The following is a 106931-nucleotide window of genomic DNA, read 5'->3' as shown; positions in this document are numbered from 1 at the left end:
TGCGATGAGTGAAATATGAACCCACAAATAAATACAAGAAATGTTATTAGAGTAAGAAGGATACAGTTAAGACGAACGTAGGAGGAAACTGACAGCATATTTGTCCAACATGAGTTTCCTAATAGACTGACCGGTGCCTTGCAAATCAACAGAGAAAACAGAGGTCTATGTACAAAACTCTACAGCCAATCACAACACAGCAGCTATCCAACAGCAATTCGGGATCTTACTCTTGTTTGCGTGACCAATAGACGAAGAGGATACAGCAACAAATTGAAAACCTTTAGTATTTCAATGTCACCTTTAAAACATGTTATTTACAAAAGAAATCATATTTCTTTCTGAACTTGACTATGCCTTTAATTAAAAAAAAAACCATATATATATATATATATATATATATATATATATATATATATATATATATATATACATATATATATATATATATATATATATATATATATATATATATATATATATATATATATATATATATGTAAATGTGAATTCTGTATCCTTGAATAAGTTCTTCAAACTACATATTGCACATATGAAACGTGAAGGGGTTAGAGTCAAGGGGCTCACTATAAAAAAAAATTACGAAATGTTACCAGTTTATCTTTTATAGAAAAAAAAAGTTTTTTCCAGATTAATATTAAAGGTCTATAAAAACAATGGTTTGTTTAAAGTCCTAGCTTAAAGGTTATTCTTATTTCTATGCAGAACTGCTAATGTCTCTTTTTAAGATAAAACAAAACAGACTGTTATCTCTTATACTGTATGCATTGTTTCGACCGCCTTCCAGTTAAAAGGACATTAATACTTATTTTCAGCATTATCTCAAAATACAATTTAATACTGTGTGTTTTCTGGTGTACACTGAGGTCTTGGTAAAGCTAAACAAAACAGTACCAAATTGCGGCGACACCTAACACGCTCCGCACCCTCTACGAACAAGACGATGACCGAAGATTCAGGTTTCCAGGCGCTCGGGCACGATCCAAACACTTACATCACCATCTTATTCCCACAACCATCCAGCAGGGTGCACCACTGAATCGTTCAAAAACAATTTGTCCACGCAGTAAATGATCCCTTCAGACTGAGCTCTTCACTGTGCTCGACGTGGTGGGATTGTAGATGCACCCAATCCATTTGATTTATACTCAACTGTGTTATGACCACATCTGAGCGTTTACAGGTCTACGGATGGTTTTCATAGCTTTATGAGAAATCTGTGGTTGAACTGGGTCTCTTTTGATTGGTTAGTTCCATGTAAATGTCGGAGCGGAGGAATCGAGGGTACGAGTCTCTTTCCATTAGTCCAAAGATTCTGCTCTGTGCCAGGTCAAAGCAGTCTGAACAGATGTTCTCCATGTTCTCCTTGATGTGCTCTCGGGTGTACGAGTCCAGATTTACCTTGAAAACAAAACAACGTTTTTCTTAGGAAACTGAATACAGTGTTATATTGATTTTAAGCTTTGACAAGACCTTACTCGGTCAATATTAAATATACCAAGGTAGGGCTGAACAATAGGGCCAAATACATTCTACATTTCGGTCGAAATGGTTTTAACGGTTTGAATGATAAAAAAGCCTTGTGATAAACTGCAAAGACTGCCCACAACAAATGTCTGTAACTACAAACATCTGAACAAATGAATTTGCAAAGTACACAAACCATCCTCCTATAACACAATATAATATTTAAAAAGAAATAAAAACGGTATAAATAAATTGATGATTATCTTTAAAATTATATGTAAACTCACTGTCAAGACTTTAAAGCTCACCTTAATGATACCTAAACGTCAGTCAGTGATAAATGCTGTAAAGCAGGCGTCTCAAACTAATGAATTTCTTCAGTCACAATATTGACTTTCATAGTTCCATAGTTTTAATCAATTTGCTATTTAAAGGAACAATATTAAAGGATTAGTCAATTTTCTTAAAAAATCCAGATAATTTATTCACCAATATGTCATCCAAAAATGTTGATGTCTTTCTTTGTTCAGTCGAGAAGAAATTATGTTTTTTTGATTAAAACATTCCAGGATTTTTCTCATTGTAATGGACTTTAATGGGCCTCAACACTTAACAGTTTTAATGCAGTTTAAAATTGCAGTACCAAAGGACTCTAAACGGTCTCAAACGGGGCATAAGGGTCTTATATAGCGAAACGATTGTCATTTTGTGAGGTGCATATTAAAAGTGCATATATATGCCAAAAATGACAATTGTTTCACTAGATAAGACCCTTATGCCTCGTTTGAGATCGTTTAGAGTCCTTTGAAACTGCATTAAAACTGTTAAGTATTGGGGTCCATTAAAATGAGAAAAATCCTGGAATGTTTTCCTCAAAAAACATAATTTCTTCTTGACTGAACAAAGAAAGACATCAACATTTTGAATGACATGGTGGTGAGTAAATTATCTGAATTTATTTTAAAGAAAATTGACTAATCCTTAAAAACTAGTTATATTACCCAATTAAACTAAGGCCTCGTCCTGGTTTAAGTTAATCCCTGTTCGGGAAACCACCCCTATATTATATACATATACCAAAACACAGCTCAACCAGCTTGAAAAGTGACCAAAACACAGCTGAACAAAAAAAGTGACCAAAACACAGCTAGACCAACTTAAAAAGTGACCAAAACACAGCTAAACCAGCTTAAAAACTTGCCAAAACACAGCTAAACCAGCTGAAAAAGTGACCAAAACACAGCTAAACCAGCTTAAAACTGGCCAAAACACAGCTAAACCAGCTCAAAAACTGGCCAAAGCACAGCTAAACCAGCTTACAAAAGTGACCAAAACACAGCTTGACCAGCTTAAAAAGTGACCAAAACACAGCTAGACCCACTTAAAAACTGGCCAAAACACAGCTTAACCAGCTTAAAAACTGGCCAAAACACAGCTAAACCAGCTTAAAAAGTGGCCGAAACACAGCTGAACCAGCTTAAAAAGTGGCCGAAACACAGCTAAACCAGCTTAAAAACTGGCCAAAACACAGCTAAACCAGCTTAAAAAGTGGCCGAAACACAGCTAAACCCACTTAAAAACTGGCCAAAACACAGCTAAACCAGCTTAAAAAGTGACCAAAACACAGCTAGACCCATTTAAAAACTGGCCAAAACACAGCTAAACCAGCTTAAAAAGTGACCAAAACACAGCTAGACCCACTTAAAAACTGACCAAAACACAGCTAAACCAGCTTAAAAACTGGCCAAAACACAGCTAAACCAGCTTAAAAACTGGCCAAAACACAGCTAAACCAGCTTAAAAACTGGCCAAAACACAGCTAAACCAGCTCTAAAAAGTGACCAAAACACAGCTTGACCGGCTTAAAAAAGAGACCAAAACACAGCTCAACCAGTTTAGAAAATGACCAAAACAAAGCAAGACCAGCTTAAAACTGGCAAAACACAGCTAAACCAGCTTAAAAAGTAAACAAAACACATCTAAACCAGCTTAAAAAAGTGATCAAAACACAGCTAAACCAGCTTAAAAACTGGCCAAAACACAGCTAAACCAGCTTAAAAAGTGGCCAAAACACAGCTAAACCAGCTTAATAAGTGACCAAAATACAGCTCGACCATCTTAAAAAGTGGCCAAAACACAGCTAAACCAGCTTAAAAAGTGACCAAAACACAGCTTAACCAGCTTAAAAAGTGACCAAAACACAGCTAAACCAGCTTAAAAAGTGGCCAAAACACAGCTAAACCAGCTTAAAAAGTGGCCAAAACACAGCTAAACCAGCTGAAAAAAGTGACCAAAACACAGCTTAACCAGCTTAAAAAGTGACCAAAACACAGCTAAACCAGCTCAAAAACTGGCCAAAGCACAGCTAAACCAGCTTAAAAAGTGACCAAAACACAGCTTAACCAGCTTAAAAAGTGACCAAAACACAGCTAAACCAGCTTAAAAAGTGGCCAAAACACAGCTAAACCAGCTGAAAAAAGTGACCAAAACACAGCTTAACCAGCTTCAAAAGTGACCAAAACACAGCTAAACCAACTCAAAAACTGGCCAAAGCACAGCTTAACCAGTGAAAAAAGTGACCAAAACACAGCTTAACCAGCTTAAAAAGTGACCAAAACACATTTAAACCAGCTTAAAAAGTGGCCAAAACACAGCTAAACCAGCTTAAAAACTGGCCAAAACACAGCTAAACCAGCTTAAAAAGTGGCCAAAACACAGCTAAACCAGCTTAATAAGTGACCAAAATACAGCTCAACCATCTTAAAAAGTGGCCAAAACACAGCTAAACCAGCTGAAAAAAAGTGACCAAAACACAGCTAAACCAGCTTAAAAAGTGACCAAAACACAGCTTAACCAGCTTAAAAAGTGACCAAAACACAGCTAAACCAGCTTAAAAAGTGGCCAAAACACAGCTAAATCAGCTTAAAAAGTGGCCAAAACACAGCTTAACCAGCTTAAAAAGTGGCCAAAACACAGCTTAACCAGCTTAAAAAGTGACCAAAACACAGCTAAACCAGCTCAAAAACTGGCCAAAGCACAGCTAAACCAGCTTAAAAAGTGACCAAAACACAGCTTAACCAGCTTAAAAAGTGACCAAAACACAGCTAAACCAGCTTAAAAAGTGGCCAAAACACAGCTAAACCAGCTGAAAAAAGTGACCAAAACACAGCTTAACCAGCTTCAAAAGTGACCAAAACACAGCTAAACCAACTCAAAAACTGGCCAAAGCACAGCTTAACCAGTGAAAAAAGTGACCAAAACACAGCTTAACCAGCTTAAAAAGTGACCAAAACACATTTAAACCAGCTTAAAAAGTGGCCAAAACACAGCTAAACCAGCTTAAAAACTGGCCAAAACACAGCTAAACCAGCTTAAAAAGTGGCCAAAACACAGCTAAACCAGCTTAATAAGTGACCAAAATACAGCTCAACCATCTTAAAAAGTGGCCAAAACACAGCTAAACCAGCTGAAAAAAAGTGACCAAAACACAGCTAAACCAGCTTAAAAAGTGACCAAAACACAGCTTAACCAGCTTAAAAAGTGACCAAAACACAGCTAAACCAGCTTAAAAAGTGGCCAAAACACAGCTAAATCAGCTTAAAAAGTGGCCAAAACACAGCTTAACCAGCTTAAAAAGTGGCCAAAACACAGCTTAACCAGCTTAAAAAGTGACCAAAACACAGCTAAACCAGCTCAAAAACTGGCCAAAGCACAGCTAAACCAGCTTAAAAAGTGACCAAAACACAGCTTAACCAGCTTAAAAAGTGACCAAAACACAGCTAAACCAGCTTAAAAAGTGGCCAAAACACAGCTAAACCAGCTGAAAAAAGTGACCAAAACACAGCTTAACCAGCTTAAAAAGTGACCAAAACACAGCTAAACCAACTCAAAAACTGGCCAAAGCACAGCTTAACCAGCTTAAAAAGTTACCAAAACACAGCTTAACCAGCTTAAAAAGTGACCAAAACACAGCTAAACCAGCTCAAAAACTGGCCAAAGCACAGCTAAACCAGCTTAAAAAGTGACCAAAACACAGCTAAACCAGCTTAAAAAGTGGGCAAAACACAGCTAAAGCAGCTGAAAAAAGTGACCAAAACACAGCTTAAACAGCTTAAAAAGTGACCAAAACACAGCTAAACCAGCTCAAAAACTGGCCAAAGCACAGCTAAACCAGCTTAAAAAGTGACCAAAACACAGCTAAACCAGCTTAAAAAGTGGCCAAAACACAGCTCAACCAGCTTAAAAAAGTGACCAAAACACAGCTAAACCAGCTCAAAAACTGGCCAAAGCACAGCTAAACCAGCTTAAAAAGTGACCAAAACACAGCTAAACCAGCTTAAAAAAGTGACCAAAACACAGCTAAACCGTCTTAAAAAGTGACCAAAACACAGCTAAACCAGCTTAAAAAGTGGCCAAAACACAGCTAAACCAGCTTAAAAAGTGACCAAAACACAGCTAAACCGTCTTAAAAAGTGGCCAAAACACAGCTAAACCAGCTTAAAAAAGTGATCAAAACACAGCTTGACCAGCTTAAAAACTGGTCAAAACACAGCTAGACCAGCTTAAAAAGTTACCAAAACACAACTAGACCAGCTTGCTACACCAGCAAAACCAAGCTGGAAGACCAGCTAAAACCAGCTCACCAGCTTACGCTGGTCTTAGCTGGATTTTTCAGTAGGGATTACAGAAATATACAGTACAATGTACAGGACAATATTTGGTAGACTAGTTGAAAATCTGAAATCTGAGGGTGCTGTATATATATATATATATATATATATATATATATATATATATATATATATATATATATATATATATATATATATATATATATATATATTAAGAAAATTATGAAAAATGAAAATGAAATCCTTAGCAACACATATACTAATGATAAACACATTTTTGATATATTTACGGTAGGAAATTTAAAACATATCTTAATGGAACATGATCTTTATTAATATTCTCATGATTTTTAACATAAAACATTTGATAATTTTGTCCAATACAATGTATTGTTGGCGACTTATGACTTACACTTACTTTGTGGTCCAGGGTCACAATTAAGTGTTGACCATCTTGAATAATAGCAAAATCTGCATAAACCTTGACCAAGGACAGCTAAACATCATCTCTTAACAATTACAGTAGCAGAAATCAATAGTAAGAAAACCTGACGTCTTGTTCACATTGACATAAATTTGATCAAAAAGCCGTAATTGTGAAGCTATTTTATTGCTCACCTCTTTACAAGACTGTATAGAAATGTACTCTGTAAATATCTTCTTTGCTTTAGATGCCATTTTGGACAGCGATTTGATTTTCCTGAAGTCCTCACACGCCAGCCAGAAATCCAGATTCTCTTCACTAAACTCTGTTTGCAGGAAACAACGGAAAACCGCCAGGCCATCTAAAGAATAGATAAGAAAATGAATTGAAACAGTGAAATCCGAATTAGGAATTCAGTGTAAATGCAAATGCTGATATGGATAAACTCGATATAAAATCGTACATTTGTTCGACAGCAGTGCGTCGAGTGAATCTGCCCATTTGAGAACTTCCTCTGGAGTCGGTCTATGAATGAAAGCAGACACAGTGTGGTCAACAAAACCATGAGTCACACTAATAAGCCATTCATTTCAAACATAATTATAGGCCATCGACCGAAAACGTCACTGTTGTTCGGATTGTTCATTGCTTATTAATAAATGTTTACATGAAAAGGAAGTTTAGATCCTTTAATTTGATTATTAAGCTTCAGCTTATGTAATGAAACATCATCAACTTCATTAGTGGAGCTTGCTAAGGCAAACACTGTTACTCACAATTACGCACATCATCTGGTATTACTATTCTCAATGACTGATAATATTTATTGGGAAAAGATAAACCGACATGCTTTAGATTAACATGCTTTAGAGACCTAAGCCATATTGAAGGACCAAAATATCAGAGGCTCTTTGGTTAGTATGCCTGCACGGTATGAAGACAAATGCAATATGTGATCACTTAAAATGCAATCTGATATTTCGAATCCGAATATTTTGATATTATCTTTCCAGAACTTACTAGAAACATACAAAGTGCCAAATATCCAATGAGAACGACTTACTGTAGCAGCCACCTCTCAATGCCATGGCAACGACATTTGCATAGGCTAGTACCACTCAGATTTTCTTCAGAACATGTATGTTTGATTCAGTACGAGTGGCCTGGGGTCAGTTCAGGTAAAAAGAGGAAACGATCACGTGGACTCACTTCTCTGACTTGAGGACCTTCTCAAGCTTGCTGGCTGAATTGCCTCCATGTCTGTCGTTGGTCTTCTTCCGCAGGAAAGTCAGTCGATTCTTCATGTCTTTGGCCCTGTGTGAGGAAGACATACATTTATTTGTGCACTAAAGTGTGATGGGAAGAGATTACCACTGTATTGTAATAAGAGCAATAAATAAAAAAGTAGTTTGACTTACAGGTTCTTGGATTTCTTCTTTTTCTGACCATTTTTTCCCGTGTCACATTTACAGTTTGGCTTCCCACAAACCTGTGGGAGATTTCCAAATGACATTAATTAAACAGCTGAACATGTTAAAGGTCCACTGTGTAGATTTATGCGGCAACCTTTCGAAACGCATAGAGAAGCTACGGTAACTGCTACAGAACAAACACGTCATCGTCTGGGACAATGTAGTGACAAAACCCTCTACACGTCTTATTCAGTCTGCCGCCATGTTGATTCTAAATCGAGGCTGTGAGGGATGGACGTCCAGAGCATGTGCATTAAAGGTGGGGTCCATGATCTCTGAAAGCCAATGTTGATATTTGAAATCACCTAAACAAACACGCCCCTACCCCAATAGAGTCTTGACCTTCATTTGATAGACCCGCCCCACACATACACAACCCAGGCAACAATGCCAATAAGTAGACACACCCCTTACAGCTGATTGGCTACAAATGTGTTTCAAAAATCACGCACCCGTCTTTAAACCTGTTGTTTTGTATCAGGATGCTGGTCATTCAGACATCAAAACAGAAAATACATCATTTTACAAATTTCAACAAATGGATGTTAAAATGAGAAGGGACATATGACCTAATTTAACTCTTTCACCGCCAGCATTTTTAAAAAAAGTTGCCAGCCAGCGCCAACGTTTTTCATGATTTTCACCAAAGTTTAATGCCTTCCAGAAAATGTTCTTCTTTAAATATATAAACATACAATATACCAAAATGAAAGAACAGACCCTCTGCTTTCAAACAAAAAAAACCGTTTCATCCTACCTTCAGTGGTTCTTTTGCAATCAGCTTTTGAATATGGGTAGGTTTTTGCAAAAACACCATATTTTGAGCAAAAAGCAAAAATAATTCAATTTTTGTGACGGACTTTTCATAGAGATCTCATTCAGAGCGATCTTTAAAACAGACACGGACATGCAGCTGCTTGCCATAGGGCAATACTTCCGGTTTTAAAAAGTTGCGGAAGGGTGGATAATAGCGGTATTGCGGAAAGACGGAAAATCTCGTCATTGGCGGGGAAGCGTTTTCTCTTAATTGACGAGATATCTCGTCAATGGCGGGGAAAGAGTTCAAGTTACACAATTCACATTTAAATGAATATGTGACCCTGTGTAAACCAGGCTAAAGTCTCATAATCTAATGATGAAGTTTCAATCTTTCACATGACCTTACTCAGTCAGTCAATATTAAAAATATCAAGATTATATTTTTACAGAATGTTCTTTAGATCAAGTAGGATAATTTTAGGTACAAAACTATAAATTATTGCTGTGTATACAGTACTTAAGATACATACCCTCTTTCCAGTGAAAAGCAGACATATCTGGTGGACAGACCCTCCGTTCTTTGTCAGCTCTTTCCTCAGAGTCTGCGGGGAGGGAACAGCCCAGCGCTCCTGAGGTTCTCGTTTGGCCTCGATGCAGTCGATGGCCTGATCGGAGATGAAGCGTGGCGAACGTGGCTCTTGGAGCAAACTGCCCTCGCTGTGTGTGCGCCTATGGAGGGACCTCTGCACGCACAACCCCCCGCCGCCCTGCTGGCCACAGGACGGGGAGGCTTCCGCCATACTCCTCCTCTTCAGGAAAGCTTCATCGCAGTCCGCTTCCTCCTCATCTTCTTCGTCTTCCTCATCGTCATCGTCAGTGGACGGTGAGGTCGAAGCGTCCGCGTTGAAGGAGCGATCGAGGCACAACTTGGGAATGATCAGCGGAGACGAAGAGGACGAGGAAGACGTGGGTCTGGCACCGACGCTGATGGTCTCCGAAGCGCTTTCGCCTTCTCCCTGCTCCCTCTTTTCTAGCTCTGACTCGGTTTTCACATCCTTTCGCCTTTCTTTCCAGATCTCGGAGGTGTCCATGTAGGCAGGTTTGCAGCTGTCGCGTGAAGCGGGAGAGGTTCGGTTGGCATCTCCAGTGCTGCGGTGAAGATCCGGGAAAGATAGTCGTTGGGCTGTGGAGCTGCAGGTGGCTCTTCTCATAATGGGTGAAGCAGACGGGCATGATGGAGAACAGGGCTCTGATACGCTGGCAGTGCCGAAGCCCAGTAGCCCCAGATCAGCCTGTTCAGCTGCTTGTGGTTCCAGCATCTGTAAATACATAATTTACAAGTTAACACATGTATTTACATTCAACAAACATGTAGTACATCCTTTAGTGGCAATGAAGAGCCATTTAAGGATAACCTAGGGAAAACTAGTAAAAAAAAATGATGCAAAACCCTCTAAGTCCATCTGACATTTTAACTTGTAAATAAGCATTTTTCATCAGGCTCTTATGTTTAGGTTGAATAATTTTACTTTAATTGCAATGAAAGGGTTATTAGTCAGAAAGAGAAATGCTTTATTTTCACCAAACCCACTTTCATAAACCTTACTGGTCTATGATGAACAAGCAAAGCCCCTCGTCTCTATGATTTTCAGGTACCATGATATAACTTGGGTCCCTGTTTGAGTCAATGGGATGTTTGTACCCAGCTAATCATTCAATATGATTTTTGGATTCATTCATGCAAATATCACAAACAATGCAGGATTACCCACATAAAAAACATACTGTAGTAAACTGTAATATATTATGCTAATTACTACATTTTGTTGATGTACACTCACCTAAATGATTATTAGGAACACATATTCAATTTCTCATTAATGCAATTATCTAATCAGCCAATCACATGGCAGTTGCTTCAATGCATTAAGGGGTGTGGTCCTGGTCAAGACAATCTCGTGAACTCCAAACTGAATGTCAGAATGGGAAAGAAATGTGATTTAAGCGATTTTGAGCGTGGCATGGTTGTTGGTGCCAAACGGGCCGGTCTGAGTATTTCACAATCTGCTCAGTTACTGGGATTTTCATGCACAACCATTTCTAGGGTTTACAAAGAATGGTGTGAAAAAGGAAAAACATCCAGTATGCAGCAGTCCTGTGAGGAAAAATGCCTTGTTGATGCTAGAGGTCAGAGGAGAATGGGCCGACTGATTCAAGCTGATAGAAGAGCAACTTTGACGGAAATAACCACTCGTTACAACCAAGATATGCAGCAAAGCATTTGTGAAGCCACAACACGCACAACCTTGAGGCGGATGGACTACAACAGCAGAAGACCCCACCGGGTACCACTCATCTCCACTACAAATAGGCTACATTTGCATGAGCTTACCAAACTGGACAGTTAAAGACTGGAAAATTTTGCCTTGTCTGATGAGTCTCGATTTCTGTTGAGACATTCAGATGGTAGAGTCCGAATTTGGCGTAAACAGAATAAGAACATGGATCCATCATACCTTGTAACCACTGTGCAGGCTGGTGGCGGTGGTGTATTGAGGTGGGCGCTGTTTTCTTGGCACACTTTAGGCCCCTTGGTGCCAACTAGGCATCGTTTAAATGCCACAGCCTACCTGAGCATTGTTTCTGACCATGTCCATCCCATTATGACCACAATGTACCCATCCTCTGATGGCTACTTCCAGCAGGATAATGCACCATGTCACAAAGCTCGAATCATTTCATATTAGTTTCTTGAACATGACAATGAGTTCACTGTACTAAAATGGCCCTCACAGTCACCAGATCTCAACCCAATAAAGCATCTTTGGGATGTGGTGGAACGGGAGCTTCGTGCCCTGGATGTGCATCCCACAAATCTCTATCAACTGCAAGATGCTATCCTATCAATAGGGGCCAACATTTCTAAAGAATTCTTTCAGCACCTTGTTGAATTAATGCCACGTAGAATTAAGGCAGTTCTGAAGGTGAATGCTTCTGTAGTATTAACTATAGTGGATTGATAAATTGTAATAAATACTGTAATACATTTTCATATGAGTATTTTTCAAGGAGTAAAAAAGCAAAACTACCGGTAGATCTCATTCTAAGTAATCGACTACATTAAGTAACAGAATAATGACAAGTATGAGTAATGATAAAAACGGTTGCTATTAAATAAAATTGCATTCTTTGGAGCTTTTAATAAGTAATCAAAATACACATAAGCTACTAAGAAAACACTTACCAAAAAGCTGTATATTACAAGATTAATTTCAACTAAATAAATGTCAGTAGTACATTGAAAAACAAACCCCAATTATTAATAAAGCTATCATACACATCATAAACACAGCAAGCATTCAACATTTTGCCTTAATCTAAAGAAAATCAACAATAAAATAATCCATTATCCTGGGTATTGTTTTCTAAAGCAACAGGGGTCAACCGAAAAAGCACAGAGGAGATAATAAAAAAGAAGTTAGATTCGATCAATTTGTGTTTTAAGTATCCCTATAGTAGGGGAAAAGGTTAATGTATTCATCCACCCTGCACATATAATCAGCAGAGTTTGCTGGTGGTGCCACTGACTCACAAGCTCCCGTGATCAGCATTAAAGGCGCAGTGTTAAAAATCGGACAACGCAACATCACCAAAAATTCCTCACGGGAACAGCAAGAATGCTCATTTATGTGTGCATTAAATAGAATGTAATACAACACGTATCATACAAATTTGCACTCTCGTAATCCTCAGACCACAGACACGATAAAAGATATATTATACAATGTTACCTTACTAATGTTATAAGCAACAAAATATTAAACTTTAATAATTTATACTTTTATTATGATAAACTATAATTCTTGAAATATTATTTAAAAGCTACTTTAAAACAAAATAAATGAAATCCACACTTTCTTACACATCACTTATATCACAACAGAGATGTTAGGAATTAAACGCAAAATCAATTTCCACTATTTCGCAGTCTAAAAAGCATACAAATCTCAAAGGATTGTTTAAACAACCTCACCTTCACAAAGATCCAATGTTTCCCCTCTACAAACGAATAAAATATTCATCCATCATACTAGCAAGCCTTACAACCGCCTTCTCCTCTCCCCTATCTCTCACTTTCACTCTCTCTTGCTCTCTCTCTCGCTCTCTCTCTCTCTCACGCCGTCACATGTGCGTGTCTGTTTGTGCTAGTCTGATGATGATGTCTCTGCACTCCCAATGCCACTCGCCCACCGAGTGAAGAAAGTGAGAGAGAGAGCATGAATAAGAAACAGAAGATGCAGGGAGAAAACATTATGTTTAAACATCTATGTTCACCACATGGAGACTAAAGAGCGTCTGAATTCTATTCTGTTCACTCTATTTACTCTAATCCATGCTTTAAAGGGGACATATCATGAAAATCTGACTTTTTCATATTTAAGTGCTATAATTGGGTCCCCAGTGCTTCTATCAACCTAGAAAATGTGAAAAAGATCAACTCAGTAACTTAGTTTTGGTAAACCATTCTCTGCAAGCATGTGAAAGAAAAGGTAATTGAAATTTGTCTCCCCTTGTGATGTCAGAAGGGGATAATAATGACCCTTAATCTGCACTATCCAACCACGGCACTGCCATTTAGTGCAAAGATCAGCTCATTTGCATTTTAAAGGACACACCAAAAACGGCACATTTTTCCTTACACCTACAAAGTGGTAATTTTAACATGCTATAGTAAATTATCTATATAGTATTTTGAGCTTAAAACTTCACATATTCTGTGAACACCAAAGTTTTATTTGACACATTAAAAAAGTCTTGTGAAATGTCCCATTTGAGGGCATACATAAAATATCAGATCAAGTGGCATATTTCTTAGAAATAAGATCTTATTTCTGGGACATTTTTGCATTTTTTTTAACCAAATGCTCTCGGCTTGTACTATACGTTCATTAAATACTTTCACTTCAAATCCGATTATTCCCAGCTTCAGGCTATTCAGAAAATCCGCTTTTTGTTTTTATCAGAGTCTGATCAAATATGCTCATATACAAGAAAACATGTCAGACAGCGCACTTAAGAGGGCATTGCATATGAGCTCTTTATATGTACATCCTGTTTACAAAAGCCCATTCTTTCCAACACAAATGTTTAAAACTGTTAAACAATTGGCTACGTGTACCAGAGATGTCGTACCTGATCAGGGCCTAATCTGTCTCTGAGGGCGAGCTGCTTGTCAATATTGTCTCTCAGACATTGGACGACTCTCCTCTTCTGTTCGGCTGAAAAGGCTTCCAGACTGAACAGGCACTCGGTCCTCTTCACGGACACAGAAAGAGAGAGTGTAAGTGACATTGAGTGAGCATTTGTAAAAGAATGAGCGTATATGTGAAAGAAAGGTGAAAATGACTCATCGGCCTCATTCTTTACCACAACAAGGTTTATCTAAACGCATGTTCACTGCTTTAGAAAACATCTCGCAGAAGATGCAACCATGCACCCGCACATTCATCTCAGCGTGTGCATGTGTGTCTATGTGTGAGGTGTTGTCAGGGAGATGGGCAGATGGCTGGGTCGATGGATGTGTTTGCTCGAGATAGCTCCAGGCACGTTTACTCCGGAGAGTAGCTTTAGGGATCTAATATGTGACGTCAACCCTGAGCTCAACGGGCATCCTAACTATATTTGCTTCCTGTACATGTTTACCGCAGGGCCATCGAGACCGGGAAACACATTTAGTCGGGTGTGATTGTAAGTCTTAACTAGTGCAGTGAGATCTGGGCCGTGTGCGTGGGCTGTCGGTCGGATGTAGGATCTCACCTCTATCCAGTAGGAGATGTACAGCCGTAGTTTGTCGGCGGGAACTGGAAAGAAGAAGACAGAAGTGTGAATTTCTTCATCGTGAAGATCTTACGAAGGCCTGCCAGGGTGTTATTTTAACATTTCCTGACTCGAGGGAGGTGAACACCCACATGTCACCTGATATATATATGTCACCCATATGTGGCCTTCCAGTAGAAGTACTGCAAAAACTCAAAGGAATTTGCTAAATAATTAATAAAAAACAATTATATAGTCTAACGCAACCTGTGGCCAGTTATTTCGGTTAAAGATAGAAATGCCCTCTGTGCCACATGCTGCTGTATTTTTGTCTGCAGGAAGGTGTGCCGCCCACCCTGACTATAATGGGCCATACCGGAGACTTGACCATTGTTCCCAGCAGACACACGGATCGAGGAGAGCAGTCTTCTCATCACACACACATATTCACGCACACACAAACACACACACACTCGCACAGTCCTGACGCCTCCTTCCTGACTGTCGCTACTAACGCGCAACAAATAGCACAGGGTGTAACTCTTTAACATCCCCTCCACTGTAAACAATCAGCACAGAGAGATCATATACAGATACTGGATTGATGGATCAACAGATAGATGGACGGTTCCCACACCTATGAACTTCTATGACATTCCCATTATTTGTGATTACTGGATAAGGATTTTAAAAAATATGTTTAAAAAAATCAGAAAATGACTTTTATTGGTCCGAACATTTTTAGGTTTTTTATAACATTAAGAACAAGGAATGTTTGTAGGTAAATAAACTGCTGATCAATTGGCATTTAGACAGATTGATTGACAGTTACTGTAGAACTACAGAGAAAGAGAGAGAGATATTAGACAGACAGACAGAAATTTGACAGGCAGAGATTACGTAGACAGAGATGGATAGACAGACAGACAGACAGATAGATGGAGATTAGATAGGCAGAAAGAGATTGGATACAGACAGAAAGAAATAGATTAGATACAGACAGACAGACAGACAGACAGACAGACAGACAGACAGACAGAAAGAAATTAGAAAGAGATTATATACAAACAAACAGACAGAAAGAGATTAGATACAGACAGACAGACAGACAGAAAGAGATTAGATACAGACAGACAGACAGACAGACAGACCGACAGGCAGAAAGAGATTAGATACACACAGACAGACAGATAAAAAGAGATTAGATACAGACAGACAGACAGACAGACAGACAGAAAGAGATTAGACAGGCAGTCAGACACCGATATCAGATACAGATAGACAGGCAGACATGAAACCGGCAGTCAGAGATAAGATATAGATAGATAGACAGACAGACAGTCAGTCAGAGATTAGATACAGATAGATAGACGGATGGACAGACGGACAGACAGACAGGAAACCGGCAGTCAGAGATAAGATATAGATAGACAGACAGACAGACAGACAGTCAGAGATTAGATACAGATAGATAGATGGACGGACAGACGGACAGATAGATAGATGGGGACAGACAGTCAGAGATTAGATAAAGATAGATAGATGGATGGACAGACAGACAGACAGACAGAGATTAGATACAGACAGACAGACAGAAAGAGATTAGATACAGACAGACAGACCGACAGACAGACAGAAAGAGATTAGATAGGCAGTCAGACATTGATATCAGATACAGGTAGACAGACAGACAGGAAACCGGAAGTCAGAAATAAGAGTTAGACAGATAGATAGATAGACAGACAGACAGAAAGACAGACAGAAATACAGACAGACAGACAGACAGATAGATAGATGGGACACACAGGGGGGGACACAGTCAGAGATTAGATACAGATAGATAGATGGATGGACAGACAGACAGGGAACCACAGTCAGAGATAAGAGACAGACAGACAGACAGACAGACAGACAGACAGACAGACAGACAGACAGATAGACAGACAGATAGATGGGGACAGACAGTCAGAGATTAGATACAGATAGATAGATGGATGGACAGATGGACAGATGGACAGAGATTAGATTAGATAGACAGAAAGAGAGACACACAGAGAGGGAACCGGCAGTTAGATATGATAGATAGATAGATAGATAGATAGACAGACAGACAGACAGACAGACAGACAGACAGACAGACAGACAGACAGAGAGATCAGATACAGATAGACAGACAGACAGGGAACCAGCAGTCAGAGATAAGAGATAGATAGATAGACAGACAGACAGACATATAGATGGGGACAGACAGTCAGAGATTAGATACAGATAGATAGATGGATGGACAGATGGACAGACAGACAGAGATTAGATTAGATAGACAGAAAGAGAGACACACAGACAGGGAACCGGCAGTTAGAGATGATAGATAGACAGACAGACAGACAGACAGACAGACAGACAGAGAGATCAGATGCAGATAGACAGACAGACAGGGAACCAGCAGTCAGAGATAAGAGATAGATAGATAGATAGACAGACAGACAGGCAGGCAGATGGAGTTTAGATACAATAAACAGACAGACATACAGACAGAGATTAGATACAAATAGATAGATAGACAGACAGAAATTAGTACAGGCAGGCAGATAGATAGACAGACAGACAAACAGAGATTAGACAGGCCGGTGTTCTGCACAGTTTAGCTCCAAGCCTAATCAACCACACATGAAGCAGCTAATTATGGACTTACTTAGACCATAATTACTAAGACCAGGTGTGCTGAGGCAAGTTGGAGCTAAACTCTGCAGGACACCAACCCTCCAGGGCCGAGTTTGGGCACCACTGGATTAGATAAATAATGAAAGGTAGATACAGAAAGGCACACAGACAGAGATTAGATAAACAGGCAGCCGGATAAGACAAAACCCACGTAACAGAAAAACACAAATATGATAATAGTGTTTGTTTTGACACAGAGTTAGTTTAAAATATTAGCATGTACCATCCTGCAGTTGTATCTGATGGAGGTAGAGGGGACTCTGCAGGACATTACAGCGACCCGGTTCATCTTCCCTGGTCAACAGCATCAGATCAGTGTAGATGAACACTGTTACCTGCAGGGGGCGATAGAGTCAACAGTTAGCTCCACACTGAAAACACCAAATATGACCTTTTTGTGTCACACTCTCTCAGCTTCTGCCCAACCCTTAATGGAAGACATGAGCCTGGATATTCAATTATTTACACAAGACCATCACTAAAATGTTAGTGTGTAGGGAAAAATATTATTTATCGCTAGACCATGAGTAGATAGATGCAGTACCAAAGAGGTCTGTCTATTGGTAGGTCCCTCCCGGTGAAATGTTCCCAGTTCTGTCTGACACAATGAGCTTAGTCCACACAGATGCATAACTACACAAACTACACTTGTAATGAAGTGTGTAATTTCTGCAATATAAGAGAAAACTTCGAATAAATTATCACCAGCATCTCTTTAAGTTTAGGGCAGAGAACGTCTGCTTTGATCCCACACAGTAGTCAGTGGCAGGACGGTGAACTTGACATTTAACACCGCTCACTGCTCTGGCCTGGAGTTACGCCAACTTAATAAATTCAGCCCTAAATCACGGTCAAACACACACACTTGTTGTAGGACTCTGGAGGAATGTGGTTAGTGATGAACGGCTCATCCTTCTTAAACACTCTGATCTTTTGAAACTCTTGACTGCATTACTCAAACAGGTCTCCGAACGAAATTGAGGTCAGCCTGCATACGGACGGAGGCCCTGCGAGCAAGCACAAAAGACAGGACGCGCGCTGAAAGGGAATTGCTATAGATACGAAGTAGATTTCAGAGGCTATTGTGGAACTCTAAGATTTATCTTTGCACAATATTGCTCATGCTGAGGAAACCAGAGGTCACGTTATTCCCAAACTGCAGGTTTCTCTAAAGCTCCAGCTAAAAAGGACTCGGATGAAGGCGTCTCCTTGCCCTCTGTGTCGGGCGCGTAATATTTTGTGTCGGGCATTACTGTCACCGAGATAAATAATCCTCTCGGTTCTCAGACGATTATTCAATGAAATGGATCTAATATAAAAGGTAGTGTTTCATCTAGCTCAAAACTCCAGCGGGGTCTCTAGACAAACAGGCTTTTAGAGGGGTATCATGAATAGAGGCTAAAATCCTGACCGAGCAAAAACATCAATTTTTTTGAAAGCGGATACAGATTCTTCACAGATACAGGTCACCTTCAGATCATGATATTACAAGAAACCATTTTATGTCGAACAAGTGATGGGATTTATACAGCCTGTCACTAGCCGCGTTACTGGAACTGGAGTAAGTCTAGACATAAAGCAGTCTAAATCTTAAGTTTGACTGTAACTGAATGCAATCAAATATAAAGGACACCTATTATGCCCATTTTACAAGATGTAATATAAGTCTCAGGTGTGCCTATAATGTGTCTGTGACGTTTCAGCTAAAAAAACAACAAACCACAGACAATTTGTTAAAGCATATCCTAAACGCCGCTATGTGGGTGGGAGCAAAAATCAGTGGCTGTGGGTCAGTGTGATGTCACATTAACAATGGCGCTTTTCCATTGCATAGTACCCCACGGGTCAGGTCGTGTCAGCTCAACTTACTTTGGCTTGGTTAGCTTTTCCATTGAGTTTAGTACCGCTTCAGAGTGAGAGGGATTGTAGGCGTGTTGTTATATTTGCGCTGCCTGCTGTGACATCATTCAAAAAGTGGGAGTGAGCATCGTTGGAATGCATTGTTTCCCATACAATATGTGTGCATTTATTTGTCACAAAATCAAAATTGACCACCACAAATATGCATTTATTGCGGCGATAGTCGATGCGCTAAAGTTGCAAAAATGTGGTGCATACATGTGGACATGCCTGTTGCGGATGTGCCGCCACAAACTACAAGGAAAACACTGGTATTGTGTTCCTGATTTTTAGCCTGTGGATGTGTTCACCGCTAAAAGGGAGTTTGAGAACTTATAACAAAGCACAGATGACAACAGGTTTGCTCGAGACCAAAAGGTAAAGCTAATCATGCGATAGCAATGATGCTAGTAGTGACGATTCTCTTTTCACGTCACGTTTTAGGATCAGCTCAGCTTGGCTTGGAACCCCAATCGAGGTGGTACTAAAAAGAGTATCGGGTACTACAAACTGACCCGACCCAACCCGTGGGGTACTATGCAATGGAAAAGCGCCACAGCATTTAAAACAGCATGTCTATTGAGACTGGCTGCTTTGCTTTAATAGAGATTAAAAAAGAAAAGAAAAAGATGGATTTTATTTACACACTGCCAACACACATTTATGTCAAAGCACCTAGTAAAAGTGGATTTTGCATAAAATGTGCCCTTTACGTCAACTTAAAATACAGAGCAAATGGAGCCATTTGCTCACGTCTACTGTTTTTTAATTATTTCTGAGAAAACGGTGGATAATCACAAGTGTGCCATGTCTACAGTTTTATAAGAGATTACAAATTGGGATTAAATAAACCAGGATATTAAAGTCTACAATTAATAGTCAAGAGGTTTCAACATGAATATAATTAAGTCTCCTGAGCTTTGAAAGAGCGATAAAACTTTACCCATAGGAGAGTGAGAGTAATAAGTGTGTTACCTTAAGACAAATGTGTTTACTGTCGTGAAGAGTCATTTCCTCCGATAACATAAGGATTCTCTCAGGGCTGCACAGATCCAACGGCTGCAACACAATTAAAGATCCATTTGAGCCAGAATATAGGTGTGTTTAACGTTATGCAGCGCTGCACAGATATGTGCATTGTGCCCCAGATAATTTTTTCAAAATATCTTCATTGTGTTCAGCAGAACAAAGAATTTTATACAGGTTTGGAACAACTTGAGGGTGAGTAAATGAGGACAGAATTTTAAAAAAATTGTGAACTATCCCTTTAAATCTTATATTTGAACATATTTGGCAACTACTCATTAACAAATGTAATAAGCCATTATTAGTAAAACATACAGCTAAATGATGGCTTTAACATTTTCTTAACCATTCAGCTCTTGGAATGTAGTTTAAGCATTTTAATGGGGCATGTAATGCACATAATTACAGAGGATAGGAATACATGCTGCTGCGAAAAATAGGGAGAACCGCTGTAGCAGATCTAAGTAGGTGGTGCTGGGGAGGAGGGGGGTAAGAATAAACCTATAGCATGCTATGCTACATTGAGGACAGATTTTGAACGTACTTGTACAAACACAGGGAAGATGAGAATCTTTGGAGCCAGACTGACGTATGTGCCGTAGTTGGAGTGTGGCAGGTGGGACTGGACGATGGTGCAGTTCTGGTAGTTGGCAAAGCTCTGTCTGTAGGAAGAGGGGGGCATAGTAGTCGTCTTACCGCTGATAGTTCTACATAAAGTCGCTTGACCTTGCAGTCCCCCATCCTGCAGGTATCCCTGGCTCTGCCGCAGCCCTGTGTTCGGATGAGTCTGATAGATCCTTCCTGTAAAATGACATCAGACACTCAGAATAAAAGTATCAACACCTACCTTTACTGTAACATTATAACATGGTAATACATGGTAGGGCAATACCACGCAAATGTCATTCTTACTAATTTCTTACTAAGTTATTTTTCAACACCCAAAGCTCTGAACCAGGAGAAGTGGTTTTTAAGTAGCACCAAACATAGCTGGTCAAGAATTAAGAACTGATAGCGTCAGGTGCTGGGGCGGGGTTACTGTGACACAATATTAGGAGGGTAGCTACATGCTAAAGCTAACGTTGTTCTGTGTAAATGATTAAATATGTTATGACCGTACCACTACTCTCGATTGAAACCTCCGTTTATACAGTACTGTGCAAAAGTCTTAGACCACCATGCCAGAATTAGATTTGTTGTTTTTCAATGTTTATAGTGATCATATATAATTGTTTCTCAGTCTCTTTAATAGAATACATCCCGAAAATACACGTAATGTGTATATAGTATTAAAAACTGTACAGAAATGTAAACTGATGTGTCAAGTTTTTAGGGTAAACCCCCCTTCCACTTGAGCAATAGAAGGAAACTGCAGGATCTTTTAAACCTAAATAAAATTAAATCCTAATTTCTAATTTTAAATTCAAATTTTAAATTTTTTGTCTTTTTACTTCATTCTGCTCAAAATTGCTCAAGATGTGTTAAGTGCCAAGAGAGGTCACACTAAACACCGACAATGCCTAAAGAAGACACCTAGTCCTGAAAATGTACTTTTTAATTTTTTTTTGTACATTTTCCTGTAACAGTATTTTCTGTTTGTATCTTAATAAAATAGATTGAAAAGTAAATATAGATGGACAGTAAAAACTTCTAAAACAACAAGTCTGGTGGTGATGGCCTAAGACTTTTGCACAGTACTGTATATATTACATCAAGCTGCTCGTATGCATTGGATTTGCTGCGTTAAAATGCCAATGTACTGTAGGTAAGCAAGGCCATTATGATTTATAGTGTTTATATAAATTATGTTGAGCTGCACGTACACGTTGATTCGCCGTTTTTTTTCTGGTGGAAAGGGGGCAAAACAGACGTGTGTTAAAATGTTAGGGTCTATACTTTTTGTATGTAACCACTTTTATAGATAGTTGCTGTTTTGTACAAAGTGTGCGCCAGATGTGTCACATCCCTCCCATATTTTGTCACATCTATAACATCCTCATAATGCACTTAAATAAAATAAATGAAATATTGATGTTTTATGTTAATTCAAGACCCTGTCTTCATGCGGACATCATCATTTATACATTAGATTTAAAAGTTCACAGTACGATCTACTGAATATTCTGTCATTTCCTGTCACATATATATCACTTGCCTATCGGCTTAAATATATTTTGTGTTTTATGTCAATACCCCAGACTGAAGCCTGTGAGAATATATGCATTAACAATCTAAGAATTGTAAGAAGTTTATTTTTACGAAAATCTAGATTTTAAAATACAATGGTGTTAACATCCAATACCATCACTGTACCATGGTACCACAAAAAAAAAACAGGAAAGCAAACTTACCAAGAGTTCCCAGCGTTCCATTAGAGTCAGAATACACAGGCTGCAATATCTGCAATGTGAAACATTCACACGGGTCATATGAGTTACATCAGCCTTAAAGGGCACCTATTATGCCCATTTTTGTATAATGTAATATAAGTATCAGGTGTGCTCAGAATGTGTCTGTAAAGTTTCAGCTCAAAACATCCCACAGATCATTTTTTACAGCATGTCCAAAATGAGTGGTTTTCATGTGAGTACTTTTTAATGCAAATTAGCTATAGCTCCTCAATCCCTTACCAAAAGAGACAGTGAGCGCTTTCAGGTAAAATAGATCTGATTCATGTACATATAGTCTGAGACAATAGTATCTCATTATAGAGATATGGCCGACAGTGTACAACTAACTAAGAGTGAAAATTATGGTTATGCAGGAATGTCAGTCAGTGGCCGTGGGCGGGGCTTTATCAGTGTGACATCACATTAACAAGAGAATCAAAACGGCATGTCTAATGAGACTGCTTTAGTCAAACTGAATTTGTCTAATTCTCCAGCCTTCTTTCTTGAGAAGATTCTCCATTAATCTCTTAAGCATCTTTTCTAGAGTGTCACAAAAGATATCAGCAATGTTTTAAATAGTGCTCATATTTGATAACCTTTGCTAAGGTTAAAATTTGCAATATAGTACCACATCTGAGATTAACTAACTTATCCAAGAGCAATTTTATCTAAATACATCATCTCTATACTTTTGGACATTTCCAAGGAATTTTATCCAAGACAAAATTAAACTTAACAAAAAACAAAAAAAATGTCTTGAGCTATGAAAGCGCAAACTCTGAGCAATACAATGGGTAGGGTTATGACTGTGATTGTCACAGAACTGAGTCTGTTAAAACTGCTACCTGATTTCCAGGATTGACAGGTGAGAGGATGATGTAGTTGTCGCCGTTTGATGATGTCACTCGGGTACCTTTAAGGGTCTGTGTGCGCGTTTTGTAGTCGTTCTCGCGTTTTTCAGTCCAAGACCACAATGATTCTCCTACTCCATTTCCTGTGTTCTCAGGCCCACTTGCTTTCTTACGGCGACCCGATTTGTGATTGGTGGGTCGAGAGAGCAACGGCGGTGTTTTGTTTTGGGTCTTTACGGTAGAAGAGGCAGTTTCGAAACCGGAGGGTTTGTAGGAAGGCCTGTGGATGAGTCCCTCATAGTACGGTTTCATAACGGGCATTGTCCTCCATACCACTACTGTGATCTCATTTCGACAGTTCCTTCAAGAAAAATCATTCATTGATCAATGACATATATCAGCAATAAATATGTGACCCTGCCTGTGAAAATACATTTTGTGAAAATATAACCTTGATATTTTTATTATTGACTGAGTATGGTCATGTTAAAGGTTGAAATCAATGATTGAAATCAAATGTTGATGCTCCTAATCTTATTTTACGAGACATTTCATAGACAGCTACAAACCTGATGGCATGGGCCAGGTCCACACACTTCCAATGCTCTACTGGCTGGCCATTCAATTGCAATAATGTGTCAAGCTGTTGTAAACCGGCCTGGTGGGCTGGTCCATCTAAACAACACAGAAAAAGACACTCCATATAGTAAAACATTTGTCACATAAAGCCTAACTGTGCGTTCACACCAGACATGGTAGAGGAGGCAAAAACACACTATTCACGCGTAGTTGGCAGCTTGAACACTTTAAGTTTACTCGCTTCATTCGCACGTAAAAAGTCGCGCATGAAATTCTAGTCATTCGAGACATTCACGCAAAATTCACATCATGGGAGGGGCTTCTGCAACTCTGCCTGCTTCCTGTAATTACGTCACTACTAGAGCAAACTCCTGTTTGGTTAACGCGGCGCGAATATCTCCAAAACTTCAGAGTTTTCAACTTGTGGGTTTCAGGCGGCAACCCTCAATTCGCGCCGAACGCGCTATCCGCACCATGACATTCGTGCCGCACCGCGCCGCAGGATACCTATTCCCATCTTTGCATTGACTTAACATGTAAATCACTCGCGCTTGCCGCCTCTTCCGCGTCTGGTATGAACGCACAGTTAGAAAAGATACAAATCTCCATTAGCTTCTCCTACAGCAAGCAAAGGGGAAAATGAAAACCTGTATCTTCTTCTGCATCCCCAATTTTTTTCCCTCAAGATGAAAAATTACCTGGATCAACAGCTTGGACACGTACAGGTGAGTCAGAGCAGATGGTGAATCCGAAACCATCCTTTCCTCTTAAAATGGTCACCTGTGTGAGAAAAGCCATTTATTTAGACAATAAATAAATGGAGGAAAGTTTTGGGTCAGCTCAAGTCCTAATGAAGCTTTTCTAGAACATAATGTCCATTAATAAAAATGAATAATGAAAATGAATGAAAATCAGAAAAATGGATCATCCACAGTAAAAGTAGTGCAACCAAATTGATCATTGTATGTGTCAAAAACAAACATTCCCCGGACCGGCGCTGTACCCCGGCACAGCCGCAAACATAGGGATATTAAAATCCTCAAGCTGAGACATTAGCCGAGGTTGCTGGGTGATCAACCAGCTTGGACAAGAAAAGGAAATGACGGGTGCAGAAAAGCGCTGTGCCACTGACAAACAGTGCAGAGAGAATATTTGGACAGTAGAAGTTCAAAATGTCAACAGAACCTGGAGCCAATCTAAATAGAAAATGTGCGCGAGGGGGGGCAGTGTCTCACATTTAACACGACATTGACCGCACAACAACAAAGCGGCCTGTTTAGAGAGGAAAAGAGAAGAAAACGAGCGAGAGCGATGACAGCTTTAGAACGGTCCCTGCACATTCTTCTCTTCTGGGTCCACACGGTCGCCCTCATTTAAAAGCTTCATTCATTACTGTGATGAAATAATTACCTAAATCGAACTGCCCTGAAACTATTTTTCCTCTTTTACTGTTCCTGTTTCCCACTTTAAATGTTTAAAACTGATGCTCACCTGTGTGAGCAGTGCAGCACAAGGTACCAGTATTACTGGCTTATGATGTCCCGTTTAAAGAAACGTGACATAATTCACCTAAAAATGACAATTTTTAGTTTCTTTATTCTGTTGATCACAAAAGAAGATATTTTGATAAATAATGGTAAGCACACAGTTGACATTGCCTATTGAATTCCATTGTAGGAACAACTAATCCTATGGAAGTCAATGAGTACTGTCAACTGTGTGCTTACCACCATCAATAACCAAAATATCTGTCGCTACACATTCTGCATAACCTCTATCATTTCAAAGTAAGTAAAACATGATTAAATATCTCTAAAAAGTAAAAAAAAAAAAACATACAAGGTTTACAAGGTCAATGCTGTTTGCCAGTGTTGTCCACTCTGTAAAACAATAGTCGGGGGGGAGCTTGGCTATGCATGTAAAGCCCCTGTTTTTCTCTAGATTGGGATTGTCCCATTGTGTTAATTATATACAATATTATTTACTTTAAAGGGGGGGGGGGGTTCAATGGTATTTTAAGCATTCTGACTTATTAACACAGTTATAGAGTTGTTTCCATATGCTAAACGTAGGCAAAGTGTCAAAAAAGCAGTTGGACATGTTACAGAGTATTTCTGTGCCGAATGCACTTCGCTAGGGTTCGTACAAGTTTCGGAAAGTTTTTTTCGATTACAGTTCTAACTGACGTTTCAGGGGGTTTCTATACGTATCACTTCTTTATATGGGCACTTCCCCCGGAAAACCCCTCGCACCCGTCAATCAGCGGTAGTAACTCCTCCTTCTTCATTTTTTCTTACGTTATTGGAAAGATTCTGTAAAGCTAATCTTTCTTTTATAAATCTGATTAAACTAAAGACTCTTCGGAGATATAAAGGATGTCATACTACTCTATAGGTACTCCAGAATAACATCAGAAATGCAGAAACAGCGTGTGTTATGTGAGCTTTAAATTATTAGGACACTTAAAATTGATGGGCCCTTGACCATTTACTTAGGGGTCTTGTCCTCTGGTTAAGAACCACTAATACAAAAGGTGACCAGACACCCAAGTTGTAAATGTTAATATGTCCCAGTTTTACATGCTTACCTTAAAATGCATCTTTGAAGGGATAGTTTGCAATGTATAGAATATCTTTTTCAGATTAACACATTCACAAGATTTTTCGATTAATTGTTTTATCCCCCATGGCTGATTCAAAATCAATTCTCACAGGTCACAAATCGATTTTTTTCCCATTTTATTTCCGCAAACATTGAACGTAAGATTAAGGTTAATCTCCAGTAGATGTCATCCTTTTTTTTTTTGCCTTGCGCGATGTTTCCAAGGAGTGAGAGGCGAGCCTGTCATTCATTCATTCAGTCTATATTCTAATATAATATAATATATTATTCTCTATAATCTATAATCATTGAGTTGAATCGAGAATCGAGTATAAAAATCGAGCCGTGAGTCGTAACCGAAAATTGGATCGAGAATCGAATCGTTTTGATATCTTGTGAATTGAAATCGAATCGATCTGGAACAATCTGGAATTGATAGTAAATGGTGCTTTTGATTTAAATCCCAAAAAACGACGCATATCCCCCAGTGTACTCCCAGAGACTGAACTTACCCTGACTTTTCGAGAAAAGTTTTAACACTAGACCCGAAGCAGTTCACTCCCAACAAGCCAAAAACCAAAAGGCACAAAGACATTCAAAGTTATATTAGAAAATGTCCTGGCTGTTCCAACTTTATAATGGTAGTAAATGGTGCTTCTGATTTAAAGCCCAAAAAACAACGCATGTTCAAGTGTATGACATTGCTTCTCGTCTCATTTCTACTACATCTCGTACATCCTACACCAAACGCTGGAAACGCACTCTCTCGTGAACCTGTGTTGGCCGTTACTGGAAGCTAGTTATTTTAGTTTGTAAAGTTTTAAATATTGAAATCTTTCTTACAAAATCGCATCAATTGCCCTCGGAAGGCCTTTATTAACCCCCTGGAGTTGAGTTGATTACTTCTGTGAAGGATGGATGGACTGTTTTTAAGGCTTAAAATCAGAAGCACCATTTACTACCATTATAAAGCTTGGAACATCAGGGACATTTTCTAATATAACTCAGACTGTGTTCATCTGATAAAAGATAATCATATAAATTGAGGTTGGCTTGAGGGTGAGCAAATCAAGGTGTAATTTTTTATTTTTGGCTGAACTATCCCTTTAATATTCTGAATTTCTTTAATTCTGTGCAATACATTTGTTAATTATGTTATTGGTCCTTGGTATTTGGTCCCGTTTCAGAATTTGTGGAAACTAAATATAACCAAAAGTGTCCATGAGGACAGAAACACAAAAGATATGACACAAATATGATTCACGCCAACTGCAGTAAATCAATTCTTTTCTAAACTATTGTTATACTTATCATCTTTGCAGACAAGGGAGGACCTCCCACAAAAAAAATAACATTGACATCATTCACCTCCTGCGTCCCTTAGTGGTTAGCCTATTTATCTAGTTCTGTCAATCACAACACACATATATCCAATATACATACATCCCCCCAGTCCATCTTCATATCTATTATTTCTATCACAAGCTTTATTAACCAAGTAGCTTTAGTCAAGCAAAACAAATCTGTATTTTGACATTTAGTCAATCGCCCATCACATCCATTACCCATTGTGAGGTTCGAACCTATAAGCAGCCCAGACCTTCAAGCATTCAGCTACCACACTGCAATTTAAACCACTTAAACATATCCCTCAATGTACTCCCAGAGACTTAACTTTCCCCACTTTCTATCGAGAAAAGTTTTGACCCGAAGCAATTCCCTCCCAACCACCAAAAAAGCAAAAGACACAAACCTGTGGCAGGTTTCGTTCGATGCACAGCCTGCACAGTCCGTGTATCGTATGCATAGCTCACCGCATATACGTCCACCTACATGTAAGACACTCTTGACTCCTGGCGTCTTGAATAAAAGTAAAGTCACACAGGTCTGTTTCTCTCGTGCGGCTATGCATGCCCACTCATGGGAACAGCTCGGAGCAGAAGAATGACAGGAAACAACCTTCCAACCCCCCAGTCAGTGGCCAGGCAGTATGTCTGCACTCGATAAGCCAACGTGTTTCCTGAGTAGCTCTCAACAGTAGCTGCTGAACTCGCTCTCTGCGCGCATTGGGATGGAGCTCGCACAGATTTTGCGTAAACACAAACATTCATTACCATCCAGAGACATTAAGTGTGTTATAATGTAGATTCGTAAACACGATATATAATTTTCCCAGAAATCCACAATTCCAAAATACACACAGACCTGTGCTAGATCTGACATCGCAGACCTGTGTCAAAAAACACAGTAGCTCAACAGGAAGTGCAAGGTGCTAGCAACACTCAGGTCATGGGTTCGATTCCCAAGGAACAGACATATTTATGATGCATACCTTGAATGTATATATAGGTTGGTTCGGATATATTTACGAAAACAGCCTACCTATAAGTTTTTTTTTCTGACATCAAATCGTTAATATCAGTGTTCCCATTAGAACCAGTCATGAGTGCTTAGGAATCCCTGAAAAGTCAGCTAAAAAACCGAAAGGCCGATTTTCGGGAAAAGAGGAAGGAAAGGTAGGAATGATTAGCAGCGCATTTGACCGGCCTTCACGTGAAAACAGTGAGGTGGGAATCTAGCAGGGATAAATCATAAACAGAGTGCGGGATCGAGCTTCCTATTACAGCCACTTTGTTGGCCTTTCCCGTTTCCCAGCTTTGTCTGAGTAGAACAGAGCGGGCGGAGAACAGTCCTGGGAAAAGTTGCTCGCTAAAGTGGATGGGAGGGTTTCTGGGATGCGTTTGTGTCTGGGGGCAGAGCTGTTGGCTGCGTACAGTCATGCAATATCCAAAAGTGCATCCACACACCTCCCAATATTCCTACAGTCTTTCTTATCAGCGTGCATTTGTATTCCCAAGCGAGTGAGTCTGCCGCATCTCTAATGGCTCTGTGATGGAAAATCATCTACTATTTTTGTACACAAGTTCTCTTCTTTTAAAAACGTATCCTGGTTAACCCTTTTCTTACTAACATTCTTGCTTTATCTCACCAGATCTGGGGCCTCATTTATGTTTAAAGCATGCAAAAGCACAGATTTGATTTTGGAGGGAGCGTAAGCAAAAATCCACGAAAACGGTCTTTGACGTTGAAAAGTGATTAGCGCTACGTCAGGGTCTGAGCAGACATATGTACTTTACATGTAAATGAGTTTAATTAGGCATTGTTTACGAGACAGAGATCTGAAGCTGTTTGTCTGCGCACAATTTCAATAACATTTTTGATTTATACATTTCACATCTAAAAGTAAGGTTTTCTGTATGTATGTTCGCTCTATGAATCACACGTATGCACTTTTGATAAATGATTGTAAAATGATCAAATTTATAACACTTTCTACACAACATTTTATAACTGAGGCCCTTGGCGCCAGTTGCACCAGCTGGGTGTACACCCGGTCTTAAGACTACTCTGGGCGTAAAATGCGCTTTACGTCCTACGTAGAATTTACACCTGTTGCACCATCTAAGCGTAGCGCACGTCTGAAACTAAATCTTACGTCTTGTTAAGGTTAGGTGCAAGTATACGGTTTTGACTTGTTTCTACAGCAAAATATAAATAATTAAATTGACGAGACATTGGCGTGTCTGATTAACACAGGATACACGAACAGTGGGCTTTCATGCATGACAGAGTGAGAAACCGCACCAAATAAATTCTTAGATATTTAGAAGATAGAGAACTTATCAACAGCTTTGTTTAATTTCGTTTTAATTTAGTCAAACTGTTAGAACTGTCAGCAAATGATTACCTTGTGTGCAAACGGGAAAAGGTTTTGTTTAGTTAATGCAGGTTGTGTTTGATGGGACTGCACGTGACGCACGTATCCTCAGAGAGAGCTCACTGGCAAATGTGTAAGAGGCATCTTAACTATCACTGTAATTAAAGTATCAGTCCATTTTCTTAAAAAAATTAAATCCAGATAATTTACTTACCACCATGTCATCCAAAATGTTGGTGTCTTTTTTGTTCAGTCGAGAAGAAATTATGTTTTTTGAGGAAAACATTCAAGGATTTTTCTCATTTTAATGGACCCCAACACTTAAAAATTTTAATCCAATTTAAAATGGCAGTTTCAAAGGACTCTAAATGATCACAAACGAGGCATACGGGTCTTATCTAGTGAAACAATTGTCATTTTTGGCAAGAAAAATAAAAAATATGCACTATTAAACCACAACTTCTCGTCTTCCTTCATTCGTGTGACGCACCAGCGCGACCTCACGTAATACATCATCACGTCAAGAAGTCACGGATGACGTATGCGAAACTTCGCCCCAGTGTATACAAGTGTGGAGAAAGAGGACCGTTCCGACGTTGTTGTATGTGGAATGATACCAATTGTCTTTGAGTTTATTGTTTAAAATGGTCCGGAAATGTGTGTTTCATATGTGTAACATGTGACCTTTCGACGTCATTATGCAATTACGTGAGGTCGTGCTGGCACGTCACACAGCCGGAGGAAGAAGAGAAGTTGTGGTTTAAAAGTGCATATATTTTTTTTTTTCCAAAAATGACAATCGTTTCGCTAGATAAGACCCTTGTGCCTCATTTGGGGTCATTTAGAGTCCTTTGAAACTGCGATTTTAAACTGCATTAAAACTGTTACATGTTGGGGTCCATTAAAGTCCATTAAAATGAGAAAAATCCTCGAATGTTTTCCTCAAAAAACATAATTTCTTCTCGACTGAACAAAGAAACACATCAACATTTTGGATGACATGGTGGTAAGTAAATTATCTGGATTTTTTTTAAGAAAATGGACTAATCCTGTAAATGCATATGCTGGGACCCGCATCATCTACGCCAGTGATTCCCAACCGGGGGTACGCGTACCCCAGGGGGTACGTGAAGAGTTTCCAGGGGGTACGCGAAAAGATTTACATTTTGTTTTGATCTCATTTACTTTTAATAAAAATGTCTTTCGTTTGTCCAGTCATTTACCCAAGATTGATTTTTGCGAGGAAAGCATTGTAAAAAGAACAACTTTGTAATTTTAATCTTATCATTAATATAATTAGCCGTCAAGAGTAAATGCGCTGCATGCTCCAAAACGCAATGGTGATGTCCAACTCAAGAACGATCTGACTATTTTCAATGAACCTGAATATTTTCTAAAGACACAAAGATTACACAAAACTATAAATAATGTTCAAATAATGCTATAATATTCATTCCCGCTGCCATTACATTTTCAAATTATGCAAAAAAAAAACGTTTGCATTGTTTTTGGCTAACTGTCCTGTGATGTCTTTTGTACTTATAGAGAATGTCTTAACACATTTTATTTCTCTTTATATTTGAACATAATTATTTAACTTATTTGCACGCTTTAATTATCAGTAACTTAAATTGAGATTTTAGTAAATTTAGGGCATTTACTAAAAAGGACGTAAGAGCTCAATTCCAAATAAGCGCCGGAGAGGAAAATTTGCGTGTGATTTACTACAAAGGCGCAAATAAAATACACAGGCACAATAATGACATAAGCACATTTCTATAATGACCATTGCAATCTAATAAAGCCGCGCAAATTAGTACAGGGTCGCAAATAAGAGACCCCGGCAGGACAATCGCAATGAAAATGCGGACTGCGTAGTGTGAAATTCCTGCTAAGTAAAAGTACACAAAGAACCGGAGGACGAAAGATGAAGGGTAAAACAAGTTTTGAAATACCTGATTTGACTTCTCCTCGTGACTTCTCCTCCTCTTTTCTCCAGCAAATTAAACATAGCATGGCTTGGCAAACTATATATAATATTTTTAAAGTATGTTCCTCTGGCAAAGTTTAATACTCTCCTCGCATTAATGTTGCTTCTAAAAGGAAAACTTCCACAAATGCATATGCAATGAAGTCGCAAAAGTAACACCTTTTCAGAGCTAAATATCTACTGCGTGTCTTTAGTAAGTTCAGTCGTTATTTTACGCCAAAATGATGGTTTGCGCAAGCTGTTAATAAATCTGGGCCTTAAAGGGGTCATATGATGAAATTGTTTAATTTATAAAATAAGTCTTTGGCGTTACCATAGTCCGTATGTGAAGTTTTATCTCAAAACACCCTACAGATAATTAATTATAGCATGTCAAAATTGCCATTTTGTAGGCCTGAGCAAAATGTGCCATTTTTGGGTGTGGCTTTTAAAATGCAGATGAGCTGATAAAATGCAAACACTGATCGCAATGATGGTGGTTTGTTGAAATAAACATGCTTCATCAGTCAGTGCTATTTACTTTAAGTTTAAAATTAATTAATTAATTAATATTACTAATTATTTGTCTTTAAAACACAACTTTGGTTTAGTTTCGATGAAGGGGTGCTTGAGCCTTACTGATAGGGCTGTGGGGGTACTTAGGGCAAAAAAGGTTGGGAACCACTGATCTACGCTAAGTGTAGCTGCACCTGGTTGTAGTTTCAGACGGTGCAACAGGAGCAAATATTTTTCACAAAGCCAGACATAGCTAAGACTGACGAAGGGCTTACACACAACATTTTTACATTCAGCGCACCAAAATCTGTACTGATAACTCTTGCCATGAAATATATTAAATGTAACTGCAATTATACATTTAAATATTCGAAAATTGCTGATTCTATAAACAAAATATCAAATAATGCTTATGGGACATACCTTAAGATTTCCAGCAATCCAAAAGTCTAAAGTATATCAAATAACGTAATCCAAAAATATAAAACCAGTGATAGACCAGTGTATTGCAGTGGCCAATATATCGACCATTATTTGCATTTTTTTATTATCAGCATTGGCTGATAAATCTTTTCAAATGGCCAGTAAATTCTTCAAAATTTGTTGTTTGTATTGAAAAGACACTCTGATGTAAAGCAAAAGTTTGACAGACAGTAAAATGACCGATCATTATTCACTTTTTAATCTGATGTTATGTTGTGTTACACTAAACAACACTTTGGAGTGCAGCAAAGTCTTATTTAAACAGTACTGTGAGTTGTCAGATCCACATTAATAATGTCTTGTATATGTACTTTAAAAAGGTATATTTATAAATATTATGCAAAACAAATGTTTAATAGTTTCACAAATGTCCTGCTTGTCTCTAATTTACTATAATATTTACATTTGTGTTACAGTATATCGGCCTCATATCGGCCATACTGCTTTCTTAATATTGGTATCTGCCATAAAAAAAAACATATCAGTTGACCACTAGTAATGAATAATAAAAAAGTAAAGCAAATAATTTATAGTGAATAATCAAGACTAGGCTATATCACCCAAAACAATTCATTTGTGATCAAAGTCAAGCTAATACACTGCTATAATGTTTTACATTTTGCTTGGTAAGTACTAAGACCTAATAACAATAAGGTTGGTATTATTAACATTAGTAAATGCATTAACAATGAGCTATATAGTTTTTCAGCATTTATTCATCTTTTTTAATGCCAATACAATTGTTCGTGTTAGTTTATTGCGCACTAATGTTACAATTACAATTTTACAAAACAATGCATGAACTAAGACAAATAAAAGCTTTAGAAGTATTGCACATTGTTAGTTTATGTTAGCAACCATGTTGTAAAGTGTTACAGTTTCATATAAAAAATTCTATATGAAAACATTTATTTTTATTTACAAATATGTGTTTTAAGTCAACAGAAGCAAGCACTTACCGTAAATGACTGCATGTTGTCTGGACGTGTGCTCTCGGCTCCAGCTTCATAGTTGGACGCAGCGGCTTCTGAAAGATACACAAGAGAGTCCCACGAGTCCCAGGCAGACAGATTGCTCTTTGAATACATCTCAGCCCCGGGTGTTATTCGCTCGACCAGAACACCGCTCTAGCCGAGCAGAATCCGGTCAGAACTGTCTGCAGGCTTCAAGTGAAAGTGACTCTACACCATATGAGATGACCTAAGCCTTCATCCCTGTGACCGAGGCTTACTGCCCTAGAAAAGTAAAAGAGAGAGAGAGCACGCACCCTAGTCCCCTAAAAGCATTGCCCCCTTAACAACCGGCGACAGGCTCCCCCACTTTGTAACCATGGAGATTACGCTCCTAGGAAACAATGTCTTTTTAAACATCCTTCATAGAAAACAGCATTCAAGAGAGACACTATACAGCTGGCTCTCTCTTAAACATCCCAGTGCCATGACTCAAGCCCCCTCGCTTTCATTTCTCTCTCTCTCTAATCAAACTTAATCTCGACTGAATTTCTTAGACGGCACACGTGTCTTTCCGTCTCCGCCCCCGGGAGCAAAATCCGACTTTTCCGAGATGAAATTAAGATGATCTATTACACGCAACAAACAGTAAGCGACTGCACGTTTAAATCCGTACTAAAATTGCACATTTCTTTATAGAGGTCATTATGAGGACTGGCAGTGGGAGGGGAGGAAGATCTTTAAAGTGGATTCAATCTGACTTGGACACACCATGAGCCTTTAGCCTTTTAATTCTCATCTTATTCCCACAGCTCATCAGCGAGTGTCGGCCCCTGGCCCCCGGCTCTTTGTTACTGCTCTCCGCAGGGATGCTGTACATCTTAACTTCAGGTCCTCTATGTCCCGCTTATAAGTACAAGGCAATGCTTGTTAATTTAACAGCAGCAAAAAAACGGCAAATACATTTAGAGTCATAGACATGGGGACAATCACCAAGTCGGATACAAATTAGTCTTGGAAATAGCTTAAAAATACATACATACAAATTTTTAATGTTAGGATTTACGCAATTTGTTAATTAATAAATTGAATTAATCCGAGTTGCAAAGAACTGGAATTTTTAAATATTCCAAGTTGGAAACTTAAGGAATTAAAGTAGATTATTTTAGGTAATTAATACAAACTAGATCACTAGCTTCCATGACATCTGACTCATCACAGTACCACTATTTCCATATATTCCCATGTAATTTTTATGAAATGTTTCTAAAAATCCCAGAAATTATTGTATTTTGGCTGGGAAAACAAATGGGACCCGTATCCATGATCACTTGATCTGCTGTTGCTGAGGACAGACTGTCATGCAGCATTTGTCTGGCTTCACCTCCTCTTCACTGTTATCCCCAAAGGCTCGGGCTGTGGCCATAAGCCAACTGAGAGAAAAATAGTAGGACGGGATAGAGAGAATCAGCGCTCAGTCTTACCGGCTGTCTGTCTGATGCGACGTGAGGCCACCTTCAGATGTTTGCTCCGTCCCAGCTCTTCTCCCAGGAGATAATACCAACCTCTGATCTCCTGTCAGCAGATAATGTGAAAAATACAGCGTGACAAAGTAAAAATGCCAGCCATGGGAAGAATCTGCTCTTTGCAAGGTATAAGACTCCACATTGAGAGTCCCAGCGGTTGTTTGAGGCTCTCAAAACTGATGTGTGTGTTTTGTATGAAACCTCTGCCAGTTAGCAGCTGATGCCCACGTTGTCTTTTTCATGATGGCAGCATGTTATATAAAACATCCATCGGCCTTGACCTAATGTACGACCAGCTTTACTTGTCGTACATGATAACAATCCTGGATTTGACAACAGGACAAACGAACAAGGACCTCATATGGAAAATTTCACTGGTGTCCATGCCGGCGAGCACGCAGAATAAAACCTGTGTGCTAGTGTACGGTGCGCTGCTCTTGGTAATTGTGGGTCATTTTTATGCCTCGGTGAACAGTCGCGCTGTCACTTCCCCCAATGTGTTTTAGAGATGGTGTGGAGGAGATTCAATAAAAGAGATGGAAATAAAAAGACTATTTCTAAAGAAAATAATGAGTTCTGTATACGGCTGGTTAAACTACAGTAAGTGGTCCTAAAATTAAGAGCCCCTTTGGGTTGAATTGGTGCTATGAACTACACCTGCTTCTACTTCTCAAATTATTTATGTTATAGCAAAATGATGTTGATAAATACTGACTGTTTTGCACAGCTGTCCGGAATATACTCCTGTCTGTAACATCAAGTGAGACAAACACATTGCCCCTCCAACATCTCACGTCATTGGCTAAGCAAAAAATTTAATTTTGGGCTAGTCGGGATGCTCAAACATTTGTACGCTTAACATGGTTTCATCGGACGCACGCTGGGCGGAACTTAACTTTCAGTCTGTGTTTGTTTAATGGTCTAGCTAGTGGCTAAACTGAACTCTGGAACAAATGACTTGTCGAAAATAAGAAATGTTTTGTTTTTTACTAAAGATGAGGGGAGACAGTGATCATGGAAAGGAAGAAAGGTTTGGCAGCCTTTCGAGGGAACTCACGCTGCGTCATTGCGGTGACACTTTGGGGACGCCTCCATGGGTAAGAGTGTCTGAATATGTATATCAAATTCGACCAATGGTGAGGCTTAACGTCAAAGACAGGGTGACGCGGGAGCCAGGAAGTATATCGCTATCTGAAATATTGCCGAAGATAGCGTTACAGGGATGCAGGTAGTATGGCAATGGAGACGCAGCGTCTCGTTCCCTTCTCAGGGAACAGCAGTTACATACGTAACCCGAGATGTTTTCATGTGTCAAAGATAACTATGCAAAAAAGCATTTTGGTATGAATCAACATTCGCATACAGAAGATAATGCATTTCAAGCGAACAGTTTAGCACATATGCTTAAAAAGTCTAGAATGTTTAGGTTATTATCCTACACTACAAAGGGAATGGACTTTTTTTTCCTGAAAACTTCTTGCATAAAATAGATTCAAGCACTTTCAATTACCTGTATCTATGTATGTATATTTTCAAAAACTTCCCAGGGCCTTGAATTTTCCCCCCAGATTCACAAACTTTCAAGGATTTCAAGGACCCGTGGGAACCCTGTATGTTTTATTGTATGTTGCTGAAACCATCTATAGGAGAATTAAGCATAAAAATGAAACACTTCTTTAATATATCAGGTAACTATTAAGCATCTTGTCAATGCTTCTTTGAAAGGTACATTGATATTTACACATAACAGTTTCAAAACACTAGGGGTCAATGCATTCAGTGTGCATACTTTTAAAAAAATTAGTAACTGCACAATATTTACCTTGGATGAGGTGATGAGAGAGCGGACACCAAAACTCATACAGCCCAGGAAATCACTGCGCCTGTGGGCAGAGTCAAACACAGAGTCGAAAACAACATGCTGGGAATTTCTGAACCCCTGATAAATTCCCCATGTAATAATATCAGCTAGATCATGTGCACTGACCAAGGACATTCAATAACACATTGATTTTTATACTAATGTGCCACTGCTGAATGTCTTTTAAAAACAAGACAACATTTGAAGAGTTTAGATGCAAAACCTTCTATGTGTGTGTGACGTTTTCAGGTTTTTATGTTTAGGTTCAGTAATTTTACTGTTATGGCAATGAAAAGTTATAAATGCCTTATATAAATAAATAAAAAAAGGTCGCTTTAGTAGTGTTGTAGTTCTCGAGACAGGTCTCGGTCTTGAGACCGGTCTCAAGAACACTTTTAAAGGTCTTGGTCTCGTCTCGGAATCGACCGTATTTTTACTGGGTCTCGTCTCGGTCTCAGACAAAGAGGACTCTGAATTTTATTTCAAGACCGGTAAAGACCACAACTGATGGCACATCACAAATTTATTTATCATTAATTTTATGCAGTTTGATGTTGGCATTTTTTAAGCATTGTTTAAGTTTCTCCCAATGACAATTTTTCTAATTTTATTACTAAAAACACCTGCATTGTGTTAAGTGGATGGCAAGCCATGGAAAGACAGTTCAGAATAAATGGTTAAGTTGATTTCAGCTCCTTAGTGTTTGTTCACTTTTATTTGCTTATACACAAAGATAAATTCCCACATATCTGCAATGCCTTCGATTATTTTATCAACTTTACTGATGACAGACAAGAAGTGCCTAATCATATGCATATTCGACATTTTATCATAAGTGTTTTAATGCAGTGACTTGCACTGGTCTTGGTCTTGACTTGGTCTCGGCCTGTCTTGGTCTTGGTCTTGACTTGGTCTCGACCCTTTAAAGTCTTGGTCTTGTCTCGGCCTGTCTTGGTTTTGGTCATGACTTGGTCTCGGCTTAGGTGGTCTTGACTACAACACTACGCTTTAGTCATTTCATTGGTATTTAACAAATTTGTCTGTCTTTCGCTGCAAAACCCTCTAAGTGCATGCAAGCTTTTTTGGCAAAAACCTCCACTTCTAAATAAAATCCACTTTTTTGGACAAGACATAGCAAAATCAATAAAAATGCAACTAAAAACATTGCAAATAATAAAATTCAGAAGGTAAACCCCCCAACCACACATTAGGGGGCGCTGTGATGCATGTGACTGTCACATTCGGGTGTATTCAGTATTCAGGTAAAAGTTTTCACAAGGTACGCAAGTTTGAATGTGATCCATGGTAATTTTGCGCGCCGTGTTTATCCAATTAATTTTCCATGGACATTTTCTGAGATCTAGCGGATTCTGTCAAAAGCGCTATTTCTGGTATTAAACGGATTCGAAGTAAAAAAAATTGATGAATATATAATACAATATCATTATCTTATTTTTGACCAAGGTGGCATTTAGCAGCTTTTGCATCTGAGCTCCTCATTTGTACTTATGGTACAGGTATAACCCCACTAATATTTAAAAGAAAAATCAATAAGTCATAAAAATTCTACCTGGAAGTCCGACTGCGATGCCACGCTGTTACCACCAGCCTCTTCTTTTCATCATCTTCATCCAGATCTCTATAACACAAAATCAACACTTCAAAAGCTCATCCATCAATGTCCTGCTTCATCCGAAACACAATGGCTTTCTACTCCAAAAGACCTCAAAAGTCCTATAAGAGATTTGTCCGAGTCAGCAACAAAAGACAGCCAGCGGGCTGAGATCTGAACTCTCTGTCAAGTTTTGAAGGCAAAAAGACTGATGATGAAATAGAACTTGTCTTTAAACGAGGTGAAAGAGCACAAAATGATTAACATAACTATACAATAACATGAAATTGTCTCTCTGAAAGAGATATCATACTTTGTGAACAATGACATAGACAAGTATCACTCACAACACAAAGGTCTCGTTGAATACCGGTGCCTTGCAGTCTATAACGGTCCTGGTCTTCCATCGCTTACTGTGATCGACATCTGGATCAATGGTTATCTACAATATACAATCCATTTGTGTTAGAAATAGCAATAAAGTACATCAGTTTAACATTGCCAGTGGACATATTCATCACATACTGAGAAAAAAATTACTCAACACTCGAATCTGGATCTAACAAGACAGCTGCCAAAACAACTGAAGCTTTATCAGGCCTGAAACCTGCCCGAGCTGACATGTAAATGGGTTCACTTGAAGGGCAGACATCCAGAGCGAATTATATGACAAATAATGACAAAAATAATATCACATCATCACCTGCTCGGGCCAGAAAAATTATTGCCATCTCTCTGTACTGAGTTGAAATTAGTTTAAGTTATTATGCAATATACACAAAATCCTTCAAAACAACTGTACTGTATATGTGCTGTAAGTGCCCACCTTTACATATGAGTCGCATGGTCTGTACTCTCTTCCCATGAGTGCCCTGGCCTCCAAAACTGTGAAAACATGAAAAAAGTTAGTGATGTTTACAGTAATGTTTTTTAGAGATGCACCGATATATCGGCCAATTATCGGTATCAGCTGATCAAAGCCATTTTTCACACAATCTGCCAATAGTCATGGCACATCGCTAATTTAATGTTCAATATTAATGGTCATTAATATATGAATTAATAACATAAAAAATTATCTTCATATTTTAGTTAATGTAAGTTAATTTCAGTATCAGTATTGGTATCGGCAGATATCAGTCTGAATAATTGCGGAATTATTTTTATATCATGCATCTCTAATATATTTACATTTATGTAGTTGGCAGACGCTTGTATTCAAAATGATGTACGGTGAATTCACGCTATACAATTTTTTCAATATGTATTCACTGGGGGGTTGAACCCATGACCTATGTGTTGCTAATGCAGTATCTACCAACTAAGCTACATGAACATTATAAATGCAAAGTTTTCTGTATAAAATCATTAATGTGCAACCTACGCATCAGAAAGAGCAAACTCTTACACTTCAAAAGTACAAAGGTTACAACTCTTCAAAGACTTATAAAAAATAGTGCTTACTCTGTACATAGAGCAGTCCATTGCCAGGAGTTACTATCAGTTTCAGCTGACCTGTGTTCAGGGGTGGAAAAGCATTGATTTTATACACAAATAAAAAATAATCAGCATAAATATAGAAGAAATTTTTGCTTATTTAATAAAATTATTTAATAGAAACTGTATTTGAGCAATTTCAGCGTTATGGGTGTGGTATTTTCATTTCATTTCAAACTTACATGTAAATGTAATTTTTCAGAGAATGTATTTAACAATATATTGAACCATCAGTTTACATCTTCCTAAACCTCTGATGAGTCCAGACATCAGGAAAAGATCAGTATATACACGTTTCCTATTTTTGATGAGGGAAATGTATTACGGATGTGACAAAAAAGTTTTTGGGCACAACATACTTTGAATTAAAATTCAACCAGAAGCAATAATACCCAACAAATGGAGAAGGGACGGCTCTTCAATGAATGAATAATATTTATTTTATTTAAATTTTTGTTTGCACGTTTATAAGGAAGAAACTACTTAATGGATGTGACATTTCTCTGTTATGGATGTGACAATTCTGAAAGCAGAACTTACCTATGAAAAATTATTTGAACAAATCTTTTAAAACTCACCAAATATTGACATTTGAGATATTAGAAAAATCTAATTTGTAAAAATCCTTGAAAACTCAAACAAAGACCTCGTACTGGTATTTAAGTCACCAAATATTGACATCTGAGATATTAGTGTGGTTAAAACATTTGAATAAAACTTTTTCATGGTACGGTTGACATTTACAATAAAAGTAAAATCTAGCATTAATATTTTAGAGCTTAACATAACATAATTTTTCATGATTGGACTATTTAAATGTTTTCCCAAAATATATAGTATCATTGTACTCAAAAACCAAACACCAGCTGGTCATACCCACTGACTAACATGTGCATTGACGCACAAACATGTCCTCAAACCTATGGCCCCATTGAAGTCAATGTTACATCAAACAGCTGAAACTATGAAATATGCCATCAGCACGCACAACAGATGAGTAAAGATCTGGGCCTGTAAGACTCACCATGAGTTTGTAAAATAAAAGACGATCTCTGCCACTGGCTCAAATCGCTTTGTGTCGCTGTCTGTGCACACTTACAGTCCATACGAGTGTAAAACAGCTAACTTTGTAAAAACACATGAATTAATTCAGATTTGATCGCTCATTTGTAAGCCTAACTGCCACTGCGCACATGTTATCACTGAAGAAAAGAGGACAACAAGAGAAAACAGGCATACATTTCAACCGCCCTTTCATTTTGAATAGCTGATAAGACATGAGGAGCTGTGATTGGTCAGGGAGAGGAGATAAATGGAGTGAAAGGGGGCGTGTGAAGGGAGGCAGCGTGACTCCATCTGCTGTGCAAGCAATAAACAAAACCTGTCACTTGACACTTGTTCTGTACTAAGATAAGTTGCTGGGTTTATCTTATAATGTTTGCAATTGAAAATAATCAAAACAACAAAAAAATATATTTAAATTGTTTTTTTCATGGGAATCAAACCCAAGACCTTCATGTTGCGAACGCATGAAAATAAGTTTTAAAAAGCATTAAAAGCATTTATATAATTCTCATTGTTTCGTTTTTTTGTAATATCTATTGTTCTTTTTGTGACATTAGCAATGCATAAATGTTTTGCTTCACCTTTAAGAAAAATACTTTGACTGAATTGATCATTTGTTGAATTGATATATTAATTTTTAAATATATTATAAATATTAAAAACTATAATAATAAAAAATATTGCACTTTTAATAGTAAGGGGCCCCCTGGTGGTCTGTGAAGGTTTTTACAGTAAACTGTGTACCTTAATGTTACCTTAAAATTGTTAGCTAAATATTTTAGAAGGTAATAATGTTTGTTAAAGTTAATAAAGTTTTATAAACTTTAACATCAATTAACTGTAATCACTTTTTTAGATTGTGTCAGCTGTAAATGTGCAAATTATTTTTTCTTTTGGGTCGGCTCAGATGTGTAAAAGGTAAAAGCCCCTGCTATGACCTAATTTCATGTGAAAAAGGTAACCTCCCTACATGGCCCACCTAAAGAAAAATAAATTAAAATAATTATTAAATAATTAAATATTAAATGATACAATGTAGTGATATTGGTTGGCTTTGTTTTTCTGAAGTTTGATTTCAAAGATTTATCATAAAGTCATGTATTTTACACAATGTCATAAAACTGGGCCCCCCTGCCACTATCTCACACCCCCCCAGTTTGGGAACCACTGCCCTTGAGAAAGATTGTCTTGTTGTGAAAATCACAACACTGCCATCTAGTGGCACACTGTGCACAATATAAAACATTTTTTGATGTAAAATATGGACAAACTCACATTTTCACCATGGTTTTTCTGTAAACAAATTATGTATATATATAATTACAGTATAAATAAAAAATTAAAGGTTCACTGTACTATGTAAGAAATGTCAAATTTCTCAAAATTTCAAAAATTCACTTCAGCAATTTATCAATTTAGTTCACATTTACAACATATTTATAAAAAAGTTTAAAACTATTGAAAACATGCTTACAGTAAGAGATTATGACACAAAGGTCAACAATTTTGCCTGCCATGCCTTATACAATAAACTAATTCAACACAAACCAGTATAATGTATTTTGATGAAATGCTCCAAAGTGACTGACAAAAGCTGTAATGAATTTGACATCTCAGTTACTGTATAATAGCCTGGGAAACAATAAAGCAAATACTATCCAAGTACTAACCATATATGCAATATACTACACAAAAAGCTTGATATGTCTTACCTTTTCCTCTGAAACCAGAAGGGTGAATCTTCCTTCTCTTTTTTGGAGCTGATTCTGAATCAGTCTTGCCTGCGGTTTTGACCACTGCAGCCACTTTAACCTGTGACGTTGAACTCTGTCTCACAGCGTTGCCCCAGTTACTCTCAGTTGGTCTACTGGCAGTGAGGCTGCAGGAATCGCAACATTACAAGATGAACCAAACTGAGAAAATTGTATATTTGAAATGTGACATACAGTATGAGAGTAATTTAACTGTAGACCCCAAATCCAGATATTGTGCTGGGGTCTGGGCAAGTAAGGTCTTCTACATTTTACATTGCATGCATTTGGCAGATGCTTTCATTCAAAAGTGCGTTCAAGGAATACAATTTACCAATCTATGTAAACCCTGGAAAAGCTTATAGTATAGTACTGTATTAATTTAATAGTATATCCTACCTCATTGGGACTGGAAAAGACGGTACCCACCCACGTACAAAGATTTCATACCAGGCCTTGTGCATTCAAGCAACGGCCCTGAGTGACTATTAACTAAGTTAATTAGTTATTTATTATCTAACCTGGATTATACTGTAAGGATCATGTCTTATTCCACTGGTGTGTTTTGTTTTGATATGGTCACGCAACATTAAACAAAAATGTCCCCTTCATTTCCAGTTCTGTCACAAGACACAGAGGTTCCTTACTTTGCCTGTTGACTTTGAGCGAGTGGCCTTTTGTTCCTGACAGATCTGTTGTGTCTCATCCCTCGAACCTCATCTGGGAGACCGGTTCTTTCTCTGCACGGCTTCTTTGATGACGGTCCCTTAGGAAGAGACGGATCCTGTAGCCAAAGGGATTCCCTGTCAAGTCTTTTCCTGAGGACACAGCATGAGGTGTTTATGTGTTTTGCACATTCAATTGTGACTTGAATTTGCAGCATTTTTATCTACTGAATAGAAAAGTTAAATAACTAAGAGCAAAATTTATTTAATCAGGATTCATATATGCACACATGCACTTTTAATGTATTATAATTGGTATGGTTTCATATAATTGGTCTTACATTCTGAATGGTGTTATTTGTTAAAGATGTAATAACATTTGAAGTATTTTTTTAAAGCATGTGTCAATGATTAAGTTCAATTAAGGCTTTGTGGACAAGCTGAAGGGAATAACATCTGACAGCACAGCAGGACGTCCGGAGCTAACAGGGTCACAGTTCGCTCAGACCAAAACCACATCTTTATTTCTTGTAAAAAAATCTAATTCATATTTAGATACATATGTATGTTGTTCAAATTATCAAGACACTTTGGTTGTTAAATAAACATGTTCACCCGGATGAACAATGAGCTCATATATCCACTAAATAAAAACAGTTATTTTAACCTTTTTTTCTGAGAAAATGAATGGAATGCAGCTTGGTTTCACTTCAAGATTCAACTTGTTTTTTTTAAATAGGATAGGTTGCTTTAAAATGCAATGACATTTACACAGTCCGAGGAGCAGCATTAAAGGAAAACACCACCTTTTTTCAATATTTTACTATGTTCTTACCTCAACTTAGACAAATTAATACATACCTATCTTTTTCAATGCGTGCGCTTAATCTTTAAACAGCGCACAGTGGCACAAAATAAAACGTTGCGATTTTTTAAGCAGATAAAAAATGAGAACTACGTGCTCTTCCGCCATACAATATAGTTCTGATTTTTTATCCGCTTAATAAATTGCCACGTTTTATTTTGCATACTCGCGTAACTACTCACGTAACAGTCTTTAAATAGGCCAAACATGGAAGGGTTTGGTTGCTTCTAAATTCATCCCTGTTTGGATCCTAAGGAATGAATGGGGCTAGGCTAAATGCTAACACATTCATGAAGCGCTGTCCAAAGATTAAGTGCACGCATTGAAAAAACACATGTATGTAATAATTGTTCTAAGTTTAGGTAAGAACACAGTAACATATTGGAAAATGGTGGTGTTTTCCTTTAAGTGTCCAAATATTGAATATTATGTTCTCTTGCAATTACATGCACAGTGTAGGCAAGCTTTACCGTTTATACCTTAATCACATAAAAAAGCTTTTTAATTTATGTGGTAATCAAATACACATTTAAAAAATTTTTTACAATTGATCATGTGCACAATTTAAAAAAAACTTTACTATGTTATCTTGCAATTACATACACGGTGTAATTTTTTTTAAATGTATTTTGTAATTACATGCAAAGTGTAAAAAGCTTGGCTATTTTATCCGGTAATCAAATTCACAGAGTGAAAAAGCTTTTTAATTAAAAAAAAAAAACATTACTATTTATCCTGTAATTACATACACACAGTAAAAAAGCTTTACAATGCATTTTGTAATCACAAACAAGTGCACTTTACTGTTTTATCCTGTAATCACATGCACAGTTCAATAAAGCTTTACAACTTTATCCAGCTTTACATCTTTATCCTCTAATCATGGCACGAGCGCTTCAGTGATCACAGGGACGCGATCTTATGAATTAACCCCAAAACAACCGCTTACTTCGGGATATATTGTTAAAACCAACCTCTGTTACAGTACTAAAGATTCCCAAAACATCTGTTTTTCCTAACCCGAGGGGTCTGGTATTTCTGGAGTATGTTGCAAGATTTTAATTAAGAAGAAAAGTTTGTTTATCGTCACCTCATACACTGAGGTGATCTTAAACTATATCCACGATTTTACACTGGAGCCCAATTCTATATTATTATATTTATAGAGATCCGTAAGTTAAACTGTTAACAGTTAACGTTATACTGGAAAAGCCACAGTTGAGTGGAGATGTTAGGAGGCGTTTCCACACGAACACGCACAGTCGAGGTCGTTTACGCTTACCTTTCTCGGATATCCATATATTTTGCATTTTGTCTTGCATAGTCCATCTCTTTAAACACAAATGTGTCCTAGTTTATTTTTGTATGAGAGTCCGAGAGGTCCAGATGTGCCGCCGCAAAAATTCAAACTAAAGAAACTCCCACCATCGCTCTCTCTGAGAGGAAAATTGTGTTGTTCGACGACTGGCGGCGCTGCACAGACAACAAGCGTAATGGCATAAAGGTATCGCGAGATGTATGCGCTCGACTCGTTCTCGCGGTGCTTTGATGTCATACGCAGATTGGTCTGCGCATTACTGCGTGAAGTCGTACACACCGAAATATTTGCGCTGAGACAGATGGGGCTCTATGGATGTTTCCACCAATCAGAGTGCCGCATTTTAAACGCGAAACGTTTTTTTATTTTTTACAAAACTTTGAGAAGTCCAGACCATGAGGGAGTAACTAATCTATTGAAATATATTTTATATAGATTTCATTATATAAAGTTTTCCATTCAGTGTCATTATTCAATATATTTTATGTCGACAGAAAAACATTTCACAGAAAAAAACTGGAACATGGGATGTATTCATGACACTTTTTAAAAGTCATAGAAAAGAAAACACCACATAAAGTCTTTAATTAAAAAATATACATAATTCCTTAATTGTAAGAGTGATTACAAGTGTGTTAAAATTGATTCAAAAAATTTTTTCCTATGTGTGCATCCATGTGGTTATAGTTCAGCATCTGATATCAAAGAGCTTTCCTTCTTATGGCCCCTAACTAACAACTGGTAACTCACAGAGGACCGGATAATATACTTCCAGCAGATTCTTCCTACTTTAACTACCAAGACATTACTGTTGGTGTCCTGAAAGAATGAACAGTTGTTTGTCTTTCTTCAGGGTGAGCAAACTATTTATTTTGTATTTCCGTTCGGGCATATTTCAGTGCATTTTCTGTCTCCTTCCTAGAACCTTTACTTTTGTGAGTGTAGATATAAATAAATTAAAACCTAATTTTATCATCTTCCAGTAAGTAAAGCAAAGTGTGATTTTGCAATATACTGAAGATCCAGACAGTGATTTACAGTACAGTAACGGTCCTACACAATAATGTGACACCCCAGAAAGCAGTAACAAAAGAAGGGGTGTCGCTAAACAAAGACATAACGACAAAAGGGACGTGCCCCATTATAATGTGAGAACACTTTTACAGTCATTTGGGATAAACCCTTTCCATATTAGTGACTGTTTACACAAATCTAAATATGGGGATGGATCTCGCAAAAATAAATATTTTATTTTAGTAAATGTAAATTGCAAAGTCATTGTCATATCAATGTTAACTGCCAAATTATATAGTTTATGGCAAAAAATTTAATTGTTAATCCAATAATGTGCTTAATTAAGGGAAAGTATTAACTGTTATAAATACTTATAAATATTATAATGTTCCCGTATAGGTCAGAGCATTGCATTAACAGCACAAAGGGTCATAAGTTCCAAGCGAACACACACTGATAAAAAATAAACTTGTAATGCACAGCAAGTTGCTTTGGATAAAAGAGTCTGCCAAAATGCATAAATGTTTACAATATTTATACAAAAAAAGAGGAAATGATACTTTAACTCGTATACAATATTGCAAACCTCCCCCCTGTTTTGTATTGAGAAAACAACTACATTATGTAACATTGACTCACTTAACATATATAAAGGCACACAGTGTGAAACAGGCACAACACTTTAGAATCTGATTGTCCAAACATCTGACTTCAGTATGGAGTGTGAAGGTGAATACATGCTACAGTGTGACTGCTGCTTTACCTTAGAGGGCTTTAGATCTATTTATTCATTATCAATTCATATCAGTATACAGCAAAATACACGAAACAACAGTTGAGTGCCCTGAATTATATTTGGAACAGTAAACATTTTTTGCAGGGGATGGCGGCGGCTATAGTGAATATTTATATTTTGTTTGTTGGTAACCCTATTTACCATGACTTTCTGGATGTATTTTTAAAAGCTTTTTCAAACCAAACAGGAAATCTGTAGTTTTTGAAGTATCTGCAGTCTACATCAAACACTAGGCTTGTTCATTGGTAATTTGGGAATTCCTGTTCTAATTCCCTAATTGTTCCTCATTTAAATGAGCTATTCTTGAACTTTTGAATGGGCCAGAGATTTCAAGAAGATTCTTACTCTCTAAGAAATAAGAGTTGTTTCATGTCCATATTTGATCCACGATTGGATATTTGATCCACGATTGGATATCTGATCCACAATTGGATCAAATATGCACATTTTCAAGGTTAATTTAAACCAATTGGGTTTGTCCACATCCCTGCATTTTTAGACTTGTTTTACACTGTAAAAAATCTTTGCCGCCTTATATTTTTGTTGAATCAACTCAGATTTACAAGTTCTGACTTTTTTCAAAACAATAATAACTCATTGTAACAACTCATCTCAAGATAAATACTAAGTTAAAATGACAGTAAAGGCTAACATTATACAAACAAAATGTAATGCATCACTGCATCTAATTAAATCAAAAATGAAAATGTGAATTATAAAATCAAGTTGAAATGGTTTAACTTAATTTTTTAAGTTAAAGTAACAAATGTTGATTCGACAAAAATTTTGCATATTTTTTAATTGTAGAATGGACCGGGGCCAATATTTCACTTTTTATTTGGCGAATATTTCTTACAATATTAATATTTTTTTAATTATAATATTTTTAAATCTAAGCAACACAAGCTCTTTAACATTTCCAAACACTCTAAAAACAAACGGTGCTATATAGCACCAAAAGTGGTTCTTTGCTTGTAATCATAGAAGAACAATTTATAGTGCCATATAGCACCGGTGAAGCACCAGTGAAGCATCTGTATAGAACCATATAGTGCGAACCATATGTGGTGCTATATGGCCCCTATTTGGTTCTACACAGGTGCTTCACTGGTGCTATATGGCACTAAAAACGGTTCTTCTATGATTACGAGCACTTTTGGTGCTATATAGCACCGTTTGTTTTTAGAGTGTTATTGCCCACACTCTCAAAAAAAAAAAGTATAAGAAGGTACAATGGGGTGATACCTTTTAAAAAATATACTTTTGTACCTCAAAGGTGCATACCAATTCCTCAAAGGTTCATATTTGTACCAAAATGGTACATATTAGGACCTTTTTTAAAGGTACCCAAACAGGGAGAGCTCTTGAAGTAAACATTTTGTGACAAACATGCCCCCATAGCCCCTTTATTATGCTGTGTTGGACTGTTGCCTAAATGCCAAAATGTGCTATTTAAATTTTTGTTTGGAAGAAGAATTTTATGCATAATTTTTTTACACAATTTAACATTTTAAAAATTAAATTCATAACAGTTTGTAATAAACATACGTGTTCCTGCAGCTCAACTGGCTGAGCATTACATTAGCAATGGAAGCAGGGTTAAATCCCAGATACAGAATAAAAATGTATTGCACTATATGGATAAAATGTGACCTTGGACCACAAAACCTGTCCTAAGGGTCGCTTTTTTGAAATTGAGATTTATACATCATTAGAAAGCTGAATAAAAAAGCTTTCCTTTGATTTATGGTTTGTTAGGATAGGACAACATTTGGCTGAGATGCTGTGAAATTCTGAAATCTGAGTGCAAAAAAATCTAAATATTGAGAAAATCACCTTTAACCCTCTGGGGTCTAAGGGGTTTTTAGGGCCCTGGGGAAGTTTTGACATGCACTGACATTTGTGCTTTTTTCAGTTGCTTGAAAACCTATTAATGGCAAAAGTCTCATAACACCGTGTTCATCACAAACTGGGCTACAATATCATATAATCAACATGTATGTACATGTTTGTATTTTTGAGAGAAAAATGTTTATGCGTGGTTTTTGAAAAAGCTAAATTTTTAAGTCCAAATGAAGTCCTTAGCTACACATATTACAAATGATAAATACATGTTTTATATATATTTACAGTAGAAACATTTTTGGCATTGAAAAATAATAATTTTGACCCATACAATGTATGGTTGGCTATTGCTACAAATATACCTGTGCTGCTTATGACTGGTTTATAACATATAACTTATAAAATAATTGCATTATTAATGTTTAGAAAACTTAGAAGACACAAATTCACACTTTTTCTTATATTTTTCAAAATTCATTTTAAAGATAAAAATTAATGTGAAATCACATTGATGCTCATTGATGCTCCTAATCTCATCATTATATTAAGACTTGATGTTGAATTTCAGACAGGGTCACATATTATAAAATACTGCATATATATAGTAGGCCTACATATAAAAACAACAATAACAAAACACACAGACTCTATCTCTAGGATTTTATCTTTCACACAGACACTTTAATTTCATCACAACGCATTGGCCAGTTTATGACACCAGACCACAATAAGATACAGATGATAGCAGTAAGATTCACATTCACCCTTTCCATATATAGTGGAGATTTGGTAATGCCCGCAGACCCCTCCATATATGTATATACACACACGTACAAACCATATAGGCTACTTATATTTTTGCAACCAGTACAATACTTAGTAAATGTACATGTTGACACAAAGCAACAAAAGCACAAATCCCAGAGTTGCACAATAAATATACATCGACACATTAATTTCCAGCCGCAATATTTACTCTTAAACTTGTGTTGGGGTTTAAAAGATGCTCGGATATATTCATCAATAACATGTTTTACCCCAGACAGATTCATTTTAATATTATTCGACTCTTCCTTTTGGTCAACAAATAAATAAATAAACCGCCCAAAAGTCTTTTACTTGCAGGTAAACATCCTGGCACTTTCTCCTCCATACCAAACATGTAATATATATCCTTATGTACAGTGCATTTCAATCAAACATTTCTTATTTGTTTGGGAAATACAAAGGCTTCTAAGTGAACAGACACTGGACGAAACAAACATTCTGGTTTGAAAACTCAATTTTTTCCAATAGAGTACATTCACACACAATATCACGTAACAAGTTTTAACTACCAGGGGTTTCACTTCTGTGCATCCACTGTCCTGTAGTATTGGTGAAGAGACAGATACAGTACATACTGTTAGTTTATATACGGCATATACACCTCGAGTGAAAAATTAATATATATTATGTTGACATTGTCTAGTGTGTAAACACGAACACCACACAGTATCTTCAGTATAATAAACATTGCAGTGACAAATATTGACACTGGGCATATCATACAGGGATTAGAGTGTGGTATGAACAAACCAACAAAGCCCTTCTGTATTTCCACACTTCAGCCATCGTTTTTGCTGCTACAGTAGATACGCAGCGATCCCGAGGCTCGTGGTCAAACCCACCAAGTCAGAGAGAGAGAGAGAGAGAGAGAGAGAGAGAGAGAGAGAGAGAGAGAGAGAGAGAGAGAGAGAGAGAAATACTAATAGAGGTGAAAGAGGGGAGGGTTGGCTTTAAGAGTCGAACGAAGATTGTTGACCCTCGCTGTGAGACGGACTTCCTTTGCTCGGACGGCTAGAAGACACAAAGCATAAGAGCAAATATAGCACGAAGGAGAGAGATCTTTGGGAATTAAAAAAATTGAGGAACAAGTGTGAATAGGTCAACATGCTTTTACACTTTATACATCTAATTTAAACAATTGTGTCACATAATGTAAATCATTACTGTAAAGCTACACTCTGAAAATGCTGGGTTGTTTTTAACCCAAAAATTGTTATTGGGTAATTTTGTGTTCTGTCCAATATTTACCCGACATAGGATGAATTAAAGCCAGCGTTGGGTCAAAACGAGCCCCAGCACATTGGGTTGTATTTGGGTTGTTAAAAAAAATTCTGGGTTAATTCAAGCCAACAGCTGTTTGACCGTATTCAACCCAACGTTGGGTCACAAAGGGAGCCCGTTGGGTTGCATTTGAACCTAAGCTGGGTTGTTTCAACCCAAATGCTGGGTTGTTTTAATCCATTGTTGGGTCAAATATAAAATTTTCTGGGTTAATTTAAGCCAACAGCTGTTCGACAGTATTCAACCCAACGTTGGGTCAAAAAGGGACGAGGTCCAGCCCGTTGGGTTGTATTTTAACCTAAGCTGGGTGGGTTGTTTATTTAACCCATTGTTGGGGCAAATATAACATTTTCTGGGTTAATTTAAGCCATCAGCTGTTCGACCGTATTCAACCCAACGTTGGTTCAAAAAGGGACGAGGTCCAGCCCATTGGGTTGTATTTTAACCTAAGCTGGGTGGGTTGTTTATTTAACCCATTGTTGGGGCAAATATAAAATTTTCTGGGTTAATTTAAGCCAACAGCTGTTCGACCGTATTCAACCCAACGTTGGGTCAAAAAGGGACGAGGTCCAGCCCATTGGGTTGTATTTTAACCTAAGCTGGGTTGTTTTAACCCATTGTTGGGTCAAATATAATATTTTCTGGGTTAATTTAAGACAACAGCTGTTCGACCGTATTCAACCCAACGTTGGGTTACAAAGAGAGCCCATTGGGTTGTATTTGAACCTAAGCTGGGTTGTTTCAACCCAAATGCTGGGTTGTTTTAATCCATTGTTGGGTCAAATATAAAATTTTCTGGGTTAATTTAAGCCAACAGCTGTTCGACCGTATTCAACCCAACGTTGGGTCACAAAGGGAGCCCGTTGGGTTGTATTTGAACCTAAGCTGGGTTGTTTCAACCCAAATGCTGGGTTGTTTTAATCCATTGTTGGGTCAAACATAACATTTTCTGGGTTAATTTAAGCCAACAGCTGTTTGACCGTATTCAACCCAATGTTGGGTCAAAAAGGGACGAGTCCCAGCCCTTTGGGTTGTATTTTAACCTAAGGTGGGTGGGTTGTTTATTTAACCCATTGTTGGGTCAAATATAAAATTTTCTGGGTTAATTTAAGCCAACAGCTAGGTTTGACCGTATTCAACCCCACGTTGGATCAAAAAGAGAGCCCGTTGGGTTGTATTTGAACAAGAAAAATTTATAAAAAGTACAAATGTTGGATTATTTTTAACTGTAATTTTACCTATGCTGGTTGTTTCAACCCCAAATGGGTCAAATATAAAGATTTTCTGGGTTTATTTAAGCCAACAGCTAGGTTCGACCGTTTTTGACCCAACGTTGGAGAGTGTACTTAAGGATCACCAAATTAAAATGTTAAAATATTAATCAGATTTTTTGGTGATTAACAAATTAATTCAAGAAATAAAACAACAAATATAAGTATACTCTAAAAAATGCTGGGTTATTTATGCCAACCCATTATTGGGTCAAAAAGGGACAAACCCAATCCACTGGGTTGTAATTTAACCTATGCTTGGATATTTCAGCCCAGATAGCGAAGTTGTTTTAACCCATCGGTTGAGTTTGTCCACTTCACACCCAAGGCTGGTTTGAAAAGAACCCAGCATTTTTAGAGTGTACTCAAGGCCCGATCAAAAAATTTTAATACAATGTTAAAATATAAATCAGATTTGTAATTTTGTCTTGTTGGTTATTAACTAAATTATTAAATTACTAAAAAAATAAATCAACAAAATATAAGTACATTCTAAAAAATGCTGGGTTATTTTTTTAACCCAGCGCTGGGTCTAAAAGAGATGAACCCAACCCGCTGGGATGTAATTTAATGCTGGGTTGTTTCAACCTGGTCAAATATAAATATTTTCTATGTTAATTTAACCCATCGGCTTGGGTTGTGCCATTTTGACCCAACGCTAAGTGGAAAATAACCCAGCATTTTTATTAGGTACAATAATTAGGTTCAATTAACACAAAATAAAAATTGACATTACGTACATGTAACACATATGATGTTCTTTTTTTCCGCTGAACACAAAAGCTGATATTGTTAAAGAATATCAAAGCCACTTTTTACCATATAAGAAAAATAAATAAAAAGTACAAATGCTGGGTTATTTTTAACTGCTGGCTGTTTCAACTCAAAATGCTGGTTTGTTTTAACCCATTGTTGGGTCAAACCAATTTTCTGGGTTTGTCCCATTTTGACCCAACGTTTGGTTGAAAATAACCCAGCATTTAAGAACATAGAAGAAATAAAATGTATCCTACAGTAAAATTATATTCTTCATGGTCTTCATGAGTCATACAATAGCTTGAATTCATTATTATGGAAATCAATGGTCAGGATATTCTTTAAAAATTCACCTTCTTGTTCCATGTAAAAAAGCTCATATCGGTTTGAAATAACACGAGGGTAAATAGTGGCAATATTATTTCTTCTAGATCAAGTCATGCTCCACAAAGAGTTTAAACCAATTCACATAGTGCAATATAAAGATCAAATGGCAGTTCAACAAAGCAATGTAGGGTGTGTGAACAAAACAGGACTTAAAGGGATATTTTGTCATCAAAATTCTGTCATCATTTACTTTTTTCTAAACATGTATGAGTTTTTTATTTAGATGAACACAAAAGATAGATATTTTGATAAATGATGGTAAGCACAAAGCTCCCATAACCACTGACTTCCATAGTAAGAAAAAAATATTATGTAAGTAGTATTGTGATAAATAATAAAAAAATATATTTTGATAAATGATGGTAGGCACACAGTTAACGGTGCCCTTTGAATTCCATCGTAATTGTTTTTCCTACTATGGAAGCCAATGGTTACCATCAGCTGTGTGCTTACCATCATTTATCAAAATATCTTCTTTTGTGTTCATCAGAAAAAAATATACTCATACAGGTTTAAAACAACATGTGGGTGAATTATCCCTTTAAAGTAAGAGTGAATGAATGACTATTCTACTACACTCTTAAAAATAAAAGTGCTTCAAGAAGAACCTTTTATGTTTAAATGGTTCTTTAAAGCCCCACATCTGAAGAACCTTTCTGTTTCAAAAAATGTATTTTTTTTTCAAATGATAAATTCAATTTTGATTGCTTATTTGAGGAACCAAAAGGTTCTTCTATGGCATCTTTGTGAAGAACCTTTTAAGCACCTTTTTTTAAGAGTGTATATACAATATCTTTTTATAATAAATACATGCAGGTCACTTGTAAAGAAGAACTAATGAACCATCCAATGGCGGTTAAGGCTTAGATGTACAGTAGTAAAGGCCAATGTCATCATCTAGCATTCATGTGCATACATGTTGAAGCGAACAGTGAAAATAGGCTGGTTTACATCGACAATCCCTGTGCATTTTATAATGTTCTTCATTCTAAAATACAAAGCATTTACGCTGGTAAAATAAATACAGTGGCACCATATCTGAGAGTATTTAGGTCAATTGATTATATTTCTGTAATTTAAAATAAAGATGTATCTGATGTCCATTCTTCATGTACAATATATTTGAGGAAAAGAAACATACACTTTCAAGTAAACGTGATAATGTATATGGACTTTTTGTGTATTGTTTGTTGTGTGTGTGTGTTTGTGTCAGTAGAGGGCAGTGGTTGTCTCTGCCCCGTTGATTTCCAGTGTCAACGCTCAGTGAATGAGTCTCTGTTGGATCTGGTTGGGGAGGCTGGAGCTCTCCGACTTCAAAGATGACAACAGACAGATTGATGGATGCATACAGATGAACATCGGGACAGACAGACAACAGGAGGAAAGACAAACAATTAGGAACAACACAAAAAAACTGTCCGTGAACAACATAAAGACATACTGTATGCAGTCGCTATGAACATTAAACATATACTGTATGAAAGACATAGTGACTTTGATATACAATAGGCTTTATGCCCAGCTGCACTACTTCCTGAACTTCAGCCAGCTCCTTGTTTCCTGTCTGCCATTATTGGACAAACTGATTAATCCAGGTGTGTCTGATTATTGTTGTTGTGACCACTGAGGTCAGGCACACATGGATTAATCAGTTTGTCCAATAATGGCAGACAGGAAACAAGGAGCTGGCTGAAGTTCAGGAAGAAGTGCAGCTGGGCATAAAGCCTATTCACAGTCTGCATGGCTGTTTATAGGAGGGTCTTTAGATTCATATTAAATGTTAAATATTAAATATAAAAATGTGGTGTAACACAAGCATGCTAGATGAATTCATCAAAACAGTTATGGGACAACAAACATATTAGACACAAACGTCTGATTTGGAAGATTGGGATAAAAAAAGTACATTTAAAGCTTATTCAAACTAATAATACAGCTGATGTATGTTATTTATTGCTATATATAAGCAACCTAGCATCACTTTAATGATAATGGAAGTGTAGTAGACGGTAGATGACCAGCAGGTGCAGGTGTGAATACATTTAAAGATGAAATCATGCAAAAGAGGGAGTGATGTCACACAAGGACAATATGCGTCAGACGTACCATTTGCGTAAATCCTCATTGGTCACTGATAGAAATTCTGAAAGAATAACCGGAATCATTGTGGTGGGGGGAAAACATGGATCGTTAACCTTTGTTAACTGTTTGTTTCTCTAGAATTATTAAATGTATCTTTTCCTCCCAAACACATCATGAGAGAATGATCTCACAAAGCTGATGCCTTGACATTTTTTATATATCGGGCCGCAAAAAACACTTAAGAGATATGAAGAGGAATTCATATAGAATATATGAATTTCATTGTGTTAGATGTAAATAAAATATATAAAATAAAATATGAAAACTAATGACGCTACTAGGACTTGTTTTTAACCAACTTTACTTTTGACTTTTAACCGACTGGTATCAGGATCCCTGATTTTTTATTATATGACATTTTTGCATATTTTTTAATGTGTCTTTTCCTGTTAGTTACATAATTTTTCAATTTATTTTGCTATATTATATGTCAAGTTTTTGTGTTAAATGTTTCCCGTTAAAGCCACAATATGTAAGATTTCTGTAATAAAATATTCAAAAACCACTGGCACAGTGTGATGCAGTTGTGCACTTACATTTTCCAAGGATTTGTAAATTCCTGTTTTAAATATGAATGTCTCATCCTTTTCTCCCTTGTAATTGTCGCCTTTTTAGGGACTTAAAGCAACACAATGTAGTTTTTTTACCTTTAAATAATGTCTCTAAAATTATTTCAGTGATAGAACAACTTTTAACTGGACAAATTGTACTCTTGCTGCAACCTGACTAGCCTCCTAGCTGCTACAAGCACACTCTGAAAGTGGCGGTGGAGGGTAGAGCACACAGCCCCGCCCCTCCCCCTGCCTGCAGAAGAGTGTCTGATACCAGGCACTGTTGCGCTTTTCAACCACATGGGGGAGCTGCAAGTCATTTTTACATAGTGTTGCTTTAATGTCCGCGCTATCCTCAGTTTCCGGTTGTAGAAACTATGGCAACACGAGTGCACAAATACGTAAGTGGTGGTTATACAGCATCTAACATGGAGCTGTTGTGCCTTGCAGCTAATGCATTATGATGACATAAAATAATGTGATAAAAAGGGCCAGGCAGTGGTGGCCGGTGACTTCTTTTTTCGATGTGTAGTTCATCACAACATGTATGTAGCCAGTCATGTGTTTGGTTCGTAATTTCAAAATATGCATTCTGCGCGTCAAGTGATCCTATGTGCATCACATGTCTTGTCAAAATAAGTGCCTGCAGCTGACGCGTCTAAAGGGTTTATGATAAAAGAGACGCTCGCGTTTGCCAGATACTCGCATAATCTCATGCGTAATCAGAGACACTTCACTTTTTTTTAAAAATATACTTATTTTGATTCTTACCATTTTGGAATCCATTCAGCTGATCTCTGGGTCTGGCGCTACCACTTTTAGCATAGCTTAGCACAATCCATTGAATCTGATTAGACCATTAGCATCGCGCAAAAAAATAACCAAAGAGTTTCGATATTTTTCCTACTAAAACTTGACTCTTCTATAGTTACATTGTGTACTAAGACCGACTGAAAATTAAAAGTTGTGATTTTCTAGGCAGATATGACTAGGAACTATACTCTCATTCTGGCGTAATAATAAAGGGCTTTGCTGATGTAACATGGCTGCAGCAGGCGTAGTGATATTACGCAAAGAACGAAAATAGTCCCCTGCTATTGAAAGTAACCATGGGTACTATTTTCATGTAATGAGTAATATCACTACGCCTGCTGCAGCCATGTTACATCAGTTTTAAATAGGAAAAATATCAAAACTCTTTGGTAATTTTTTTGCGCAATGCTAATGGTCTAATCAGATTCAATGGATTATGGTAAGCTATGCTTAAAGTGCTAACGCCAGACCTGGAGATCAGCTGAATTAGGGTGACCATACGTGCCATTCTTCCCGTACGCTTCCCGTCCAGGATTTTGTGTTCGTCTTCCGGAAGTCGTATTTGTCGGCCGCATACGTCATAGAGGATTTTTATTATTATTACAGAAAAGCAACCGTTACATTTTAAGGCAAGAATTAAACTACGATTGTATATCTTATGTTTTTAACTGAATGACGTATGCACACCGAAATCCTGGACGGGATGCATCCGGGAAGAATGGCACGTATGGTCACCCTAGCTGAATGGATTCCAAACAGTAAGAATCAAATGTTTAACTCTAGGAAACTGGAAAATGGAAATTTTTATAAATTTATAAATGTCGTATTATTTTAAATTTCTTACACAAAAATATTTGATATTTTGTTATCTATATGAAAAACATTATTTGAATGAATATGTATGAATGGATCAGGAAAAGATGTAATGTTATGAAACAATGTATGAAGTAACAGTATTGAATTGTGAAAGGACAGAGAGAAAGAACAAGCATGGCGATCAATACTGATCTTTCTGGTGTTAAATAACAGGTATCAGGTCGGTGCAGACGGGCTATTAAGGGTATATGGAAGGGAGTTTGTAGATCATTGCTCTCGACACCATTCTTTGCATGAACACTATACAGCTGCTAGGTCGATGAATTCAATGGCAGTAAACATTTGAATGTCTCTTTCATTTGCACTGCATGAGTAATAGCACTTAAACATTATTAAAATAAACTGAGTCCTCTATGACTCACCTGGGTACACCTGGTGGGGCACGGTTAGGACGTGAGGGCACCTGGGGCGGGGGGGCGCTGAAGGGGTCGGGGGAGGCTCCAGGTCTGGATGGTACTGGTGGTGCTCCAGCAGTAGGGGGGCCTGGGGCCGCACGACCACCAGGACGAGGTGGCCCGGGTGGGGCCCGGCGCTGGGGAGTGGGACTTGACATTGGAGATCTGTTTGGAAATTGAGAAGACTCAATTTATGAACTGGTTTATGTTGATGATACTGATGTAGCGTCTTTGTAGTTTAGCTGTGGTTTGTGGGGATGGGGATGTTGATTCTGGTTTTCATGTTTCCAGGACCCTCTCTTTCAATTAATTAAATGATCATTTAGCAGATATGTGACCAGTGATTTGTAAAAACATTCTCCTCTTGAAGGGGTGACATTTTTGTCCAATTCAGTGCTCTTGAATTTTTCCCAAAAATACCACCATCCACGATCAAGTACTTTAAGTACTTTAGTTTTTTTGACTATTTTTAAACCACTTTGTGATCCAGTCATCCAACTCTAATGAGCAATGTCTGAATGTCTGAAAATGTATGATTTGCCATTACAATCCAGATAAAAACTGAAATCAAACCAATAGCAAAGACTATCATTCAAATCCAGAATAAATATTAATATCCGCTAAACAACGGCGAACGAAAGCCACAATACCTGCGTCCTGAAGGTCCTCCTTGTACCTGCAGCCAGGAGTCATCGACCGGTGGAGGCATGGCGGTGGAGATGGTAGTGGTGCTGATGTCCCCAATGATGTTGAGCGCCTCTCTGAGAGCGTGATACATGCGCAGCATCTCCTCCCTGTGCTGAGCCTGTTCGGCCGACTCCTCCATCAGTGTGTTCTGATCTCCACACGAGTACAGGTTAGCCAGCAACTCAGCATGGATAAACTCCTTAGTCTATAGGAGGAAAGGAAAAAATTCTCATTTCAACAAGTTTTCTGGAAAATCTACAACTGAAATTCCAGACATCCAGATATGATATAGCGAATCAAAACCAGAACAACATATATAGAAACTGAAGAACGCGGCTTACATTGTTGATCATAAGATGCATGATGGTCTTGGGCATGAGGTCCCGCACGGTCTTGTTGATGATGGCCATGTAAGAATCCACGAGGTTCCTGATGGTCTCCACCTGCCTCTCGAGCTGAGGATCCATGGAGTGCATGAAGCCGTCCGAGCTGTTATCCTCACTGCTGTCACTCTGCAGAAAACATCCATGCAGGTGTTAACAGATATTCGACCATTTTATCTTTTAGCAAAGTTCAAAACGATTACGGGAGTACTAATGGTCACAACTAATAATCCATATAATCACAAACTTAAAGATTTCACTGACCTTTTCTTTGTCCTGCAGATTTAGAGATGAACCAGCAAAGAAAGGTAAGATGTTAATAACATGTAAATCAATGTAGTTTGTTAATTGTAAATTAATAGAGATGTAAAAGTTAGTAAAGCACTGTAAGTAGATTTGTTTACGGATACATACAATTATGCGCTCTGGGTAAACACCAGCACGGAGGAAAGATGCTTTCCAGCTGTCCACCTCCTCCTGAGTGTCACTGGCCAACTCCAGCTGTCGGTAGTCTTTATACACGTTCCTGAGATGACAATGATGTAAAAACTCACTTTGGGGCTAATCACACCAAAGGCGCTTTAAGCGCTTGGAAACGCAAGGCGCGACGCACTGCCTTTAAAAAAAAAAAAAAAAAAAAGAGCAATGCAACGCTGCTTTTTATATTGCTAGGCAACCACCGAATCAGCGGTCTTGTCAATCAAATATTGAAGCGTGAGCGCTCTTTTGCTGTTAACTGTCATCTTAGCAGAAACTTTAAAAAGAGGGCGCTTGCTCTGACCTTGTTTGAGGGTGAGAGGTGCACAAACATGCAGGAAACTTCCCCTACCACAACAAGGAAAAGACGCGAATGACGTCAGGCGCTTCTCCGCTCTCAGCGCTCCTTCAAAAGTCTGTGCTGCGGCTGGCAACAAAAACCGCAAGGCGCTCGGCGCGCATAAACAGCGTGCAAATGCTCCCTTCCCATAGAATATCGTTCAAAAAAGGCGCCTGCAACTGCCATAAACGCTTTTGGTGTGATCAGCCCCTTACTTTACGTTTACATTATATCAGTGGTTCTTAACGTTATTCCTGGAGGCCCACCGCCCTGCACATTTTGTATGTCTCCCTTATTTAACACACCTGATTCAAATCATCAGCTCATTAGAAGGGATCTCCATGAACTGAACTGAGTCTGTCAGATAAAAGAGACATACAAAATGTGCAGGGCGGTGGGCCTCCAGAAATAACGTTAAGAACCACTGCATTATATAACACATTTAGCAGATGAAAAAGCGAGTTACAGTGCATGCAAGCTATACATGTTATCAGTATTAACTATACAAAATAATAAAATAATATATATGTATTTTTTTATTTTGTAGGCGATGAATTGCGATTAATCGTTTCAGAGCCCTTAACCTCCTAAGAGCTGGTGTCACATTTTTTGTTGTTTGCACCATAATACTTAATTCTGTGTAACTGGAAACTGTTGTTCTTAGAAAAATATTTGGTTATTATATTTATTGCTTCTTCCTAACCCCCAAATAGCTGGAAGAAATCTGAAAAAAGACAAACCAAAGCTCAGGTCTTAGGAGGTTAAATAAAGGATTTAAAAGTTTTGCTCATTATTAATGAATGTTAACTAATGTACTGTCGTTGACGAGTATTAATAAATTAAACATTACTGTAAACTGTTACTAAATCACAAATATTAAAGTTAACACCAAAACTATGGGTGAAAAGGAGTACAAGTACTACATACTGTATTTTAATATTATTCTGCTATACACATATAAGGGGTTACCCCGAATACTCAAGAGATGATGGTTTGATAGGCAAAGCCTGATTCGACTACCAATCTCACAGTCGAATCGTCGCAGACGTTTTATGAAATAAATGCCTGTATAAAGGTGCACATTATCTGATTTCCCATATAAAAGCTTTCTCCCAATATATTAATATACAGCATATTATCACTATTATGATAATACTAAATACTGATAAATATTTTTAAAGTGCATTAATAAATCCAACAACCCCTGTCCCTGTCACATGTCCATATGGTAAGAGGTTTCCAGGTTAATAAACCATTGCCAAGCAGTTGTCTCTGTTTCTGCAGTTAACTCTTTCCCTGTCAGTGTTTTTAGAAAAAAAAAAATTCATGATTTTCACAAATGTTTAATGGCTTCCAGAAAATATTCTTCTTTTATCACCTCTCAAATATGGAAAAGTTTCTTCAAAAACACCCAATTTTAAGCAAAAAGCTGAGATAATTCCATTTTTTTGAAGGACTTTTGATAAAGATCAGATGCAGAGCGATCTTTAAAACATACACGTGTTCTTTCTCTTTCACGTGAGGCGCTACTTCCGGGTTGTATAAGTTGCGGAAGTGCGTCACCTAGTGGATAATAGCGATATTGCGGAAAGCCGGAAATTCTAGTCATTGGCAGGGAAGCGTTTTCTCTTAAAGGAATAGTCTACTCATTTTCAATATTAAAATATGTTTTTACCTTAACTAAGAACTGTTGAATCATCCCTCTATCATCTGTGTGTGTGCACGTAAGCGCTGGAGCGCGCTGCAACGCTACGATAGCATTTAGCTTAGCCCCATTCATTCAATGGTAGAGATAAAGTTAGAAGTGACCAAACACATCAACGTTTTTCCTATTTAAGACGAGTAGTTATACGAGCAAGTTTGGTGGTACAAAATAAAACATAGCGCTTTTCTAAGCGGATTTAAAAGAGTAACTATATTTTATGGCGTAATAGCACTTTTGGGAGTACTTCGACTTGGCGCAGTAACACCCTCCCTCTCCCATTATGAGGGTGAGAAGGGGAGCGGACTTTTCAGGCGAGTCGAAGTACTCCCAAAAGTGCTATTACGCCATAAAATATAGTTACTCTTTTAAATCCGCTTAGAAAAGCGCTATGTTTTATTTTGTACCACCAAACTTGCTCGTATAACTACTCATCTTAAATAGGAAAAACGTTGATGTGTTTGGTCACTTCTAACTTTATCTCTAAATGGCAGCATTGAATGAATGGGGCTAAGCTAAATGCTATCGTAGCGTCGCAGCGCGCTCCAGCGCTTACGTGCACACACACAGATGATAGAGGGATGATTCAACAGTTCTTAGTTAAGGTAATAACATATTTTAATATTGAAAATGAGTAGACTATTCCTTTAATTGACGAGTTATCTCGTCAATGGCGGCGAAAGAGTTAAAAAGACAAAGCTGGCAATTCTGGCTTTACTTTCGTTATTGTAATAATTTCTATATTTTTATTTTAGTAATAGGTCACTCTGGGTTATCTGATTTAACTAATTGTGGCTTGTGTTTTGTTCCCCTGCACTTCAGACATTTTGCACACATTTGTTCTGCATCTTTTTACTTGATTCTGACCTTAATTTGTTTTTATTTATTTATGTATTTATTTATTTAAGATTTGAATATGTAATCTGTAGTCGGGGACAACCCTTTTTTTGGGAACCACTGCTCTTGTGAGTAAAAAGTTTTATTCTCTAACCTCTGTTCAGTGTTAAAGAGCGCAAACACGTGCTTGCTTGACATGAAGCTCTTCTCAATGTCCCTCAGTTTCAGGTTGTCCAGTGGCAGCATGTATTTCTTCTCTTTCTCCTGCAGGGGGTGACAAAAACAATCAAAATGAAAACCAGAGCAAAAACGAACCTTGGCAGCACTGTAAAACTTTAAAAAAACGGCTGATTCAGGATCAATTTCATTGCATGTATTAGAAATAAAATAGCTATCTGGCAAAAGGAATTAAATAAAGGAATTTTAAAGGGGCCATGACATGAAAATCTGACTTTTTCCATGTTTAAGTGCTATGATTGGGTCCCTAGTGATGCTATCAACCTAGAAAATTTGAAAAAGATCAACCCAGTAACTTAGTTTTGGTAAACCATTCTCTACAAGCACATGAAAAAATAGGTCGTTGAAATTTGGCTCTCCCTATGATGTCATAAGGAGCTCTTATTATAATAATCCAACCCCTTAATCCAACCACAGCACTGCCATTTAGTGCAGAGAGAAAATAATTCACAAAACAATTGAGTTTCAATTTCAACAAACCACCATCATTGTGATCAGTGTTTGCACTTGATCTGCACATGTGCATTTTAGAGGACACACCCAAAACAGCACATTTTTGCACACACCTACAAAGTGGCAATTTTAACATGCTTTAATAAATTATTTATATGGTATTTTGAGCGAAAACTTCACACATGTGCTCTGGGGACACCAAAGATGTATTTGACATCTTAAAAAAGTCCTGTGACATGGGCCCTTTAAAGTGTCCTGTTCACAACGAAATCATATTGCACTGCTGCTTTACAGTACTGCTTATATATGCATACATTAAAAGAAATTGTCACATTACCTTGATACATTGCAGGTCAAATTTAGCGAGCGCAGATATTAAAAAAAGATAATTTCGATTATAATTTTAGTTTTGACCTTGTGTATTCCATTGTGGGATGCAAGCTATGTGCTATGTTATATACTGCACACACCCTGCTAAATCTTGGCAAATTTAGGTCATCTAGATCTAATATGTGTCATCTAGATCAAGCCATGCTTGCAAGATTACAATAAGGTTGTATTTGTATTAGTTAATGCATTAGCTAACATGAACTAACAATAAACAATAAAGCATTTATTAGCCTTAGTTTATGTTAATTTCAGCATTTACTAATATATAATATATTAAAATCAAAAGTGTTGACATAAGAAAAATTAACTAACATGAATAACTGTATTGTCATTAACAAAGACTAATACATGCTAAAAAAGACTATATTGTTAGTTCATGTTAGCTAATGCATTTAGTAATCTTAAAAAATTCAACCTTATTGTAAAGCAATACCAACTTTTGTCTATTTGTGTATATAAGCAAAGGTCAAATTTCGGCAGATTAGATGGTGCTAGAAGGGTTAAAAGGTTCTTGTGGTGCCGAGTATTGATTGATTCCACACTGGCAGCCTGCGGCGACACGCACAGACTCTCACTTTATGACTCACACTCTTAATCAGCATCATATGGAGCCGAAGACGACAAAAGAGTGGAAATTAATGAAATGAACTCGGCTGTATAACAATCTGTACTCGGACACCTTAGGGGGGTTAATAAAGGATCATTTAAAAATATAATTGATGCTTATACTCTTTAAAAGTCTGCAGGATATAAAAGCACCAGTAGGAGAGATGACAGGACGCAGTGAGTAGGAGGAGAAGAGGCAGTGAAGATTAAAACGCTCGCACAATGTGATTCATGCACACATAAGAAGAGTAACCCCACTTACATACAACCCGAGCGACGAATTTCAATGCAAAATTCTCTGTTCCGCTCCGCTCTGATGTATACATGTTGACTAAAACACTGACTGTACTTCATGTACATAACAGCATTGTATAATTTACATCATTAATGTACATAAACTCACCTAAAGGATTATTAGGAACACCATACTAATACTGTGTTTGACCCCCTTTCGCCTTCAGAACTGCCTTTATTCTACATGGCATCGATTCAACAAGGTGCTGACAGCATTCTTTAGAAATGTTGGCCCATATTGATAGGACAGCACCTTGCAGTTGATGGAGATTTGTGGGATGCACATCCAGCGCACAAAGCTCCCATTCCACCACATCCCAAAGATGCTCTATTGGGTTGAGATCTGGTGACTGTAGGGGCCATTTTAGTACAGTGAACTCATTGTCATGTTCAAGAAACCAATTTGAAATGATTCGAGCTTTGTGACATGGTGCATTATCCTGCTGGAAGTAGCCATCAGAGGATGGGTACAAGGTGGTCATAAAGGGATGGACATGGTCAGAAACAATGCACAGGTAGGCTGTGGCATTTAAACGATGCCCAATTGGCACTAACGGGCCTAAAGTGTGCCAAGAAAACATCCCCCACACCATTACACCACCACCAGCAGCCTGCACAGTGGTAACAAGGCATTATGGATCCATGTTCTCATTCTGTTTACGCCAAATTCTGACTCTACCATCTGAATGTCTCAACAGAAATCGAGACTCATCAGACCAGGCAACATTTTTCCAGTCTTCAACTGTCCAATTTTGGTGAGCTTGTGAAAATTGAAGCCTCTTTTTCCTATTTGTAGTGATACCTGGAGTGGTATCCGGTGGGGTCTTCTGCTGCTGTAGCTCATCCACCTCAAGGTTGTGCGTGTTGTGGCTTCACAAATGCTTTGCTGCATACCTCGGTTGTAACGAGTGGTTATTTCAGTCAAAGTTGCTCTTCTATATCAGCTTGAATCAGTCGGCCCATTCTCCTCTGACCTCTAGCATCAACAAGACATTTTCACCACAGGACTGCCGCATACTGGATGTTTTTCCCTTTTCACCCCATTCTTTGTAAACCCTAGAAATGGTTGTGCGTGAAAATCCCAGTAAATGAGCAGATTGTGAAATACTCAGACCCGCCCGTCTGGCACCAACAACCATGCCACACTCAAAATTGCTTAAATCACCTTTCTTTCCCATTTGGACATTCAGTTTGGAGTTCAGAAGATTGTCTTGACCAGGACCACACCCCTAAATGCATTGAAGCAACTGCCATGTGATTGGTTGATTAGATAATTGCATTAATGAGAAATTGAACAGGTGTTCCTAATAATCCTTTAGGTGAGTGTAATTGCATTAAATAATGTAAATAACAGTGTTGTAGTTAAGTCCAACTTGATTCTGAGTTAAGACCAGAGATCAAGTGTCAAGTCTGAGTCCAGAAAAAGTCCAGAAAACACTGGTACATAATCAATGAACATAAATGTAATCTATATAAACAATGTATATAATTGCATTACATAATCTATTTAATTAATATAAATAAATGCAAGTACATAATTGCACATTTTCATGGATTCTTCTTATTTAATGTTTACATTTTTTTAAAGTTTTAAACAGCTGTCAGAAGCTTGGTGGTGATGATATTGATGTCGAATAATCACAAGGTTCACTTTTGATTTCTAGTAAAAGCATTTAGACTTCAAAACTCATAAAAGTTGTGTTTATCTCTGAAGATTATCTACAAAATGTGTAAGTGTCACAAACTTTTATTAAACACAGAGCTTTTTTTGCAATAATTCAAAAGTCTTTGAAAAAAATGGGAACCAATGTCCCGCTAACTTCCAGGTTGGCCTGCAAAAAGACGTCATCCTATAGCTAGACATTATATATAGATTAAACTTGAAATAATTTCATAATTGGAGAATAAACAGACCGCACAGTACTACACAAGACATAAAACTGAGTCCCAGAGACGTTGGTCAAATATACAGTTTAGTGGTCGGTAAACTGAATTTTTAAATGAAAAAATGATGCAAGGAACATATTTTTAGCAAAAATCTCATGGGTGTATGAGAGGATTGTTTAAGATATTAAACTTTAGCTATTATCTTCATCTAAATTTAAATATATCACCTCTAATGTCAAAATGAACTGTAAGGATGCACCGCCGGGAACAAAAGTTTATAAACAGTTTAATAAAATCACAGCCTTTTATAAATATCCTGCCGCCATGCTACCGTATTATGCTGTGGACTGTGGTCTAATGTACTGTACATATTAAAGGGATAGTTCACCCAAAAATATAAATTCTGTCATCATTTTCTCATCCTCATGTTGTTCTAAAACTGTATGAATTTTTTTTCTGATGAACACAAAAGAAGATATTTTGATAAATGATGGTAAGCACACAACTCATTGTAACCATTGACTTCCATAGTAGGAAAACAAATATTATGCATGTATTGTGATAAATGATGAAGAAGATATTTAATAAATGATGGTAAGTTGATGGAACCCATTGAATTTCATCATATTTGTTTTCCTACTATGGAAGTCATTGGTTACAATCAGGTGTGTGCTTACCATCATTTATCAAAATATATTTTTTGTGTTCATCAGAAAAGTGCATACAGATTTAGAACAACATGAGGATAAGAACAGAATTTAGATTTTTGGGTGAACTATCCCTTTAAGTTACGGTGCTAATGAATTAATATCATCATATTCTTGTTCATTCCCATCTCTGATTTCCAGTCTTCTTTCAAGTGAGAGTTGCAAAAGCCAAAAACTTAAAATAAAAAATTGTCTGGCTTTCAAATTCTTTCCTTCAATATTTTATCCTGTCATTTCTGATCATTTTCCTACAGTACACTGCATGATATCCAGTAATAACAGACTTTAGAGTGACTCCCAAGTCTGGGAAAACAAAAATGTTGAATCACACACAGAGACAGACGCCTGTGTCTACACAGTATAAAACTTAACTCGCCTTTTGCTTTTTTAAGTGAAAAATCATTAGACATTTTTGGCAAAAATGACTGCGGCACAGAGCAAACATTTTGTATTTGTATTACGGTATCACAGATATTTCAAATCAAAGTGAATAGCGTCATGAAGCTGTAGCATACTTAATTCCTTGCTAATTCTATTTGTAGATATAAATACATATGCAAACTCTAGGCCCTATTTTAACGATCTAAGTGCATTGTCTAAAGCGCATGGCGCAACGTCTAAATGAGCGTGTCAGAATCCACTTTTGCTAATTTAACGACGGGAAAAATGGTTTTTGCGCCGAGCGCATGGTTGAAAAGGGTTGGTCCTATTTTTTAATGAGTAATGGGAGTATTTTGGGCGTTACGTGCAATAAACCAATGAGAGTCTCAGCTCTCATCCCCTTTAAAAGCCAGTTGCACTGGCGCTATGTCTAATCCCTATTTAGATGATGGACTTTGTAAACTGAAAAACTAAGCGGAGGAAGAAGATCCCCAGTTTAAGATTAATGTTAAATAATTGTGTTGTTTTTCACTATTGCTATTTTTTTATTAAAACCTTTTAAACCCGTTTTCTTTTAGTCATGGAAGTAAAAAAGCAGGCTTTTAATTGCTTTACATGTATGGCTATCCAATATCATCAAAAAAATATTTACAAGTATGTAAGAAAGGGTTTGTACTCTAAAAAGACTTTATTTGTAACAAACAGGAGATAAAGAATTTACAAACGGCTCTCCGCACGTTTCAGCACTTGGACGGCGTCTTGAGTTTTTTTAAGCATTACTTAAAAATGTTTCTCATCTCACCATATCCACAGGTACAGAGTCATCATATACAATAAATCAGTGGGATAGCATTAAAAAAAAAAAACATTTAAAAACAGATGCATTTGTTTAAAGCAAAGCATTTATTTACTTACCAGGCTACAGGAGAAGCAGCTCTTCACAACTTCTAACGTCTTATAATAGGTCCTCATTTATGTCCAAGAGACTCAATAATAATCTTTTACATTCAATCCTTTCATCTTTCATATTTAAAAGCGTTTTTGTGCTGCTGCGCATTCATGTGTGTGATAAGCAAACCCTCGTTGTCGTCCCGTTTATAGACGCATATTACTAATGCGCTCTTTAAATAACAAAAAACAATATTGCGCCATTGACTTTAGACTCTAGACCAAGTTTTTGTTGGTCAATGGCGTAGTCTATTTTAGTTGCCTCAAAATAGCAACGCGCCAACAATGCGCCTGAACACACCTCGTTTTCAGACCAGAACGCCCATGGGCGCAAATGCATTTGCTATTTAAACAACGTGGCGCTTAACGTGAAAATAATCATTGCGCAGGGTGGAAACTAGCAAAAGACGCTTGCATCACGCATTTCGCTGCATTGCGCCGGGTGTAAGATAGAGCCCTCTATCTTTAGCTTGAACTTGAGTCCAAGATAATGACCATGTACAGCTTTCATCTTTTTCCTCTGTAAATACCACATATTATAGAGCAGGGGTCTCCAACCTTTTTGTGAGCAAGGGCCACCACAATAGATAAAACAATCTGGAGGGCGACTTTTTTGAAAACTTATTTTGTCTATCCAAGAGAACCATCTGTAGAGAGCCACCAAGCAAGAACTTTAATGATTTCTTTCACTAGAAACACAAACCCAAAATATATTTTCAACCTAACTCTCTTTGTTTCAGAGATGAATGTCCACATTAAGCAATGTAAGAGGAACCCTCGACCCCAGGGACAGATCAAACGCTGTAAAGATGATTTATGTCCACTGGTTAGGTCATCTACATGTCACAAGAACCCTCCTGTATTGCATTATGTGGTGGTAAGTTTAGTCCTAATGTGACACTTACTTTAAAGTATATGTGTGTGTGTGTGTGTGTGTGTGAGGTGTGGGTGATATTTGGGGGGGTGTAAGCCAATATAAAGAACCCTTTATCCAGTATGTGGAGAGGAAGTTAGCTTCAGAGGAAAAAGCAACATTAAGAGAAGTACAGACCACAGGACTGCACATCTGGAGATATTACAATTCCCTCTCCGTGCCAAGAAACGGCACACGCGCACAAATGCATCACAAATACATCAAAAAGCAAACGTTGAGTCTGACAGGTTTTCATCACTACCAGCTTTCCCCGTCTCGCTCCTTTCTGACCTCCGACCTTTCACTTCCTGTTTAACAAGTAACATAAACCAAAGCCAGACCGAAAAGGAAAATAAAAGCTCCACCTCCTTCGCCCCATCTGTTTTTTCAGCTCTAACATGGGAAAGTCTGCCACGTCGTTTCACAAATTCCTAAATCTTACGCGCGTTACATCTCGATCAGCTTTGGGACACAATTCGAAACACCGCATTTTGGAGACGTTTGTGTTCCTAAGACTTTAAGAGGGATTTATGAGTTGTCCAGGCCAAAAAATCCAACGCTCCTTACCACCCACATTCTTTGACTCCTACCACCTTCAAACACTCGGTGGTTTTAAAGGACCCACCTCTCCGCCTCCTCCCCCACTCGCCCACAGATCTCTGGCATCTCACTCACTCGGACGTCCAGCCATACGAAGACAGTGGAGAAGAAACCCACGGATGGAGGACAATCTGAACATCTGATCGCCGATTGCCAAATCTGATTGGCACGGTTGCTTGAACTTTGAGGTATTATTTATTTATTTGTTCCTTTTGAAGTACTTATTATTCACATATGGTAGAAACGGATCGGAAAGTTAAAAGTTAAAGAAGGGACCAAAGATGCGATGCCACTTAAGAAAGCTGAGCTTTAGAATAAAAGATTTCAGAGGATAGCTTAAAATTTCATTAATATTAATAATCAAACTGTGATTTTCCACTTTTTGTAATATGCATAATAAAAAAAACTTTAACTCTTTCTTTTCCAGGATGATACCATCAAACAATGACATACTGTAAGCATCTATTAGGGATTTCCATAAACATTTATATCCATTAACTACTCTTTTAAGTTGGTACATGTATTTTGTGTATGTGCCTGCATTGTAATTCATTCCTCATCGCTGTTGGATTTCATCTCATACTGTCTCCATGTGAACCATCATTCCCACCCCGCTTTCCCAGTGTTCAGACTACCTGTTCAGGGCGTAGAGATTGTACAGTAGTCTGCACATTGGTTAGGCTGCGTCGGGTTCACACGCATCGTCTTGATCTTTTCATCAATGAAACAGCCTCATGGAAATGTGCATGCCGTCATCTGATAAGTAATGTGTGGGGGTAGCTGTAGTTTTGGGATAGATTCACCCTTCTTTATTTGGAAAAGAAAAAGATTTAAGACAGATAAAATTATATATAATTTTTAGGGTGTAGGGTTTGTGTTAGTAAAAACTATCATTTTTTTTTATATAGAAATAACCTTAACGAAAGAAAGAAAGAAAAAGGGGCACTGAAAATGATGTGATTGGTTATGATGTTTATACGATGGAAAATAAAGGAAGCCATTTCCCCGAGTATAATTGTCTTTGTCTGACTCTTATTTCATCTACTTGGACCACGAGGAACTTTTTTTGGCATAGGCAGAACATAGCTGTGGTTTAAAAAAAAGAGATTAAATGAAAAGCAATTACATGCAAAAGAAGTCCTTTCGGACCACGGGCTCTTTTGTTTTAAGGGGGCTTTCTCTGCATGCCTAAACTAACTACAATTCAAGCTTTTGGGAAGTGTTGGACCACAATCTGGTATGTATGGTAATGAAAACCATATGCCACCACCACCCCAACCCCCAAAGCGGCCCTCCCACCAGTCCCGGGTCTGCATCTCCTCATGCCTTCAGACTCTGGACTGACAGTGGGGGTCACGGCGGTACGCTAACACCTGTGCTTGATCAGACCATCGAGACGGGCGAAATGCCTGGCCATTACTGAAATGAGAAACAGAAGTGCAACGCTCATTTGTAATGCATGACCTCATCCATCCTATTCAGACCAAAGCGGTGCGTTTAAACCATGGCTTACCGGTATGAAAAGATGCTTTGATTCTTTAAATGTACTAAATTTAACTGATGAATACTTGAAAAGGAATGTGGTTGCTCCAGGGTGAACCTCAATTTACAAACATTTATCCAAAGCGACTTACAAGGTAGACATTTTTCAGCATCATGTGTGTTCCCTGGTTCGAACCTATGAAATTTAGCGCTGGTAATGCAATGATCTACACAGTGAGTTAAAAAGCATTGTGTAGACAACATGCAAAAAAGGTTTAAGCCTCACCTCATCGTCTTTGTACCAGGACAGATTCTCAGCGGTCAGGACAAACCAATATTCCTTCGCTCCTCCTTTCATGATACCGATGTTATTGATGGTCAGCCAGCCCTTCCTGATCACCTGGATTAAGAAACGAAAGACATTAGAGACGTGTGATGGATGTTTATCAAGTAGCGGTGCGCGGGGTTAGTTGTAACACGGACTGTTTACATTGTTGCACAAGGTTAAGCTTTTTGATTTTACGGTATTTTGTTCACGCTGCCAAAAGATGATCTCCCGCAAATTATTGGAAATGTATAATGTTTTTCAATAGAGTTACTGATGAACGAGTGTTTTGGTGACATGTAAGTAAATTTTTTCATCATATGTTTTTTTCATTTCTAAGTTGGGTGTTTAAGATATCAAATCCAATGCTATGTCATATTAATCAGTGTCTTGTTGACTGAAACATAGCATCGTTTTGAAATATGTCTGCAGCTCTTAGCAACTTTTTTGGTGGGCTTGAAAATATTTTGACCCAGCGGGGTTAATTGTAGCGCTGTGTTACAACAAACCCCTCAGCACTTACGATAAGAAAACCGCTAACATTAGCGTAATTCTTGCTGTTGTTTTAAATAGGCTACACATGAATGATTGCTGGGTGCCAACAAAATAAATGTGCCTGTCTTATCAAAAATCGTGTGTCAAATTTATTTTTGTTCATATCTTTAATATTGATTGAATAAGATCCCGTCAAAGATTGAAATCATAATGAAATGAATTCCTAAAATCAGACTTTGATGCTCATTATCTCAGAATTTGATTTTGAAACTGTAGTGTGATTATTACAGACTGGGTCAAAACATTTTTTTGTCATAATTGTGTTGCTTTTTCTCACATATTTAGACATTTGTATCCATTTATAATTGAACTATTGTTAGAAAAGGGCTGGATGAATGAATACAGTGTGGATACCTGTCTATTATAGACAGATATATAAACAATATCCACTTCAAGTATATAGACAAAATAGTATTGACATAGTTGCCTGTTAACTAACCCCCTGCCTGTTACAATGAACCCCACCTGTGGGGTAAGTTGTAACATTTGCACTTCTGTCACATTTGGTGTAATTGTCCAAGAATGGTACAGTAAGTACTAGAAACAAACTTCAAATGTTCATTTGTAGCAGAGATGTGTGTGTTGCTTTGTAAAAATATAATTAATCAAACTCAAATATTTTTTAAATGATTGAGCCAAAACCAAAAAGCGTTAGGTTGTGCCCCGCTCTCCCCTATTTATTTATTTATTATTGAGAAGTTGTTTATGTTTATGCAAGGCACAGTTTGTGTATAAAACCCATGACCTTTGCGCTGCTAGCACAATGCTCTACCTCTATAGAGGGATATGGGTTAGGGATAAAAACGTTATTTCTCCCGAATGCACGTTTTTATACAGAAGGTGATTTAAATAATAATCATTACAAGCTATTTGTGATTGTTTTTTAAAACACATCACAGTGCACCCATAATAATAATAATTATCATTCAATGCTATTATTTAAATACGTGTTATAGTGTAGGGAAAGGCTAGAGTGCATAAACACACACACACACACATATACGCACACACACGACAGATACTGCACTATACACACTTACCATTATCTCATCCTGAGGTAGGTTGGCATAGCAACAGTAGTGAAGTAAAGAAGAGTTTAGAATAGGTTATTATAAACTGGAAAAAGGTATCAGTGAAAACATGAACAAAATATAGAAGAAAGATAGTACTGAAATAGAAATTAACAAGTGTATGAGATCATTCACACCCGGTATGCCACTTATTCACACTCCGGTTGTAGGTAAAAGTAAGGCCTGTCAGATCGTTCAAGTACATTGCAATTAAACAGATGTAGAAAAATAATATGTGTACCCTGGACCACAAAACCAGTCATAAGGGTCAGTTATATAATAAATAAGCTTTCCATTGATGTATGGTTTGTTAGGATAGAACAATATTTGGCCAAGTTTCTGTAATCTAAAGGTGCAAAAAGTCTAAATATTATATTAATATAAGTCCTTATCAACACATATTATTAATAAGAATTACATTTTTTATATATTTATGGTAAAAAAATTACAAAATATGTTCATGGAACATGATATTTACTTAACTCTTTCACTGCCAGCGTTTAAAAAAAAAAGTTGCCAGCCAGCGCCAGCGTTTTTTATGATTTTCACCAAAGTTTAATGCCTTCCAGAAAATGTTCTTCCTTAACTCTTTCACCGCCATTGACGAGGTATCTCGTCAATTAAGAGAAAACGCTTCCCCGCCAATGACGAGATTTTCCGTCTTTCCGCAATACCGCTATTATCCACCAGGTGGAGCCCTTCCGCAACTTTTTAAACCCGGAAGTATTGCCCTATGGCAAGCGGCTGCATGTCCGTGTCTGTTTTAAAGATCGTTCTGAATGAAAAGTCCGTCACAAAAATGGAATTATCTCTGCTTTTTGCTCAAAATGTGGTGTTTTTGCAGAAACCTACCCATATTCAAAAGATGATTACAAAAGAACGACTGAAGGTAGGATGAAACGTTTTTTTTTTTTTTTTGAAAGCAGAGGGTCTGTTCTTTCATTTGAAAAACGCTGGCACTGGCAACTTTTTTTTAAAACGCTGGCGGTGAAAGAGTTAAAGGGGACATATCATGAAAATCTGACTTTTTCTATGTTTAAGTGCTTCTATCAACCTAGAAAATGTGTAAAAGAACAACCCAGTAACATAGTTTTAGTTAACTATTCTCTGCAAGCATGTGATAAATAGGTCATTGGCTCCCCTTGTGATGTCAGAAGGGGTAATTCCGCCCCTTAATATCCACTATCCAACCATGGCACTGGCATTTAGTGCAGAGATCAGCTCATTTGCATTTAAGGACACAACCAAACGGCAAATTTTTCCTCACACCTACAAAGTGACAATTAAAACATGTTATAATAAAATTATCTATATGGTATTTTGAGCTAAAACTTCACATAAGTAATCTGGGGACACCAAAGATTTATTTGACATCTTACAAAAAATCTTGTGAAATGTCACCTTTAATTTCCTCATGATAAAAAAATCCATACAATGTATTGCTGGCTATTGCTACAATGCTACTTATGACTGGTATTGTGATCCAGGGTCACATAATAAACAAATCTCTCCATCACAAATTTCTTTCCATTATGTGTGAGATGTGGCCTTCTACTAGAGACGTTTTCAGCAAATAGATAAGATTATCTGATATAAATGCACAGCTACTCTAGACGTCCATTAATAATTCAGTAATTCAATTACTTCTCTTTTAAGTGGCAATGGAAGCTATATAAGATATAGCTTAAAGGAGCTACATATATTGGTTGAACTTGTTACGGCAGTCTAAATTAAAAATATTGGAGATGGTTTTTCCCATGCCCCCCTCTCTGGTTGCTAGACACATACAGGAGCCAAACTTAGATGAAAAGCATACGTTTATCTGCTAATTTTTACGTTTGCAATATTTTTTGTTGTCTGCAAGATTTTTATAACTCAATCTGCAGCTTATTTCAGAAGTTGCGTCTACTGGAAGTCACATTTATGGGCCACTCCAGTCTCCTTTAAGCAACTGTGATAACTGGCAACCGAGCTGTTGAAATACACTATTTGGTAAATTATTTTCAGAAACACAGATGAACTTAGCTTGCTTCATGAATATCCACAAAAATGTATAGTTTATTAATTACAATTAAAAACCTACATTAAGCTCCTTTAACAGTGTCAGCAACTAAGGGGTGGGGCTTAGATGATTTTCTCACCATAATAGGATACAATTTTGTTTTAAAAATGTCTTGTTTTTTCCTTGAATGTAAAGTGATTTAAAATTTTAGATGGCAGAGATTTGCACAACAGAAAACCTAAATATGTATTGATGGACACACCTATTTATGAACCATAAGCCACTTTTACGCCAGTAATAATGTTTCATAAGGGTGCAGATAATGAGTGATAAAGTATCATACTGATGTTGCTGCATGTATTAATGTTGAAGTGAGGCAGCAAACATCTGCCAGGTTTGTGTGACAGATGCACCTGTAGCATCTGTTGATTCTGGTTTGTGTTTACCTGATTGCCAGCAGCTTTCTTCTTATTCATCTGACTGCTTCTCTGCTGGGCACTGCAAAAAAACACCAAATGTCCATAAAGTACAGTTAGACAGCAGAGAAATGGACTGTAACTTAATGTGACAAATAATAGTCACAAGGTCATTAGCATCAAGTTTAAAACCTAAAACATACAAACACTCCTGCTAACAACAGGTCTCCTGAGTTTGGCTAGTAAAATGTCCACACACCTTGCACTTGTTGGGCGGTAAACTACACAGAATTTGTGCAGATGTGAAGCTAGAATGGTAGATTTGTCGCTAAATGCATTTTTGTGGGAAAAAAAATTGCTAAAGGGGTCTAAAAATGTCATTAAATAGCAACAAAGTCGCCAAGCTGGCAACACTGCCTCAGACACTCTACATTACATGAGCAAGTAAACCACACCCACTGATTAACATTAAATTTGCATACAAGTTAACTTTGAAAATAAAAAGCTAAATAGGTTTTATTTAATTTAAATTGTGTCCCTATTATTGCATTCACATTAATAAAATGTTTTGTTTTGTATTTGGAGTTTCTTTTCCACATTTGTCTTTTAATTTTTAATTTTAACATTTGGCAGTCTTGCATAATATTAAATCACATTTAAAATATATTTGTACAGTACGGCATATGAGAGCTACTTGTTTTTTAAGTGTCTGTTACGGATAATTACTGTATTTACTGCATTTTTACTGTGTTTTTTATGCTTTTTGAGTTCTATATTTTATTTTATATTGTATGTAGAGCACTTTCTATATTTTGTATTTTATTTACTTTTTATTTTTATATTATTTTATATTGTATCTGAACACCTGTTGTTTTTAAAAAGTGCTCTATAAATAAAAAAAACTTTGATTTGATTATCACCATGAAAATTTAAATGTAATTTTGTTTTGTTTTTCTTTAATGAAATGGTTAATCTTCATTGTTGTCACTGAATTTATTTATTTAAAATTGTCATGATATGCCTTATAGATCAACACTAACTAGCCTTTGAATTTATCCTGATCTTTTAAGATGAGATTGTTAGATTTGATCCTAAATTTATGGATTTCATCCCGTTTCCCAAGAGATAAAAAACGAGATTCGTAAAGGCTGAAAAAAACTCTAATTCATAGGAAAATCAAATAAAACATCGCACACGTCTTATGAATAAAGCCGCAAGTCTATGATAAACAACTGGGGGCTCTATTTTAACGATCTGAAACGCAAGTGCGAAGCGCAACGCGCAAGTGAGTTTGTGGGCGGATCTTGGGCGCTGTTGCTATTTTCCCGGCGTGAGAAATAACTCTTGCGCCGGGCGCAAATCAATAAGGGGTTGGTCTGAAGTAGGTTCATTATTCATAGGTGTGGTTTGGGCGTAACGTCAAATAAACCAATCAGAACGCTAGCCAACATTCCCTTTAAACGCAAGGGCGCAAGTTCCATGGCGGGTTGCTATTATTATGACAGATTTACCAGGCGCACGCCAGGAGCGGTTCACAGCCGAGGAGACCGACGTCCTTGTACGGGGGAATCCCACGCTTGCCAGCATAAATCGGGCACGCCGTGTAACGGGAGGTGGATCTGCCTCAGGACTTGACGCCAGCAGAGGACATCGCTGCGTCCACCCTCACCGCTGAAAGGGTTTGGGGGCTTTGAAATCGGACCCAAGAAACGCAAGCAAGGTCCAACCCCAAAGTACTCTTACAAATCAAGTTCATATACATTAAGGTTTCTTATGAAAACATTTTAACTATTATTTACATAAAATAAACGTAATACAGCCACACAACAAAGTTATGAAAATATTTTAATCGTTATTTGCATGAGAATAAATAAAAACTATCACCACAATGCTCACCACTATGATTCCCCTTATCTCGTGTATTAATATTTTTAAGTGTAACAATTTATGATTTGCAAAAATAACTGTTGCATCTGTGTAGATTAGATAAGCAAAGTGTATGCGCGTTGTGCACGCTATACATTATGGTCAAGCATGCGCCCTTAAAATAGCATAATGAACCACGCGCAACGCGCCACTGACTTTAGACTAGTTTTTTTTTGGTTAGTAGCGCAATTGTTTTTTGAAACTGCAAAATAGCATAAGAGATGGTTTGCGCCGCAACACGCCTCCTTTTTGCGCTGAACCGCCCAGGGAGCGCAAGTTCATTCCCTAGTTTGCTGACGTGCATCTGTGGAGGGAAAAACCCCGCTGTGCGCCGGCGCAAAATACGAATGATACATGCGTCACTGACAAAGTCAATAGCGCTGGGTGCAAGATAGGGCCCTGGAGGTCCAAGTTTATGTAATCCTAATCTAACATGAATCTAAATTTGCATCCTTAAGGGGGTCGCACACCGGACGCGTAGCTTAGCGCCACCTGTCGGTGCCGGCGTGCGTATACTCATAGAACACAATGTGTTAGATTTTTTTAGAATGGCGCTGCGCGGTGTGCGACCCCCTTCAGGAAGTTGCTCAAATCCCTGTAGCGCCACAGAGCGCCATTCATAGTTAAATTAAACATTAAATAACATCATATTTGTCCCAGATCATTAACAATTAACATTGGCTGCTAATGTATATTTAGCATTTTGAAGTAGACGCTACTTCTGACTAAGCTCGTGCTATTTAATCTACACTTCCGGTGTACGATACCTCCGAGTTGACCTAGACGCGTCTCTGAGCTGCGCATCCGGTGTGCGACCCCCTTTAGGCTCACCTGAATTAATTCTGACTCTCAGAATAAATTTGAGACTGTCATGTCTGCCATGCTTTGCCTTAAGGTGAATTGATGCCACTCAATTGAACAAATAACATTTGCACTGCTAACAATGGTCTATCATTTCGTCTAAAAGTACACAAAAAATAAAGTAGTAAATGGCATAAAGTGACGGTTTTTACTTTGCAAAGCCGATGAAATCCTCATGATTGGTGTTAACGTATGCCAACTCGATGTCAATTAGCAACATGACCTTAAAAGAAAAAAAAACATATTTAACCATTTTACAATTCGAAATATGTTTTTATGTGTAACACATTGGCCCGCATTTGGTGGTCTGGCCGTACCTGATCTTTAGTTCGGCTCTCTCGATCGCGGATGTGCTGGGTGACAATCCTCTCCATTTCCTCTCTAAGCATGGGGTACTGAGCCAGCTGTCACACAAAACACACTGGATAAACTACACAATAAGCAGGATTTAACTATAGCAAATCTTATTACCCCGGCGAATGGGGATTATTAGCTAAAGGATACAGCGCTTACCTTCCTGGTGCACTGCCTGACCGTATTAACCAGCTCGGTGATGACCAGGTCCACGCACTTCTGACAAGGCTCTTTGATTTTGCCAATTTGCCGCTTTACGATGGTCTCGAAAGCCATGTCCGGTGTGAATAGACCAGTCCTAACATACATAACAGTGAGGAACAAAACAAAACAGAACAGCAGATTCAGAGATGGATATTTTGTAGTGCTTATAAATGTGTTGCTGCTGTTGGTATTTTCTGAAATGTTCCTATGATGCACTACTGTACAGGTATAGAGCAGTTATTCACATTGACTTCAAAGCGATTTTGATCTCAGAGATGAGTAAGTCACTGGTTTTGTGAAGGAAACATACACACCTGATACCATGGATGTTTTTGATGGCGTAACTAATCTCCTTACGCAACTCTTTCTCATCGAACTCCATCTAGACATTGAGAAAATTTTATTCATACTTTTCATACTTTATTCATAAGCAAATCTGCTTGATTTATTGTAATAAAAGAATAAGAACTAAGACGCTGTACTTGATTGTAAATACATTTTTTAAAGGTGCACTGTGTAGATTTTTAGCAGCATCTAGTGGTGAGATTGTGAATTGCAACCAACGGCTCAGTCCACAGCTCCCCCCTCCACTCCCCTTCGGGGCGAATAGGGTAGCTACAGCAGCCACCACAGGACAAAAACATCATCGTCTGAGACAATTTATTGAAGAAACACCCTCTATAGAGCAGTTTGTCCTGTTAGGGCTACTGTAGAAACATGGTGGTGCAAAAAGGGCGACTTCCATGTAAGGTTTATGTTGATAAAAACGGCTCATTCTAAAGTAATAAAAACAATACAGTTCATTTTGTAAGTTCTTTATACATCACTGATAATATAGTTATGTATATTATATTGCATTTCTGTCCAGAGATCCTTTAAAATGTAAAACAAAGCACCTTTAATACCTATGCATTTATAGACATTTGGAGTATACATCAATCCATGCATGACATGGAACTAGAACCCATGAGCCTAGCATTGCTACTAGCGCCACACTCCACCATTCGAGCTCCAAGAACACATTTTCTTTTAGAGAAAAGCCCCATCAGTGTTGTGCAATGAAGATCACCTTAACCAGGTCAAAGGGGAAGCGCTCATGGAAGATGCGATTGATCCTAGCGCCCCCCGAAAGCTCCACTGTGTCCACCTGATCTCCTGAACCCTCGATGCACTTTTCGAAATCCACAGCAAACTGCTGCACCATCCTTTAAACCAGAGAGCGTTGAGGTTTATCAGTGAGTCACAGGCGTAGATTTTCACAGAAATACCGGCGTGTGTATGTGCGTGGGTTGGGAACGCTTCAATGGGTGATATACCAGTACGTGTAACAGTCTTGACTTACTGTAGCAGAGCCTTGGTTTTGCGAGATGGATCGTCCGGGCGGAAGTGTTTGTATTCTTCCACTTCTTTCTCAATGGACAGCAACTGACTCTGCAGTTTGTTCCTTAGTCCGGGTAGAGTGTCTCGGATGTGGTTAGTCAGTTGCTGGATGATAGTGGACACCATTGTTACAGGCCAATATTTATCATGGGATTATCCCAGGCAGTTCTGTGTTAGTACTGCATTGTTGTTTAATAACTTGGGACAAGTAGTGCTAATGGTCTGATATGGCTCAATGTATCTGTGACATATTAAGATTCATTTGTCTGTTTGCTAACAAACAAAAATCGAAAAATATTTTTACATGTGTTCACATACTGAGTAAGAGGTTGAAATATTCACAGTGGTTATCAGCAGCAAATCACTGAAACTCATAGCATAAAACATTTCACAAAATAACAATATAAAATGAAAGCAGATGTGGCTTTAACAAGTTCCAAGTGCTATTGTACCTGATTGAGAACCTTCTGCAGGTATGGAGTGCCCATGCGATCAGCCAGGTGTCGATAGGCTGGGTGGGTGAGGAAGAACTTCCTCTCTGCCGTCATAGCAGCAGTGATGTCCTTCTTGCCATCAATGTCCTTCTGACTGCGGTTAACCACCCCGATGTAACCTAAAGAGAGCATTGGCCAGACAGTAAGTTTGACACAGTTACAGGCAATCAGCACAGAACCGAGCACACTCCAACCGAAACACAGAACTGAGCATGTTCTAGCCAAAACACATGCTTGGTTCTGCATTTCAGCTGGAACACGTTCGTGTTTTTTTTGTTTCGGCTGGAACACGCTCGGTTCTGCGTTTCTGCTGGAACACGCTCGGTTCTGAGCTTCGGCTATAACATGCTCTGTTCAGCATTTGGGATGGAACACGCTCGGTTCTGCGTCTCAACTAGAACACACTCTCTATTGCGTTTCAGCTTGAACACACTTGGTTCTGCAGTCTGACAGGAACATGCTCGGTTCTGTGTTTTGGCTGGAACATGTTCATTTTTTTGTTTCGGCTAGAACACGCTTGGTTCTGAGTTTCGGCTGGAACGCGTTCGGTACTGAGCTTCAGTTAGAACATGCTCTGTTCAGCGTTTGGGCTAGAACACACTCGGTTCTGCGTCCTGACTAAAACACGCTCGCTACTGCATTTTGGCTGGAACACGCTTGGTTCTGCAGTTTGACAGGAACATGCTCGTTTCTGCATTTTGGCTAGAGCATGCTCAGTTCAGTGGTATAACAGGAACATGCATGCTTCTGCGTTTTGACTGGAAAATGCTCGGTTCTGCGGTTTTTGGCTAGAACATGCTCTGTTTAGTGTTTAGGCTAGAACACGCTTGGTTTTGTGTTTCGGCTGGTACGCGCTTGGTTCTGCGTTTCGGCTGAAACACGCTCGGTTCTGCAGTTTAACAGGAACATGCTCGGTTCTGTGTTTTGGCTGGAACATGCTCAGTTCTGCAGTTTGACAGGAACATGCACGCTTCTGTGTTTCGACTGGAACACGCTCACTTCTGCGTTTCGGCTGGAACACGTTCGGTTCAGGTTTCGGCTGGAAAACGCTCGGTTCTGCAATTGGGCTACAACCCACTCGCTACTGCGTTTCGGCTGGAACACGTTCAGTTCTGCGTTTGGGCTAGAACACGCTCGGTTCTGCGTTTTGGCTGGAACATGTTCAGTTCTGCGGTTTGACAGGAATTTTGGCTAGAACACGTTCATTTTTTTGTTTCGGCTAGAACACGCTTGGTTCTGAGTTTCGGCTGGAACGCGTTCGGTACTGAGCTTCAGTTAGAACATGCTCTGTTCAGCGTTTGGGCTAGAACACACTCGGTTCTGCGTCTCGACTAAAACACGCTCGCTACTGCATTTTGGCTGGAACACGCTCGGTTCTGCAGTTGGACAGGAACATGCTCGTTTCTGCGTTTTGGCTGGAGCATGCTCAGTTCAGTGGTTTAACAGGAACATGCATGCTTCTGCGTTTTGACTGGAAAATGCTTGGTTCTGCGGCTTTTGGCTGGAACACGCTCTGTTCTGCGTTTCGGCTTTAACACGCTCGGTTTTGTGTTTCGGCTGGTACGCACTTGGTTCTGAGCTTCGGCTAGAACATGCTCTGTTTAGCGTTTGGGCTAGAACACGCTCGGTTCTCCGTCTCGACTAGAACACGCTTGCTACTGCGTTTCGGCTGAAACACGCTTGGTTCTGCAGTTTAACAGGAACATGCTCGGTTCTGTGTTTTGGCTGGAACATGCTCAGTTCTGCAGTTTGACAGGAACATGCACGCTTCTGTGTTTTGACTGGAACACGCTCATTTCTTTGTTTCGGCTGGAACACGTTCGGTTCAGGTTTTCGGCTGGAAAACGCTCGGTTCTGCAATTGGGCTACAACCCACTCGCTACTGCGTTTCGGCTGGAACACGCTCAGTTCTGGGTTTCAGCTGGAAGGTATGGTAACCCATTAATGCTCGGTTTTGCGGTTCAGCTGGAACACACTTGGTTCTGCATTTCGGCTGGAACATACTCAGTTCTGCGTTTCAGCTGGAACACACTTGCTTCTGCATTTCGGCTGGAACCCTCTCAGTTCTGCATTTTCGGCTTGAATACGTTCAGTTCTGCGTTTGGGCTAGAATACGCTCGGTTCTGCGTTTCGACTAGAACACGCTCGCTACTGCGTTTCAGCTGGAACACGCTCGGTTCTAGCTGAAACACAGAGTTGAGTGATTCTTAACACAAAATCAAGTGATTATTAGCTAAAACACAGAACCAAGAATGTTCTATCTGAAACAAAGAGCTGAGGAAGTTCTAGCCGAACAAATAACCGAGCATGTTCTATCTAGAACACAGAACTGAGCTATTATTTAGCCAAAACAAAGAACCAAGAATGTTCTAGCTGAAAAACAGAACCCAGTGTGTTCTAGCCGAACCGCAGAAAAGAGCATGTTCTGGTTAAATCGCAGAACCAAGCGTGTTGCTGTTGAACCACAGAATCTAGAGTGTTTCTGCCAAACTGCAGAACCGAGCATGGTCCAGCCGAAATGCAAAACCGAGAGAGGTAAGGAATGGCTGTTAATATGGTGATGATTAGTTGGTTGATCATGCTCCTCTTTGTTAAATCGAACTTTGTCAAATAAACTGTATATTGTAAAAAGTGGCATAAAAATGAATTCTTATTTTGCGATTACATTTGATAACATTTGAGTGTTGTACCTCTACGTAAGGGAAGAAGTTTGTTCTCCAGGATGTCACGTGCGTCAGTTCCTTCGTCCATCAGATCCAATTTTGTGATCACTCCTATGGTTCTTAAGCCTGATCAAAAACACATACACATAAAGGTGTGCTCACATTTTATTCATGTTCATCGTATTTGCAATTATGAGCTACAAGAAGTGAATATAGTGCAAATGACACTTTTGGATTTTTAAACGTGTTTTTTTCAGTAATTGATGATGACACACCCTGAGGGTCCACTTCTTTGGCAATCTTGAGGGCATCCGAGTTGGCCAGGTCAGAGTTGGCAGGAGACACGGCCAGCAGCAGGCAATTATCCTTCGTCACGAACTGCATCAGCATATCTCTGATCTGAGACTCAATATCAGCCGGCTGGTCACCGACGGGCACTTTGGTCATACCAGGCAAATCCACGAGGGTAAGATTCAAGACTGGTGAAGAAGAGAAGCATTGCATTGCTCAAGAATTGCTTACATTATGGGCTTTCATGCACCTACTTATGTGGAACCTTAAAAATAGGTTTATGAAATAGGAGCCTTAAACATTAAAAATGCTTTTAAGCATCTTTGTACTGTAGGTACCTAGATGTTACAAAGATCTGTGACTCAACTGATATGGCCACATTTAATGTGTGACTGTACTGTATATGCATAAAAGCAGAAGTACCATTAGGTGAGTAGACTCGCAGATTGATCGGGACCGGCGAGATGCCTTTGTTCTGGCCGGTGATGCGATCTGTCTCCGCCTCAATTTCCTGACGAACCTCATCAAAATCAGTAAACTTCTTCCCCTTGCAATGCAGAAACTCTGCATATTCTGCAAATAGGAAGTATGTTTAAAATGTTCAGTTAAGTATTGCGTGCATGCATGTAAATATTATTGTGCAAAAGCAAGATTTCTTTTACCAGTAGGGCAGTTGATGAGCTGCAGCACCAGGGGGCGCCGAGTGACAATACCAGAGCCACGGGGCAGAAAGTCCCTATAAAAGAGAATGAAATGAGAATGAGTCCAAGTGAAAGTACACACTGAATTAAATAAAGTATCTACTCATCGACCAAGGCACAATTCCAGTCTCTATCGTGAATCCAACACGGTAGTGACTTAAACTGCAATTCATTGACTGACCGCTAGAGACTGACTCCAAAGGGAGTTAATCCCATAGACCCCCGTAGTAAAATTCCCAACTTTACAGCAGAAATTACAGCCTGGTACAAAAAGTGTTTTTGGTCTAATTTGCCTTAATGACAACTGTAAGATTGCGACGGGATAAAACCTACAAGTGACGTCTTGGACACTACGTCCATATTTTTTACAACAGTATGTTCAATATACGGTAGTATGAAAAGTGTAAATGAAATTGTGAAAATGCTAGCACTGTGTAAAAATGGTCTCAAATTTCACCCGTATAAGCCCTATCATAACCAAAAAATACATAAAAAGATTGGGATCGGTCAAATTTAGCGAGTACCGATCGAGTCATTTAATTCGATAATCGACCAATACCAATCTGCAGACAATGGATCGGAGCATCCCAGCAGTGACCTTCTTGTTGTGAGGCAGTCATTGCTTTAATATGTTTATACGAGGAAAATACATAAATATTGTGAATAAGAAAGCATCAGTATTTAGCGTTGGGTGTGTATGTTAACACTAAAACAGCTCATATCGAACAGATGTACAGATTTAATTAGAAAAACCTGTCATTGCTAGTCATGCATGACACATTTCTCCACTCTTCTCCACTCTTTTGTAGCCTTAGTGCAATTTTAATAGCATTTCTGTTGTCTTTGTGTTTCATAAGAGAGGGCTTTATTAACAGAGCAGGAAGAGGAAGACCATGTGGGGTCATTAAAGGGATAGTTCAACCAAAAATGTAAAATTCTGTCATCATTTACTCACCCTCATTTTGTTACAAACCTGTATTAATTTCTTTGTTCTGATGAACACAAAGATATTTTGAGCAATGTTTGTAACCAAATCATTTTAGAGCACCATTGACCTCCATAGTAGTTTTTTTTCCTGGAAGTCAACGGTGCTTCTGTTTCCCTCTATAACAAATATATTCCTCTGTGTTCAGCAGAACAAAGACATTTATACAGGTTTGTAAGAAAATGAGGGAAGTAAATTATAAAATATTTTCCATTTTAGATTGACCTATCCCTTTAATTCTCTTTAAACATTCTGTCATCATTTAATCACCCTCATGTTGTGACAAAACTGTATGAGTTTCTTTATTCTGTTGAACATAAAAGAAGATAAATAAGATATATAAATGATGGCACCACACAGTTGACATTACCCATTGATAAAAAACAAATGCTATGGAAATCAATGGGTGGCGTCAGCTGTGTGAGTAAATGATGAGAGAAGTTTCATTTTTGGGTAAACTATCCCTTTAAGCAGACCTCCTCGTAATGTTTGGAAAGACAAAATGTGTAATTTCATAGCATTACTGACCACAACTGATTTAAAATGGGTTTTCACAGTTACATAATTTTATTTTATTTGTTTTGGGTACGTGAAAGCCCATAATATAATCAAATTTAGTGCAAGAATATAATCAATTGAAATTGTGATGTAATACTATCTTCTATTCATGATAGGCTGAAATAATATCATCATCAGGCTTGATTTTCTTCTGTGACTCTCCAGAAACTCCTTCTTAACTCTATTATGTGTTATGGTGAGCAGCGGCAGTACTTAAGAGTAATAAAGGTTATTTGTGCTAAACTGTATATGACTAGCTAAAAGTTAATAAGGTCATACGCTGTTTATTTTAAGATCGCTGTGAATAAATGATGTGCTCTATATCCGTACAGCTCTGTAGTAGAAAGATAAACCATTACTTCACATACAGATTGCTTATAGAGACAGAGCGCCGCGCGTCATAACCTGAAAACCACGCCCACCGGGGGGGAAAACAATCCAACCGTCTCCATTGACTTTGTATTGCGAGAAGCCGCCTCCTTGTCATTTCTGGCTTGTAACAAAAAACTGAATAATGCCTAAAAGCTGCTGTGTGACAATATGTACAGCTAACAAGCCAAAGAACCCAGAAATAAGTTTTTATAAGCTGTCGAGCCGTAAAACCCTGTCTTTAAGGAGAATAAAGTGGATCGCCGACTACGTTTCCCCCTATTGGACGCAGTTCTACTAATAGTATTACTATGAAAAGTTGCCTGTATCCATTTCTGTGTCTTTAAACGCTCGTTTTTTGGGGTCGACAGCTTATAAAAACTTATTTACAGATTGAACTTAAAAACAGATTAATACCTAAAAGCTGCTGTGTGACAAGGTGTACATCTAACAACCCCAAAAAACAAATACGTTTTTATAAGCTTTCAACTCCAAAAAAACGAGCGTTTAAAGACACAGAAATGGAAACAGGCAACTTTTCATAGTACTCCTATTAGTAAAACTGCGTCCAATAGGGGAAAACGTAGTCGGCGATCCACTTTATTCTCCTTAAAAGCTGGGTTTTACGGCTCGACAGCTTATAAAAACTTATCTCTGGGTTCTTTGGCTTGTTAGCTGTACATATTGTCACACAGCAGCTTTTAGGCATTATTCTGTTTTTTGTTACAAGCCAGAAATGACAAGGAGGCGGCTTCTCGCAAAACAAAGTCAATGGAGACGGTTGGATTGTTTTCCCCCCGGTGGGCGTGGTTTTCAAATTTGCATATCGGCGCTCTGTCTCTATGAAATATATTGTGGAAAGACATGTATCTAAAATGGTGTGGTAAAATCACAATAAAAATATATATTTTAGACGAACAATTAAACCTGACATCAACTGTACCATAACTTTGTCTAGTACGCTCAAATTGCGCTTCTAAACACCTTATTTTAAGTTGTTTCGTGTACTGTGCATGCACACAGGTATGCAAACGCCCTGCGCGATTCTGTACAGAGCCCCTTCCTAGGGGAACCATCAAATAGTTGATGAATGGTTCTTTAAACTGGAAAACAACAAAACATTTCTTATTGAGCAATAGTAAGTGGGACAAGAAGCAAACATTACCTACAGTCATTTACCTACATGTCTCTATGGCCTATGGAAGACATCCCCATTAAAGCAGACGTTGCCAACACTACATGACCAGCTTAATTCACCACCACCACCAATTTATTGACGCACACGCATTGACTTAAAGGTGCCATAGAATGGAAAACTCGATTTACCTTGATGAATAATAAGAGTTCTGTACATGGTAATGACTTATCGTGAGCCTCAATCGCGAGTGTTTCCTCCTTCTTATGTAAACCTTGTGCATGCAAAAGACATCTAGAAAACAGGCCAATCTCAACTAACACCAACTGTGATGTCACAGCCGAGATGAACAACCTAACATTAAATTACACATTATTAACTCATTCCCCGCCAACCATTTTTTTTTTTTTTAAGTTGCCTGCCAGCATTTTTTATGATTTTCACAAAAGTTTCACAAAATGCATTGCAGGAAAATTTTCTTCAAAAAATATATAAACATACAAATATATCAAATGAAAGAACAGACCCTCTGCTTTCAAACAAACAAAACAGGAAAAAATGTTTCATGCTATCTATATTATTTTTTCTGCTTGTAAATTCTTAAATATAATTGAAATAATTGCATTTTTGTGAAGGAATTTTGTTAGAGATCAGATTGATAACAATTATCAAAACATACACATTATGAGTTTAAAATTAGTAAATTATTTTTTGCTTCAGTTTTTTTTATTGGGTAAGTGCACCATTTAGTGGATAATCGCGGTATTACAGATTACCATTAATCCTAATCAGAAACACTTTTTAATGCAAATGTTTCTCTTAATTGACAAGATAACTCGTCAATGGCGGGAAAAGAGTTAAGTACAATGTTGTTACAATGCTAAAAACAACGTAGTGACCATAGATATGTATAAAGGCTACACTGTAAAAAACAACCTATAGAATTTACTCAAAAAAATTGTTGTAACAATTTGCACTCACTTTGTTTGAGTAAATTATATCCTATATATTTGATTAAAAAGTACCTAAATTTAATTACTATGATAAAGTAAAAAAAATTAGGTAAGGTCTACCTATTTTTTCATAACTAATTACTTATAAAAAAATGAATAACATTAACCCTATTGGTATTAAGGCACAGATCTATTAAATTATTATTAATAATGATAAGCCATTAAGAAACATTACATATTACTTATTCAGAGAGGGTTGAATAAGAAAATAGTCATGCACAAGATTGCATAAATTGCTTGCTTTATTGACCAAATAACATTCTGTAAACATTTAAAACTAATTATTGGACGTATAATAACCCCAATACATTTCAAGTGAAATACAACATATCATAGTTTTACATAAAGCTTCTTGAAAATATTATTTCATAAAACAAAATAAACCAAGGCTTCATGAGATGTTAAAAAAGCATTAAAAGCAAGATTCCTAAATACTGTTCTTCACGTTATCATTAGAAAATTAAAGAAGACAATAATATGAGAGGAAAAACTGATCTCATTTACCTCAGTAGACTAGCATGCTATATCGATACAAACAAACATTTCAACTTCATTTAAAACTTATTAAGTGCAAAAATACAACTTCATATTATGCTATAACTCACAGTACACGTGCATAAAACATTGAACACTAACAAGAAGTACTTACATTCAATTTTAAGTGATTCAACTTCATATACAAGTCTCATATATAACATATGAACTCCGAAATACTTTTTTGAACAGACATTAAAAAGCGAAAGGCAACGTTAAGTATATATCCGTAAATGATAATAATAATAATAATAATAATAATAATAAAATGGCTTCATAAATGGATCCCTTCTAAAACAAAACTCAATATATTAACAGATAAATGCAAGAAAACTTTTACAGTAATTATCTAGCATCGACAGCTTTACCGTTGTTTGTTTGTCTGCTCGACGCCCTCCCGTCTGTATCGTACATCAACCGTCCGCTGCTCTCTCTCGTCACGTGGCTTGCTCAAGTTCAACCACTCATATTGAGCAGCTCCGCTGTTCACGAGATTCAGACATGTAAATAATAATAATGGAAGTTAAAATTTTAATCATAAATATGGATATTTATTCGTATTCGCAGGTGCAAGAACTGGGCGATGTTTCATTCAAAGCTAACCTGACTGACATATTCTAACCTATCAATCTGTCAACAACAGAGAAGCACGCAAATGACTAAACTTCTGGTAGATTTTACAGTTAACCAACTTAACATTTCCATTCATGATGATATCAACAAGTTAAATAAAAACTTACCTGTCAACAAACCGCAGTTCTCCCGCCGATATGATATGAAAAAATGGTGACTCGAGTCCCGCCTTGATGTTGATTCATGCGCACTTTGCGGTGCTAAGGCCAATATTTTAGGGTATATGTTACTTATTTTTTTAGTATTGCAGTTATTACTGTTAAAAATTGGATAGTGAAGGTAGAATATACCCATTATTTTTTATTTTACTTGCTAGCTTATATACTTAATTAAATTATAACTAATTTTCATGGGTTAAATTTAACACCCTCCAGAGTAATTTTTTACAGTGTAGATGTCTCCCCCTCGCTGCTGGCCAATTGAGTGGAACGTCCGCATTTTGGCGGCCATCTTACCACAGGGCGCTCGCTCACTTAATTTTTTACTGATTTCTCAAACGGTTTGGTTTGTTATAAACGTCAAAGATGTACCTATGACACTGCATACTTATACTAAAAATAAATAAAAAATTCATGAAACATGTTAAAGCATCCAGAATTATAGCCACGTTAATAACGTTTGTAAAAAACCAAACCGTTTAAAAGTATCACATTAAACTCAATGCTACGAGTGAGCGAGCTGTCTGAGGTAAGATGGCCGCCAGGTGATGCCGTTAGAAACTCCGCCGTAAGACATCTAGCCTTTATACGTATCTATGGTTGTGACTGCTGCGTTAGCGCTTTATGCTAGTTAATGCTATATGCTAGCATTTAGGCTAAAGTTCTGCTATTGGCGTTAAAGTTATGTTTTGCAGGTCCGTACTTTCCATTCAGAAACTTCCATTAACAATCTCCAAACAATTGATTATCCCTTAACTTCTGTATCTTCTTCTGATACAGGCTCAAACATAAGGTCTGTTTACACACACACAGAGCTACAGCTACTGAAATGAGCTGCTCTGTGAAACAGCCAATCAGAGCAGAGCTCAACATTATTATTCATGACCCTTGCAAATAAGGTAATAATACACCATTTAATTTTAAAGGCAAAAGATTGGAAATGGACATGTAAAAAAATTTTCAATGCATTTTTGGGCACCTTTAATACACTGAAGTAACATCTGCTTCTACCAAGCGATGTTATGACAGTCACACAACAGCTGTTATATCCTGCTGCTTTCCACCAAACTGCACTGTCACATGAATGATGATCATATCATCACATCAGCGAGGACGCTTTAAGGCTATGTCTCATTCGGACATACACTATGCATAATAACATATGCACCACGAGTGTCAGCGTGGATAACATAATGTTTGTTCAACACTATAATACACCATTACTTATTCATCAGTCCAAAAATCAGCAAGTATGACATCAGCAAAGCATCTTTTGATTGTAAGAGTTTAAGCACACAAGGCACAGCTGTTCTCATTCACCATCGTGAAGTCCCATCTTGTAACAGCAATGAGCATTGTACTGCCTTTCAATAGAGCGGTTTGTGGCTGACCGGCTTGACAGGCGCTTTAGTGTACAGAGCTTGTGTAGCGTGACCAAAAATACAAAGTGAAGAAGACCTTGCCGAATAACAATGTAGGTTTATGAGGGGTCACCGGACGTTACTGTTGAAACCTCATAGCAACCTGCCACCGTTTACTTTATAGGGGCTTGTGCAAGCAAAAGCACAGCATACAAAGCTCGCAGTGTTCGGAGCTTGTTGAAATAGGCCGGGAAATCTGGAAACCTTATGAACCGTGTGTTTCAGGAGCGTTGCCCTACAATCACCCCTCTGTAAAAATTTGGGAATGGAGTGGGAAACACAAGACCCCGCTAACCCCCACCTTTACAAACAGATTGATTTGAAGAACTGTCCATGGTCCTGAAAACAAACACAGGTCATCTAAATCAGAGCCAGATGAAGAATAATGAAGGGGGGAATACCACCATGTCATCCAAAATGTTGATGTCTTTCTTTGTTCAGTCGAGAAGAAATTATGTTTTTTGAGGAAAACATTCCAGGATTTTTCTCATTTTAATGGACTTTAATGGACCCCAACACTAAACAGTTTTAATGCAGTTTAAAATTGCAGTTTCAAAGGACTCTAAACGATCCCAAACGAGGCATAAGGGTCTTATCTAGCAAAAAGATTGTCATTTTTGGCAAGAAAAATAAAAAATATGCACTTTTAAACCACAACTTCTCGTCTTCCTCTGGTCTTGTAAGGCGCCAACGTGACCTCACGTAATTGCGTAATGACGTGAAAAGGTCACGTTTTACATATATGAAACGCACATTTGCGGACCATTTTAAACAATAAACTGACACAAAGACATTAATTAGTATCATTCCACATACAACAACGTTGCAACAGTCTTTTCTCCACACTTGTAAACACTGTGGCGTAGTTTCGCATACGTCATCCGTGACCTCTTGACATATTACATGAGGACATGCTGGCGCGTCACAGGACTGAAGGAAGACGAGAAGTTGTGGTTTAAAAGTGCATATTTTTTATTTTTCTTGCCAAACATGACAATCGTTTCGCTAGATAATATGCCTCGTTTGAGATTGTTTAGAGTCCTTTGAAACTGCAATTTTAAACTGCATTAAAACTGTTAACTGTTGGGGTCCATTAAAGTCCATTGAAATGAGAAAAATCCTGAAATGGTTACCTCAAAAAACATAATCTCTTCTCGACTGAACAAAGAAAGACATCGACATTTTGGATGACATGGTGGTAAGTAAATGATCTGGATTTTTTCTAACAAAGAGTAACAAAGATTAAAAATAAAGTGGTACCACACATTCACTAAATTTTTAATGCATATAACCAATGCACAATTGATAGAGCATTGCATTAGCAACGCAATGTCAGGGGTTCGATCCCCAGGGAATAGAGATGCTGACAGGAAAATGTATAGATTGAATGTGCTGTAAGTCACTTTGTATAAAAGTGTCACCCAAATTCCCAAATACAAATGTTAAGATAGCACCAAAATCCCCTGATAGAAAAGCAATTATATTCAGGAGATACATAAAAGCGTGAAGGGCGATAAGCTCACCTCCCCCCGTTGAACTACACCCAAAATGAAAAGCCGGTGAACATTTAACCTTTGGTTAAACCTTTTGTTATACTGCATGCATTTCTATTTGTTCTCTGTGATGCACAAAATATAAAATAACAATTCTCAAAGCATTTAAGATTAGATGTTACTCATGCATGTAAATAAAAACATGCATACAATATTGCACAAAACTCATTCTCTTCCCAATACAGAAAGCAAGCATGGTGTGAGCTTCTCTATGATGCCCCAAAATGCTGGTGTAAGTAGGCATCTCGATACAGTAGGTTCCTTAGGCAGCCTATGATGGCCTTACTAAAGCAAGAGGACACATACACGTCAGCCATAAGCATCACTGGCATCATTGATGGTGGGATGCACAATAAGGGTCTACATTTTGAGATCAGACTTTAAAATTGTCTTGTGTAATTGAAATTAAGCAGTAAAAACACAGATGGTACATATGGATACTAGTGCCAGGAAGTAGGATTCAAATGCACCCATCTCTCTCTATACACTGTATGCTACCACTGTCCATGGTGATGATGAATAAACACCATGGACAGACATTATTGTGAATACATACTGCATTATACAAAATTATTTGTGCATAGCATATATTAATAATGAGTGATTGTTTGAATATCCCGGTTCGAGAACCATTAATGAAACAAGGATGTTATTAGTCACCATGCATGTTATTCAATACATAATTTTGACATCAAATGTCACTTACTTCCCCACAAAGTTCTCCAAAACAGAGCTTTTCCCGGCACTTTGCCCACCGACCACGGCGATCTGAGGCAGGTCCAGGTTGGCATTTTGTCCGATGGCGGAGAAGGCGTCCTGCATTCTGTTTACAAGAGGAATCAGGTCCTCCATTCCCCGATTGCCCATCTTGCCGGACAAATAACGAGTGGTGTTTCACAGCGAAAAAATAAACGGAGATGTCGAAATAAGCGTTTCCTTCAATTTTTTCTTTGCAGCTCGACATACGTCCTCCTGCCTGCCCGCTGATCCCTGCCTGTTCTCCGCAGTACGAGAGGGATGCGGTGATGAAGCGCCGCCTGCAGTACCATGTACAGCCACTGGGGGCTTTCTCCTGTTTACAGCAAGATGATGTGATTGTCCAATAAAGTACAGAATTGTTTTTTATTGGTGTTTTGTCTATTCTTATTTAAGTTTTGCTTCGCATTCAAAATATCAAAAAACTGTTTTGTAATGTTAGCATGCTATAATGTTAATAAAACCTTTATAGGTTGAACTGAAAGAAAAAATGGAATTTGAATAAAAAAAAACATTGTAGCAATATAATATCACACAATATTTTTCAGAGGATTGTTTAATCTGTAATTGTATCCCATCCATCAGTAATTTTATTTCAATTACACCCACGCTCAAAAAATACTGCAGACAACAATTTGTTAGTCAGGGAACAAAATGAGTTTTTTGGCACATGCATTAAGCAGGGAACGCAAATATTTATTTGGATAACTTTAAATGAAACGAGGCCGTAATATTGCATCCTATTGTTTTCAATGCCATTTGGATGAGTGTGTGAGCAGGGGGCGCTGTCTAAAAAAAAAACCGAGGGGTCCTGAGCTGGGTCTGAGCATGCGGGTCGGTAGTTGCAGGCTCCGAGTTTGCGGCTTCATAATATTGCTTTCTCTTGGGTATCACCACTTCTCATCATGTTGCTGCTGGTACTTATGCCGCGTTCCAGGCAACCTGTAACCCGTAAATCACGACTTCAAAACCACGACTCACGACTCTGATGAACTGGGAGTACATCGATCTAGTACGAGTTCACGGGTGGGAAGTCACGGGTTTGACTGGCGTTTCAGTGCACTTTCACAGGTAGAAGGTTGTAAAAACACGGGTTACAGGCTGCCTGGAACGCATAGAGTCGTGAGTCGTGGTTTTGAAGTCGTAATTCACGAGCTCAAAAACCTGCCTGGAACGCAGCATTAGCCACAGAGTCAAATGTAGTTTCACTTCAAGCGGCGCTGCGCAGACCGATCAGCGGATGACATCAGAGTACCGCGAGAGCAATGTTACAAAATGGGACGCCGTTAACATTGGTCTCGCGATACTCTGATGTCATTGGCGGATAAGCTTGCTGATACTTTCTGATACTCTCAGAAATGCCTGTTCCTTGGCTTGTTAGAGATGCTGATCATCTCTCCCTGAAATTAACGAGAGCCGACGGCTGCAGTGAAATAGGAGGAGTGAAAAAAAGAGCTTTAAATCGGACACTTCACCAATCTGGCAGTCCAGTCGACCACAAACGTCAGCAGAGTCAAAAGATCGCGTTCGTGTGATTAAATAGATTAAATAGAGACCAGTCATTAGACTTTTAAGAACTTTTGTGGCACTTTTATCAGGGGAAAAAATAATAGAATAAGATAAAATAATAACAGACTATAAACTCAGTAAAAGCATTTAATTTAATTTAATTAGCATTTGTAATGCAAACCTTTTTTTCCTACAATACAGAAATAGCAAATAAACCACACTATTTACACACACACATTTATTGTAAATTGAGATTTATTTCATATTATCTAATAAGTAAAAGTGATGAGTTTGTTTATGAATCGACAGAATTGATGAAGAAATGTACTTTATTATAACATTCCTTAACTGATAGAATTGTAACTTGTGTTTAATTTATGCATCCACTGATATTTGGAGATATATTAACAGGGCCGGAGTGGGACCACTTTTCAGCCCGGGAGTTTCAGGCCCAAGACCGGCCCACTTTTTCCATAGTGTTATTCCAAATTAGCACTTTTTTCAAATTGGATAAATAAAGCAACAGTTCAGCTCTTACCATAGTTTTTATTAATATCATGGTTCAACAAATAAGGTAAAAGTTAAATAATATTTCACTTAAGAAGTTAACAAAAATATTCCTCTACACTCTAAAAAAGGCTGGGTTACTTTTTACCCATAATGGGTAAATATTGGACAGAACACATGCTGGGTTAAAAATTACCCATGCTGGGTTAAAAATAACCCAATGTTAGGTTGTTGTTATGCAACCATGGATTATAATAACCCAACAGGTGGGTTAAAACAACCCAGCACTGGGTCAATTTTAACCCAGCAGCGTGTTCTGTCCAATATATAAAATATATAAATAACCCAGCCCTTTTTATAGTGTATTCCACAAGGAAAGGTTGATAAATTATTAGCATTGCTAATGCTATGAGGCCGATGATTAATGCAAATAGAAATATAAAAGTCCTAATCAAAAAAGAAAACAATTTGACAAAAATATTGAATACAATATTGGTTATATAGCATAACAAGTGATTTATAAGCTTTTTTGGCTGGTCATTTTTGACTGGGAAAACAAAAGGTGTTATAAGGTTCTGAACACAACCTGAGGGTTAAATAACTTTAATTCATATTGTTTATTCATGGCCTCCTCATTTTCAGCGGGGGACTGCTCAGAAGCTGCTTGCATAATATTTGCAAAGTCTATGAATCGTCATGTATACACAAAAGGGTAATATTTTAACAAAAAAAAATTTTGGCTTGTAAATAGTTTGACAACGGTATTAGCCGAATAATTACGTTGCTAATGCTAATCATTATAGGCTTATTTCTCTTTAAGTTACCTGTTGTCACTTTTGTTTGTCCTCTTGAAAATAAATCTGTAGGTTTGGCACATTTGGCAGCATACTCCTCCAATGGATTTTTTCTTCAACCTGTTTTTTACGCCCTCCTCCTCTCAGACGCGTATTGTTACGGTAGGGCCGGCCCAGACTACCGGAGAAAAGTTTTCTTGGACGTGCTATGGACCGAACCAACTCTATGGGAGGGGAGGGGAAAACTCCTTCACATGGTACAACCCATGCAGAGGCTGCGCGCTGCAGTGTCAATGCGAAACGTGTGAAGTTTAATTTGAAGATAGACTCACACTAACGTGACAAAAAAAAAATAAACTCGACCGGCCCAAAAGTGAAGCGGCCCACCGGGAATTCTCCCGGTTCTCCCGATTACCCACCCCGGGCCTGTATATTAATAATGAACATAATTAAATGTATAGTATTCAATCCAATCACAAATAACAATCTATTTTAATTAATTTATTTATTTTTTCAAAAAGAAAACATACATTTTCTAAGACAGAGATAGACAGCAATTTATATTTGCAACTGTAAATGTAAAAAAACTGCTTTAACATTATAATATAGCCAAAATATGTGCTGCTGAATGCTCATCATAAGTGCATGCATGCGCAGACGTCCTCTGAAGCTAAGTGTCATGAACTAAAATGAACCCTGAAACAGAGTAGCAGCGGAGTTGTGCGTGTGTGTTTGTTTTAAGCTGGATTTTGTTGAAAAGGGGCGGTCCCAACTGCATCAAATGTGTTGCTTTCTCATGACTCGCTCCGCCCGCGGTACACCTCCATGAGTACAGCTGATCTGCCTTTTATAAATCTGCTCAAACTAAAGACTCTTCAGAGATAAAGGAATTAATACTACTCTATAGGTACTCAAGAATAACATGAGATGAGCAGACACACTGTGTGTTCATGTTTTTATGAATAAATCTCAGCGATAAAACAGTGATTTAACAAAGTAAATTTTTTAATAAAATGACTTACCTGTGAAACAGTTGAATAAAATGTTGTGCTGCTTTATAGGTCACCTCCTTTATGTGGCCATTAAGATCCCTGCATGCAATGTGATAAAGAAAACAATGTGAATCATGTGCTGTATACAAACATTAACAGTCAGATCTCTCTTACGGTGTAAATATTGTTTTCAGATGTTTTCACCTTTAGATATTAAATAAAAGATTATTTACTGTGTTTATTAAAAACAAACTCTTCAGAAATGATTTACGGTTTAGTTGTCCACGTCATAACCCATCAACTTCAATGTTTGCTTATGATACAAAAATAAGTGTTATGTTTTATAAGTTATTGCTGCAGTCAGAAATATCTCATATATTATACGTCATAAGCTGTAGGGAGACTTTTGTAAACCTTCTGATCCTTTAACCTCATAATCAGATTGTTAGAAGATGTAAAGATCTTGAATTGATTTGAAGTTAGTTTATGGTTTACTGCTTGAACTCATCTGTGATGTGTCTGCTTAGTATTACTATAGGAATTAAAGGAGAAGTGATTTTAACCTAACTTGGGTCTTTGCCTTATTTGGTTTACATTAAGCTTTGTTTCTAGTGTGGGTGATGGAAGTGTTGGTAAAACCCGATCATGATTTTTGTATTTTCATTTGATGTGGTTGATAATCGCATTACATTTAAGTTTGTCACAATAAATGAACATAATGAATGCGTCACAAACAATCTGTGTCATTTTTGTTTTTTTCACTACTCTACGTTTAATAAAAAAATCTCTTTATTTATTTTCTGCACATGGGGGTGGGGTTTGAGGAGGTGAGGTTGGGTCTCCTCCTTTTTTTTTTTTATTAAAACATCCCATCAAGTCTGGGTATTTTGGCCTTGGACACCATGCCTTCAGATGCTTCCTGCAAATAAAGCAAACAGAGATTTAAGACATTAAATACAAATTTGTATCAAATTTGTTTTGTTCAGGGCTCTGTTTTAAATCTACCTGTGAAGAGCATGGAGCCAGACGCTTGCGCGAGCGACGCTGAGGATGAGAGGCGGGAGGAGACACTTGCCGGATTGGCCGACTGTTAATAGTTGAATGTCTATAAACACATTTAAAAGTATTGTGAGAATTGCGTAAGCAAACATTACAGCGCTAAAACATCTCAAATAAAAAACTAAAATGTAATATAACAAAAGCTGAAATAAAGACTTACTGAGAAACAGAAGAACAGTCGGCCACGGCAGTGTCAGGTTTATTTTGCTGTAAATTAAACAATTTAAGATTTAATAAATGAAATGTAATTCTCAATTAAATTGTCACTAATAACGTTTAGGGCTTTGGTGAAATCTACCCGAGAGGACAATACCTTCTGGGACAGAGGAGGTGTGACCTGTGCCGACAGCCTTTTTAGTCTGACCCTCCTTGGCGTCGGCTCCATCTTATCCTGAAGATTAAATACACGTATATTAAAACAAATTGAAATGAACATTGAGTTCTGCGAAAGGCTTCAGTTTAAATCTACCTGTGAAGAAGGAGCCGAACGCCAGAGACGGCGACGCTGAAGGCGAGAGGCGGGAGGAGGCACTTGACCATGAGGAGGTGAAAGTCTACACAAACATATAAAGATACTGTAAGAACTGTTTCTGCTAACATTTAACTTTACAGTAAAAAATGTATAAACACAGCTAAACATAATACTAGACTGGTTACAGATTAATTTAATGAGACTTTGATAAACTTACTGGGCCTGAGGTGGCGTGACCTCAGCCAACATGACAACAGGAGATGAATGTCTATAAATACATATAAATATATTGTTAAGAACTGTTTCTGTAAACATTTGTGCAAATAAAAAAAGGTAAAGTCTAAAACAGACAGACTATAATAAACTTACTGAGCTTTAAAATCCGTTTCTGTTAAACACAGCCTGGCCCTCTTTGCCGGTGGCTCCATCTCATCCTGAACATTCTGAAGATTAAATACACGTATATTAAAACAAAATAAAATGAAGATTGAGTTCTGCTAAAGGCTTCGGTTTGAATCTACCTTTGAAGAAGGAGCCGGACGCTTGAGAGCGCGACGCTGAGGAGGAGAGGCAGGAGGAGGCAGTGGCCGGATTGGCCGACTGTTATTACTTGAATGTCTATAAACACATATAAAAGTACTGTGAGAATTGCGTCAGCAAACATTACAGCGCTAAAACATCTCAAATAAAAAATTAAATGTAATATAACAAGGTTAAGGCTGAAATAAAGGGCCCTATTTTAACGATCTAAGCGCATTGTCTAAATGGGCGTGTCCGAATCCACTTTTGCTAATTTAACGACGGGAAAATGGTTTTTGCGCCGAGCGCATGGTCGAAAAGGGTAGGTCCTATTGTAATGGGAGTATTTTGGGCGTAACGTGCAGTAAACCAATGAGAGTCACAGCTCTCATCCCCTTTAAAAGCCAGTTGCGCTGGCGTTATGTCTAATCCCTATTTAGATGACGGACTTTGTAAACTGAAAAACTAAGCGGAGGAAGAAGATCCCCAGTTTAAGATTAATGTTAAATAATTGTGTTGTTTTTCACTTGTATTGAAATTGTTATTTTTTTATTAAAACCTTTAAAACCCATTTTCTTTTAGTCATGGAAGTAAAAAGCAGGCTTGTGATTGCTTTAAATGTATGGCTATCCAATATCATCAAAAAATAATTTACAAGTATGTAAGATAAGGTTTGTACTCTAAAAATACTTTATTTGTAACAAACAAAGGATAAAGAATTTACAAACGACTCTCCTCACGTTTCAGCACTTTGGACAGCGTTTTTTTTTAGCAACGAGTTTTTTTAAGCATTACTTAAAAATGTTTCTCATCTCACCATATCCACAGGTACAGAGTCACCATATACAATAAATCCGTGAGGTAGCATTAAAAAAAAACATTTAAAAACAGACGCATTTGTTTAAAGCAAAGCATTTATTTACTTACCAGGCTGCAGGTGAAGCAGCTCTTTGCGCCTTCTAACGTCTCATAATCTGTCCTCATTTATGTCCAAGAGACTCAATAATAATCTTTTACATTCAATCCTTTAATCTTTCATATTTAAAAGCATTTTTGTGCTGCTGCGCATTATGTTCCTTGTGATAAGCAAACCCGCGTTTTCCTCCCGTGTATAGGCGCATTTTACTAATGCGCTCTTTAAATAACATAAAACATATTGCGCCATTGACTTTAGACTTTAGACCAGGTTTTTGTTGGTCAATGGCGTAGTCTATTTCAGTTGCCTCAAAATAGCAACGCGCCAACAATGCGCCTGAACACACCTCGTTTTCAGACCAGAACGCCCATGGGCGCAAAAGGGGGCGCAAATGCATTTGCTATTTAAACAACGCGGCGCTAAACGTGAAAATTAGGGTGGAAACTAGCGAAAGACACTTGCGTCGCGCATTGCGCTGCATTGCGCCGGGTGTATGATAGAGCCCAAAGACTTACTGTGAAACAGAAGAACAGCCGACCATGGCACTGTCTGCTTTATTTTGCTGTAAATAAAAAAATCAGAGATTTAATAAATGAAATGAAATTCTCAATTAAATTGTCACTAATAACGTTTAGGGCAGGGGTCTCCAACCTTTCTGTGAGCAAGGGCTACCACAATGGATAAAACTGGAGGGCTACTTTTTGATGTAGTCTACAGTACTCAAAACTTTTTTGTTTTACTTGTTGATTTTTACACGTTGGAGACCCATGGTTTAAGGCTTTGGTGGAATCTACCTGAGAGGACGATGGCATCTGGGCTTGAGGAGTTGTGACCTCTGCCGACAGCCCATTTAGTCTGGCCCTCTTTGCCGGTGGCTCCATCTCATCCTGAAGATTTAATACATGTATATTAGAACAAACTGAAATGAACATTGAGTTCTGCTAAAGGCTTCGGTTTGAATCTACCTTTGAAGAAGGAGCCGGACGCTTGAGAGCGCGACGCTGAGGAGGAGAGACGGGAGGAGGCACTTGACTGTGCGGAGGTGAAAGTCTACATAAATACAAATAAAGATACTGTAAGAACAATTTCTGCTAACATTTAAACAATAAAAATATTAAGTTTACTGTAAAAAAATTAAAAAACACAGCTAAACGAAATACTACACTGGTTACAGATGAATTGAGAGAGACTTTTAAACTTACTGGGCCTGAGGTGGCATGACCTGAGCTGACAACCCATCAGGAGACGATTGTCTATAAATATATATAAATATATTGTTAAGAACTGTTTCTGTAAACATTAATAAAAAATGTAAAGTCTAAAACAGACAGACTATGATAAACTTACTGAGCTTTTAAATCCTTTTGTGTTAAACACAGCCTGGCCCTCTTTGCCGGTGGCTCCATCTCATCCTGAACATTCTGAAGATTAAATACACGTATATTAAAACAAAATAAAATGAACATTGAGTTCTGCTAAAGGCTTCGGTTTGAATCTACCTTTGAAGAAGGAGCCGGACGCTTGAGAGCGCGACGCTGAGGAGGAGAGGCAGGAGGAGGCAGTGGCCGGATTGGCCGACTGTTATTACTTGAATGTCTATAAACACATATAAAAGTACTGTGAGAATTGCGTCAGCAAACATTACAGCGCTAAAACATCTCAAATAAAAAATTAAATCTAATATAACAAGGTTAAGGCTGAAATAAAGACTTACTGTGAAACAGAAGAACAGTCGACCTCCCCAGCATCTGCTTTATTTTGCTGTAAATAAACCAATCAAAGATTTAATAAATGAAATGAAATTCTCAATTCAATTGTCACTAATAACGTTTAGGGCTTTGGTGAAATCTACCTGAGAGGACGATGCTGTTTGGGCCTGAGGACGCGTGACCTCCGCCGACAGCCCATTTAGTCTGGCCCTCTTTGGCGGCGGCTCCATCTCATCCTGATCATCCTAAAGATTAAATACATGTATATTAAAACAAATTGAAATGAACATTGAGTTCTGCTTAAGGCTTTGGTTTAAATCTACCTGTGAAGAAGGAGCCGGACGCTTGAGAGCACGACGCTGAGGACGAGAGGCGGGAGGAGGCACTTGAATGTGCGGAGGTGAAAGTCTACATAAATACAAATAAAGATACTGTAAGAACTGTTTCTGCTAACATTTATATATGTTATAATATTAAGTTTACTGTAAAAGATTTTAAAACACAGCTTAAGGTTATACTAGACTGGTTACAAAAGAATTTAGAGAGACTTTGATAAACTTACGGAGATGATAAACTAGTCTCCACCTTATCTGCGTTATTTTGCTATAAGGAAAACAATCAGAGATTTAAAACATTTACATGAAACTACTTTTTCATGAATATAAACACTAATAATGTTCACAATCTACCTGAGAGGACGCAGACGGCTGGGGCTGAGGAGGCGCAGCCGGAGCGGTCGAGCCATTTGGAGGTGAAGGCCTAAAAACACATTTTAAAATATTGTTAAGAACTGTTTCTGCAAACATTTACCAACAGCTAATTGTAATATTACAACAGTTACAGATAAAAATTGACACAATTTGTTTAACTATCAAAAATGTTACTGCAACAAAACAACTGAAGATCTGTGAGTCCTTACTGGAATTCTGCAGACACGAGTCCGCATTCGGTGAAATGGAAGAAATCAAAGACTGAAGTCCATGGCCTCACCATGAGATCTTTAGCCTTGATATCCTCCTAGAAATCACATCATCATCAGTTAGGTTATGTGTAAGTTACCGTTAAACACTCTGGCTGGTATTGAAATGTGATGTTTTACTTTTGTGATTACATAATTACTCTCTATAAAAACTCAAGCAGACAGAATCTCACCTGACGTGTGCTGGCTGCCTTCGTGGGTGGTGGTGTGGTCCCCTTATGAGAGACATGATGGTCCACCGTGTCCCATAGGCCATTCCACACTGGAAAACCTTCTCAGAAAAAAGCAAAGATGTTAAATGAAACAACTTGATGATAACAAAATAATTTTCACAAATATACTAAATCAAGTGCGTCCACACCTTTCACAGGAACCGGTGGCTTCATTTCATCTCTGGGGACCACCCGACCGATCCACGGCAAAGAGGGTGCCTGATGGATGCAAGGCCGCTCAACCCCACTGCAGTCATCAACAACAGAGGAACTCCTGATCCGACAAATATATCAAAACAATAAGTCAGTACAGTTTAATAACTAAAATCTTGCAAATGGACAGATGTGATGTAAGACACGTGAGTACAAAAAGAGTTTGTATGCTGTGTAAGTCTTATGTTACCCTTCAGTAAGAGAGCTGGAGTCAGAGCCTGAACCAGACATTGGAGAAAGCTCATGGTCGGATGAAGACCCTGATGCCTCCTCCTCAGTGTCTTCAACCTCGACCATGGCCTTCTCCTCTGGACCTGTAAGTGAAAGGAACAGATAAGAATTAATTAAGGATCCCAGGATCATGCTTAAATCCAGTATATTGTCCAGGATTGTCAATCTGAGATTCGGTGTCATATGGTGAAGGACAGCAAAACACTTCAAAGCCTCAAAAATGTTCATTAACTACCAAAAATAATGATCAGCTTACACATGGGAATATTATTAATCATTAAAAAGTCCTTTGGCTAACAGTGTCTCTATCTCTCACACATTTCACTCAGTGTTTTTTGTTTGAATATCAGTCACAAATATTGTTGGACAGATAACAGGTGACAATGTATGAACTTACAGGCTTCCTCTGCTGTTGACAACGCAGGAAATGGGGGAGCGGCGTCTCCATCAGCAGCAGTCAGGTCGGAGCTGTGAGCGTCCTCCTAGAAATCACATCATCATCAGTTAGGTTATGTGTAAGTTTCTGTTAAACACTCTGGAGTGTGTTTCCCAAAAGCATCGTTGCTAACTAAGTTAGCAACTTTGTTGGTTGCAATGCAATTTCCCATTGCCAACCAAGTAAGTTGCTAACAGGTTAGCAACGATGCTTTTGGGAAACGCACCCCTGGCTGGTATTGAAATGTGATGTTTTACTTTTGTGATTACATAATTCCTCTCTATAAAAACTCTCTGAAGATGAGACAAGCAGACAGAATCTCACCTGATGTGTCCCGGCTGCCTCTGTGGATGGCTCAACCCCACTGCAACTGTCCACAACAGAGGAACTCCTGATCCGGCAAATATATCAAAACAATAAGTCAGTAAATTAGAGCTAAAAACTAAAATCTTGCAAATGGACAGCTCTGATATAAGACACGTGAGTACATAAAGAGTTTGTATGCTGTGTAAGTCTTATGTTACCCTTCAGTAAGGGAGCTGGAGTCAGAGCCTGAACCAGACACTGGAGAAAGCTCATGGTCGGATGAAGACCCTGATGCCTCCTCCTCAGTGTCTTCAACCTCGACCATGGCCTTCTCCTCTGGACCTGTAAGTGAAAAGAACAGATAAGAATTAATTAAGGATCCCAGGATCATGCTTAAATCCAGCATATTGTCCAGGATTATCATACTGAGATTCAGTGTCAGTGTGGTAAAGGACAGCAAAACACTTCAAAGCTTCAAATAATTGTTATTTTCAGAAAATGTTCACTTATTGTTAATCAATCCTCCAAAAACCACATAGACTACACATTAACTGCAAAAAATAATGATCAGTATTCATAAGGGAATGATTATGGAATCATTAAAAAGTCCTTTGGCTAAGGTCTCTCTCTCTCTCTCTCTCTCTCTCTCTCTCTCTCTCTCTCTCTCTCTCTCTCTCTCTCTCTCTCACACACGCACACACACGCACACACACACACACACACACACACACACACACACACACACACACACACACACACACACACACACACACACACACACACTTATGTTGCACACTTACGCAATGCATTTTATACTGTCCAAACTGTTATATTCTATTTCCCTTACCTACCCCAATCCCTAACCCCAATGTCACAAAAACCTGTTGCCAGTCTTTAATCTATGAAAAACTACCATTAAGTATGTTTTTTTAGCTTTTCCGTTCATGGGGACACTCTCTGTGTCCCCGTAAACCACGTTAATAGCAT

General features: G+C 38.0%; 3 protein-coding genes and 1 long non-coding RNA gene across 7 annotated transcripts; 1 reads left to right on the top strand and 3 right to left on the bottom strand.

Annotated features, from left to right (window-relative positions):
• Positions 1-476: 476 nt before the first annotated feature.
• rgs3b (regulator of G protein signaling 3b) lies at positions 477-46546 on the bottom strand. 4 transcript variants are annotated; one of them, XM_065284289.2, is made up of 25 exons: positions 46419-46546; positions 44254-44424; positions 43568-43734; positions 40758-40808; positions 40120-40178; positions 39641-39735; positions 39252-39320; positions 37643-37703; positions 35779-35869; positions 34304-34371; positions 24756-24837; positions 24048-24153; positions 23473-23839; positions 22589-22637; positions 20782-21038; positions 20187-20270; positions 17536-17647; positions 14592-14635; positions 13968-14090; positions 9305-10093; positions 7962-8032; positions 7753-7857; positions 7007-7068; positions 6738-6904; positions 477-1422 (listed from the first exon to the last, which is right to left on the bottom strand). In XM_065284289.2, the coding sequence occupies exons 1-25, from the start codon at positions 46463-46465 to the stop codon at positions 1228-1230; spliced, it is 3492 nt and encodes a 1163-aa protein (XP_065140361.1). In that variant the 5' UTR covers positions 46466-46546; the 3' UTR covers positions 477-1227. The 4 variants fall into 4 exon arrangements, with proteins under 4 accessions (XP_065140361.1, XP_065140362.1, XP_065140363.1 ...); XM_065284290.2 differs by lacking the exons at positions 43568-43734; positions 44254-44424; positions 46419-46546 and adding an exon at positions 41815-41965; XM_065284291.2 differs by lacking the exons at positions 34304-34371; positions 35779-35869; positions 37643-37703; ... (5 more) ...; positions 44254-44424; positions 46419-46546 and adding an exon at positions 28412-28545.
• A 4228-nt stretch (positions 46547-50774) lies between these two features.
• Positions 50775-99063, bottom strand: dnm1b (dynamin 1b). Its single transcript, XM_065284288.2, has 23 exons — positions 98923-99063; positions 95041-95406; positions 85937-86010; positions 85698-85847; positions 85259-85462; positions 85011-85109; positions 82279-82439; positions 81789-81931; positions 81516-81651; positions 80761-80828; positions 80402-80540; positions 80206-80292; positions 80041-80111; positions 77132-77183; positions 74654-74665; positions 73020-73133; positions 63990-64099; positions 60894-61005; positions 60744-60755; positions 60438-60608; positions 60060-60301; positions 59377-59574; positions 50775-51948 (listed from the first exon to the last, which is right to left on the bottom strand). The coding sequence occupies exons 2-23, from the start codon at positions 95199-95201 to the stop codon at positions 51888-51890; spliced, it is 2577 nt and encodes an 858-aa protein (XP_065140360.1). The 5' UTR covers positions 95202-95406; positions 98923-99063; the 3' UTR covers positions 50775-51887.
• Positions 71097-72142, top strand: LOC135774300 (uncharacterized). Its single transcript, XR_010543672.1, has 2 exons — positions 71097-71439; positions 71679-72142. It is a non-coding gene; the product is annotated as an uncharacterized lncRNA (long non-coding RNA).
• A 688-nt stretch (positions 99064-99751) lies between the features above and the next one.
• On the bottom strand, positions 99752-104560 carry LOC135774099 (uncharacterized). Its single transcript, XM_065283979.2, has 17 exons — positions 104487-104560; positions 104257-104326; positions 104130-104170; positions 103891-103975; positions 103711-103812; positions 103573-103619; positions 103358-103454; positions 103206-103279; positions 103061-103111; positions 102824-102908; positions 100793-100866; positions 100641-100691; positions 100421-100505; positions 100265-100342; positions 100112-100158; positions 99898-99997; positions 99752-99811 (listed from the first exon to the last, which is right to left on the bottom strand). The coding sequence occupies exons 1-17, from the start codon at positions 104558-104560 to the stop codon at positions 99752-99754; spliced, it is 1221 nt and encodes a 406-aa protein (XP_065140051.2).
• Between the last annotated feature and the right edge of the window lie 2371 nt (positions 104561-106931).

This window comes from Paramisgurnus dabryanus, chromosome 5 (assembly GCF_030506205.2).
Source record: "Paramisgurnus dabryanus chromosome 5, PD_genome_1.1, whole genome shotgun sequence".
Lineage (NCBI taxonomy): Eukaryota > Metazoa > Chordata > Actinopteri > Cypriniformes > Cobitidae > Paramisgurnus > Paramisgurnus dabryanus.
Note: the sequence above shows the minus strand (reverse complement) of the source record. Positions and strands in the feature narration are given on the sequence as shown.

Coding starts and splice junctions, on each gene's coding strand:
- dnm1b (XM_065284288.2), bottom strand. CDS start 95,201: ATGGGCAATCGGGGAATGGAGGACCTGATTCCTCTTGTAAACAGAATG. Junction 81,652..81,788: donor AAAACCAAGGCTCTGCTACA/GTAAGTCAAGAC, acceptor TCTGGTTTAAAG/GATGGTGCAGCAGTTTGCTG. Junction 77,184..80,040: donor GATTTCATCGGCTTTGCAAA/GTAAAAACCGTC, acceptor GTTTTTTTGCAG/TGCCCAGCAGAGAAGCAGTC.
- rgs3b (XM_065284289.2), bottom strand. CDS start 46,465: ATGGACTATGCAAGACAAAATGCAAAATATATGGATATCCGAGAAAG. Junction 23,840..24,047: donor GACCTGGCCCATGCCATCAG/GTTTGTAGCTGT, acceptor TTTTTCTTGAAG/GAACTGTCGAAATGAGATCA. Junction 10,094..13,967: donor ACAGATTAGGCCCTGATCAG/GTACGACATCTC, acceptor ATGTATTTACAG/ATGCTGGAACCACAAGCAGC.
- LOC135774099 (XM_065283979.2), bottom strand. CDS start 104,560: ATGGTGAGGCCATGGACTTCAGTCTTTGATTTCTTCCATTTCACCGAA. Junction 103,280..103,357: donor GTCCGGCTCCTTCTTCAAAG/GTAGATTCAAAC, acceptor TTTAATCTTCAG/AATGTTCAGGATGAGATGGA. Junction 100,692..100,792: donor GAAACGGATTTTAAAGCTCA/GTAAGTTTATTA, acceptor ATGTATTTATAG/ACATTCATCTCCTGTTGTCA.